General features: G+C 44.0%; 5 protein-coding genes across 11 annotated transcripts; 3 read left to right on the forward strand and 2 right to left on the reverse strand.

The window, feature by feature from the left end:
• Positions 1–28,058: 28,058 nt before the first annotated feature.
• On the reverse strand, positions 28,059–34,041 carry HNRNPH2 (heterogeneous nuclear ribonucleoprotein H2). 6 transcript variants are annotated; one of them, XM_040999679.1, is made up of 3 exons: positions 29,106–30,256; positions 28,903–29,054; positions 28,059–28,849 (listed from the first exon to the last, which is right to left on the reverse strand). In XM_040999679.1, exons 1-3 carry the CDS (start codon positions 30,205–30,207, stop codon positions 28,790–28,792), a joined length of 1,314 nt encoding a protein of 437 aa, XP_040855613.1. In that variant the 5' UTR covers positions 30,208–30,256; the 3' UTR covers positions 28,059–28,789. The 6 variants fall into 6 exon arrangements, with proteins under 6 accessions (XP_040855613.1, XP_040855609.1, XP_040855610.1 ...); XM_040999675.1 differs by adding an exon at positions 33,937–34,041 and having other exon boundaries at positions 28,059–30,260; XM_040999676.1 differs by adding an exon at positions 33,949–34,035 and having other exon boundaries at positions 28,059–30,260.
• A 266-nt stretch (positions 34,042–34,307) lies between these two features.
• GLA (galactosidase alpha) lies at positions 34,308–48,617 on the forward strand. Its single transcript, XM_040999835.1, has 7 exons — positions 34,308–34,537; positions 40,873–41,047; positions 42,383–42,560; positions 43,523–43,614; positions 46,402–46,563; positions 46,769–46,966; positions 47,726–48,617. The coding sequence occupies exons 1-7, from the start codon at positions 34,344–34,346 to the stop codon at positions 47,990–47,992; spliced, it is 1,266 nt and encodes a 421-aa protein (XP_040855769.1). The 5' UTR covers positions 34,308–34,343; the 3' UTR covers positions 47,993–48,617.
• Positions 48,618–49,625: 1,008 nt separating this feature from the next.
• RPL36A (ribosomal protein L36a) lies at positions 49,626–52,477 on the reverse strand. The gene is made up of 5 exons (XM_040999875.1): positions 52,380–52,477; positions 51,881–51,986; positions 51,687–51,754; positions 50,122–50,244; positions 49,626–49,861 (listed from the first exon to the last, which is right to left on the reverse strand). The coding sequence occupies exons 1-5, from the start codon at positions 52,380–52,382 to the stop codon at positions 49,841–49,843; spliced, it is 321 nt and encodes a 106-aa protein (XP_040855809.1). The 5' UTR covers positions 52,383–52,477; the 3' UTR covers positions 49,626–49,840.
• Positions 52,478–60,048: 7,571 nt separating this feature from the next.
• On the forward strand, positions 60,049–102,290 carry BTK (Bruton tyrosine kinase). 2 transcript variants are annotated; one of them, XM_040999429.1, is made up of 19 exons: positions 60,049–60,179; positions 71,028–71,196; positions 71,693–71,791; positions 76,629–76,697; positions 78,192–78,273; positions 90,171–90,299; positions 90,615–90,682; positions 92,153–92,337; positions 92,741–92,803; positions 93,395–93,449; positions 93,725–93,804; positions 93,944–94,071; positions 94,738–94,812; positions 95,357–95,528; positions 96,058–96,274; positions 97,909–97,973; positions 99,118–99,236; positions 99,755–99,912; positions 101,792–102,290. In XM_040999429.1, the coding sequence occupies exons 2-19, from the start codon at positions 71,056–71,058 to the stop codon at positions 101,861–101,863; spliced, it is 1,977 nt and encodes a 658-aa protein (XP_040855363.1). In that variant the 5' UTR covers positions 60,049–60,179; positions 71,028–71,055; the 3' UTR covers positions 101,864–102,290. The 2 variants fall into 2 exon arrangements, with proteins under 2 accessions (XP_040855363.1, XP_040855365.1); XM_040999431.1 differs by lacking the exon at positions 60,049–60,179 and adding an exon at positions 67,710–68,420.
• Positions 102,291–102,934: 644 nt separating this feature from the next.
• On the forward strand, positions 102,935–105,549 carry TIMM8A (translocase of inner mitochondrial membrane 8A). The gene is made up of 2 exons (XM_040999970.1): positions 102,935–103,202; positions 104,635–105,549. The coding sequence occupies exons 1-2, from the start codon at positions 103,071–103,073 to the stop codon at positions 104,794–104,796; spliced, it is 294 nt and encodes a 97-aa protein (XP_040855904.1). The 5' UTR covers positions 102,935–103,070; the 3' UTR covers positions 104,797–105,549.
• The last annotated feature ends 37,851 nt before the right edge of the window (positions 105,550–143,400 follow it).

The raw sequence follows: 143,400 nt of genomic DNA on the forward strand, positions 1-143,400 counted from the left end.
TACGAATATATAGATCACTGAAGCAGAACAGAGGGTCTAGAAATAGACCCACACATTCGGTCAATTGATTTTTCAGCAAAGGTGTCAAAGTAATTCAGTGGAGAAAGAACAGTCTTATCAACAAATGGTTCTGATTTCATTTACTGGACAGTCTGAGAAAAGCAAAGGTGTAGGGACAGAAATGAGACCAGTGATTTTTCACGGCTGAGGTTGATGAGAGAGGTTTACTATAAAAGGCATCATTGTGGGGAATTCAACTCAAGAGACAAAAGCGACCTTGGTTCTTGTGTCACATTTGTACAGAATTCTAACTGGTGAATAATTTTAACCCATAGTTATTTAAGTTACTTGAATTTTTAGAATAGTAAAGCAGTTTTGAATATAGATAGGTAATAGGTGATTTTTAAACAATTATACTTTATCAAAGTGCTGCAAACCCTAGGAGTTTCAAGAAAATGTTTAGCCTAGAAGATAAAGCATAGTACCAACATGTTTTGTTGCAAAACATAGAAATCATTTTGCAGATGGTAACAGATTTAATAACTTAATAGTTCCAGTAAGCATAGCAAGATTTCACAATCCTTTATATACTTCAGGGCAGTGGCAAGCAATCAGACAATTCTATAATCTTACAAGGTATATATTGACTATTGGAAAACAGAACAATTTAAAATAGGTGGGCAGAGAAACTTCTGTGATTTGGTAAGTGAAAAAAAAAATATGAATTCCGGGTCAGAGCAGTCAGAGTGTCCTACCCTTGTCAAGTCTAGAAAATAATAAAGAGGATGATCAGGGAGCCTGATTGGTGGTACAGGCCAGGCAGATATAGCCTAATCAACATTTCCTTGTACATTTCAAAATTTTGGACTAATGTCTAATGATGGCAGAGAAAGGCATGAAGTCTCCCCTAGTTCTGTAAAGACTGTGGTTTTCATCTGAGCCAATTAAGTCACAGTGTAATCTGATGTGATGCAAAAGGAGTGAGTAAATATTTGATGATTCCAGACACAGCTCAAAGACTGGATGAACAATCTAACCTGGTGGCTCTTGGGACACTGTTATGGTCACTGTATGGGAGGAGAACGGGGTAGGAAGAGGCAGAACAGAGCGAAGAATAGAAAAAAGTTATTATAGAGAAAGTTGCTCCCCTCAAGGTCTCAGTGGGACCAAGATTACACCAGATTACACCATCATTCTTATCCTTTGGCTCTACTGTTGGTTTCTCTCCTGATCTGTTAGATCAGGTGGCCACCTTTATGAGGCTGTGCTTTCAGGTTTTATTGCAATTCTTTGGAGCTTTTCCCTTATGTCCAGGGCTGACTGGTTAAGAATCTGTCTTTTAAAACCATCTGTTCTTCTATAGTTAGGAACTAATGGACTACATTTAAAGTTTTGAACTTTCTAAGAAGATGGGGGTTTTCCTGCAGCCCTGTTCTATCAAGAAATTTTTTGAGTCATGTGAACCAAATGTTCACATGTGTTATTTCAGCTGTCTTTAATTTATGAACATACTTTTATCCATAAGTCAATGAAAATAGAGCTCTTAATAACTTTTGCTGCGTGTACCTGCAATATGTACATATAACACATAACAAACATTAAGGACAGAACAAGAAAGTGATTTCAGTAACAGCTTCTTAAAATCCTTAAATGCAGTTCTACCTTGGGGCCTGGGTGGAGGGAGCTTGCAGCAGCCTGGTGGCTGCTGAGAGTACCCAAGCCAGGTCTGACCTAATGCGCAGGGCCCTGGCCACAGCCACTGCTGCTACATGGTGAGCAAGTCCTGGACTTGCCTGGGCCGAAGAAGTTTCTCCCTTCGTGGTGAGTACACTGTGAGGGGGAATCTCTTGGGAGCAAAGGAGGGCCCTGGCTCTACCCACTGCCACAATATTGCAGCAGGAGGGAGCTAGGGGAGTTCAACCGTAGGGCCTGGGTGGAGAGAGGTTCCAGCAGCCTAGTGGCTGCGGGGAATACTCAAACCAAGTTGGACTCAAAGCTGGGGGCCCTGGCCACAGCCACTGCTGCCACATGGTAAGTGAGTCCTGGGCTTTGGGCAACCAGCATGCCAAGTGGCGCCAGGTTTTGCCCACTTGCCACCTGGCAGTGAGCTCTGGTCTTGGGAGTGTGTAATTGCTGCCTAGGGTTTCCATGAGTAAGGCCATTGTGAGTGTTGGTGAAGAATCATTCCTGAGGGACTCAAAATGACAGGGTCACTTTACTTGAGGGTAAATGAGGGGACTGGTGTTTGGAGGGGAAAGACCAGAAAATCTGTATGGGTCAGATTGATACACCAGTCTACGTGTGAGTCCTGTGTAGGACTTGTTATCACGAAATAATGCTGACCACCACATGCCAGTCCATGTGAAAGCTAGAACTGGGAGCCTGTCTAGCAGAGCTAGATCTTACTACCTGACAGAATATCGGAACAGGGCACAGGTCACATTAGGCAGGGCCATGACACTTTCCAGCACATGAGAGAGCCAGGTCCAGGGTTAGATTCTGTGGGGGGATGTGTGGGCCCAACCCTGTGGAAATACAAGTCCCTCTGGTTAGCTCAGGAGTTGGGGTGGTAATGGGCTGAGGTAGGTGTGACCATGTAACCTTCCATCACTCACGGGTACAGGGGCCAATAACAGTCTGGGCAGGCCCAGGCAGCAGCAGCCAAATGTGCACCCTAAAACAGGATGAGGTGTGGGCTGGGTCACAATGTTCATACAAAACCAAGACGGAAGGGCAGACTATGCTGGGCAAGGCCCTAACACCCACTAACATGTATGAGTTCTGGGTCTGGGAGTGGCCCAAGTGAGGGAACTTGGGAAACTCCCCTAGTGGGTCATAACTCTCATTGGTGATCACATTGTCCAGGTCTCGGGGCCAGGCAAGCTGGGCAAAGTAGCTCCAACAGTTGGCTAATGTGTGGGTTGGTTATGGAAGGCGGTAGACCGGTCAGGGCTGAGCAAACCTTAACTCACCAGCAAGAACAGAAATCTGACTGGAGCACAGGTCATGCCAAGTTAGGCTCTTACACCTACTGGTTTACATGAGCCAGGGATGGGAACAGACTGAGCAGGGCCAGGTTCCATCACCCACTAGTGAGAACTGGAACGGGGGCAGGCCAGGTCAGGGCAGACTACAGCATCTAAGGACAGGTGAGGGGCTATGCCAACTGGGTCAGAGCAACCACTGGCATACACGCAATCTATGGCTGGGATCAGGCCTGGTTGGGGAGCTAAGGGGGCACACTGGCTGGGTTAGGGTTATGACTGGTGAGTACAGGGGCCAGAGTGGGAGCTGCATTCTGGTCTGGATATGGCTGTAGTATCCCTCAGCACAAGTGTGGACTGGGGCTGGGTGCACTGGAATAGGCTAGACTCCAGGACCCACTGGTGCTCTGGAGGACCAGGGTAGGTGTAGGACAGGCTAGGCTAAGTCTATACCCCTACTGAGCCATGTGTGAGCTGTGTCTGGGTGTGGACCAGGCTTGGTTGGGCTGAAATATCCAACAGTAAGAACCAGAATGGATTGAAGGCCAGCAAGGAAAGGCCACTATTCCTGCCAGGACAAGAGTTGGACTAAGTAAAGCTGGCCCATGGACCTACCGGTGTGTGTAAGATATGACATTGGGAAAGGTTCTGATGGAGGAGCTTGGGAAACTCCTCTGTTGGGACACAGTCCCTGCAGGTGAGTGCAAGATCCATGATAAGGAGCAACCCAGACCAGGCCAGAGAAAAATACACACCAGTATACAGGGGCAGACCAGGCTGAACCAGTTCACATCACCCGATGGTGAATCCAAGCACGAGAAGAATGTGGGTCGGGCCAGGCTCAATCACAACACAAACCAGTACACATTACAACTGGGCTAGGTTAGGCTGTAACTTCTACCAGTGTGAGCTGTAAATGGTGATGGGCTGGGCTGAGCCAGGCTACAGCACCCACTGGCAAATTCCAAGGTGGGGAAGGCCATGCCAGTCTGGCCTGCAGTACCCAACCAGCACACATGAAAACCAGAGGGGGAGGGGGCAAATCTTGTAGGGGGAATGTGGAGGGCTCCCCTGCTGTACCACCACTCCCACTGGAGAGCGTGAGTTGGGATGGGGACAGACCAGACCAGGCAGGGCTACAACACTTGTGGGCCTCATGTGAGATAGATCAGGGAAAAGCTAGGCTGGGCTGACTGTTCCTACTGGTGCAAGCATAAATCAGAGTGGGTTAGGGTTGGTTGGGCTTTGCCACAGCATTAGGTGGCAGATGTTGGAACTGGGGGGCTAATTCTGCCAAGTTAAACTGCAGAAGCACCTGTAGAGTGCAGGATCAGGGAGTGGCAGTGGGCCCAGTAGGGAAATAGTAAAGCACCTCCCTCTTGGGTTACCAGTCCCTTGACCCTTTGAACCCTAATCAACTATGCAAATATTATCAAAATAAAATGATTTTTTAAATCTTTAAATACTTTTAAAATTACCACCAGTCATTTAGAATAACATCTTATTCTTTCAAAAAAGGTTTCAGTTATTTATTTTTGTCAGAAAGGCATATTTACAGAGAAGGAGATAGAGAGACAAACCTTCCGTTTGTTGGTTCACTCCCCAAGTAGCCACAATGGCCAGAACTGAACCAATCCAAAGCCAGGAGCCAGGAACTTCCTCCAGGTCTCCCACTTGGGTACCAGGTCCCAAGGCTTTGGGCCATCCTCGACTGCTTTCCCGGGCCACAAGCAGGGAGCTGGATGGGAAGTGGAACATCCAAGACATGAACTGGTACCATATGGGATCCCACAGCATGCAAGGCAAAACTTTAGCCACTAGGTTACCACACCACTCCCACATCCTACTTCTACTAACCAGAATTAAGCAAACATTTTTCCCTCAATTGAAGCCTGTAGGTAAATTTCTAAATTGTTAATTAATTGCTAGACTTCAGCTTTATCTGCTTATAGAGCTGTCCTAACATACTAAATACAACAGAAGTCACAGTTTGGAACCTAGAAGATTAAATGTTCATGATTAACATTATAAAACTAGTTAAAAAAAAGAAGAGACATCTGTTCACTCCACACAGTATTTTAGAAAGCACTTGTAGAATCTTATAAACACCTGTACTCTGTAGGCCTCGGAGTTTTTTTCATTAACATAAGAAAATACTAGGCCCAGCACAGTAGCCTAGTGGCTAAAGTCCTTGCCTTGCATGTGCCAGGATCCCATATGAGTTCCAGTTCTAATCCCAGCGGCCCTGCTTCCCATCCAGCTCCCTGCTTGCAGCATGGGAAAGCAGTCGAGGATGGCTCAAAGCCTTGGGACCCTGCACCCATGTGGGAGACCCAGATGAGGTTCCTGGCTCCTTGCTTCAGATTGGCTCAGCTCTGGCCATTGCAGCCGCTTGGGGAGCGAATCAGCGGACAGAGGATCTTCCTCTCTGTCTCTCCTCCACTCTGTATATCTGACTTTGCAATTAGAATAAATAAATCTTTTTTTAAAAAATGAAAAAAGACAAGAAAACACCAACATTCTTAAGCGGTTGTAACTTTTGCACATTTGTACTAGTAGAATTTTATATTATTATAACTTAAAATTTAGTATTTCTTTGCATCTTGACAATAGCTTTAATATAAGCCAAATAGCCTAATCAGTTATCTCTACAAGATGAGCAATATATGCTTTAACATCTTCAGGGAATCCCAGCTGAAAAATACCAAAGCATTTGGAACTTTTTTTTTTTATGTCAAAAGGCTTAACAGAATCCTTCAACATCATGACACATATAGACCTGATTCACTCATAAGTGACCAGTCAAAACTGCCTTGTTAAGCTGCAGCTCCTACTGGTGAGTGAATGTAGAGCAGGGGGCAGGCCAGGCCAGGCTGGGCTGCAGCATCCATTTGTATATGTCTGGGCTGGGTCTAAGAGTATGCCCGGTTGGACTAGTCCACAGCACACGCCCGCATGTGCAAAAGCCAGGACAAGTTGCAAACCAGGCTGGATTGGACCAGAATGCTTGCTAATTCACATTAAGGCTAGTGCTGAGGGGTGGGCCAGGCTGGGCTAGGCCACAGAACCTTCAGGAAATGCTGAGACTGGGGCAGGCTATCTTAGACTGAGCCACAGCAACCACCAGCAGGCTAAGCTGCAGCACCCATGGGTGCACAAAAAAGTCAGATGGGATGCAAGACAGGTCAGGCCAGGCCACAGCACATATTTGGCACAGGCAAAAACTGGGGCTTGAGGGTGGGTCTATTGGAGGTTATTGGAGTCACCCTGACTAGGCCACAGCATCCACTGTGGCGGGCTGAGCTGGGCTAGGCTTCAATACCCATTGGTTTATGTGAACAATGGGACTAAGGGTGGAACTGACCAGTCAGCTGAATCCACCAGTATGTGCATTGGGTGGTACAAGTAACAGACCAAACCTGACTGTGCACATCTACCAGTATGTGCACTAGCTGGCGCATGTAAGACTCAAGTCTGAGGTCACTACAGTCAGTATTTCTTGGGAGACTCCACAACTAGATGTCTGGAATCAAACCCCAGCCACGGGAAAAAGGTATGTGGTCCAACCTTTAGCACATCTATCAGGACTGGGACTCTCCAGCTGCTACTGCTGCCCATACAGCAGACAGCATTTCCAGATGCACATGAGGGATATGACAACCACCTCTTCTAGGCCAGAAGAGGATGTTGAATGCCTTATCAAAAGATGGAAAGCAGAACAGGTTGGACCACTCTCCTGGTCAAACTTTGCTGCAAGTGTCTGGGTCTGTGGATGCACTTGAGGTAGACTTAGTCAGCAATAGACCTTAGAGAGATTTTCTCAACTCTGGAAAAACAAAGCCAATGACGATGTCTCGGAACTATCAAAACCACTCAAGTAACACCTTTAGAACACTCTTCCCCACATGGGGGTCTCTAGGGCATCATCAAATGACTGTCCTCCATCCCTGGTTGCTGATGTAGTTTGACAGCAAGGAGCAGAACCTTCCCCTTCCCCGTCTACAGACATAGGAATTAAAAAAAGAAAAAAAAAAACTGAAACATTTGTCCCACCCACTTTTCTCCATATCTCAACCCATCCCACCCTAATTAGAGGCCCAAATGTGCATGCATCCCTTTCAACTATTATTAAAAATAAACTACTATCAAAAATAAAATTAGAAAATTAAAATAAAGTGACCAAATAGTTTTAAAATAAGTACATATTTATATAATCCATGATTTTTTGCAAATGAAAAGCCTGTTTTTATTTATTTATTTATTTAGGATTTCCCCCAAACCATGATTTTTAAAACTAAGTTGTTTTAAAACCATCAGAACTTAATTAGAGCGGCAGACCAGACTAAGCAGGGCTACAACACCTGTGCGCCTCATGTGGACTAGATCAGGGAAAAGCCTGGATGGGTGGATTGTTCCTATGGGTGCAACCTACAATTAGAATGGGAGAGGGCTGTTTGGGCATAGCCGTAGCATCAGCTCACAGAAACTGGCGCTGGGGGCTAATCCTGTCAAGTTAAACTGCAGAACCACCTGGAAAGTGCACAATCCGGGAGTGAGAGACCTGGGAGGGAAATAGTGGGTTCCCCTCTCTTGGGTTACCACTCCCACGGGAGGGCACGAGAACTAGGACGGGGGCTGGGGTAGCTAGACAGAGAGGCACTCAATCACACCCGTGAAGGCTTGACTGTTGAGCTGGTTAGATGGATCCAAGCTTCAATGCCAATTGACATGTACGAGAGCCAGGGGGGATGTGGGACACATATTGGCAAACCAGGGTAGGGGGTGGGCCTGGTGGGGGTTATTGTGGGCCGCTCTCATCAGGATGCAGCTCCCACTGGTTTCGGTGAAGACCGAGTATGTGCTGTGCAGAACCAGGCTGGACTGCAACACCCATTGGTTCCAGTAGAAGGCGGGGGTGAAAACAGAACCAACCCAGCAATTGCAACTACCAGCTGACTGGGTGATGGACTATGCTGGGCCCTGTGCTTGCTGGTGCATACAAGTGTCTGGCCTGGGAACACCTCAGACAAAGTTTCTTTGGTGATCTCCCCAATTGAAATGCCAGACTCAGAACCCAAACCATGAAGGGACAGAAGATGGAACAAGTTAATCAACCACCTCAGCTATAGGTTGGCAACAAAATACTGGGCAAATAGAGATGCTATGATGGACAATGTCAATTAATGGATTTTTCAACAACCTCATCGTGTTTGGAGAAGCAAGATTGGCAGCAATTTCAAAACTGGTGACCTACTGAAACCACATCAACGAGCATCTCGGAGCATGCCCCACATGCGGGACTTGGGGTGGGTGGGAAACCGGGTGGGTCTTCTCCCTCAATATTCCCCTCTACCTCAGATATATGAAGGAAACAATATGGAAATAATAGTCTTACCCACGTTCCTGTAGCCCTTGACCCTTTTTGCCCAAATTAACTATGTAAAGATTGACAAAATAAAAACAATTATTATTTTAAAAAAAAGAACTTAATTAGAGCACAAATATACTCAACAGAATACAAATATGTGTCTCTGGTTTGTCACCAAAATGGAAATAACAATATAAGAGCTAGCACGTGGAATCATAGCATAAACAAAGTCACAAAACAAGCTTGGCAAGTTCCAAAACAGAAAAATTCAAAGTCAAAGATCTTCCTAGATGCAAAAGGGAGAGGTTCCTTTAAACTCAATGTCCAGCTACAGCTAAAATAAATAGCACAGTATCACATATAAATTTTCTTTGAAGATCATTACTCCCAAACTTTTCATGACTTACATATAGGAACAATTTATGAAAACATTGTTAACAAGCCCAGTCTTCCTGATAGAATTAAGATGTGAAGAATAGGACCCATCACGGTAGCCTACTAGGTAAAGTCCTTGCACCTTGCATGCTCCAGGATGCCATATGGATGCCGCTTTGTGTCCCGGATGCTCCGCTTCCCATCCAGTTTCCTGCCTGTGGCCTGGGAAAGCAGTGAAGAATGACCCAAACCCCTGAGACCCTGCAACTGCATGGGAGACCTAGAAGAATGTCCTGACTCTTGATTTTGGATCAGCTCAACTCCAGCCATTGAGACCACTTGGGGTGTGAGTCAGTGGATGATATATCTTTCTCTCTGTCTCTCCTTCTCTCTGCCTTTCCAATAAAAATAAAATCTTTTTTCAAAATATATCTTTATCCCCTTAAAAATTTTAAAGCATAGGGTTGTCACAGTATCTCAACAGGCTGATCCTCCACCTTGCAGCAATGGCATGCCATATGGATCCCAGTTGCTTCACTTCCAATCCAGCGCCCTCTTATGGCCTGAGAAAAAAGTAGTGGATGGGTCCCTGTGTCCATACAGGAGACCCTGAAGAGGCTCCTGACTTTGCATTGGCTTAGCTCCAGCCTTTGAAATCATTTGAAGTGTGAACCAGCAGATGGAGGATCTCTGTGTGTGTGTCTCTCCTTCTCTCTGTAAATTTGCATCCAAATTTAAAAAAACTTTAGAAAGTATTTAAAGTATATCAAAGATCCATGTAACCATGGATATTGATAGACATTTGGGTAAACATACTTTATGGACCAGTTTGTGGTGGTTCCCTTTGATAGTACACAAAAGCTTGCATATACAGAATTCACTCCTTGTTAAAACAACTCTAGGTAGAAAACACTAGCATAAGCTCAACATAAATTTAACATATTTGTATAACCCTGCAATGTACTTTGCATGATCTAAATTAAATCAAGCTTTTATCTCATTCAAGTTGAGTCTCATCCTTTGAGAATTCCCAGGATCTAACTGGAAGTCTCAAAATCAGGAAACGTGGATTAAAACTTTGAAGAATCATCAGTGGTCCAAATCATTTAGTCAAAATAAAATACATTTAACTGAGCATTTTAGCAAATACTGTATGTCATATCTGAACAGAGTCAATGTAATCATTTAAACATAGTTAACTTCAACTTCTTTCAAGGTTCAATAACTGCAAAAGAGAAATTGCACAAAACCTCCCAAGACATATGAAAGCTCTCATTACCTAAGTCAGTTACACAGAAGAACCTTGGTTCAGCACATGGGGCCATTATTTATAACAGTGAAGCACACTGTGAGACAAAGAGGCAGTGAATCATACATTTGTATTGCCAAAAGCCAAAGAAAACAACTAGCATAAACCGCAGAGAATGGAGAAAACGTCCATCAGATTTGAAGGTGTAATGGATTCTGGACTCTTTCCTGCTTAGGTGAGGAAACCTGTCTAGCCAGCTGCAGTCAATAGCACTCCCCCTTCATTCCTGACAGGGCTTGGGTTGGTGCAGCAAGGAAACGTTGACTAGACAGACAAGGAGGGGTCAAGGTGGATTACAATTTCAAAAAGATTGTTGTGTGGTCCTCATAGGCTGGGGCTGACACAGCAGCTGAGTCAGTCTGATCAAGCTATGCGAAGAAAACTCATTTAGGCTAACTCCATCCTCCCGCTTGTAAGCATGTGATACAGAAAAAGATTGGGCATTTTTCTTTAAGTTGTGTATATGTGTGTGTCTGTGGCAGGGGGCAGATCAGAGGAATCTCAATGTCTAAGGTAATCCCAAAAGAACGTCTACTGTGGATGGTGCAGAGTCAGAAAATAAAGCCAGAAGGGTCAGGCTAGTGCAATAGCTCATCAGGCTAATCCTCCTCCTGCAAGTGCCAGTATACCATAGGCATCAGTTAATGTCCTGGCTGTTCCACTTCCCATCCAGCTCCCTGCTTATGGCCTGGGAAAGCAGTGGAGGATGGCCCAAAGCCTTGAGACCCTGCAGCTGCATGGGACACCTAGGGGAAGCTCCTGGCTGCTGGTTTCACATAGGCTCAGTTCCAGCTGTTGTGGCCACTTAGCGAAGCACTAGATGGAAGATCTGTCTGTCCTTCTTTCTGTAAATCTGCCTTTTCTAATACAAACAAATACAGTTTTTTTTAATGATTTCTGAATACTTTGTGTTGATTTTAAGAAGCTGTTGCTCAGGACCCATCTCTTCTCCTAAGACTTTTGAGTTCTATCTGAGGCTTAGTGTCATCATTAGTTAAGATTGTGTCCATTTCCCCAGAGTGGAGCAGGAGGACAGGAAGAGGCTTGTACCCCAAATCTGGAGACTCCTGGATCCCCACCAAGGACTATCAGAACGGGCACCAAGGACTGCATCCCAACTGCCAAAGAGACCACGGGGAACTGGAATGCCTTCGGAGCCCGAGAACTCAGAGGGCATCCCCCCCACCCCTCGCTTTGGATCTACTACACGGGATGAAAGAAACCCGAATTCTTCCGTGGGATCCAAGGTTGTCGGAACAACAGCCAGAAACCCAGAGCGGTCCTCGGAATTCAGAACAGTAAACTTCCTTCGGGACTAAGGAGAGAAGCTTTCTCTGGTCCTTACGTAGTTCCAACTTTGGGTCTCCACCCTCAGGGTCGCTCCAGGGCACCCCCCTCCAAACACACACACACACACACACACACACACACACACACACACACACATTAGAATAGATAGGCAGAGAACAACAAGGAAAGCTTGGTCAGCATAGACTCACACATACCCTACTAGGTAGGACACAAAGATTGAATACTCCTCACCAAGGTATTGAAGAATTCTCTGCACACCCCTCCTATAACTGTTATGCACTTCAATTGTTGAAATGTCAATGGAGTAGTCACAGGATGTGGTTAAGAATTTGCATTATTTTTAATATATTGTTTACTCAATACTATGTCAATTAATACCATAACATTGTATATTGTTGCTGATGTTATGTTGGGGCTTTTAATTGATTGGGATTTTACTCTGTTGGCTCTGCCTTCAGATCAGAGAAGGTCTCCCCAAGAAGCCATTAAACTTATCTGGACAATAAGATGCTGGACTCTATGCTTGGTATATGCTTGCAATGAAGGAATCTCAACTGAACTTGAACTGTGGTTATGTAACAAGGTGGAGGAATCCACCATGGGGGGAGGGTTATGGGAGGGGTGGGGGGAGTCCCAGTGCCTATAAAACTGTGTCACACAATAAATGTTATTATTAATAATAATAATAATAATAATAATAAAGATTGTATCCATTTGAACTGGGCTTCATTGCCCATTGATATGTATGAGAGCAGAATGGGATTTGGGACAGACGGGACCAGTCTGCTGTTCATACTGGCAAGCACAGGAACCAGGGTAGGGGGTGGGCTTAGTAGGGGTTATTTCGGGTCGCTCCGACAAGGCTGCAGCTCCCACTGGTTTACATAGAGGCTGAGCATTTGGTGGGCAGAATAGTGTTGGAATCCAACTCCCTTTGATTTGTGTAAAATATGGGGCTGGATGCAGAAGTGACCCAGCAATTGCAACTACCAGTGTGTGCATAGGCTGATTTGGGTGACAGACTGTGTTGGACCCTGTACTAGTAAACACACACAAGAATTAGGTCTGGCATGGCCTCAGATGAGGCTTCTTTGGCGGTTCTCTACCAACTGAACTGGTGGACTCAGAATCCCAACCATGGAGAGAATTGCAGATTCCACGGGCTGACCATTGAGTGCATATGTCAGAGCTGGGCCTCCTCAGTGGCTCAGACAGAACAGTGGACAGCATATCCAAATGCACATAGAGGATATGGCAGTACATTGAAGCCTGCAGAGGACACCTGGTACCACAACAGAGGACGGAGGACAGAACAAATTGATCAACTACTCCAACCAGTGTTGGCAGTGAAAATCTTGGCAGATGGAAACTCTAAGATAGACTGTCAGCCAGCGGATTCTGGGGAGATTTCATCACGATTGGAGTGGTGGGATCAACAGCAATTTAGGACTGTTGAACTATTAAAACCTCTTGAGAACTTCATGCCTTGTACATTTCTATTTTCCTTCCTGTTGTTGCTTTTGTATTGTGGCTTTTCATATAAGGAGATGTATAGTAACTGTGTAATGGAGATTATCATATCAAAATGTGAGAATACAATGCAGTATGCATTTCTACTTCCAAAGATGGACTCCCAATGAAACTATTAAGTATATCTTGACAATAGGATGCTGAACTCTCTGTCATTGTCCATGCCCACAATGATGGACATACGACTGTTTATGAAGAAGTATACTATAGTAATAATATAGAGAACTCAGTGTGGGAAGGACCTTGGGGTGGTGGTAGGGGAAATTCCAAGGCCTATGGAACTGTATCATAAAATGATAATAATAATAAACTAATTTTTAAAAATTGTGTCCATTTGACCCTTACCTCACCATACTGCTGAGAGGACAAAAAGAGAAACCCTGGTGGAAGCACTTGACACAGAGTCAGACACATAGTAACATTTCAGAAGATGCTAAGCTCCCCTCTTGCACTCCTCACCTGCACTCATGTCAATACCCATGCTACTTAAAAAGATTCTTGATAGAAGATTTTCTGAAGTGATTTCAAAGTACAGACCCAGTGTGGTCTCCGCTCTAATCTTTCTATATACATAAAAGCAAATTTTGTGGGAGAATGGGTTTCTTTGGTGACAGGGTTCCCTGCTGCTTTCATATTCTGTCCTGCTTTTCCACTCCATCCATACTTGATCAATCTGAGTCGTTTTTCAGACAGTAATGATACTGGTCAACATTTGTGCATCTATTCACCACAAGAACCCAATGAAGTGGCACGCTCATGATTCACATGACAGATAAGGAAATTGAGAAGTTAAGTACTTTTCTCACAAAATGCTTGTATTGCGATCTTCCTGTTACACAACACTGTTCTAGGTGCTTTCAATTACAAATAAGAAACTTGAAAAAAAATGTTGTGTCTTAGAGGATGTGATTCACTCTAGTCAACAAGGTAGAACTTCTTTACATGAAATCACTACGAAGTGCCAGAGAACAAGGGAATTATGTTCAAGTGGAGCTGTTCTAATGACAGGAAATAGAGGGTCATGCATAATCTGTGGGGTGCTAAGGCTAAGGGTTTTTTGAGTAAACTTACTTCCAGAAATTGCAGGAATGGTATCTAAACCTGGAAACAAACCTTCATTGGATTTTTTAAAAAAACAAAACAGGAAATTGCACAGTATAGAGTCAGTTTTCAAAAAGCAATTCACAGATGCAGGCATTGTTGTGCAGTGGGTTAACCTCCCTGCCAGTGTGCCTAAGAAAGCAACAGAAGATGGTCCAAGTATGTGGACCCCTGCCATCCATGTGGGAAACCTGGACGAGGTTCCAGGCTCCTAGCTTTGTCCTGGCCCCGTCCCAGCCATTTTTGTCCATTTGGGGAGTAAACCAGCAAAGATCTCTCTTGCTCACTTGCTTGCTTGCTCTTGCTTTCTGTCTCCCACCCTATTTTCCTCCATCTCTCCCACTCTCTCTAACTCTGCATTTGAAATAAATACATATTGCTTTTTAAAAGACTTACTTATTTTTATTTGAAAAAAAATTTATATTTTATTTTATTTACAGACAGGAGAGACAGACAGAGGTCTTTCATTCACTGGTTCACTCTCCGAACAACCACCAATGGCTGGAGCTGAGCCAATCTGAAGCCAGGAACCTACTTCAGATATGTCACATGGGTGCAGAGGCCCAAGGACTTGGACCATCCTCTGCTGCTTTTCCAGGCCACAAGCAAGGAACTGGATCAGAAGTGGAGCACCCAGGACACAAACCAGCATGTATATTGGATGACAGCACTTAAACCTGGAGGATTAGCCTATTGAGCCATAGCACCAGCCTCAGTTACATCAACTTTTGTAAGCTCAAATGTAGATACTTCCTCAACTATGGGTGGTTTAGAAAATAGCCTAAACTTCTGCGGAATAGTGCCATGGAGCCAAAAAAATCAGCAACACTGAATATTAAAAACTATATATATTGAAAGGTACAGTTCATCTTTAACCTGGATCATACTAATAGATGTGCTTGTTTTTGTTTAACTTACCCAAAAGGAGGAGACCCAACCAACTCATTTTCCCAGATATATTGTGTAAGCTGACAGTCCCTCTGCAGTGGCAAGGTGTTCCAGTTACAATTTTGTTTAGCGAGTATACAAGATACCTTACAGCATGGGAAGAAATAAACAGACACTAAAAAGTTGATTTTAAATATATAGACAAGAGTGACTGAGCCTAGTGCAGTAGCCTAGTGGCTAAAGTCCTCATCTTGAATGCACCGGGATCCCATATGGGCGCCTGTTCTAATCCCAGCAGCTCCACTTCCCATCCAGCTCCCTGCTTGTGACCTGGGAAAGCAGTAGAGGTTGGCCCAAAGCCTTGGGACCCTGCACCCGCGTGGGAGACCCGGAAGAGGCTCTGGGCTCCTGGCTTTGGATGGGCTCAGCTCCAGCAGTTGTGGTCACTTGGGGAGTGAAGCATTGGATGGAAGATCTTTCTCTCTGTCTCCCCTCCTCTCTGTATATCTGACTTGCAATAAAAATAAATAAATCTTTTTTTTTAAAAAGTGACCATCTGAGATTCCAGAGTAGGGGAATGAAGGGATGGGATTTGAAAGGAACATACCTGGGCTCCAGTTCCTTCAGAGCTCCTCCTCTGGTGAAGCCCTACAGGATGCTCCTGCCTGAGGTTCAGAACCAATTATTAATGCCTTAGACTTGACACAATTCATGCTCAATAAACACTTGTTGCCTTCCTTCTGAGCTTCCATTGTCATTTGCTATCTTAACCTGAAAGCTCTCATTCTCAACATAGGTCCCAATAGGAGCCATGTCTTGTCTGGAAGATTTATTATTTATTATTTATTTATCATGTTGATCTCTAAAGAGACATGGGGACTATTTAAAGGTTTTTGATGTGGGGGAGCAAGCTCAGCCTCTGCCTGTAGCACCAGCATCCCATATGAGCACTGGTTCAAGTCCTGGCTGCTCTACTTTTTTTAACTTAAAAAATGATTTATTTAGTATTTGTATTGGAAAAGTAGACTTACTAAGGGAAGAAGAAACAAATCTTCCATCTGCTGGTCCACTCTCCAAATGGTTGCAACGGCTGGAGCTGAGCTGAGTTGAAACCAGGAAACAGGAGCTTCTGGGTCTCTCCATGCAGGTACAGGGTCCCAAGTCTTTGGGCCATCCTCGACTGATTTCCCAGATCTAGCTCCCTGCTTATTACCTGGGAAAGCAGCAGAGGATCGCTTAAGTCTTTAGGACTGTGCACACATGTGGGAGATCTGGAAGAAGCTCCTGACTCCTGGCTTCAAATCAGCCCAGCTCTGGCCATTGCAGCCATTTGGGGCATGAACCAGCAGATGGAAGACTGCTCTATTTTCTTTTTTGTCTTTCTTTCAAAAAACAAAGTTCCCTGAGGTCATGGGAAAGTGTTTGGCCTAGCAGTTAAACTTGGCTTGGGACACCTACATCCCATATTGAAGTGTGTAAACTCATCCCAGGTCTGCTCTGAATTTCAGCTTCCTGGTAAAGCAAATTTCTGAGAGCAGCAGTGATACCTCAGGTAGTAGGTGGGGACCTGGGTTGGGTCCTTGGTTGCTTGCTTTGATCTCATCATAAGTAGTTGGGGAATAAGCCAGCAGAGAGGCTCCTCTGGGTGCTCTTTCTCTGCTCTCCCCCATTTCTCTCTCAAATAATTCTCTTAACTCTCCTGAATTTCCCTGAATTTAAATGTGTACCTCTGGTAATAAGACAGCAGCAGTTTATATGTTTAAATTCCTTCCTTTGAGCTGTTCAATTTTAGGAGAATTAAAAGGCTATATTTATTGCACGAAAGAAAAAGTCATGCCTCCCATGATGCCTACCTAGCACATAGCCCCAGTGTTCAATAAATATTTGTTGAATGAATGAAGAAAAAAGACAAATAGGCGGCTGTTTGGTCAAAGGCTCTTTGAGACATTATAGGCCCATTGATATTTGATTTGATTTGCTATCAGGCAGACATCTTGGTTGACTGTTACTGCAATGAGGCTGAGACAGAGAGAAGCTGGACTATTTGTCATATGCTTTTTATTTAAACGCAGAAAAAAAATCAATAGATAAGAATAGAGGGAAATTGCTTCTGCTACATATTAGCAGATTGGCTGCCTAGAAACTAATTCTGTTTTCCAAAATCAAATTTCTTCATCTCCAAAATCCAATTCCATTCATTATCTTTGCAGGATGGCTTAGACCCCCTATGAAACAAAGAGCCCCAGGCTTAACATGCAGCAATCACTCAGCAAACATCAGCTTTTTAAACTAAAGCTTCCCTAAAATAGATAACACTGAGATTGAATAAACTGTTTTGCTAACATTAAAATATTCAGAAAGGGATCAATAAGGAGGGAAATAAATTAGGCATCTGTGTTACAGTTGATGTTTTCATGTGGTAGAAATGAGTTGCCTCATTTCTTTTTATGAAGCAGAAAGAAAAATCATAATGCTATATATATTTATGTAGGTGTCTGCAATGTCTTAAGCCTGCACAAGGAAAGATACAAAGCATTTGTTGGTGTCAGACTAATTACTAACTCGAAGCTCCTATCTTCATTTTTGCAGCAGGATAGCAACAACTAGCTGTCTTGAACTGATCACCCTAGAATTCCATGATCTTGTGCTTTGGAAGTTAGTGAAAAAGCTCACTTCATTCTTACCCGACAATGAACAAGCTGTGTGAGCCTTAGGACAGGCTTAAGAGTCCCATCACAAATATGAAACTTCCCCCTGGTTGTTGCAGCAACAATGTTAAGTAAAGTTATTTAATATCCAATGGAACAGGGGCCAGCATTGTGATATAGTGGGACAAGCTACTGCTTGTGACACCAGCATCTCACATTAGAATTCCAAGCCAAGTGTAGCCTCTTGCTAGTGCACCTGGGAGGACAGTGCTTGGAAGATGTTTCAAGTGCATGGGCCTCTGTCACCCACATGGGAGACTCAAATGGAGTTCCTAGTTCCCACCTTTGCCTGGCTCAGCCCTGGCTGTTACACCACATCAGGAGTGAATCTGGGGTTGGAAGATCTCCCTCTCACCTTTCGCTCTACCTCCTGTCTCCTGATGCCTTTCAAATAAACAGATAATAAATGAATTAATCAAATCGTTTAAAATATCCAACAGCACAGGATTAGTTGTCACCTAAGATTCAAAAATCTTTGTGAACAGGTAGGAAGACAACCAAATTTAAGTGGCTGTTCTATGGCAGGCAAAGTGCTTTCCCTGTACTGTTTTATGTAATTTCTGATGCTGAAACAGCCTAGGAAGTAGCGAATGTTGCACCTATTCTCTGAATAAGAAAACAGGATCATAGAGTGATGTTTAAATTCCTTCCTTTGAGTTGTTCGATTTTAGAAGAATTAAAAGGTTATATGTGTTGTACAAAAGAAAAAGTCATGCCTCCCATAATGCCTACCTAGCACATAGCCCCAGTGTTCAATAAATATTTGTTGAATGAATGAAGAAAAGACAAATAGACTGCTGTTTGGTCAAAGGCTCATCTAGACATTATAGGTCATTATTGATATTTGATTTGATTTGTTCATTTGATTTGGTTAAATCCTTTCTTTGGGGTCAAATGGCTAGTAAGAAGTGAGACATGGAGTCAAAGGGCAAATCAGACTCCTAAGATCACAAGTCGTAGACAAATTCCACATCAAAAGTGAAGGCCCATAGATATACACTTCATGCAAAGGACAACGAGGAAATATTTACTGTCAAGGAGCATTCTTCACTCACAGACTTATAAGTATTTGATCCTACTTTCCAAATAAACTGCTGTCTGCTTTTGCCTCTTCAGAGGAATGTGAACGTTTTATTCACAGTATTGGAATAGAATCTGCAATCAGTGCCATCAACTCACTCCGAAAAGGAAAGCAAGGAGAGAGATATTCTTTAAGGGAAGGATGAAAGAGTCCAAAAAAGGTAGCTGAACTTTATTAGTGAGAGAGTACTTTCATACAGCAATGTATGTAATTCTTAAACATACAACTTGATGAACTTGATATATGTGCACACCAGTTAAAAAGATCAAGATATAGAAGATTTCCATTACCTCATAAGGCTTCTAATATGCCCCTTCCCTATATGCTACTCCTGAACCTTAGAGATAACCATAGACCTGATTACTGTAAATATATTAATTTGCATATTTAGCATGCTACATAAATAAAATAATTCTCTATGTACGTTTTTCAAAAATCTCACTCATTTAACTCAGCACAATTAAGATGTATTTAGATTGGTGCATGAACGAAAATGTTTCCCCTTTTTAGTGGACATTTGACACAGTGCTACCTTGCTGCTTGGGCTGTCCTCATACCCTATCAGAGTACCTGAGCTTGAGTCCTGGCTCCTCTTCCAATTCCAGCTTCCTGCTTATGTGTACCGGGAGGAGGGGACATCAGGTGATTTCTCAAGTACTTGAGTCCCTGCCACCAGTGTGAAAGACATAGATTGAGTACCTGTCTCTTGGCTTCAGCCTAGCTCAGCCCTAGCTGCTGCAGTCATTTGAGAAGTGGACCAATGGAGGGAAGATCTCTGTCATTCTCTCTGCCTTTCGCATAAAAATAAAAATAGTTTTAAAAGAATCTATTCCCAAGACCACCATTGTGGCACAGTAGATAAAGCCATCACCTCTGACATTGGCATTCTGTATGGGCACTGGCTCATGATCTAGCTGCTCCACTTTCGATTCAGCTCCCTGCCAGTAGCCTGGGAAAAGCAGAAGATGATCCAAGTATTTGGGCCCCTACCATCCATGTAGGAGACTGGGATATAGGTCCTGGCTCCTGGCCTCAGTCTAGCCCATTGCTGACCATTGCATACATCTAATGAACCAGTAGACAGAAGATTCTTTCTGTGTCTCCCCCTCTCTTTCAAAATAGATAAGTTTCTTTTAAAAATAAAAAAATTACTTCTTACATTGTGCCGCTATTTATTTATTCATTTACTTGTAACTGCACATTTGGATTGCTACCAGTTTGGAGAAATTATGAATAGAATTCCTAAGAACATTCACTTCCAAGTCTTTGAATACACATAGCTTTTATTCGCTTAGGTATATATTTAGGAATAAAATGGTTGCACCACAACTAAACCTGTATGTTTAGCTTGGGTAGATTCAAAAGCAAGAGTGTTAGGCTTTTCTCCCCAGGCTAACCTGGCTTTGTTTGCACTTATTTGTTTGATAGAGACTGATACTAGCAGACATAGGAGAGCTTCAATCTATTAGTTTACTCCTTAAATGCTCACAATAGCCAGGGCTGGGCCAGATCAAAATCGGGAAGGAAATCACTTCAGCTCTCCCATGTGGGTGGCCAGGACCCAAGTACCCGAGTCATTATTTGCTCCCTCCCAGGGAGCACATTAACAGGAAACTGGAATCAGGAGCAGAACTGTGACCTGAACACAGGCAATCTGCCATGGGACATGGGTGTCACAACCTGTGTCTAACCTGTGAGGCCAAACACCCACCCACTGTTTTTTTTTTTTAATTTATTTTAAAGAAGTTATCCATATTCCCTACCACCACAAAATTGAATATACTATCTATGGAAAACTGGAAAATACAGCAAAGCAGAAAAATTAAAACTCCTGTAACCAAGGGTTAAAATAAGCTCTTTCAATTTGGCATTGATTAGTGGCTGACTCAAGTATGCTGAATCATAGCTAGAGAGTTTATGGCAAATTACCTGAGCAGACTGTCAAGCAGAAAACCAATTTACAAACCCATTGAGATGCTCTCTAATAAGTATACTATGAGGCTCGCTTTGGACAGGGCATATAGTCAAGCCCAAAAAAGGAAACAACTCCATACTTGCTGCCAGCCTTCCTGAGCTTTTACCACACAGGAGGCAAAAAAATACACAATGGTTCCTGTTGTAGCAACTGGGTTTGTGTTTATTAAAACAAAATGGTTAGATCACATTCTAACATGTTATATCCATACAAGGGATGTAAAAAACATTAAATAGCATTATGTAGCTCTATATTTATCAATGGTAAAGTACAATCAGGATCTATATTTCAGGACATATTTTAGTGCAATGGTTAAGATCATGGACTTTGGAACCAGAGCCTATGGATTCAATGCCTGGTTCCAAACCCAGCTCTTGTTTTTTGTTTTTTGTTTTGTTTGTTTGTTTTTACTTAAATGCCAGACTTGAGAGGAAAGGAGAAAGAGAGAGAATCTTCTATCCACTGGTTCATTCCCCAAATGGCCACTATGGCTGGAGCTAAACTGATACAAAAGCAGGTACCTGGAGTTTCTTTCTGGGTCTTCTACATGGCTGCAGAGTCCCAAGGACGTGAACCATCCTCCACTGCTTTCCCAGACCATAAGGGAACTGGATCTGAAGTAGAGCAGCAATATATGAGCTGGCGCCTATATGGGATGCTAATGCTGCAGGGCAGAGGATTAGCTTGCTGAGCTATCCCATGAAGGCCCCCCACAAACCCAGATCTTTAACTTTTGACGATCAACATAGTTTTGCTGTACCTTCATCCCATCATCTGCACAAAGGGGGTGGTAATAATAATACCCACATGATGGCTGGTATCGTTTGTGGCACAGAAGGTTAACGCACTGCCTATAACACCTGCATGACAAAGAAGCAGTTTGAGTGGCAACTGTTTCCCTTCTGATCTGGCTCCCTGCTAATGTATCTGAGAAAACAGCAGAAGATGACCCAAGTGTTTCGGCCTCTGCACCCACATATGAGACCCAGATGGAGTTCCAGGCTCCTGGCTTCAGATGGGCTCAGCTGCAGCCATTGCGGTTACTTGGGGAGTGAATCATCCAACGGAAGATGTTCCTCTTTCTCTCCTCCACTCTGTATATCTGACTTTGCAATAAAAATAATTATAAATCTTAAAATATATACATATATTATTTTTAAAATAAGTTAAAGATGCTTCCTGTTCATTTGCAACTATTCCCCATTCTCATTGGATAGGCAGTTTTGAGGGCTGTCATATTTGCCTGAGAATAAGAGGTAGAGCCTAATTGGTCAAGCAAAATTGAAAACTAGCACATGGGAAGTAATTTGAGAATCATCAAATTTTACCTGTGCATTTCTGATTAGTTACTTAAAAACATTTGGGGGAGACAAATCAGTGTGAACTAAAGAGTAGCAGCAGATTCAAGGGAGAGGTAGAACATTTTAAGGCAATGCTACTGGGCGTGCTGAGACTGTGGGTGGAACATTTCAGACTGAGCCACAGCACTCACTGGCACAAACAAGATCCAGTGCTGGGAGCAGGTCTAATAGGGGAACTTTAGGGATTCCCTTGCTGGTCCCAGCTTCCACTATTAAGCATGAAAGCTGGGACTTGGGGCAAGCGAGTCTGGAGGTGGGCCAGGCTGGCTCTAGGTTGTTGCATCTGCTGGCATGAGCGAGAGCCAAAATGTATGCAGGCTGCCCAACCTATGCTGCAATACCTGCTAACAAGTGCCAGTACCGAGTGTGAGTCATGTCACACTGGATCTACAGTACCCCATTACTTGTACAAGATTAGGCTGGGAATGGGAATGGTGAGGGAACTCTGGGCACTCCCATGTTGGACTGCAGCTCCTGCAGGTAAGCATGAGAGCCAGGGATGGGGGCAGGCAAGGCTGATCAAGGCAATAGCATCTGTCAATACACATGTAGGTCAGGTCTGGAAGCTGGTCAGGCTGAGCTGTTATAGCTCCCACGGGTGTGTGCAAGAGTTGGATAGGATGTAGGATGGACCAAGAAAGGCTGCAGCACATGACAACACATACAAAAATGGGTTGGAAGGGGGGATTCATAGGAGTAATTTGTGATGCCCCAACTAGACCATGGCACACACTGGTGTGCATGATGAGGCACTCTGCCTAGACTGGTGGCCCATTGGGCTGGGTTAGGCCACAGTACCCATCAGTTTGCATGAGAGATGAGGCTGGGGGCAGAAATGAGCAGGCAGCTACATCTACCAGATATGTCCATTGGCTGATGAAAGTGATGGACCACAACTGATGCTGCACTGGCTGTTACACAGAAGAGTCAAGTCTGAGGTCACTCCAGGTGGCGTTTCTAGGGGGACTCCATAACTAGATGGCAGGAATCAAACCCCGGACACAGGGAAAAACACTACATATGTGTTCTAATCTTGGAATACATGTGTTGGGAATGGGCTCCTTAGTAACTGATGCCTGTGCAGTGGACAGCATGTACAGATGCACATGGGGGCCATGACAACTAGCTCATTTAGAGCAGCAGAGGATGCAGAGTGCCTCATCAGAGCATGGAAAGCAGAACAGGTTGGACCACTCTCCTGGTTAAACTTTGCAACATGTTCCTGGGTCTGTGGATGCACTGAGGTGAACTTTGTCAACCCACAGACCTTGGAAAGATTTTCTCAACCCTGGAACAATGAAGCCATCGAAGATGTCTCAGAACTATCAAAATCACTCAGGTAACACCCTCAAAACAGTCTTCCCCACACGGGGGCCTCTAAGGCAGCATCAAATGACTGTACCCTATGAGGTAGTTTGACAGCAAGGCATAGCCCCTTTGCCCCTGCTGACAGATAAAAAAATTGAAACATTTGTCCCATCCACCTTCCTCTATACCTTGATCCTCCCCACCCTGATCAGACACCCAGAAGGGCATGCATCTCTCTCAACTGTATAAACAATATTAAGATAAAATAAAATAGGGTCCAGCGGGATGGCCTAGCAGCTGAAGTACTCACCTTGAATGTGCTGGGATCCCATATGAGCGCCCGCTCTAATCCCGGCAGCCCCACTTCCCATCCAGCTCCCTGCTTGTGGCCTGGGAAAGCAGTAGAGGATGGCCAAAGCCTTGGGACCCTGCACCCACGTGGGAGACCCGAAAGAGCTCTGAGCTCCTGGCTTCAAATCAGCGCAGCACTGGCCATTGTGGTCACTTGGAAAGTGAATCACCGGACGGAAGATCTTCCTCTCTGTATATCTGACTTTGCAAGAAAAATGAATAAATCTTTAAAATTAATTAATTAATTAAAAGATAATGAAGAAGGAAAAGAATATTAATTGAGAAATAAACAAAAAGAACCTCATATTTTCAGAACTTTTTAAAGTTGCAATATGGTGTTGTGACAGTCTCTTAGCTGTTTGTCCTTAATCCAGTCGACAAAAGGAGTTCCCAGAACAGAAGAAAATGGATTAATCACAAGACATAAAACAACATTCGACTGAAAATAAACATGTATTAGTGCCTACTGTGTGTCAGGCAAGGAGCTATAAATAGCGAAAAGCGGGTGCTGCTAGCTTCTCCTGGCTCTCCATGGATTAGTGGTTAGAGGCCCCATCTAGGCAGAGAACGTGCTGGCAATGCTGAGCGCCGCCGAGGGACCAGCACAGGGCTACCCCTTAGCACATACCAGGTGCAATGGAGACTCAGGGCCTTTTCTCCTGTGAGAAGTTTTGTTCTGGAAACAGAACAGAACAGGAAGCGCCTCCACCTACCCCTCCCTCGCAGACACCAGATGGGAAGGAAAAAGAACAGAGGGCCCTGGGAGGACAGGGCTGGAAGCGGGGAGGGGCGCATTCCAGAAGCCCAGCCAGAATGTATCCCCCACGTCTGTGCTGCTCCTGCCCCTACTGGTGTGTTACTGGTGGGTCTCCCTGGGCCACTGCCAGCCATTCACTGCGCTGACCACGCCCCCTCGGCAGCCACCGCAGCAACCCCCCGCTGCCGCCATTTCCCTGTAGCCGTTTGGTCTCTTTCCCAGGACCTTGAGAGGCTGTGAGGAGGGGCTCGATTTGAAGAGCTCTGGAAGGTGGGAGGCAAGGAGGAGGGACAGCTTCTTCCCCAAACTCTCTGTCCTGCCTTCTTGAGCCCCGTAACTCAGCCTTTGGCCAGCCTCCTCCAGAGGAAGCCATAGGGAAAGGGGACTGCAGGCCACAGAGAGAGCAGTCCCTGCCACCCTCGCCACCACGCAGGTCTAAGGGTACCCGTGCCCTGATTGGTCTTGGACCAATCAAGCGGTGACCTTTTGTTCCAGCCTCCAGCATCTTCTTTGGTTTGACACAAAGCTGGTTGCCGTGCTCTATGGTCTCAGTTTCTAAAGTAAGGATAGCAGTGAGTTCACAGACATCCTGAGTAAAAAGAAAACTGGCCCTGTGCCAAGGAGCAGGAAGAGGGAGGAAAGCAGGGTGGAGAGAAAAAGCTTGGAAAAGGCTGCTGGAAATGTCCAGCAGATATCCTAACAAGTATACTGGGAAAGACAGAGTGTTAGACTCAAATGATTTCTGAATACTTTTCGTGGATTTTAAGAAACTGTCACTTAAGATCCATCTCTTCTCCCAAAAGCCCAGCCTCTTGTCTCAGAGAGCCACAGCCCCGTAAGCTCAGTACACCTGCCTGTGCTCTATGCTGCTGAAGAGGGACAGTATGGGGAGGGCTATGGGAGGGGATTAGCCATATGCAGACTCCAGGTACACGAGCACTTAACCCTTTTACCAACCCACTGAAGTCCTGCAAGGTAACAACCAGGTGTATGCATTTGCATTCTCAAGACTGACTGCAGTCTGTGGGGCACACTGCAAAAGGGCTCCTGTGACTCTCCCAGTTGATAACAGGCCCATATTTGGCCCTTGGCAGCCATCTGTCTTACCAGAGTCCCTGAGGCACATTTCAGGAAAACCTTGCCTTGCTGAGTGTATGTAAGGAGTGCTACAGGAATTGGCAGGGCGGTTTGTGGCATTGACCTGAGGCAGAGGCAAAGGCCAAGATGATGCACCACACTTGCTCATGGAAGGTTCTCCTGTTGCTTGCCCTCCTCCGCCATGGATGGACACATGCACAAAGGGAGGGGCAAGATGCATGAGCCAGCAGTCCTGTCACAGAACTACCCTGAGCACTGCTCAGACAGCTTCCTGCTCACTACTCCACCCACCCCCTCCAAGATGCCTGAGGATATCTTGATCATCTGCTCCCTAACAGGTTTCCAGCTGCAGCTGACGCTCCTGGCCTGTACAAGCATTCAAAATGTACTATTGGAATGCAAGCTACATATGATCATCTCCTTACACCTATTTCACCTCCCATAAGGATGCTCAGTGCCCAACATATCTCCACCCAGCCAGATCTTACAGTTCTGAGTCATAGTGGTCATTAACAATTCCTCCTCTTGATGAGGTCTCCACACCCTCACACCAATACCAGATGCTCCTGAACTTGGACAGAACCACACTCTGAGCATCACTGGGTGAGCCATCACTACAAACCCATACAGCCATGACTGTGTGTCTGCAAGTTTTCTTTCCGATGCTGTCAAAGAGCCCTTGCACACAGTCTAAATGGGATGTCCTGCCTCAGGAGTTGGAAGGTTTGAGTGGGCTGCTCACCCCATCTCCCAGGAAACTCTCCTGGGCGGTTAGTCAGATCACTGGGGTTCCTTGAGTTGGTGCTTATGTGCATGTGTGCATTTGTGTTGCTGCTGTGGCAGTTCCTATTGTCCCTTTGCATACTCCCGTGCTGACCATGACCTCCAGGTTCTCACTCCTTTGATTTTCTTGTAACCAGGGCCTTTACAAGTGAAAGAAATGAACAGTCACCCGCTTCCTTGAGCCCTTCAGCAAGTCTGTTACCAAGCTGAAACGAGAGACTCCTGGGCTGCAGGATTTCATTCCTTTGACTCTGTAGAGCCCATCTTAGTCTTTGTACACAACCTAGTACAGCCAACACCTTTGAACATCACCAGGCCTCAGCTTACCCTTTCCTGGGATTTGATGACATCTAGTGGCTAACTCAAGAATCATCACCCCCTTCTTTGAGAAACTTCTGGAAAATAAACTGAGCAGCAGCAGAAAGCAGAAAAATCTACTTGTTTACTCTAAGGCTTAAGGGCTCAGAAGTGCAACTGAATAACTGGCTCAATATAGTTAAGAATCAAAACGGATTTCCTGTTCTCCTGGCACTGTAACAGAAATAAGCGGACTCTGCAATCCCCCACTGCATCTTCAATTTGAATGATTTTCTTGAAATCATGCTTGATGAAAAGTTTCTCCGAATAAAATGGAGTTAGGTAACATCAATTAGGCATTTACCTCCTATCAGGCGATTTCTCTAAGCTCCCATAGTCTCAACAGCCCAATGCAGTTCCAGGGTGGCCAAGAGATTTGCAGAGGTCAGGTAACCTGTGAAGGTCAAAAGTTAGGATTCTTGATAACCAATGTAATAGACAGAATTGTAAGATACTGCCAGATGAAGATGCCACAGGTACTCAGAAGCCTCAAGGAGGTACAAGAGTTTATATCTAATTATTTGTGATTTGCATCTTATAGGAAATTTATTGTATTGGGATCAAAACAGAAGCAATCAAGAATTAATCATAAGGGAAACTGCTCCTATAAGTTGCTATTTCTGGGTTCAATGGGCCTCTGAAATCTCAAACTGGGTCTCTAGAGCAATAGCTGCTGCAACACCACTTGGCAAGTGTCAAATCAGAAACCTCCAGGGTGGGACTTAACCATGTTTTCAGAAGGTGCTACAAGTGATGCTGACACACTTAAGCTGGAAAACCACTGATATTAAACAGATTTGGGATGCCCTGAAAAACTTCAAAGGATAGGAGGTTTACAGGTTCTATACAGGTTCCTTAAAGAGGACTTAATTCTATAACATAAGCCTCCTTCTTTTTCAGCATACTAATGTTAATAAGATCTAGTACGTGGTTAAAATTACTTGCATGCTTCTGGGTTTTGGAAAACACTGTCTGGGATAAAATACAAACTCTTCAAAGTACGTCAGTAGTCCTAGGGACACCGGTAACAAGTGTAAAAGCAAAGAGGAACATGGTCACTCTTAATACTAATGAATGGAATGCAACTTAAATAGCAATTTGACATCATTTTTCAACCAACAAAAGGAACAAGGAAAAATACTGTGCATTCTTTAAGGTGGTTCTGGGAGAAAGCACAGAAACACACACTCCTGGTGGAAAAACAAACTACCACAGCATTAAAAATGTGTTATCTTTGACTCAGCAAATCCACTTCTAAGAATATATCTTAGAAATAATTAATAATACACACAATGATGTATATATAAAGATGATAATGTATTATTTATAATTGAAAATCTTGAATTTTAATACCAGAGGATCATAAATTAATGTGTCACATAGAACCAAATAAAGTCAAGCTGCACAAGATTATTTTTCCAGTTTTTAAAAGGAAAATTTATTTAACAAGTTTCACTTAGTACAATACATCTAAATGGAAATCACAATACAAGGAAAGATTTAAATCAAAGCCTCAGAATTTCATACAAACAACACGACCAAACTCCTAAGGTATTGGTATTACATCTCAAAATTGTCCCAGATCTTAAAAAAAAAAAGTGTACACTCACGTGCCTTACAGGATATTAAACCAAAAAGCTAGAATTAACAAACATGCCAATGTTTTCACTTTGAATCGTAGACATAGCTCCTATATTTGAGTTTTACAGAAAAGCATGTTTCTCAACATGCATCTGAAGTTTTCAATGTACTGTGGTATAAGAGCAACATTTAACATATGCGAAACTGCTGTAACCTAAATATGCTTCCTGCTTTAGGTACACTCCTACAACATAACTAACTCGAGGAAAGCTGAAAATTGTTTGAACAGTTATGGTCAATACTGAACTTTGTTATTATGTCCTAGCTGAAGGTTTCATTGTTTAAAATGACTGAGCATAAAGTTTTAAAACAATCTTGACTTTCACTTTACAGTAAGCAGGAATCACAAGCCTGTAATGCAAAACTGTTAAACTTAATCTTTGTTTTCTTAAAAAAGAAGAAAGATAAAAAGAAAAAAAAGGAAACTGACCAAAAGTGGTCAGAATCAACTGTATTTCCCATTTGAGCCAATCATACTGGATACACTAGACAACCCTCCCACACTATTCCACTCCCATAAATGCACAGCTTTTATTTCTGTAGTAGTAGCTGTTAAATGCTTCCTCTCTACCTAAGCAAGGTTTGACTGATAGTCACTGGAGTTTTCCTGCAGAACTTGATCATATCCACTCATGCTGCTCTGACCGCCATAACCTCCTCCATAACCGCCACTCAGCTGCTGGCTAGCAGGACCCCCGTAACTGGACTGGTTGGATAAGCCCATTCCTCCCATCATTTGGCTGCCATAAGCACCACCACTTGCCCCCGCTGTAGAATTCAGAAAGAGTTCTACATAGCTATGATCATAGGCTCCCCCACTTGTTCCTGCAGTAGAATTCAAGAAGAGCTCCACATATCTGTGTTGCATATTAGCTTTATCTTTTGCCATGGCTGCCACTGCATCTTCATGAGTAGCAAATTCAACATCTGCCTCACCAGTAACCCTGCCATCCGGTCCAATTTCAATATGGACTCTCATGGGATTAAGAGGTGAGAAAAAATTATAAATATCATTCTCAGTGGCTCTGTAAGGCAACCCCCTCATGTGCACACAGTGCCCTGTGGTGCTCTGGAAACTGGACCCACCATCTCCATATCTATGATCAGACATTCCTGAGAAACAGTAATTGAGGTCTCTCCCAAATCTATCAGACCCAAAGCCATACCCATCATTATAACCACCATAGTCATCATAACCTCCATAGCCTCCACCATAGGCACCCCGCCTCATCCTTTCAAAACCAGCTCCTCTGCCAAGGCTATTATATCCCCTGCCTGCCCCTGGTCTGTCATAGGGACCTGGCCGCTGCATGGCCATGAGCTTCCGAGGGGGATCATAGTGGGTTCGGACTTCAGCTCGGCTACTCTTGAAGATTTCAATGTACCTGTGTCCTATTCTTTCCTTGTGTTTCTTTAAGGCTTTTTCAGCTATCTCCTGTGAGGCAAACTGCACAAATGCCTCCCCTGTGCTCCGCCCCTGAAAGTCCACCGGCAATGTCATCCCATTTGGCACAATTTCCAACCCGGAAAAGAACTGAACAATCTCTTCCTTGCTACAGCCAAATGGGAGTCCTCTAAGCCGGACGAAGCCATCGTTGGCAGTATCAGGACTATTCGGACCTGTATGCTTCAACACCCAATCCATTTCAACACTGTTGGACTTGAACACTTCAACATATCTGTGTCCCATGGTTTCTCTGTCCTTCTTCAAAGCCAATTTCACTTCGTCTTCGGATTCGAGTTCAACAAATGCTTCTCCACTTGGTCTGCCTTCTCTGGTGTAGATGAAACGAATACCTGATGTGCCGTTCTGGATTTTGCAATCAGAGAAGAAGCGCATAACTTCATCAGCTGAGCAGGACCAGGGTAGGCCCCTGACCTTCACCACGAACCCCTCCCTGCCTTCCGTGCTCAGCATCATGGTGACTGTTGGGCTCTTGGTGGCAAGCCTGGCTCAATGTAATTTCAGTGTGGCTGGAAAATAAATCGGAAGACTACTGTCATGGAAAAATGCTCACAATACAGTAAAACAACAGACTGTTGACCATTAATATGAAAATCAGCAATACTGACAGCATTGTAAAGGACATCTATATAGAGTCCAGCATGGTAGCCTAATAGCTAAATCCCAGCCTTGCCACTGTCAAGATCCCATATGGGCACTGGTTTGTACTCTGGTTGCTCCACTTCCCATCCAGCTCCCTGCTTGTGGCCTGGGAAAGCAGTTGAGGACGGCCCAAAGCCTTGGGACCCTGCACCCGTGTGGGAGACCTGGAGGCTTTGGGCTCCTGCTTTACATCAGCTCAGCTCTGGCCACTTGGAGAATGAACCAGCAGATGGAAGATCTTTCTCTTTCTATCTCCTCCTCTCTGTAAATCTGATTAAAAAAAAAAAAAACTAGGCAATATATGAACAAACTGCTGTTAAAGAAAAGAAAGGACATCTGTATAAACAAACAAAAAAAGACTACAACCAATGTTTAGGCTATTCACACATTCAACAACTACTTAATTAATACCTGCTGGGTTCTGGGTACTACTAATGGTGACCATTTTGGCTGGTAGGATCGGATATTTTTGTTTCGGGGGTCATTTTTCTCCCTTGGACATTTCTGTATGGTCTCAATCTTCTGCACTCACCATTTACTGACATCAAAAACAGAAAATAAAAAAAGACTTGAAAACACTTTAAAGAATTGGTGGGAGATGTCCACAAATAAAAGCTGGCTGTGTTTGCTTACATAAAAATGAAAAAAAACTTTTTTGATTAGGACAAAAGATTAAACAGAATGAAAACACAAACAAAACACAAGTGATACCTGCAGCAAATCCACTAACATTCCTGCCACATGAACTCACGTAACGGACCCTGCGAAGTATCAAGGGCCGAGAAACAAATGGACATCACTGGCATGCTAGCATTTATTTTATCAACCTTTTGTTACTGTTCCTGCTAGGTCTAGTACTTGGGTATGGCATACAAGAATCGATCAACTCAGAGAGGGCCTACGGTCCTATGGAGCACTGTATATCTTCCTGTTAAAAGTGCAAGTACACATCATATCTGTTTCCAGTACCCAGTGCAGGGGATAAAGGAGAGACTACTTGGTGGATTTTCCTCAGAGGCAGAGCAGTTAAAAAGATTAATCCCTTAAGGGATCCATAAACCAATTTTTAAAAATTCTGACCGAGCATAAAATAGGACGGAGCAAAACAAGAAATAAGGCTGGCAAGGTAGGAATCAGATCCTGAAGGCCTTATTCGATATACAAATGCTAAGGGCTTTTTACAGGTCTTTCCGGGGGAGTGAGGGAGTGACGTCACCATAACCCTTCCAGACAGATCACCGTGGCAACAGTATGGCACTCAATCAGAAAGGGGCTGAGGTGAAGCAGGCGAGATTAGTTAGAATGCTCTCTTGGAGCGATGTTACAGGATTCACTAATGCAACAGCAGCAAAAGGGGGAAGCAAGCTGTGTTCTACACGTATGAAAAAGTGGAATTTGTGGGACTTTCTAACACATTAAACAGGGAATTCTGTTTAGTTCTAAGAAGACACAGGAAGGAGGGCGCCTGGGAAATGTTTAAGCATCATCATCATCAGAAATTCAAGCTAAAACCAGAACAACCAACCTTTTTCATCCACCAAGAGAGTAGAAATTAGACAGTGATAGCACTATCCGGGGTTCAAACTATCAGGAGGGAAAATTGCTACACTGTTTCTGGAAAGCAAATCTCCCAATAAACCCCACTTCCGGTTATGTGCCCTAAACAGATAATCTGAAATCCAAAGATTTACAGAAATATATTCACTGAAATGCATTTTACTAAGAACAACAGTACTACATGTGTAATTAAAAACTTCTAAAAACAGGTAATAACATAAGAAATGCCTTATTCTGCAATCTTTGAATACTGCAAGATCACAGCTACATCATAATCTCAACAATGTAAAATAAGCAAGCATTCTCACGTCCCGTGACCCTGCTAGAATTCCTTCCAGGAATCTGCTCAATGGAGAACTTAAAACAAGTCACTGAAGAACTGGCAGAAAATAGAAATCTAAACAGTGTTCAATAGGGGGGAGGCTGAATGAACTGTATTTCTTCTTTAAAATAGAATGCTATGCAGCTCTTTAAAAAAACTGCCCTGACCCAGAAAGATCTGCAAAATGAAAGAAGTTACATAGCATGATCCTACTTATATCAACTGTAAACGTGAGAGTATACGGATACACACAAGCATAACACAACACCCAGAAGAATGTAACACAAACTCGTTTTTCAGAACTGCAGGGTGGAGCAAATGAAGTAGCATTTTTGCCTTTTATCATACAAACCCTCTGTACAGTTTTAGCTATTTAAAGTCAGTGTGTAGGCATTTTTAAAAATTTATTAAAAATATATATATGCATGGGTAACGTGAGATGTTAAAACTGGTTACCGTGACAGATTTATTGCTTTTATCATTTTTATTTTTAAATGTCTGTACATTTCTAATTTTCTAGAGAAAAACGATTTAGTTCAGCCAAAAGTAACAAAAACAAATGAAAATGTTCGCTTTTCTGGGACTTGGTTTAGCAAATTTCTTACACGTTATAATAATTTTGCAGGTAGATGGCTTATCTGAAACAGCCTGGGAACACTGGCTTCTTGGAAAGAAAAGTACAAGGTGTAACAGCTACCACCGAACTACAGTCAGGATTCGCCTCAGTGACACTAATTGCTTATTACGTGGCTGCATCTGTAGTGATAACAGTCTTCCTATACAGCATCCTAAGGTCCTAGGGACTGGCTTTTTGCTCGCCTTATCCTTGAGATGCTTTGTCCCATTTACCAATCCTGCAGCACTCCACAGCTTAACAGCCCCCCTGGATTGTGGTAGGGAGGTTCTGCTTTATTTCTACAACTCCTGGGAAAGCCACCAGAAGGACTTTATGTGTTGGCTAAAGTAGGACTCAAGATTTCATTTGTGTATTTAATATGTGTGCTATACACATACTTAAGGGGATTAAAAAAAAAAAAAAAAACCCAGCGACTTAAGATTGAGTAGTTACCGCCGGGTGGTGAATTACGTGCATTTTTAAAACTTGAAAAGTATACTGTTATTTTTAAATGTTCAAAATTGAACGTGTGAGTTGTATTCATAAGCAGAAAAATAAACGTTGTTCCAATAGTTAATTCCGGAGAAGCACTCATTGGGCGCCTCTGCCATGCACGCAGCATCTGCCTAGATGTGATTCTACAGACAGAATTTACTTGGGGCCTTCGCCCCGACACAATCAGGCACTGGAGACCGAATGCTTGGATGGATGAACCCGGACCCAGATCACAGCTCTCAACATCTTTTTCATAACTCAGGGCCGCGGTTTTCAAACGTTTTTCACCTTATGGTCCCTCTTAGGGCTTCCTCGAAACCGGCCCGGGCACAGAAATATACAAAAACACATACAGTCACAGTCGTCCACCATTTCCCCAACAGGCGCAGCAAAGGCGGCTTCCCGGCACTGAGATGGGGGGGGGAGGGGGTTAGGAGGAGTGGGGGAGGGGAAAAAACCAAACGAAAACGGCGGAGGCGGTTCGCGGAACCCGCTCCGGTCTGCATCATCACCACCACCTCCCCGGCTCCCCAGATGCCACCTACACACCAACCTCCAACGATACCGGGTAATTTTCTTTCTTCTTCCCTCACACAGCTATAGCGACGAGGATAGACGACGACCAGAACTACTTCTGCTCACGTAAGCGAGTGGTCACGTGAGCACCTACGTCATGTGAGATCTAGGTCACGTGAGCAACTCGCCTCAAACCCGGGCCGCTGCGCACTGCCTGCTGGTCTGGCGGTAGGGCGGGTCAATATTAAGAAAGGACGAGTATGATTGGTTACAGGTACGTTTTACGTAACTATTCATTGGCCCGCCTCCGGGGATAACCGTTCTAGTTGCCTGAGTAACAATAACGTCACTCTTTAATAACTTCTCGATGATTGGTCCGCTCCTAAGGTTAAACTTAAAAGGCAGGTTACCTCCCCAAGTGTGTACTGTGTATTCACCGCGACGATGAAGCTGAACTATGGAGGTCAGTGGTTGGGCTGCTCGCTTGCCCTTCACTTCCTGGTCGTGTTTCTCCGGGGCGTCCCTGGGACCACAGCATTGGATAATGGCTTGGCAAGAACGCCTACCATGGGCTGGCTGCACTGGGAACGCTTCGAGTGTAACACTGACTGCCAGGAAGAGCCAGAATCCTGCATCAGGTATGAGATGTTAGATGCCTTCTTCCCTTAGCTTTTCCATGTGTGTTTGTCTCGGGTGTTTACGGGAATGAAGGGTTTCAGCGAAAATGCATGAGCCCAAGGGAGAGCTCCCCTATTACTACTGCTGCTTTTTTAGCCCCCGGAAAACTGTCCCGAATTGAGAACAGCCCCAGATCTTCTCTGTGTCATCCCTCTTAGAACGGGAGTCCAGCTACAGGCTGGACCCTCCTTGGCCCGTCACACACCCACACACTTACTGTCTTTCTCTCAGTTTAAGACTAACTCGGCTTAAGCCTGCCTCGACTTACCTGATTCCATTCAGATTCTTGTGAACTTCTGCACTGTCCCTGCTGGGTGTGTTTACCCGGGAGTTAGCCCTGAACACACCCAAGGTGGGTAGGAGCGACCAGAGTATGAGGCGTGCTCTTTCTTCTCCTTTTGTGGTCACGAGTTCCTTGGCTGACCATCAAGGAAGTTAGACGTGGGGTTTCTGAGATCTCCACCGCCTCACTTTTGAGTATGGTGTCAAACTGCAGCATTGACCTGTAGGGATTTTTAACATATCCGAGGGGAGAGTTCAGCCTGCACTACAAAGGTATTGAATCTGTCTGACCCTTACAATTTTTGTTTGTAAATTGGGATAAGAACTTTTTTGCCTCATGGCACTCATTCAGATGTATAATAGTTTGAATTTTTTTTTGTTATTGTTGTTCAATGTCACAGGTGAGCTTTCAATAAAATAATCTATCTGAAATAGGCAGTACCCAGCACCTAGCCCTTGGGCATATAGAACAAATGTTCTTCATCTGCCGTCTATGAAAAACAAAGTCTACAACTGTATGTACATTTTTCTACAAATAAAATCTTTAGGTTTTTTTTCCCCCTAATTTTCGAAGGTATATGTGATCTAGAAAAGGATCACTAGAGGAGCCAGTGTTGTTCCACAGTGAACTAAAGCCACCACCTGCGATGCCAGCATCTAGTGTGAGCTCCGGTTTTGGTATTGGCTGATCCTCTGTCCATCCAGCTCCCTGATAATGACCTTGGGAAAGCAGTGGAAGATGGGCAGAGTGCTCGGGCCCTGCCCCTATGAGAGAGACCCAGATAGAGTTCCAGGCTCTTGGCCTGGCCTGGTCTAGGAGGCATCACAGCCATTTGGGGCAGTGAACCAGCTTGGTGAAGACATCTCTTTTTGTGTATCTCTGGCTCTGTTACTCTGCCTTTCCAATAAATAAATCTTTTAAAAGAATCACTAGTAGATACTCTTAAAGACATAAAATACCCCATGATGCAGAGGGGTATTTTAGAGGCCATTCTAAAGGCCAAAGGTCACAACATATTGCTGTCCATAACCTCTTTCTGAGAATGTCCTTAGAGATTATGTTATGGTGTTGGTTCCATATAACAGGAGAACTTGGGCCTCTGTCAGACTCATTCTGTTGTCACCATGGAGTATAATGGATGGTAACTGAGCACCTGTGGGTTTCTTTCTTCTTTTTATAAACCATAGAGCTGTGTAATTTTTATATGATTATAAAACCAATAATTAATAGTTTCTAAAATGTACATGGTTTCTAAATGTACATAAAAATATAATGAAAACTACAATTTCTGCCATTCCATCATGCAGAAATAGTCAGGGTTAAAATGTTAATAGCTAGCCACTTTTAACCCCGTTTGTTCGCTTCCCTTTTAGCTCCTTGCTGATGCACCTGGACAGGCAGAAGATGGACCAGGTACTTGGGTCTGTGCCACTCCCACGGGGGACCCAGATGTAGTTCCTGTTCCATGGTTTGGGCCTGGCTCACCCCTGGCTGTTGTGGCCAGTGGGGAAACAAACTAGCAGATGGAAGATCTCTATCACTCTGCCTTTAAAGCAATAAATAAATCTTTAAAAACATTAGTGCAGGTGTATTTTAAAGTTTATGGAAAGCAAAGTTAAAAGGTAAAATTATTTATCTATATATATTTATATTTTATATATTTATAAATATATTGTGTCTATAAAATATATTTATATATTTATATAGATAGAGAGAAGTAACATTAATTCTTACAGATTTACAGAGATAAAGAGACACACACAGAGAAAGTTCTTCCATCTACTGCTTCACTCCCCAAATGGCTCAATTGCCTGAGCTGAGATGGCCAGGAGCCAAGAGCCAGGAAGCTCTTCCAGGTCTTCCATGGGGTGCAGGGTCCATAGGCCTTGGCATCCTCCACTGCTTTCGCAGACAGGATCAGAAGTGGAGTGGCTGGGACATGAACCAGCACCCATATAGGACTCCAGCGTGCTACAGGATGGAGTTTTAGCCTGTTAAGTCTGGCGTCAACCCTAAGATTATATTTTTTAAATATTTATGTTCATTTATTTGAAAATCAGAGTGACAGAGAGGGAGAGGCAGACCAAGAGGAATCTTCCAACCTCTGGTTCACTCCCCAGAAGGCCACAATGGTTGGGGCTGGGCGAGACTAAAGCCAGAAGCCAGGAACTCCGTCTGAGTCTTCCACATTAGTGGCAGGGGCTCTAGCACCTGAGCCATCACCTGCTGATTTTTCAGATGCATGACCAGGAAACAGAATCAGAAATGGAGCAATTGGGAATAGAAGCAGGCATTCTAATTCAGGAGCCAGGCACCCCAACAAGGGGCTTAACCCACTGCTCTACAGTACCTACCCACATCTATAAATTTCTTGAAGCACCCTCATACATGACTTCCAACTGTTTTCTGTGTAAATAGAAACAGATTTTTCTCCCATCGTTTCCTATGAAAATGGATCATGTTTATATCAGGTGTGGTTAATGGTAAGACTCCGGTGTCCTGCCTGGGTTCCAATTCTACCCCATTGTTATTTAGCCATGTGACATCAGGCAAAGTAATTATCCTATCTACATGTAAGCCGAATAGAGTGTTTGGCACAGAATGAGAGTTTCATAAATTCAAATTATGTGTATATACCATAATTCACTCAAGCCAACCCTGTTGGTAAGCTATTCTGGCTCTTCACTTTTTGTAAGTCATCTGATTCTTATCTGAGTCAGTCTTCACAAGACTAATTACTGGGTCCAAAATTATAGTCATTTTGATATGTACTAAACTAACTTGCCCAAGGATTTTACAAATGCACACTCCAGCAACTATATATATGATTGACTGTTTGCTCCCACCTTGGCTAACACTGCGTTTTTGTCATTCTTTTAAAATTTTGTCAACTTCTGTGTGTTAATTGCATTTCTTTTGCTGCTGATAAGGTTGCACATCTTTTCATGCATTGAATTGAAATTAAAAAAAGAAATGAATTGCATTTCTTTCTATTTGGGATTGACTGTTCATTTCTATTTTGCTTTGTGTATATAAATATATGTGTGTATATATTAAAGATTTATTTTTATTGCAAAGTCAGATATACAGAGACAAGGAGAGACAGAGAAGAAGAGCTTCCTTCCATTGATTCACTCCCTAAGCAGCCACAACAGCCGGAACTGCGCCGATCCTAAGCCAGGAGCCTCTTCCGGGTCTCCCACATGGGTGCAGGGTCCCAAGGCTTTGGCCGTCCTTGACTGCTTTCCCAGGCCACAGGCAGGGAGCGGGGTAGGAAGCAGGGCTGCCGGGATTAGAACCAGCACCCATGTGGGATCCCAGCGTGTTCAAGAGGAGAACTTTAGCCACTAGGTCACCACACTGGGATTGCTTTTTATATTGTTTTTTTTTTTTTCTCATTCAGACACTGTAATTTGGGTGATTCTGCCAATGTGTCAATATTGATAATTATGTAACCAAACATGTCAATCCTTTCCAGTTTAATGCTCTGGGGACACACTGAGATCAACCCATCTTCCCTAAAGATAATATGATCACCTATAATTTTCTTCTAGTGTTTTTTTTTCCAAATTATTAATTTTTTTGGCCCTGCACGATAGTGTAGTCGTTAAAGTCCTCGCCTTGCACACACTGGGATCCCATATGGGCACCGGTTCTAATCCCGGTGGCCCCTCTTCCCATCCAGCTCCCTGCTTGTGGCCTGGGAAAGCAGTTGAGGATGGCCCAAAGCCTTGGGACCCTGCACCTGCATGGGAGACCTGGAGAAGGCTCCTGGCTCCTGGATTCAGATTGGCTCAGCTCCAGCCGTTGCGGCTGCTTGGGTGGTGAACCATTGGATGGAAGATCTTCCTCTCTGTCTCTCCTCCTCTCTGTATATCTGCCTTTCCAATAAAAATAAATCTTTAAAAATAAATAAATAAATTCTAAATTTTTATAAATTCTAAATTCTATATCCAGTCCATCTGGACTTATTCACCAATAAGGAATGTCATATGTAACATGTACTAATCCTATGGTATAAGGTCCAATTGAGCCCAGATTCCATATGTGCATGAATTCATGTCCCAGCTGCTCCACTTTCCATTAAGTTCCCTATTTGAGGCCTGGGAAAGCAGTGGAGGACAGCCCAGTGCCTTGGGATGCTGCATTCATGTGAGAGACCAGAAGCTCCTGGCTCCTGGCTTCAGATTGGCTCAACTCAGGCCACTGTTGCCATTTGGGGAGTGGGCCAGCAGATGAAAGTTCTTTTCTTTCTCATTCTTCCTTCCTTCTTTCCCTTTTCTTTAAGACATATTTTATTTTTATTGAAAGGTCGGAATTCCAGAGAGAAGGAGAGACCAAGAGAAACATTCTCCATCCACAGGTTCACTCGCCAAGTCATCGCAATGGCCAGAGCTGAGCTGATCCAAAGCCAGGAACCAGAAGCTCCTTCCAGGTCTCCTACATGGGTGCAGGGTCCCAAGGCTTTGGGCCATCCTCTACTACTTTCCCAGGCCACAAGCAGGGAGCTGGATAGAAAGCGGAGCAGCCAGCAGGAACCCTGCCATGCCCTGATAGATCTTTCTTCCTCTCCTCTACATTAATCTGATCTGCCTTTCCAATAAAGGTAAATGAATCTTTTAAAAAAGCCTACAGTATCAGATGGGTAAGAGAATTTCTTATCTTCCACCTACAAGTGTCAGCATCTCATATGGGTGCCAGTTTGTGTCCCAGCTGCTCCACTTCTGATTCAGCTCCCTGCTTATACCCCGGAACTCAGCAGAGGATGGCTGAAACACTTGGGACCTTGTACCAGTGTGGGAGGTCTGGAGAAGATAGATACCTGGCTGCTGGCTTCAGATCAGCTTAGCTCTGGCCGTTGCAGCCATTTGTGGGGAAAACCAGCAGAGGGAAGATCTGTCTCTCCTCTCTGTAAATTTCCCTTTCCAATAAAAATAAATATATAGGGCCTGGCGTGATGGTTCAGTGGCTAACCCCTTATCTTCAAGTGCTGGAATCCCATATGGGCACCAGTTTGTGTCCCCAGCTGCTCCACTTCCCATCCAGCTCCCTGCTTATGGCCTGGGAAAGCAGTAGAGGACGGCCCAAACCCTGCACCCGTATGACAGACCTGGAAGAAACTCCAGTCTCAGCTCTGGTCATTGCATCCACTTAGGAAATGAATCAGTGGACCAAAGATCTTGCTCTCTGTATCTCCTTCTCTCTGTATATCTGCCTTTCCAATAAAAAAATAAATCTTTAAATATTTTAATAAATAAATAAATATGTATTTGGGGGCAGGTTCCCCCATCCTGTGATTCACTTCCTAATTTCTAAAACAATTACAACTGAGCTAGACCAGGAAGTCAATCTAGGTTTCCCATGTGCTCAGCAGGGACCCAACTCCTGGAACAATCACTTGTTTTGTGGTGTACACATTAGCAGGGAACTAAAATAATGAGCACAACCAGATTCAGCACTCTCATGTGGATACAGGAATTCCCAAGTAGCATCTTTAGTGCTCTGGTAAATGCCTACCCCTCAGAAAAATTTTGGGATAATATAAAGTCTTCCTGGAATTTGTTCAGATTTTTGTTAAATGTATTAAAGATTATAGAGAATTTGGTTTTTCAAATATTGAGCTTTCTGGTCTAAGAAAAAAATGTCTACATTAAAATCATTTGGGATCATCATAACTTAAATATCCTGCACATATTTTATCTTTAAATATGTTAGATTTTTTTTTCTGACGTGGTTTTAGATTTTCTTCAGTGGGATTTTTTTTTCCAGTAGGTTATTGTTAACATCAATGGAACCTGTTGATTATACTAACTTTGCAGTGTCATGCTCTGCTGAACCTAACTTTAATAACTTCAATTTCATCTTATATTTCTTATTGGTATTTTTATTGTTTAAGGGTTGAATGGTGGAAATATTAAGTGGATAGAGAATATTGGTTGTGATTCCTAAAAGTGCACAATTCCAAGTCTTGTACATTTAATAAATTGCAATAATGACTGGAATTTCTTTCAGTGAGCAGCTCTTCATGCAGATGGCAGAGCTCATGGTCTCAGATGGCTGGAAGGATGCCGGTTATGAGTACCTCTGCATTGACGACTGTTGGATGGCCCCCAGTCGAGATCCAAAAGGCAGGCTGCAGGCAGACCCTCAGCGCTTTCCTGGTGGAATCCGCCAACTTGCGAATTATGTGAGTTTGTACATGATTTTGTTTTCATTCAGGAGACTGTAGGCAGTTCTGTACAAGAAGCTTGGTCAGGGCTCATCACGATAGCCTAGTGGCTAAATAACTTCCCTTGTACACCCAGGATCCCATATGGGTGCCAGGTTGTACCTCAGCTGCTCCATCCAGTTTCCTGCCTGTGGCCTAGGAAAGCAGTAGAGGATGGCTCAGGTTCTTGAGACCCTGCAACCCATGGGAGACCCAAAAGAAGCATCTGGCCCCTGGCTTTGGATCGGCTCAGCTCCAGCCTTTGCAGCCACTTAGGGAGTAAACCAGTGGGTGGAAGATCTTTCTATCTCTTGTACTTGCTGTAAATCTGCCTTTCCAATAAAAATAAATCTCAAAAGTTAAAAAAAAGCTTACTCAGAAATAGCCCTTGTGATATTCAGAAAACAAGAGTCACTGAGGTTATTTGGATACTGAATGATGAGGCTTATTAGTTAATTTTCATCCTATTAGCATATTTACTTGCTTGTGACCTGGGAGGGCAGTGGAAGATATCCCAAAACCTTGGGACCCTGCATCCCCGTGGGAGACTCAGTAGAGACTCCTGGCTCCTGGCCCCTGGCTTCAGATCAGCTCTGCTCCAGCCATCTCAAGCCACTTGGAGAGTGAACTAGTAGACAGATCTTTATCTTTTCTTGTCTCTGTCTTTCCTTCAGAAATACATTTTTAAAGAAAAAAAAAAACAATGAAGGACCAATACAGTAGGAGAAGAAGCTAAGCTCAAATATGAATAAAGACAAGTGGGGATTTGCAGAGAATAAGCAGATTAAGAGGAATTGGTAGAAAATTACTAAGACACCAAGGGTGGGAAGATTCTTGGTGAAAAAAAAAAAACACAGCATGGTCTTAGAGTAGGGAATGAAGGAACTTGATCAAATCTGAACAGCAAGGAGTTCTTGCTGAAAATGGTCTAAGACAAACATGAGAGGCTAAGGTCAAGGCCTACTGAAAAAGAAGGTTGAAACATTGAACTAAAATTTCATTAAGGACAGAGTTGTTGTCAAAATAAGTCTACCATTGCTCTGAACATGCAGCTTGTGATCCTTTCAAGAAAAACTAAGAGAGGCTGATTGTTTTCTCCTCAAGTTCAGTGCTGTAAGTCACATGTGTAGTTTAACTGTCTCAGCAGAATCTCCTAACGAATTCATTTGGATCATTTTGAGGAAGTTGTGGGAAGAAAAAAAAAATCCTTAATACCTGACGAAATGTAGTTTTTTTCTCCAGCCAGGAATGATTTGCTCAGCTACTTCATGACTGCCCTTCTGTTTGGTGATTCTTCATTTTCTTTCATTTCAGGTCCACAGCAAAGGATTGAAGCTAGGTATTTATGCAGATGTTGGAAACAAAACCTGTGCAGGCTACCCTGGAAGTTTTGGATACTATGACATTGATGCCCAGACCTTTGCTGACTGGGGAGTGGATCTACTAAAATTCGATGGTTGTTACTGTGACAGTGTGGATCATTTGGTTGAAGGTATGTTTCATTCAAGAGACTTAGTTATGAGAAAAAGCAAAAACTTTGAGGCACAGGACTAATCTTCAGATTTTAATGCTCACTTTATTGGAAATAATTATTCTTAATGTGCCAAAATGCCCTACCCCTTTGTTTTCTCGTTCATTCATTTATGCATGTATGTAAAATCCATGCATGGCTAAGCATGCCTAATATTACGTACTTTTTATTCTGGAAGACTCTACATGTTAATTAATGTTTATATCTCTATATGATAACATTTAGAGAAGATTCAGGATGTCAAACTGTCCTGAGAAAGAAGCATCTTCAGCCCTTGCCTTTCCTAAATATGTATACCATCTCTGTATATATGTGTACCATGTATAGGTATTTGTGTAATATACATACACTGTCCACCTCAGAATAATCCCAGCAGTCTAGGAAGCAGTATGCAAATTTAAGCACAGACCTCTGAGTGTTCCAGCTGCTAGTTTAAAATATAAATGTGGGAATGGACATTTTGCCTTATGGTTAAGATGCCAGTTTAATATACGCATTTACCACTTTGGAGTACCTTGGTTCAACGCACAGCTCCAGTTCCTGACTCCAGCATAGCTAATGCAGATTCTGGGAGGTGCCATGGTGGCTTAAATAGTTGGGTCATCGCTACCCATGTGAGAGACCTATATTGAGTTTCTGGCTTCAGGCTTTTATCTAGCCAGCCTCACCTGTTGCAAGCATTTGGGGAATAAACCAGCAGATTGGGGATCTCTCAAAAAAAAAAAAAAAAAGGAAAGGAAAGAAAGAAAGAAGCCAGACATTTTACCTACAAACCTAGAATAATATGAGTTCACAAACATATATATATGCATACATACACATAAACATGGACATTCCAGGCAGGATCTTAAATATACATGGGAGAGAACCCCAGCTGGAAATTCTCTTCTTGCCCTTATCTTACCCATTGTTTTCTCATACAGGTTATCAGTACATGTCCTTGGCTCTCAACAGGACTGGCAGAAGCATTGTATACTCCTGTGAGTGGCCCCTTTATATGTGGCCCTTTCAGAAGGTGAGCTAGTGAGCCCAGAATCCAATAGAGCCATACTGATAGATGAGAACAAAGGAACAGGGGTTTCCAGAGTTGAATGTTCTTTGATAGTATCATCCTAGCATCTCTCCCAGGATCTAACTGGCATATGGTAACACAAGCTATAATAACCTTGGAAGTCATCTTTGATTCTTCCCTTTATCTCATTATTTATGTACCATCTATAAGCAATCCCAACAGTGCTATCTCTGAAATCTAGAGTCATTCCATTTCTCAACTCTACTGCATCCACCCTGGCCTTCCAAGCCAGTTGCATCTCTCCCTGACACTACTCTGACTACTTCATCTCCTGGTTTTCACTGTTCTCCCAACCCCCATCTATTTTTGAAAGCTGTTTAACAGGATTTGTCTTGTTCAAGTATAAATGTCATCGTATCATTCCCCTACTTTAAACTCTTAACTGACTTCCCATTGCAATTGGAGTAAAATCAAACTCCGCTGCCTATCCTACCTCCAAAACAGTGATGGCTCTTTCCCTCACTGTACTGGTTTCCTTTGGGTTCCTAAAATACTGCAGCATACTGCTGCCTCAGAGCTTTCATACTGGCTTTTGGTTTTTTGCCAGAACCATTCATACAAGATGTTTTTAAAGAGCTAGCTCCAAAATATTGAAATCTCAGGGGTAGAAGCTGTAGCACAGCATGATAAACCATCCATCTTTTGGGATGCCCAAAAACCATGCTGGGGTGCCTGATTTAAGTCCCTATCCCGCTTCCTGCCAATATGCCTGTGAGGCAGTAGATGACAGCCTAAGCACTTGGATTCCTACTACCCAACATGGGAGACCTAGATGAGTTCTTGGCTTCCACCTGGTCTAGCCCTAGCTATTGCATACACTTGTGAAGTGAACCAGCAGATGAAAAGTATCTTCCCTTCCATGCTCCTCCCTTGATCCTTTCAAGTAGATGAACATGTATTAGTTTAAAAGATATATTTATTTGAAAGGTAGAGTTACAGAGAGAGGAGAGATAGGTGGAAAGATCTTCCATCCATTGATTCACTACCCAAATGGCCACAACAGCCAGGATTGAAGCCAGGGGCTCAGAGCTTCTCTGGAGTCTCCCACCTGAGTACAGGGGCCCAAACACTTGGGCCATCTTCCTCTGCTTTCCCAGGCGATTTGCAGGAAGCTGGGCTGGAAAGAAGCAGCTGGGAATTAAACCAGTGCTCATGTGGAATGTCAGCATCACAGGCAGTTGTTTAACTGGCTGTCACAGTGCTGGCCTCTAAAATAACAATTTTAAAGAAAGGAAAGAAGTGTCAAACTAAATGCTACACACTCAGATGGGTCCGTTTCAAAAAGCAGCCAACCACTATCATGCTAATCTGTTTGTCTTCTAAGATCTTAGCACTTCATGCAAGTATGAGACTTCCTTATTATCTGTCTCCTTATTAGAATATAAATCCCATCTGGTCAGGAACCTTATCTGACTTTATTACTATAACCTTAACAGCTATTGAAAGTTATGCAATAAATCCCTGTTACTTTCTCTGCAAAATAATCTCACCTTAATATTTTAACCTTCAGATATCTTACGTGTCAATAAACTTTTATCCATTCCATTAACAAATTTTGTAATTAGGATTCATATTTTTCATCAGTTAATGGAGGCTGTACTATTTTTGCAATTTTTATTTACCCATTCAAATCACATTATTTCTTTCTGATTGTAAAAGAAATGTACATAGGACCCAGCATGGTAGCCTAATGACTAAAGTCCTCACATGCATGCGCTGGGATCTCATATGGGTGCTGGTTCATGTCCCGGCTGCACCACTTCTCATCCAGCTCCCTGCCCTGGCCGTTGTGGCCACTTATGGAGTCAATCAAATGATGGAAGATCTGCCTTTCCAGTGAAAATGAATCTTGCAAACTAGAAAACCTGGAGGTGCCAGTATTGCAGCACAAGTTAGGGCACCACTCACGCTGGGTACTTTCACATCAGTTGCTCTGTTTCCCATCTGGATCCTTGCTTGGGAAAGCAGTGGGGGAATGACCCAAATGCTTGAGCCCCTGCACCCACATGGGAGACCTGGAAGAAACTCTGGGCTCCTGGCTTCATCCTAGCACAGCCCTGGCCATTGTGGAGCGAACCAGTGTATGAGCGATCTCCCCTTTTGGAAAACATAAACCATGTGCTTGCCATTTAGGATTCAAGGGCATATTGGTATTCGGGTGCAAAATTTTGGACACATGAAAATTATGTATTGTGAAACGTCTGCATGATTTATAATTTTTTTTCTTTTTGGAACTGAGCTCATCCTCCCACCTCCACCTGGTTCACTCCCCAGATGCTTACAGTGGTGTATGTAAGTTAATGTGGGGCCGGAGTTGAAGCCAGGAGTTCAGGTGAGCCACCTGGGTAGCAGGAACCCAAACATTCAACATCATTGCTTCTTTCTAGGGTCTGCTTTAGCAAGAAGCTGGAATCAAACTGACACTATGTGTCTGAGGCGTCCCAAATGTAGCTTAGCTGGCTAGGCCAAACGCTCATCCTTGAAAAAATAATTTTTTGGCACCAAAATAGACTAAATTCCATTTTCCCACAAACTCCTGTTTGTAGCATTAACAGTTTTAAAGTTACTTCAAGTAGGGATTTTAAGATACATGACCTATTTCAGAAGCAAACTTGCAATGAGATTCTATCTGTAAACCAGAGGTTACAACTGCCTGCTTTCTTAAGTTAGACAGTTTTCATCTCACAAAGATATCAGAGAAAAGTAAAGTGTCTATCTCTGTTTTCAAAGCCCAATTACACACAAATCCGTGCGTACTGCAATCACTGGAGAAATTCTGCTGACATTTACGATTCCTGGGAAAGTATAAAGAGTGTCTTGGCCTGGACATCATACAACCAGGAGAAAATTGTTGATGCTGCTGGACCAGGGGGATGGAATGACCCAGATATGGTAAGCACATGAGCCTTCCTTGTTCAGTACCTTGCATTCAACCTGTTTCCTACTTGCCATTCAAGGTAAACAGAAGTGAAGTTCCTGGGAGGAGGCCTTCCAGAAGACTACTTGGAGCAGAATGCTATCCTCTATACAGGACGGCTAGGCATCTTTCACAATGTTTGACCTCTTCCTTTTTTTTTTTTTTTTTTTTTTGTCTCAGTTAGTGATTGGCAATTTTGGCCTCAGCTGGAATCAGCAAGTAACACAGATGGCACTCTGGGCTATCATGGCAGCTCCTTTATTCATGTCCAATGACCTCAGACACATCAGTCATCAAGCCAAAAGCTTACTTCAGAATAAGGATGTCATTGCCATCAATCAGGACCCCTTGGGCAAGCAAGGGTACCTGCTTAGAAAGGTAATTAATGCCCTGGGGGGAGGGTAAGACAGCATGCCAGGAACTTGTTCTCTTGACATCTCAAATTCAGCCAAAGGATGATACAAACTTTGCCTCCCCCCTTTTTGGTAAAATATTCAGGAGTTGACATAATGGCACAATTGGCTACCCTTTACCTGCAAGCACAAGCATTCCATATGGGTGCAGGCTTGTGTCCCGATGCTCTACTTTCCATGCAGCTTCTGCTTGTGGCCTGGGAAAGCAGTGGAGGATGGCCCAAGTGTTGGGACTACTGCACCCATGTAGAAGACTCAGAGGCTTTTGGCTTCAGATCAGCTCAGCTTCAGCCCTCGTGGCTATTTGGGAGTGAACCAGCAGCTGGAAGATGTCTCTCCTCCATAAATCTGCCTTTCCAATGAAATTAAAGCTTAAAAAATTCCCAAAATTACAAAGATCTTTTCCATTTGCTGGTTTAAAATGACTGGGGAATGGACCAGGCAGAAGCCTAGAGCCCAGAATTTCATACTTGGTCCCCCACATGGATGGCAGGGGACCAAGTACTTGGGCTATCACCTGCAGGGCAGCCAGGATTCAAACCAACCCTCTCATGGGGTCCTGCCATAGCAAGTAGCAGCTTAACCCGGTATGCCACAACACCTGCCCCTGTAAGTTTTGAGAACTTTTTTCTCTAAGTGCTTGCTAGTTCCAACAGTAAAACCAAATGACAAGCTAAAAGGGCAACAACATACTATTATCATACCTATTTCTTTGCTTTTTCAGGAAGGAAATATTGAGGTATGGGAGCGACCACTCTCAAACTTATCCTGGGCTGTGGCCATGATGAACCTGAAGGAAATAGGTGGACCCAGTTATTATACCATCATGACTGCCTCCCTCGGTAGAGGAATGGCTTGTAATCCTGGCTGCTTCATCACACAGCTCCTCCCGGAGAAAAGGAAACTTGGGTTCCACGAATGGATCTCAAGCATCAAAGTCCGCATAAATCCCACAGGCACTGTTTTGCTCCGGCTAGATGGACCAAGTTAGATTACACCATCAACCCTAAAAATACATGAACGTTTCTGTCACTCCTTTCCCTATTCCATCAAAGCTCCAAGAGTGATGGCCTTCATTATACCACTTTTTCTTGTCTCAGACCCAACATGCAACTACCTCAGGGCTTTAACACTTGTTCCTGGTTTCTGCTTTGACCATTCATTCCAGCTCCTTTGAAAGCTCAGGGTTAGTTTGGCATTGTGGTGCAGGGTACACATTTTTGGACAGCTTCCCCAGCTTGAATACTGGCTAACCCAGACTTGTGATCCAGCTTCTAAATGGGACGTAGAGGATGGCCTAAGTACTGTGGTGATGCTTGGGTCTCTCCCAGCCCTTACTAATTCCAACATCTGGGAAATGCACCAGCTAATGGAACATCTCCATACCATTCTACCTTTTAAATGTCTTTTAACATCAAGTTTGTAAAGACAAGGAATGTAAGCAACCATCTCAGATGAGTGATAGCTGCCAGCTGCCCTCATTGGTGTTCTGCCTGTTCCACTTCCTACCCAGGTCTAATGACACTGACTTGGAAGTTCCAGGTTTCAGGCTTAGCTTGGTTCAGCCCTAGCCACTGTGGCTTTTTGCGTGATCTCTGCCTTTGAATTAATCATAACCTAGTGGCTAAAGGCCTCACCTTGCACATGCCAGGATCCCATATGGGCACCAGTTCGTATCCCAGTGGCCCCATTTCCCATCCAGCTCCCTGCTTGTGGCGTGGAGAATGAATCAATGGATGAAGATCTGTCTCTCTCTTGGTATATCTGACTTTCCAATAAAGAAATCTTAAAAAAAAAAAAAAAGCATACCCTCCAGGGGTCTTTTCCTTGTCACCACAGTAGGCACCCTCTTCCTAAATAAATCTTGCTATTCAAACTAGAAAAAAAAAAAGCATAAGTGTATGTCAAAGGAATAAAGGAATAAACTGTTGACACTGTGAGTTAAGACATTACATGGATGCTCACATTCTTAGAGTCCCTGGTTGAAGTCCCACTGCATGCCTGAGAACCTTACAGGTACCTGGGATGCAGAACATGAAAGGAGTAAAGGAGCAGATGGCAAGCATATCATGTACTATGCCTACTAAAACATCTTCCCTGCTAGGGGACTACCAATAATTTTTCAACAAAATTGAATGGCTAGTATTGTTAGTCAATAAAAAACTTAAAAAAGATTTAATCATCTGTGGGTAAATGTAATAATTTGGAAGTGAACTTCACTGAGATGCTCTTCCACTAACCCAAATTGCAGATTTCTAAAGAGCTAAAATTTAAGACTTGAGGCTAAGAAGAAAATGTATAAATGTCAACTGTTCTGTACACACTTTAGAAAATGGACCAGCACCCTCAATTCCACTTGGAAGCTTAGTATACCAGGAATTATATTCCTTGCTGTTATTTCAATAGTAGAAACATACTCTGCATTATCTTTACACAAGTTACTCTAAGGACCACAAAATTATGAACACATTATATTGTGCTTAGAGAATGGGGTCAAAACTCCTTGCCAAATGACTTCAGTACTGAAGATCTGAGACTATAATGATATGGACATTACCAACCTTCCCTATTAGCCTGATGCCTCAGTCACTACTTGGGTTCAACAGCAAATGAGATCAGATGAATTTCAAAATACTTCAAGTGCCACATTTATTCCCAACATCTGACTTGAGATCAACCGGATTCAATATCAGATAGTGCCCAGTAGAACCACACAGCTTACAAATTTCCAAGAGGAATTTTATTGATGGCTCCAGTTTATTTCCTCCCCCAAAAAACAAATTAAGTGAACAATAATCTTAAGACTTTATTCAATTTGTAACAAAGCTGAGAATGAAGATTAGAACTGGATCACTTGGCCCTGTAATAAAACACAAACAAAAAACTGAGTCTGTGATTCTTGTAAAGAACCCCCTGCTCCAAGAAAAAAAAAAATCTTGCTCTACCAAGTATAGCCAACCCAACACTCAAGTCTTGAACCTTTTTATGGATTATTTATTCACCCCTCCCACAAATGAGCTGCCCCTGATTGTAGGCCATAATGAGTAGGCAGAAATGTATGTTTTCAAAGACAACAAAACTATATAGACAAGGCTGCACCTTGTATCCATAATTACATACCTTTCTCTTCTTATCTCCTCCCAGTTCAAAATGTTTACATCTCTTAATAGCCAGCATTCTCTTGGATCTGCAGTTGGGCTCCACACACTCAAGCCTCAGCACAATCTTCTTTGTAGTTTTAGCCTTGGGGGGGGGGGGAGAAAATCAAAACCACCATATCCGTAACTGCAGAAACCTAATTTCTTCAAAAATGCCTACTCAAGGCTCGTTTCCAACAGCTATTAGGGATAAAATAATCTAGAAATAGTAGAGGTGGCAGGTTATTCAGCTGTCATCACCTTCCACTAATCTTCATTTCACACAATCAAAATCCAGTTAGGGCTGGCCTTGTAAGTTAAGCTGCTACTGGCAATGCCAGCATCCCCATTCAGTCCCCAGTATGAGCCTGTCTACTCCACTCTCTACCCATTTCCCCCACCAACGCACTGGGGAAATCAACAGATGGTGGGCCAAGTACCCATACAGAAGACCAGGCTTGTGGCTTGGGCCATTGTGGTCATTTGGAGGACCATTTCTGTCTCTGCCTCTCTAACTCCACCTTTCAAACAATTTTTTTTTTAAGTTTAACGAAGCTCACAAGTATAAAATAATCAGCTCGTTAAACAGGGCTATTACTTAAGATTTACTATTAATTCTAAGATTACCTACCTACAATTATATATATTGTAATGAATATCTTAATTACTGATCTCAAGCCAAACCCCAAGTGGCACAATGGCCCTTTTTAGCAAGGAGCTACTGCTGCTAGTGCACAACTGGCAAAAGGCCAAAATGCAATTGAAGCTTCTCCAGCTTCTCACAGGTTACTCCAAAATGAAAAGGAACCCAAGCATCCCTTCTCTATACTGAGACCAAACCACTTTCTGCACCCGAATTCACAGTAAATCATTCCCTAATTTTTTCAGCAACTGGAGCTAAGTGACCAAATGCAGTTATCCTCCAGGAACTGCGCCAGTTACTTTCAATGGTAACCAAGGTGCACAAGGAAGCTATTCAGCCTGTGGAAGTCAGAAAGCCAGGGTATGGCCTAACTAGCTATTTTTTTTTTACCAAAATGTAAACCTGAGGTAGTCAAAGACCAACTGCAGGTTTTGTACCTGACAAGGTGAACAAAACTCTTAACCAGAACCAAGATCTGCAAATTGAGGACCTGGAGGGATTCACTGGCATAACCACACTTCAGTTCTTGGAAAGACAGGGTATATTACTTGATTTTTGCATCCTCCAGAAAGAGTAGTTCTTCAAAATGTGATACACTGACACTGTACAATATTGCAGACTAAAATCACACACACTAAAATTAAACTCACTGCTCCAGTACCCCCTAAATGTCACCCTAAGAGACTGGAATAAGAAAAAGTTATAGCAATTTCCCTGGGACTGACACCTGGTATGTTGTCAAGTGTTACGTTTAGAGACAATTAGGAGATTGAGAATCAGCAGATTGAGAGTGAGCAAAAACCAGTTCAGGAAGTTACTTAAAAAAGCATATTAACTAGAGCAGACAAACGTAAGGTTCTTAGCAAATTAGGTAGGAAACATATCAATTAGTCATTTGCACTAACCTTTTTCCGGAAAATAGGCTTAGTCTGCCCACCATAGCCACTCTGCTTCCTATCATAACGCCGTTTCCCTGGGAAAATGAAGTTATTTGTTACAGTGGATCGCAAGTTCTCACAGTGCCACTTTAAGTCCTCTCCCCAGCATATACTGATAGCCAGGCCCAACACATTAAAAAAATTACACACAGGCCTCTTACCCTGGGCATAGAGGGAGTCTTTGCCCTTCTTATACTGTGTTACTTTGTGGGGCTGGTGCTTGCCACACTTCTTGCAGAAGGTCCGGCGCGTTTTAGGAACGTTCACCTGGTAAACCGTACAGATGTATTATTATCAGCCACAACGCCTTACACCGCACCTGACCCAGCCAAAGCAGAGGAATCCCGCAAGGCCTGTGCCCCCTTGGCTGGTGATGCAGCCCCGAAATGCTTCCAGCAGAGCGCTGGGCGCGAATCCCCAGAGAGCGAATTCCTAACTCCTAGTCCTAACTCCATGCCCCGCTTAAACCTACTGCTTGGAGCTCAGCACTTAAAATCCTGGCCATGTAGCCCAAGCCCTTCGAGACAGATCCCAACAATACTGGGTTTCTTTGGTAAAATAAGTTCACGCAAGAACTCGGACTCATCTAGGAACAGCACCGATGACGCCGCGTGGGAAGATTAAGCTGGATGTTCCCGGCCCTGCATACCACAGACCTACCATGTTTGCGGAACGATACCGGCACGAAAAGAAAGCAGGGGGGCCTGGAGCGGAAGTATATAGGAGGTTCCCAGTCGCACTTCCTCATGGGACTCTCTGGGGAGCGACCATAGAGTCTAAGATTGAATGTGCAGCGCCATCAGGTGGCTGAGAAGACTCGATTTGGAGAGGTAGGCGGGAGTTTTCAGGAACCGCTCGCTGAACCTAAACGCGGGTTGGTTCTCAGACTTCCTCCCAACTTGCAACGCTTGTTACTTCGTATTTCTTCACCGCTTTAGGAGGACGCTGGGCGTTAAGTGAAAGAAGCAGCGCTGTTCCCTGGCGCTCTAGTCGCCGGTTCCCCCGGGGAGAAACGGGGCTTGGGCTGGAAAGGAGTGCTCCCCAGCCTCGTGTGCCATTCGAGTTCCACCTCACAGAGATGCAGAGAACTGCTAGTTCACAAAAGGCGTGTAGGAAGCCAGCTACTCCAGTTCATCTATTCAACAAATGTTTTGTGGTTGTTGTTTATTTGAAAGGCAGAGGTGCAGAGAGCTCTTCTGTCCCTTGATGACTTCCCACATACTCTCCACAGCAGCTGGGTAGGAGCTGGGACCCTCACGTGGACTGCTCTTCCCTTCGCTGCCTACCAGGCAGAAGGCTTGCACTGTGGGTGCTTAGTCTGCCAGAGACAGACTGCCAGCTGCTAAGTGTTCAAATAGACGGTCTCATGCAGTTCTCAGCAATTTTCGAAGGTAGGTGATGCTATTATTTCCATTTTACAGATAAGAGAATTGAAGCCCCGGGCTAGGAAATTATTTTCACAACAGTATTTACAAATCGAGGTGGTGTCCGCTCCCAAACCTGGGTCCCTTTCTCTTTGTTCAATACTCCTGCTATGAGCTGCTAGTGATAATACCTAAAAACTGTTGAACACTGATTCTATGGCAGGCCCTGGCCTAGCAAGCTTACATGCTACTTCTTAATCCTGACAACAACCCCAAGAGATATATGTACCTTTAATGATACGTATTGAATAGATAAGGAAATTGTGGCACAAACGCATTAGATTCATTTCTTCAAAATCACATAAATGGGTATTTTTGTGAATGTGGAATTTGACCCTTGGTATTCTGATACCACCATTTTGCACTTAAAACTACCACATTCATCAGGGGAAGCAGGGACAGTGGCTCGATTGGCTAATCCTCCTCCTTGCAAATGCCCCATATAGGTGCCAGATTGTACACCACTTGCTCCATTTTGCTCCCAACTCTCTGTGGCCTGGGAAAGCAGGAGAGGATGGGCTAAACCTTCAGAACACTGCACCCATGTAGAAGATTCAAAGAAGCTCCTGGCTCATGGCTTCAGATAGGCTCAGCTCCGGCCGTTGCAGCCACTTGGGGAATGAACTAGTGGGTAGATCTTTCTTTCTGCATCTCTGTAAATCTGCCTTTACGATAAAAATAAATATTTAAAGAGAGAGAGAGAGTGGTGAAGAGAGAGTTAGACTGGGACATGGAAATAAGTGGCAGTGGATGAGGCAGTAACAAACTATCAAATCCTGAGGAAGACTGGCATGGTGGCATAGCAAGCTAATTGTCTGGTTCAAGACTTGGCTGCATCACTTCCTGTCTAGCTCCCTGCTGGTGGCATGCGGAATCAGTAGAGAATGGCTAAAGTCATTGGATAGCTGCACCAATGTGGGAGACCCAGAAGATGCTCCTAGCTCCTGGCTCCCAGCTTCAACTCAGCTGGAGTGAAGAAGCAGATGGAAGATCTTCCTCTCTGTATCTCACCTTCTCTCTGTAAATCTGCCTTTTCAATAAAAATAAATAAATCACACAAAAAAGGAGAGAAATACTCTACCTACGTAGTCATCCAAGAACACACATGTATTCTGAGATAACTCATTGATCACTCTCTTTTTGTGGTCTCTGGGAATAAGATAATGAGAGAGGAGTTAGACTGGGCAGTAGGCAGTTAGGGCATTCTGGGTCCCCAAGTCATTTTTTTCTCAAATATAGAAGGGTATTTTCCCCACCATGTCTTAGATTCACCAGAGCACCTTTCTTCCAAGGGACAAGGGTGCTATTAGCAATCAGTTCCCCACCTGAAGTATAGCCATTACCTCCAGCCATCATGGGAGGGCCTCAGGCTAATCTTATCCTTGAAAGGAGAGCAGGAGGAAGTAATACACATCTGCCTAAGGCCCGGAATGTCCTATGTCTGACACCTCTGTGGCCTTTTGTTCCAGGCCAGGTACCATGGAAACCAGGAATTTTCTTTGTTTATGGGGAAACATCTTTGAGGGAAACCTTTAAAAGGTGCATTCCCCACCATTAATACGGGTTCTTCTCTTCCTGCCACTATGCCAGAGGACTAGGGTTCTTTTTTACTTTTCCTCCTGCCACTATGGCAGGGGATAAGGGTCCTTTCTGTCTCAAAGCCCCCTCCCGTCGCTAGGACAGGAGTCTTCTCTTCTCAACTTTTCTAATAAATCTTGCTTTAAAACTAAACTGTGTCCGCATGAAAATTCTTCTTTCCTGCGAGACAAGAATTGAGGCTGCTGCCATATTTGGGGTCAAAAACCCTACAACAATAATATAAAAACTACCACGATGGGCCCGGAAAGATAGTGCAGTGGTTAAAGTCCTCGCCTTGCATGGATCCCATATGGGTGCCGGTTCTAATCCTGGCAGCTCTACTTCCCATCCAGCTCCATGCTTCTGGCCTGGGAAAGCAGTAGAGGACAGCCCTAAGCCTTGGAACCTAGCACTTGCATGGGAGACCTGGAAGAGCTCCTGGCTTCAGATGGGCTCAGCTCCAGCTGTTGCGGCTGCTTGGGGACTGAACCATGGGACAGAAGATTTTCCTCTCGGTCTCTCCTCCTCTCTGTATATCCGCCTTTTCAATTAAAAAAAAAAAAAACTACCACTATTTGCTACATTTCCTAAAAGCTTATTTGCTAAACCAGCAGCCTGTAGTCTCAGAGCATTTTCTTCTATCCAGACCCTTGTATAATCTCACTAACCTTTGAGGTTTTTTTTCTTTAAGACTTATTTATTTACTTAAAACAGAGAGATTAATCTTCCATCTGCGGGTTCATTCCCCAGATGACAGCAATGGCCGCCGATGAGGCACACTAAAGCTGAGAGACAGGAGCTTGACCTGTGTCTCCTGTGTGGGCAACAGGACCCAAACACTTGCACCATTTGCCACTGCCTTAACCAGGCCATGAGTGGGGACCTGGATCAGAAGTGGAGCAGCTGGGACATGAACCAGAACCCATATGGGATGGCAGCATGGTAGGTAGCGGATTTACTTGCTATGCCACGATGCTGACCCCTCTTTTTTTTTTTATGCTGCTAACATGGCTGCCTGAAGACAGTGAACACTCTTCATCTAACCACCCCACATTCTTCCTATCATTCGTCATATAACACAGGTAATGTGTTTGTTTTTTACTTCAAATTATTTAACTGATAAATATTGGATGTGTTCAAAGTGAATACATGATGATTTGGTAGCCGTGTATGCTGTGTAATGATTATCACAAATTGACTAATGCATTGATCACTTGCAGTACCATTGGGGTGGGGGCAGCGGCAGGGATGAGGGAACTTAAAAATCTGCTCTTTTGGGTCCAGCAAGATACCTAGTGGCTAAATTCTGGCCTTGCAACCATTGAGATCCCATATGAGCACCAATCATATCCCAGCTGCTCTGCTTCCCATCCAGCTCCCTGCTTGTGGCCTGGGAAAACAGTAGAGGATGGTCAACGCCTTGGGATCCTGCACCCACATGGAGACCCGGAGAAGGCTCCTGGCTCCTGGCTCCTGGCTCCTGGCTTGAAATTGGCTTAGCTCCAGATTTTGCAACCACTTGGGGAGTGAATCAGTGGACAGAAGATCTTTTTCTCTGTATCTCCTTCTTTCTTTTTTCTTAAGGTTTATTTATTTTTATTGCAAAGTCAGATATACAGAGAGGAGGAGAGACAGAGAAATCTTCTGTTCGATGGTTCACTCTCCAAGTGTCTGCAATGGCTGGTGCTGCACCGATCCTAAGCCAGGAGTCAGGAACCTCCTCCAGGTCTCCCACATGGGCGCAGGGTCCCAAGGCCTTGGGCCATCTTCTACTGCTTTCCTGGGCCACAGGCAGGGAGCTGAATGGGAAGTGGAGCTGCCGGGATTAGAACCGGCACCCATATGGGATCCCAGCGTGTTCAAGGTGAGGACTTTAGCCGCTAGGCCACCGTGCCAGGCCTTCTTCTTCTTTCTGCAGATCTGCCTTTCCAATAAAACTAAATTCCGATTAAAATTTTTTAATAAAATAAAAATAAATCTTCAAAAATTAAAAAATGGAAGCATAAGAGAGAATAAATCTCTTCTGTTGTCAAATTGTAAACATTACCATATGATTAAATGTAATTTCCAAGCTATTAGATCATCAGAACAGATTGTTAAGTTTGTACACTAATACTGGTCTTTGTTTTGGACATGGTCCTACTCATGAATTTCCTGTACAGCAAGCCCCCTCAGAGCCCAATCCAGGACTCTAGCCATGACCTGGCTTTGTAGAGAAAATGGAATGTTCCATTTCCTCTGCCTAGATATTTTATTACTTTTTAATATTTATTTATTTTTATTGGAAAGCAAATTCACAGAGAGAAAGAGACTGAGAGAAAGATCTTACCTCTGCTGCTTCATTCCTCAAATGGTTGCAATATCTGGAGCTGAGCAGATCTGAAGCCAGGAGCCAGGATTCTCTTCTAGGTCTTCGACATGTTGTAGGGTCCTAAGGACTTGAGCTTTCTTTCATCCTCTACTACTTTCCCAGGCCACAAGCAGGGAGCTGGATGGGAATTGGAGCAGCCATGATATGAACTTGCACCAATATGTGATGCCTACACTTATAGGTAGAGGCTTAGCTAACTGACCAACTGTACTAGGCCCCAGATATTTTACTTCTCTGTGGATGCATGGTATCACCTTGACTCTTCTGGAAGCTGTACTACTGACATGACATTTCTCTTGATTACTATCAGTAAAACTCTTTACTAATACCTGACTTTAACCTAAAGTCATTTGAAGATCAGAGTAGGGGATCCAGTTATGATCATCACCCTTAGCCCTGGTAAAGCATACTGTTGGGTTTGGCTCCTCATATCTGCTTCAGTCACCAAATCTTGCTTACGTGTCCTTGAGTCATTCACATATTTTCTAGGCTACTTCCTCCATCTTCCTCAAAGGTCATTAATAAAAATGTGGAATGAGCTAGCAACAAGAGCAGGTGCTTGTATTGCACTGAGAATCTTTCAAGTGTAGTCATTCGTTTGCACTATTTGGGCACAGTGCTTCTGTCAGTATAGGTGAGTGTGCTGGAAAAGTGGTCATGGTGAAGAAGAGCAGATGTTGCTTTTTCCCCCTTTCACTTGACCTCTGCTTTCTCTTGTCTAGATCCTGTGCTCCTTCAACTCCCATTCCCCATCCCAAGATTGACCATGAGAAGAACAGAGTATGTGACAAGCAGCGTCTGACTGGAGGGAAGGGAAGTCAAATGCCTGTGACCAAGTTGCTGCAGGTATTGTGACTAGTGAAAAGATGTACATTGTGAATAAAGTAGGGAAATGATACCACACTTAGTGACTAGAGGTCTAATCACTCTACTATCTCACGGATGCTTAAAAAAATAAATAAATGAAACAAATTATTGTTACATTCTAAATCCTGACAAATGTTAGTGGGATCTAGGATCTGTTTCTGCATTAATATACAAAGCCTCAGGGCCAGCATTGTAGCATAGCAGGTCTGCAATGCAAGCATCCCATACCAATTCAAGATCCAGCTGCTCCACTTCTCATCCAGCTCCCTGCTATTACATCTGGCAAAGCAGCAGATGATAGACCAAGGTTATCAGCCCCTGCATTCATGTGGGAGACCCAGAAGAAGTTCTAGACTCCTGGTTCCTGCCTTTGACCTGGCACAGCCACAGCCGTTGTGACTCCAGCAGATGAAAGAGCTCTCCCTCAAACTCTGCCAAACTCTCTCTCCTCCCCCCTCCCTCCCTGACTTTCAATTAAACAAACAATATTTATATATTTCTTTAAAAGATACAAGAATTCGATATAAGTTAAGGTGGACAAGCAGATAAGTTGCCAGGCAGGGCTCTGCTGCCATCACAGCTTGTAGCTAGTATCAGCTATATTTCCCTGAAGACTCCTCAGAGAGAAGATTAGAGTCAAGCATAGGTTAGCTAGGAGACTGCTGGGGAAGCATCCAGTTTTCAAAGAGCACACCTATTTTGGTTTATTGCTTTGCACGATTAAAGTGAAATATGCAAATCAAGAATTAATCCTTGATGGGTGCAGCGCAACAGCGTAGTATTTAAGGTACTAGCCTTGCATGTACCAGGATCCCATATGGGCACCAGTTCTAATCCCGGCAGCTCCACTTCCCATCCAGCTCCCTGCTTGTGGCCTGGGAAAACAGTCGGATACGTCCCAAGGTCTTGGGACCCTGTATCCGTGTGGGAGACCCAGAAAGAAGTTCCTGGCTCCTGGCTTCGGATCAGCGCAGCTCCGGCCATCATAGTGACTTGGGGAGTGAACCATCGGATGGAAGATCTTCTCTGTCTCTCCTCCTCTCTGTATATCTGAATTTCCAATAAAGATAAATAAATCTTAAAAAAAGAATTAATCTTTGAGGCCTAATTATTTTTTAGTTTATTTTTTATTTATTTGAAACATAGAGTTACAGAGAGAGATGGACGTGGTGGAGAGAGGAGGAGGAGGGGAAGGGAGGGAAGAGAAGAAAAAGATCTTCCATCCACAAGTTCATACTCCAAATAACTGCATTGGCCAGAGTTTGGCCAGGCCAAATCTAGGATCCCAGAGCATCTTCCTGATCTCCCAGATGAGTGCAAGGATCCAAACACTTGGGCGCATTGGAACGGAGCTGGATCTGAAGTGGAGCAACTGGGACTTGAACTGGTGTACAGATATCAGTGTCACAAGCAGTGGCCCAGCCTACAACACAACAGTGCCAAATCCAGAGGCTGAATCTTAAGAAAATCAACATCCACAGAAAATAAGGAATGGCTCAAGTCTTGGTATAGGTTTCCAGCCTGATATTTTCATCTGTAGACAAAATTGCTTTCTTAGTGACTGAACTGCCTCGGTGAGGCTCTGTACTCTGGGCTTCCTGAATAAGCAGTCTGCATCCTTGACTATCAAGCCTAACTAAGTGGCCCTGGGTGTCCTTCCACCTCAGAGTCCAGGAGACCACAAAGACAGTTCTTCGGCAGTTCTTTCTTCCATCTCGGCTAGCCTGGGCATCTTAGTCCTCTTGTAAGGCAAGAGTGTGTGCTAGCCACCCGTGTGGTGTACTGGGTACATAGTTCCTTTGCCCCAGAGAGGGTGACTTGAGAATCACTCAGTCCAGCAGCATTTAGCGTCTCAGTGGCCCCTATAATGTAGAGGAAGATTGTTGCAGAGCTGGACTCAAGATAGTAATGTCAGAGGTCCCAAGCAAATGAAGGGCGGGGATAGTTAGTGAGGTGGGGTGGGGGGAATAGGGACAGCAGCAGGGAGTCAGATACCATGCTGTTGAGAGGAAAAAAAAAAAAAGACCTTGGTTTTAAGTCAGGAAACAAAAAAAGGGAACTGAGTGGCTGTGAAAGGGTGGGGTTTGCTCAGACTGTCCTTCCTCTCTGGACTGTAAGAATATGTCTCCAGAGCCAGTGTCTTCTGCGAACGACTCTTACCTTCCAAGTCCTTGCATCTCAATGCATCTGGGAAGCTACCTGCATTAAGTCAGGACTCAGGTGGGTCTGGGCTATGGAAGGGGCTGGGCAGCAGCAACAGCGAGTGGCTTTGCCGGGACCTCTTGAAGGCCAGAGTGAAAGCATGGCTGGTGCCATGCATCTGCTGGTGGAGGAGGCTGATGGAGAGTTGGGAGTGCCATCAGCACAACACCCTGGCAGTCCCTGCCAGTACTAGAGGGGCTGTGAGGGTCCTTTCTGAGGAAGGCTGGCTAGAGAGGACACAGGAAGAGAAAAAGTGACATGAGGTGACCCTCTAAACAGGTAGCACATTTTGAAAATTTGGTAGAAAACTAATGTTGTAGGCAGGAACAGGATAAAAATAGGCCCTTTGCTCAAATATCATTTGAGGATCCCAAATGTATGATAGTAAGACAAAAGAAGAAATTCTTACAAGTAGATTCTCTGAGAAAATGGGAAAAACAAACTGAAAAAGCAGTTGGCCTTTGTTGCGAGGTGGGAAAGGGCTCCGACTAGCCTAGGGTATAAGCCACCTGCCTTGGGCTGCCTGCCAACTGTTGCTGTGATGGGTGCTGGCTGATTGGAAGGAATAAATGGAGGTTACACCAACCTCGTGGTAATGGTGGGTAAGACACAGGCTAGAAAAAAGCAGCCTGTCTCTCAGCCCAGTGTGGCCAACCTCTGAGGTCTTGGTGAAGGTTTCTCCACTTACCATTGCCTACCATGTGCACACCTTACTTTTCTCTCATTTTCATGATCTCTCCTCTCCTCCTCTCTGCTCCCCCCTCCTTTCTCTACGTGTCTCCCCTCCTCGTTAAACCCTCCTTTATTGTGTTCATCCCCAGAGCCCCTGACAGAGCCAGCACTTGAAAAATATAGCTGATGAGTTGCCCCAAATTTCTCTTGCACCTTGCTTCCCCTGCTCTTTCTCTGCTCATTTCCCTTTCCCCCTCTTTGCTTGTCTAGCACCTTCCCCATAGAGGTTGTTGTGAGCCGTAAATGTGTAGCTAAATGGAAAATGGTTAAAATGGGGTCTGATGATCACAGCAAGTGCTCTATCTCAAGGTCTGCTATTATTTTTATCCCGTCTGAGACCTGCCAGTGCTCTCTAGGGGGCCTACCCAGGGGAAATCGTGTGGCATCTAGAATACAGGGGACTGGTGATGCTGATCGAGACACTCTGGGATGACTTGCTGGATCTCCAAATCGAATCCAATTTTGTGGCCACCTACATACACCTGTCATTTCCAGAGGCAGCGTGGTAGCAAAGCCCAGAGCATGGCGGCTGGAGAGCCACACAGCTCAAGGGGTGTCCTTTTTGCTGTTTGTGGGTTTGTTCTGCTCCTTCCCTCATTTTGCATATCAAGACCCTGAAGCCCTAGTGCTACAGACTTGGTGGAGCCTCAGTTATTTGATAAAACAGTGTTCCCTCCAAATAGGCCACAAAATGCAAATACTGGTGGAGACTTAATGCATTATGCTCTAACAGTATCCTTTTAGTGTTGCCCTAGCTACTCCTTTCTAACCCCTCTATATTTAGACTATGTTTTAAAAATGTTTGTTCATTTTTGTCTAATTGAAATGCAGATGAACACAAAGAGAAAGTGTGTGTGTAAGCGATAGAAATAGAGAGAGAGAGAGAGAGGAGAGGGAGATCTTCTATCCATTGATTCACTTCCCAAATACCTAGAGCAGCCAGACCTGGGTCAGGGTCTCCAATGTGGATGGTAGCAACCTGGGTACTTTCTGCCTTCCAGAATATATTCATAGGAAGCTGTATCAGAAGCACAGTAGTTGGGACTTCAACTGATTCTCCAAACAACATGTGGACATCCCAAGTGGTAGTTTAACCACTGTTCCACAACACTCATCCCTGTATAAACTGTTTATATTGCTTGTTTATAGTGTAGTCCAATTTTTCTGTGGCTTATGGGCACTGATATTTTTGTTTTGAACATTTTTGTAAACTCCTTATGGCAAGAATTACTGTAATTTTCCATCCAGTTCTAGGGTATTGGTATAATTTTGTATTATCACTATGATTTATTATTTCCATTTGAGCAAATTTCCCATAGAAGAGTTTCCTTTCAGTGGACTAGACCCATACCAGGAAGTGACTTAGATATAAGGGGAAGATGCAGGTTTTGAAAACCAAAGCTTTAGTGTTCTCCAGTCATTAGTTATCTGCTGCCTTGCACCCTGAAGATGCTGAAATGTGATAGCAAACTCCTGAGAATGAGGGAGAGCCAGAATTTTCAGGGAGGCCTAGCTCAACAGTAGACTAAAGATTTTGACCTATTTCACTCCAAAGCTGCTTGGTTATGCATGAAGCCTTTAGGGGAAGGGAGGGGGGAGGGAACGCTCTTCTGAGGACCCTGAGACAATTGGGCCACGTGTGACTTTCGGTTTCTATGGAGATTCATGCGCAGCGACTGCTGGTGATCTGAAGGCTTTGAAAACGCAGAGGACTTAATCAATCCCAGGCTTTTGGAGCCACACCAGATGTCCTTAGGGATAGCATATTAGTTATTTGAACATCAAAGAGTAGCTCATCTGCCTCTCTGAGCGGAAAATAAACTATATTAGCTCACTCAGAGAGGAAGGAGAGTTAAGAGAAGCTACATTTTAGACAAATTAGAAACTGGAGTACATTGGAGTTCAAGATCACTTATTTTGCAGCACACGCGCACGTGGGCACACACACACACACACACACACATTCACCTGCAATAAAACCAGAATTTAAGAAAAAGTTTTAAAACTAGAACATAAAGAGCATGTATTTTTTGACTTGGTAAATGATGCTTATATATAGAGATCCCGATGTTATGAGTAAATAATCAGAAATAATTTTTAAAAAGGAACTTAGTTTTTTTGAAGAAAGGATATTGTATGGATAGTATTCAGATGTAAGCAAGGTACACATATTATTACAATATGATGTTAAACATGATAAGTAATATATACTGAGAAAGGAAGGAAATGTGTGAAAATATTGATGACTCTGGATATCTAATTTTTTGCTATTGTTTTATCCATTTTCCTTTTAAATGTCCCTCTATTTGAAACATTTTCTGTGATGAGTATGTGTTAATTTGATATTGGGAGAAAGTAAAGAAAATGATTAAGCCAAGGAAAGCAAACCTAACCTGAGAAAGAGGACCAAAGGAGCACACAAGTCTGGACTAAAAGATGAACACGCCTTAGCGCTCTCCCCCAGGACAGAGGAATATCACTGGTTGTCTTAGCACCAGCATGCCACTACCTACAACCTTGCGGATTAGCTATCTGTCTCTCTCTCCATCATCACTTGGCCAGAATCTGTTGTCTTTAGTGTAAAGCACTAAATGTTGAATCACAGAGGTCTTGGGATTTTCAAAATTACAGATAAAAATATTCAAAATGTTAACATGAACCATTGCAAAAGAACCAAAGCCCATAATGCCTCTTGAAAATGTCTACAGCAGGAATTTGCCAGAAAAATGATATTGGCTAGAAATCTTTACCACAAATTTGTTCTCTGTGCTGCTGACCATGAAACTTATTTACATGAAAAAATTAAGCTTCACTAGAACTAGACCAGAACTGCTTAGGAACTTAACAAGATTGAAAGAAATTGCTTTGTTGCTATGGTTATGGCATTTTCTGGATGACATCTCTTCTAATTCAAAGACCAAAGAATTCTCAAGGGACATGACTTTAACTCACAATAAAATAATACATATTTTATGTAGAACTCAAAGGCTCCAAACATAGACAAATGCTAAGGAAATGGAAATGCCAAATATGGTGATTTGATGTACACACTGTGTTGAACTATTCCGTATTAATGAAAAGTAAAATAAATCTATCTTTTAAAAATCTCTGTCAGACCCAGTACGGTAGCCTAACGACTGAAGTCCTCAGCTTCCATGCGCCCGGATCCCATATGGGCACCGGTTCTAATCCCAGCAGCTCCACTTCCCATCCAGCTCCCTGCTTGTGGCCCGAGAAGGCAGTTGAGGACAGCCCAAAGCTTTGGGACCCTGCACCCGCATGGGAGAGTCAAAAGGGTTCCTGGCTTCTGGTTTCAGCTTGGCTCAGCTCTGGCCGTTGCAGCCACTTGGGGAGTGAAGCAACAGACAGAAGGTCTTCCTCTCTGTCTCTTCTCCTCTCTCTTTTATCTGACTTTGCAAGAAAAATAAATAAATCTTTAAAAAAAAAAAAAAGGTCATCAAAAGATTAAAAAAAAAATCTGTCAAAAACTGAGAGATGCCTCTAAGGACTGAGAAGAGACTTTGGTAGACCATGTCTTTCCCTTCAGTTACATTTTCCTGCTGGAGAGAATTGCTAAATCTATACTTTCAGAGTGAAGCATTGAGAATACAGGACTGAGAAGTGGGAATGCAAATTGCACAGTCTAGCATATCAGCTAGACCTGGGTTTGCCACTCTGAGTAACAGAGAATGCATTTTGATTGTAAGTGCTGTGATTGCATGTACAGGAATATTCTTAGCACCATTGTTCACTGCTGAAAACAAACACCCTAACTGTCCATAGAAAGGAGAATGGATAATTATTCTGACACGTACTCATCACATAGAAAAACTTAAGAGTATGAAATGAGTTAAAGCTTGTTATCTAGAGCTGTCAAGATAAATACATCATAAAGCATAACACTGAGAAAGAAAAGGCAAATAGGCTCAAGAATTCATAACACTTAAGTAGATAAAAATTGAAAATTTGCAAATATTACATTTCTTTTTACATATGTAGAGTATATTACTTACATATGTAGTAATATATTAACACACACCTAGGGATGATAAATGTCACATTCAAGCTATTTTTATTTTTTGTAGCTTTATTTTCATTTATATATATATATTTTTTAATTATTTTTTTTTTATTGGAAAGGCGGATATACAGAGAGGAGAGATAGAGAGGAAGATCTTCCGTCCTATGATTCACTCCCCAAGTGAGCACAACGGCCAATGTTATGCTGATCTGAAGCCAGGAGCCTCTTCTGGGTCTCCCACATGGGTGCAGGGTCCCAAAGCTTTGGGCCGTCCTCTACTGCTTTCCTGGGCCACAGGCAGGGAGGGAGCTGGATGGGAAGCGGGGCTGCCGGGATAGAACCGGTGCCCATATGGGATCCGGGCGTGCAAGGCGAGGACCTTAACCACTGCGCCACCGTGCCGGGCCCATTTATATATTTTTTTAAAATTATTTGCTCTATTTGGAAATCAGATTCACAGAGTGAGAAGGGGAGACAGAGTAAGAGAGAGATTTTCCATCTACTGGTTCACTCCCCCAAAAGCTGTAAAGACCAGAGCTGAGCTATTTCCAAACCAGGTGCTAGGAGCCTACTCTTGCTCTCCCACATGGGTGCAAGTTCCCGAGGGCTTGGGCCATCTTCTGCTGTTTTCCCAGGCACATTAGCAGGGAGCTAGATTGGAAGTGGTGCAGTTGGAACTCAAACCAGCACTTTAGAGGATATCAGAACCACAGGTGACAGCTTTACCTGCTATTCCACAATGCTAGTGAACCTATTTCTAACCTAGGGGGGAGAGAACTAATATTGTGGAGTACACAAGGGTTTTTAGCTGTGTTGATAGTATTTTCTTTTTGAAAAATTGACTTATTTCAAAGAGTTTCAGAGGAGGGGGAGGAAGGATTTTTTTAAAGATTTATTTTATTTTTACTGGAAAGTCAGATATACATATACAGAGAGGAGGAGACACAAAGAAAAAGATCTTCTGTCTGATGATTTACTCCCCAAGTGAGCACAATGGCTGGTGCTACGCTGATCCGAAGCCAGGAGCCAGGAGCCAGGAACTTCTTCCAGGTCTCCCACACGGGTGCAGGGTCCCAAAGCTTTGGGCCATCCTTGACTGCTTTCCCAGGCCACAAGCAGGGAGCTGGAAGGGAAGTGGAGCTGCGGGATTAGAGCCGGCGCCCATATGGGATTCAGGGCGCGTTCAAGGAGAGGACTTTAACTGCTAGGCCATCCCGTCGGGCCTGGAGGAAGGATTTCATTTACTGATTTACTCCTCAGGTAGCCACTATTGCTGGGGCTGGGTCAGATCATAGCCAAGAACTTTTTCTTGGTCTCCCACATAAGTGGCTGGAGCCAAAGCATTTGGGCCATTTTCCATTGCTTTTCCCAAGCCATATATTAGGAAGCTGGGTCAGAAGTGGAGCATCTGGAACTCAAACTGGTTCCCATACGGGATGCTGGTATTGCAGGTGGCGACCTTACTTGCTGTACCACAGCACCAGCCACTGATAGTATTTAATTTCTAAAAGAACACCTGAGGCAGTTATTGCACAATGTTAAGATCCTGCAAAGCTAAGTGGCGAGTCTATGTGTATGATGTTATCCTCTATATTTTCTTTCATTTGAAATATTTCATAATTTAAAAAAAATATGCTCCAAGTTTTATTTTCACAGTAATCAGTAACAGCATTAGGGATGAAGAAGAGTGTTTCAGTCTTAACAGTGCCATCAACAATGAAACATCTGGAAAAGGAAATAGCAAGTGACAGCAGGAATCTACCAGTTAAGTAGAATCTCCTTGTGGGGCATTTAAAGATGGCAAATGTAAATAAACGTGACTGAGCAAAGCCCTCACGTAGGAACAAGTATAGTTGACAGTATAGTTGCAGATCATCCTTAGCAACCTGGAGAGATATTGCAGAACCAAGGGCCTCAGAAGCGTGAGTTCTTCGTTACCCTCTGGATTTATCACTCACTATGTTTTCTCTTGCTGAACATTGATAGAAGATGCAAAACAGTGTATCCCAATTGCTCTTTGAGGCAGCCATGGGGAATGACTGGGTGCTGAGGAGGATGATTTCATTATCACACTTCATCAAAAGCAAGAATAAAATTCCTCCCAGGAGGGAATGAAATGAGATACCATGGAAACAGCAAGGGCTATAGAAGAAGGAGCAGGGGTATGGATGAACTTGGACAAGTCATGTACTTTCTCTGGGTTTCTTCATCTGTGAAGAATAAATGAAATAATGTATACAAAATGTTCAACAGTTTAAAAACTGGGAGAAATGGGAGCTTCTTTCCATCTCCCTAGGGAGAGAAATGGATTGGCTAGCATGTAACTGGCCAAGTAAGTAGTGGTTTAAAGAAGAAATAGAGAAAATAGTGGTTTTTTGGATATCTTTGGCTAAACGACTATATGAAATGCAACTGCCTGGTGATTTCTAACTAACATCTCATGGACTCTTCTCAATCATAAGCAGGATGTGAATTTTGCTGTGGTTTGGTTTTTTTCCTTAATATCTTCTTATCTTATCATGAGAACAGATAGTTCTCGTGAGGAGACAGTTTACTGATTGTGCAAGTGCTCTTTATATCAATTCCTTGATAGGGTGCAGCTGAATGATAGCTGAATTCTCATTACTCAACTTTCCTTGTCTGAATACTGCTGCTCCATAGGGAGCTGGAAGTCTGCAACATATGGCCATGGGAAAATCATTGCATTTGTAGTTTAATAAAGAGAGCATCACAATGCTGATACTTTATTTCTTCCCTTGTCTTTCTATTACTTTTCCTCTTTTTTCTCTCTATAAACAACTGTGTGTGTGTGTGCGTGTGTGTGTGTGTTACATTCATTTCAGTTCCATTTCCAGACCCTCAGAACCCAAATGGAGTGCAAGTTCAGTTCTCATTGTACATCTTTTTTGGTTGAATTGACTCTGTTAGCTGCTAAAATTGTTAGAAAACAAAACAAAACAGGGCCATCCACATCCACAATGATCATCCATAGTACCCTCTGTCACAGAGCTGTCCATTACACACCAACTTCCTGGAAGACAAAAAGACAGATGCCTCCCCTTTCACATTACTGGCTGATGGTACATAAGGAAGAGCTATGACACTTCCTGTGTGAATCTGAAAGACATGGGACCTTTACAGCACCAGAAGAATCATGAGGAGTAGGTGGAAGAAGGGGATACTAAACCATGGAAATCCTGGTGATCTCTCAGCTCAATAATCTAGATGTGGAAGCCATTTCCCTCCTCGCTCAGAGAGGTGATGGCTAGTGAAAGACCTACTTCCTCATACTTCAACCAGCACTAAACCCTAGCCCAACACAGACTCTTGAAAGGAAGGAAGGCTTCCTCTTGAACAACTGGATTTGCTGTAAGAGAGAAAAAAGAGCAGAGCCAGGTTCCCGAAGGACTTACCTTTGTAGGAAATAAGAGCAGAGGCCAAGACTGAAGCAGATGGTGACTCTGAGCAGGGAGTATAGTCAACGAGAGCCCACAACAAAACTGCAGGTAAATGACTTGGGGTGTCAGCTGAATGAAGCACAACTGGCTGTGGTTTGTTGAGATGCTTCTGAGTCTATTTACTGGCCATGCTACTTGATTTCTTTAAGGTTTTGCCTTCTGTAATTTGAGTTTTCACTGTAAAGAGGTCATTGTAATTCACCATGGAGATAAATATGATATTATTACAAGGATTGCAATTAATTGGCAGTTTCTGAGAATAGAGTACTATCGCTGGATTATCACTCCTTCTGGGTAAATGACTAATGGTCATGTTAAAAGCAATCTCTTTGGGGTTTGAGTTAAAACTGAATGTTAGAAAGGTCTGATTCATTGTAAATTCTTATCAACCCATAATTTCTGTGAGAGCTCTTCTGAGCCTGAGAGTCAGGGAAGAGAGTTGCAGAGCCGGGTGTGGGGAACAGGTTGGTCCTTTGCCGAATTTTTCTCAAAACACCATTTACAAGTGATTGCGTTAATTCACAACCAGAAAACAATGGCATCAGCATCTCAGACGAGCAGTAAAGTGACCATTCTGAACATCCTGATGTTCCTTTCATCTATTTTTGCTTCCTAAGTATGATAATAGAACTTTCTACACCACAGGAAAGAGCAAAATAACTGTGTAGATAACCCCAGGCGCCAATATAAACCACCCCCTTGCTTTCCTCCTGTGAGCAATAACCTGCATTGACAAGTAGAAAATAACCTGCTGACTTTATTTGCACTGCTTCTTTAGTGTCACCAAAAACATGAAAAGTTTAGTTTAAAAATGACACTGCCCCCACCAGGAAAAAGACCCACCTCTAACAAAATTTGAGAAGTGGGTTGATGGTTTTTTGGTTAGTTACTTAGTGATTCATTTTTTTATGAGAGTATTCTTTTTTACTTCATATTTCTAATAAGATCTTAGAACTTGCATAAACTTTAGGAGAGTAACATATAAAGTGTTGTTTAGTGTGAATGAAGAAAAAAATCAATGGCAGGGGTTGGGATTGTGGTGCAATGGGTTAAGCTGCTATTTGCAATTCTAGTATCCCGGGTTAGAGCACCTGTTCCGAGTCCCACCTGTTGTGCTTCTGATTCAGTTTCCTGGGAAGGAGCAGAAGATAGTTCAAGTGCTTGGGCCTCTGCCGTGCACTTGGGAGACTCAGATGGAGTTTCAAGGTTCAGCCTCAGGATGGCCCAACCCTGGCTATCGCATGCATTTGGGGAGTGAACCAGTGAATATAGAATCTCCCCCCACCAACCTCTGTTACTCTGCCTTTCAAATAAATAAAATGTATTTTTAAAAGATAATGACAGAGGCAGGCATTTGGCAGAGCAATTAAGACACTGCCTGGAACACACATATCCCCTATCAGAGTGCTTGGGTTCAAGTCCTGACTCCGCTCCCAATTAGCTTCTGATTCATGGGAAGCAGTAGGCAAGAGTAGGAGTGGGTGTTTAGCCTAGCATTTCGTCCATATGAAAATACCTGAGTTTGATTCTGATAAACTGGGGAAGTGATAGGCAAGAGTAGGAATGGGTGTTTAGCCTAACATTTTGTCCATATGAAAATACCTGAGTTTGATTATTGGCTCTGGCTCCTGATTCTATCTTCTTGTCAATACAAACCCTCTGAAGCAGTGGTGATGGTTCAAATACTTGGGTTCCTGCCACACACAAGAGAGATGTGGATTGTGATCCCAGCTCTCAGCTTGGGTTTCAGCCTAACTGTAGGTATTGTGAGCATTTGGGGACTGAACCAGTGAATGGCCTTTCTGTCTTTTAGTTATCTAAATAAAATCCTTGTAGAGTATAATTAAGTTCAGGGAGGTGAAAAGAAGTTATTCTTTTTAAATAAAAGAACTGGCATCCAGACCAGGACAATTGTGTCACTTTTGTGTGATGCTGCCTAAAAGAACTAATCTGAGCAGAAAAGAGTGGGGGAAGCCACATAACAAAAACTAGTCAGCCCCCAAAATTGTATTTTCAGCTTCAGAGCAGTCTCTATTCTTTTTAGCTCACTCAGTGGGTGATGGGTAAAACAGTTGGGCAACAGTTAACGTGTGTTCGTAACTGCAGGTGCAGCCTCCACATCATTATTAGACCCCTTGGTTACAGACCCCAGTGGGACAATATTTGAAAAACTACATTCACTATCCAAATTCACTGGGAACTGAAAGTGTCATATCTGTCTCAGTGGAGTTCTGGCACCTGCATTATTCCTTCTTGGGGTATCAAGGCCAACAGCTGTGCAGACACTTTGTCTGTTCACAGATTCTACAATTTTTAAAGGGTAGACAGATAAAGCTGCCTCTAGAAATGACCAAATACACAGGCATCTGTTATTTGACATCTAAAGTGTTCCATTGCCTTTCCCAACAACTCAATTTATGTGAATGCACAATATAGTTCTATTGCTTTCTCCCAAACCAGTATGCATCTATAACACTTGAAAACTGACAGGCTGGGTACCATGGAAGGAGGTTGTGGAAGTGGGAAGAAGGCTATTTGCTAGCACTACCCATTTTTGTTTCATTTGAAACTATGTGGTTAGGCTACAGGGTCGGGGGGAACTAGTAGGAATGGGGATTAGTGTACCACGACCTCAAGAACTTTCATTATCAACAGCACACAGTGAACTCCAGAAGGAGAAGCTATGGCTGCAGTGATACTAGAGAGCATCTTTCTGAAGCGTTCCCAGCAGAAAAAGAAAACATCACCTTTAAACTTTAAGAAACGCCTCTTCCTCTTGACCGTGAACAAACTTTCCTACTATGAGTATGACTTTGAACGTGGGGTAAGTCGCCAAGCTAAGAATTCCAAGTTTCAATATTTCAAGAACTCAACCTTAAAACTTAGTTGGGGAAAAAAGGTTGGCAAAGGAAGGCAGACTGGATGCAAGGACATGCAAACTCAGCAAAAATACTTCCTAGCTTCGAACTAGCTACAGCTTCACAGGGACAAAAGTTCAAAAGTGCTAAGAAACCATGCGGGAAACACTTCCATGGAATCTTGCAATTTGTGGGAATGATATCCTAAAGTAGGAAATTGCTTGTTTCTTATGACAAAAGCACGTAGTTACTCAGTCTTCTATACTATTTACCTTCAATTTTGTAGTCCAAGAAGCATAGATTAATAGAAATTGAAGTGCTTTTTACCCCCTAAAACGGCGTATCCTAATAAAGAATGGGCATCAGATCATTATGCTGAATAATTAGAGAATAAAATCTGATCATCCAGTTGCTTAATTGCTCTCAATCTTTCTATATTTTCTTCCTTATTCTCTTTCTCAGAGAAGAGGCAGTAAAAAGGGTTCAATAGATGTTGAGAAGATCACCTGTGTTGAAACAGTGGTGCCTGAAAAAAATCCTCCCCCTGAAAGACAGATTCCGGTGAGTAAAGACCAGTGCCAAAAAGTGGCACAGTGGATGCCTAAGAAACCTGTGAACAGAATGGTGAATCTGTGTGCTGTGAAACAGTCAAGCTTCATATGTAATTTCTCACTCTACCATGTATTTCATTACACCAAGTGTAAGCATCTTTCCTCCATATGTAGAACAGCTTAACCTAGAAAACTTGGAATGCCAATTTTACTTTAAATTTTTTTAAAGCTTTATTTATTTATTATTGGAAAGTCAGATTTACAAAAAGAAGGAGATAAAGAGAGAAAGTTCTTCCATCCATTGGTTCACTCCCCAAATGGCTGCAACAGCAGGAGCTGAGCCAATCCAAAGCCAGGAGATAGGAGCCAGGAGCCTCTTCCGGGTCTCCCACATGGGTGCAAGGTCCCAAGGCTTTGGGCTGTCCTCCACTGCTGGAAAGCAGGGAGCCAGATGGGAAGCAGGGCTGCCGGAATTAGAACCAGCACCCATATGGAATTTTGGCATACAGAAGGCGAGGATTTAACCACTAAGCTACTGTGTACAGGAGTGCCAATTTTAAAATGATGCCACACTGAATTTCTGAAGTGACCGGAAATGAATGGTTTTATATTCCCTCAGTTACTAGGATCAGAATAAATAAGTATATAAACTCAAACTTTCAGAATCCAAGACTGAGTGACACAAGATGATTTAATGTCTCAGTTTCTTCTCTTTTCACTTTCCAAAGCCTCACCATGGTATATGTTCTACTGACTTTTGAGTTGAGGGTTTTTTGCTTACTTATTTGTTTCTTTTGTTTTGTTTAATTATCATTATGGATGACAAGCATTTTACTTCTAGAAGTTTATTTCAGAGGGAAGAAGAAACAGAGAGATTGTCCATCCACTAGCTCACCCTACAAGTGGTTGCAGTGGCCAGAGCTGAGCTCATCTGAAGCCAGGAGCCAGGAGCTTCTTCTGGGACTCCCATGGTGGTGCAGGGTTTCAAGGCTTGGGGCCGTCCTCAACTGTTTTCCCTGGCCAAAAGCAGGAGTTGCATGGGAAGTACAGCAGCTGGGACATGAACCAGTGCCCATATGGGATCCTGGAGCTTGGAGGTGAAGGATTAGTGGTCCCTATAATCTACCTTTTCGATTTAACAATATATGAGTAACTTTTCCCTGAGACAATATTCTTTGATTTCTTGAACTTAGTTGATATTCCCTATCACCTTAATACTATAATTTGTTTATAATTACAGATTTAGATTGCTTCTACTTACTTGATACATAAACCATTTTTGATAAGAATATTCTTCCATGCTATCTCTTTGCACTTTTTTATTCTCTTCCTTGTAATAAACTCCAAAAAGTAAAATTTTGTTCTTTGGGGCCATACTTGTGGCATAGCAAGTAAAACCACTGTCTGCAGTGCCAGCATCCCATCTGGGCAGTGATTCCTGTCATGACTGCTCCACTACCATTTCAGCTCCCTGCTTGTGGCCTGGGAAAGCAGGGGAGGATGGCCCCAAACCTTGAGCCCCTGCGCATGCATGAAAGACCAGGATGATGCTCTATGTTTCTTCCTTTGGCCTAGCCCAGCCCTAGCCATCACAGCGATCTGGGGAGTAACCCAGCAGATGGAAGAACTCTCTCCTTTTTTTCATTGAGGATTTGTCAAATAAATAAACCTTTATAAAATTGTTCCCTTTATATCTATATACTTTGGTCTTTAAATTTTTATTCTATTTTGTTCTATTTTATTCCATTTATACAGAAAGTTGAATGTTTTTAAATTTTTTTTTAAGATTTATTTATTTTTATTGGAAAGTAAGATTCCGGCCCGGCAGTGTGGCCTAGTGGCTAAGGTCCTCTCCTTGAACGTGCTGGGACCCCATATGGGCGTCGGTTCTTATCCAGCAGCTCCACTTGCCGTCCAGCTCCCTGCTTGTGGCCCAGGAAAGCAGTCGAGGACAGCCCAAATCCTTGGGACTCTGCATCCCTGTGGGAGACCTGGAAGAAGTTCCTGGATCCTGGCTTCGGACCGGCATAGCACTGGCCATTGCGCTCACTTGGGGAGTGAATCATCGGATGGAAGATCTTTCTCTCTGTCTCTTTTCCTCTCTGTATATCTGACTTTCCAATGAAAATAAATAAATAATAAAAACATTGGAAAATCAAATTTACAGAGAGAATGAGAGACAGAAAGATCTTCCATCTGCTGATTCACTCCCCAAAGTAGCTGCAACGACCAGAACTGAACCAATCCAAAGCCAGGAGCCTCTTCTGGGTCTCCCACACTGGTGCAAGTTCCCAAGGGTTTGGGCCGTCCTGCACTGCTTTCCCAGGCCACTAGCAGGGAGCTGGATGGAAGTGGGGCTGCCAGAATTAGAACTACCGCCCACATGGGATCCTGGCGCACACAGTGCAAGGATGTTAGCCACTAGGCTACTGTGCCAGGCCTGAAACTTCAATTTCATGCCCTCGTACAAGCTGTGTGTCTGACATTCTCTATTTTCCTATTTTTTTTCCAACAATTGATATCTTAAATATTAGTAAATTTTACAGCCAAGTTGCTGGCTTATTTTGAAATTTTTTCACTTTTACAAGGTTAGGTGATTTCTGCTATTCATTTCAATTTTTTATTTGTGAATTGCCTGCTAATTTTTGGTACATTTTTCTTTGAGATACTTTACTTAATCCTAGTACTATTAAATAAATCTTTGTATGAGAATATTAGTCACTTAACAGCAATAAATGTTGAAAATATTTTTTCCTGGTTATCACTTATTTATTAATTTTGTCTATAATGTTTTTTATAAGGGTTCTAAAGTTCATGTCATCAAATTAGCCCATCATTTTCTTAATGGCTTTAACTTTTATTATCCTATCAGAAAGACTTTACCTCTTAACAGAGTATATCAATAAGTCATTTAGTCAGTCATACTTTCTCCCTCTGTGTGTGTACATTTATATATATGCTTAATATATTTGTTTGCACGGCACAGTGACAGAGATAGAGGGAGCGGCAGTGAGACAGTAAATTGGCTGGTTTACAGCCCAAATAACCACAACAGCCAAGATTGTACCAATCCAAAATCAAGAGCCCAAAACTCCATCCGAGTCGCCCACATGGTGCCAGGTACCTGAGCACCTAGGCCATCATCCGCGGCCTTCCTGGAGACATTAGCAAGAAACTCGATCAGAAGCAAAGGACCCGGGGCTCAGTTAAGCCTCTAATATGTGAAATAGGCATCCAGGTGTCAGCCCAACACACCATGCCAGAATGCTCACCCCTGTTTTGTTGTTGTTAACTATTCATTTATTTATTTTTAAAAGATTTATTTATATTTTTGTTATAAACTCAAATTGACGAGAGGAGAAACTGAAAGACCTCCTGTCTGCTGGTTCACTCACCAAGTGGCCGCAACGGCTGGAGATGAGCTGAAGCCATCTCCGAAGCCAGGAGCCAGGGTCATCTTCTGGGTCTCCCATGAATGGGGCTGATTCCCAAAGGCTTTGGGTCATTCTCTACTGCTTTCCCAGGCCACAAGCAGGGAAGGGAAGGGAAGGGAAAGGAAGGGAAGTGGAGCACCCAGGATATGAACCGGTGCCCATATGGGATCCCGGCACATGCAAGGTGAGGACTTTAGCTACTAGGTTGCTGCCCTGGGCCCAACAATTTATTTTTATTTTTAAGATTTATTTATTTTGTTGTTGGAAAGGCAGATTTACAGAGAGAGGAGGAGACAAAGATCTTCCATCTGTTGAATCACTCCCCAAGTGGCCGCAATAGCTGTGGCTGGGCCAGTTTGAAGACAGAAGCCAGGAGCACCCTCCAGGTCTCCCACATGGGTGCAGGATTGCAAGGCTTTGGACCATTCTGTAATGGTTTCCCAGACCACAGTAGGGAGCTGGACGGGAAGTGGAGTATCCAGGACATGAACCTGCTACTACTTGCAGGTGGAAAATTAGCCAATTAGGCCATCGCACATGCCCCAACCCCCCCCCTTTTTTTTTTAAATTTCTGTTGGAAAGACATATTTACAGAAAGTAGGAAAGACAAAGATTGCAATGACTGGAATTGAGCTGATAAGAAGCCAGGAGCTTCTCCCTGGTCTCTCATGTGGGTGCAGGGACCCAAGGACTTAGCCATCATCAAATGCTTTCCCAGGTCATTAGCAGAGAGCTGGAACTGAAGCGCAGTAGCTGGGACATCAGTTGACACCCATATGGGATGCAGATGCTTGTGGGCAGAGGATTAGCTTGTTGAGCCACCGCACATAGACTAATTCACCCCTTATTTATTTGAAAGTCCGTGTTAGAATCTTCCATCTGCCAATTCAGTCTCTAGATGGATGCAAAGGCCAGCCCAAGGCCAGGAGCCACAAGTTTCTTCTGGGACTCCCATGTGGGTGGCAGAGGCACAAACACCTAGGCCATCTTCCCATGCTTTCTCAGGCCATCAGCAGGGAGTTGGAATGGATGTAGAGCAGGCAAGATTCAAACCAGTGCACATATGGATGCTCACGTTGCAGGTGGCAGCTTTACTCATTAAGCCACAATGCCTGTTTTGATACTAACCTCTGGAAGTTACTTCGGTGTACAGTGTACAACACCTACCTAACCCTTGTCCTTCCCCCAATATTAGGGGTTAAGTGTTCATGCCAGCTCCAATTACTGAGAAATCCCTTCTGCCAGTGATGTGAAATGCCTGAGACTTTCCTGAATATGTGCAATGTCCAAAAACCAGTGTTTTCTTTGTAGCAGAGACCTCTGAAACAGCTCCACAGAAAACTCCTAATACCTATGGAAATCCACCAAAAGCAACAGATCAGCTGATAATCATGCTTTCTTTTTCCGTTATAGAGAAGGGGTGAAGAGTCCAGTGAAATGGAGCAGATCTCCATCATTGAAAGGTTCCCTTATCCCTTCCAGGTGAGTTGTTTTGTCTCATCAGCCTTTGAAAGGACCATGTAATACAGGTGTTAGGGATAGGATGCAGGGAAGACAGAGGGTTACTAGATCCCAGTGAACAGAAGTTGAGGTAGATGAGGAAGCTAGACCAAAAAAAAAAGGGGGGGGGAGGGGACTGACAAGGACTGCGTGTTTGGTGTTTGCATTTCTGTTTTCCCAATCTAACACAGCTTCTCCCAGTCCTTCACCTCCAAAAGAATCCGTGACAGCCCATATCCTTTAACTGTGTGTCTTGTCTATGATAAATGCCTTGAGGAAGATGCTACTTGTTGAGTGAGCATTAGGAGTGGCATTACGAAGTTCAGCACTGGAGAAGGCTTATTAGACTTACAAACCTAAGTCCCTGGAATTGCTAAAGAACCATGTAAGCACTTGGTTGCTAGGTGTAGTGTGAGCCACACAGCAGAGCAGGATCTACAGATTCAGTCTCCAATTTGGCCTACTTCAGTTTGAAGAACTGTAGGCACCATTCTGTGAATGTAGCAACTTCTACCACAGCAAAAGCCAGAAAAGGAAGTAGAAAGTCTCAGGGGAGGGGGCTTTCAGTCATGGATTTCTGAACACATCAAGGCTAACAAACAAACAAAAAAAAAATGCAAAAGGCTCTTCTTCATGTCCTGGTGTTCAACTAAGTTAGAAAACTCTGTAAAGGAGGCCGTGTTTGGAGCATAGTTTTTATGACTTTTTTTTTTTTTAACAAGATAACACTGTTTGGCTGTGCTAGTAAACAGACAATTCAAAAATTAATATTTCACTTTAGAATCCACCATGTGATGCCATTAACTGTAAAAGGGTTGGAGTCATATCTTATAGTTCATGTGTCATCATGATACCTAGCTTGAAGTCTTGTACATCCTAGATGTTCAAGAAATACTGTTCTATAGAAAAAAAAATTAAAGTGAAAAAAAAGAAATACTGTTTGAACTGATGATGGTCCTTAATATAACCTTTACTCTTTATGAGGTTGTATGTGTTCCAAATTTAAATTATTTTGCCTAAATGCCTGGTGGAGGGGTGAATTAGCCATGAAGTGAATTTTTGCTACATCTTATGTAAGTGGATAATCAAGACTCAAGGTATATTAATATGAACCATCACCACTTTTTCTTCTCTTCAAAAGTTACATGATAAATCACAAATTATTACTAATTGACTAAAACAAATCTTATCCCCACCCAGTACAGAGAGAAACATTATGAAGCAAGTTTATCCAAAAATTGAAACACAAATCAAGAGTACTAGAGAGTATTCCAAAAGCTAAGCAACTCTACGTCCTGTGTCCCTGAATGCGAATAGTTCTTCACTATTCAAGCACTACTGCTGACTGAGGATCCTGCTTTTGTTTTCCACACGAGACTGTACAATTTGTACCTTAAGAATAGTTCCTTCAATTTAACTCTTTTTTTTTTTCTTTTTGGAATCCTAACCCTAACTGCTGAGGTCTCTGTGTCTCAGGTTGTTTATGATGAAGGGCCACTTTATGTCTTCTCCCCAACTGAAGAACTGAGGAAGCGTTGGATTCACCAGCTCAAAAATGGTGAGAGTTATGGGAAAACAAGTTAGTTCCCAAGGAAAGAAGGAAGGAAGATGGGAATGAGCGAGAGACAAAGAGTCAGAGATAGAGGCAAGAGGGAAGCAAGGAAGCGAGAAAGCAGGAAGGGAAATAGGAAGGAGAAAGGTAGAACAAAGAAGAATGGATAAAGGGAAGTAAAAAGAGAAGAGGGAAAGAGGCAGAGTGTGAGGGAGTCAAAAACATTTTGTTTTGCCTCAGTATGAATGATACAGCTGTGTTTAACATCACATTATATCAATAACAGGTAACATATTAGACTAAGAATTTCCACTCCCACCACTCTCTAATGCAATTTTGTACCCTCATTTCCATGTTTATAAGAAAGATCCCATCTTTTGTGTGATTACAAAGGTGGTATGGTGCCCAATAGTTACACAATGCTTAAGATCTTGGATATGGAATATGTAGTTCCAAAAATGAAATAGATGATGCATAATAGTGCTTGAATCCACAGTCAGAAAATTCAGTTTCAAGTCCTCCTCTGCCATTCACAAGCTGGGGGACTTGTGGAAAGTAGGATAACAAGCTTTTTTGAAACTAAGCTTCTTCTGAAATGGGAAACGGATGATGACTATTGTACCTACTTTCAGAGTTGTCCCAAGGATGCAGTGAAATAATAGTATATGTGAAAGTATGTGTGAAAGCATGTGAAAAATTCTAAGACACCACACCAGAAAGACTGTACATCTCTTCATTGTGGATAAATATTTCTCATGAAACTATTCTGTATTCCTCACTTCCTGAAGCTGTAAACTTGAACATATTTTCAGCATTATATATATGGCCTAAATATAGGCTATATAGCAACTTCAGATAAACCTGACTATAAATATTTGTATCCCAGGATGAATGCACACATATTTGTGTGTATATATAGCCACATGTCAAGTGACTGAGAGATTAACTGGTTGAATTGACATCAGGAAAGGCTGGCTGGAGAAACAGGAAGAAAGGCAGACTGATAGCAGCATGGTTAGCTTATTGCACAATAGCTGTTTGTCATAATTAATGTTTAGATTCTGATAGTGGTGGGTTAAAACAGCCTTATTCACTGTCTTCAATGCAAGTATGATTGGTCTTAGTTATTTTTAAAAATTACTTCTTTATTTATTTTTATTTCCCCTGATCCCTTCCCAAATCCCCTCCCCCTACTGAATTCCCTATATTATTACTATAGTGTACTTCATAAACAGTCACATGTTCATGACTGCAGGCATGGGCAATGGCAGAGAGTCCAGCCTCCCATTGTCCAGATACAGCTAATAGTTTCAATGGGAGTCCATCTTTGATCTGGAAGTAGAAATGCATACTGCATCTCCTCACATCTGGACATTATAGTCTCCATGACAGTCACCACGCATCCCTCTTTTTTTTTTTTAAAGATTTCTTTTTATTATTTTTTTATTAGAAAGGCGGATATACAGAGAGGAGAGACAGAGAGAAAGATCTTCCATCCGATGATTCACTCCCCAAGTGAGCACAACGGCCGATACTATGCCGAGCCAAAGCCAGGAGCCTCTTCCGGGTCTCCCACGCGGGTGCAGGTTCCCAAAGCTTTGGGCCGTCCTCGACTGCTTTCCCAGGCCACAGGCAGGGAGCTGGAAGGGAAGCGGGGCTGCCGGGATAGAACCGGTGCCCACATGGGATACCGGGCGTGCAAGGCAAGGACCTTAACCACTGCGCCACCATGCCGGGCCCGCCACGTATCCCTCTTAAATGAAAAGCCACAATACAAAATCAACAACAGAAAGGAAAATAGAAATTTACAACACCATGAATTTCTCAAGAGGTTTTGATAATTCAACAGTCCTGTATTGCTGGCAATCCCAAATCCACTGGCTGCTATAGTCCACCTTAGTGTCTCTGTCTGCCCAGATCTTCACTGCAAATGATTGGCTGCGGTAGTTGATCAATTTGTTCTGTCCTCCATCCTCTGTTGTGGTACCAGGTGTCCTCTGGAGGCTCCAATGTACTGCCATATCCTCCATGTGCACCTGGATATGCTATCCACTGCTCCATCTAAGACACTGAGGAGGTCCAGCTCTGACACAGGCACTAAACAGTCAACCCATGGAACCTGCAATTCTCTCCATGGTTAGGGTTCTGAGTCCAGCAGCAATTCAGTTGGTAGGGAATCACCCAAGAAACCTCTGAGGCCATTCCAGACCTGATGCTTGTGTATGTTTGCCAATACAGAGTCTGGCACCATCTGGCACCCAAATCAGCCTACACACACACACTGGTAGTTGCAATTGCTGGGTCACTTCTGCATCCAGCCCCATGTTTTACCCAAACCAAAGGGTGTTGGATTCCAACCCTATTCTGCCCACCAAATGCTCAGCCTCTATGTAAACCAGTGGGAACTGCAGCCTTGTCAGAGTGACCCACAAAACCCCCACCAGGCCCACCCCTGTCGTGGTTCCTATGCTTGCCAATATGTATAGCAGACTGGTCCCATTCGTTCCACATCCCATTCGGCTCTCATACATGTTGATGGATATTGAAGCCCAGTTCGTCCCAACCAGCCCCACTATCCAATCCACACTGGTGCCAGCGGATGCCACTGTCTGTTTAGGCCATGCCTGTGCCTGACAGAATTTAGCCCCTGTGATAGCATCTGTCAGCTGATGCTGCAGCAAAGCCCAATTAGTCCACACCGACACTGGCTTATGCTTGTACCAGAAGGCAGTCAGCACAGCCTGGCTTTTCCCTGATCCTGTTCACATGTAGGCCATCGGATGTGGCCCTGCCTGGCCTGATCTGCCCCATCCCAGCTCTGATGCTCACCAGTGGGAGTAGTGACCCAGCAGGGAGGCCTTCGCATCTCTCTCACTGGGGACCTCTCCACCACCACCCGTGTTTCACATGTGCTGGTTGGGTGCTGCTGCCCAGTCTGTCAAAACCACCTCACCTTGACATTTGCCAGTGGGTGCTATAGCCTGCCCACCCCCAGTTCCAGCTCACGTTGGTGGGGATACAGCCTAGTCCAGCCCTGCCAGCCCCCGATCCTGGCCCTTATGTGGACTGGCTGATATTGCACCCCGACCCAGCCTGACCCACACTCTATTCTGGCACTCGGATTCACCAATTGGTGACATGAACTGGTTCAGTCTGGCCTGCCCCAGACCTGTACCAAATGTATGCCAGTGGGTACCGTATTTTGGCCTGGTCTGGACTGTTCCCCATCTTGGTTCTTGCACTCACTTGCAGGGAGCGTGTCCCAACAGAAGAGGTTCTCTGGTCTCCTCCATCCAGATCTCTCCCAATGCCAGATTTCACGCACACTTGTGGGTCCATGGGCCAGCCCTACTTAGTCCACTTCCTGTCCTAGCAGGGACAGTGGCCTTTCCTCACTGGCCCTCACCCATTCCAGTTCTTGTTGTTGGTCGCTACAGCCCAGCCAAGCCTGATCCATACCCAGAAACAGCTCACACATGGCTCAGCAGGGGCAGAGACCTGACCTAACCCATCCTATACATACCCTGGTTCTCCTGAGCACCAGTATGTGCTTGATTCTAGCCCAGTCTGGAACATCCCACACCCAGCCCACACACATGCCAAGGGTCTCAACAGCTATATCCAGACCAGACTGCAGTCCCCACCCTAGTCCTCGTGTTCTCCAATGAGGATCACACCCCGGCTAGGGTATCCCCTTAGCTCCCCAGCCAGGCCTGCTCCCCTCCACAGATTTCACGCATGCCAGTGCTCTAACCCCACCTGGCATAGCTCCCATCCATCTTAAACTTTGCCTTCGGATGCTGTAGCCTGGCCTGACCTAGCCAGCCCCTAGACCCAGCTCTCACTTGGGTACTGCAACCTGGCCCTGCTCAGTCTACTCCCATCTCTGGCTCATGTGAGCCAGTAGGTGCGATACTCTAGCCCAGCATGACCTGCACTCTGGCCTGGTTTCTGTACTCGCCAGTGGGCTAAGATCTGCTTGGCCCTTCCCTGTCCGCCCCCTTCCAAAACAAACCCACACACTTGCTAACGGGTGGGGCTACCTTGCCCAGCTTGCCTGACCCCTAGACCTGGAACACATGCTCACCAATGGGAGCTGTGGCACAGTAGGGGAGTCTCCCAGTTTCCCCACTCAACCCACTCCCAGACCCAGATCTCACATGCTTCAGCAGGTGCTAGGACCTTGTCCTACATAGCCTGCCCCCCGCATCTTGGCCTTTGTTTGGCTGGTGGATGTTGAAGGCAGGTCTGCACTATATCCTGTTTTAGGATACATATGCAGGTGCTGCAGCTTGGACCTGCCCAGCCTGTTCTCAGTTCCAGTACCCATGAGTGTTGGCAAGTTCCATGTTCACTCCTAGTTCAGCCAGTCATCACCCCAACTCTTGAGCTAACCAGTGGGATTTGTATTTCCATAGGTTTGGGCCTACTTATCCCCCACAGAATCTACCCCCGGGTCTGGTTCTCTTGCGTGCTGGTTAGTGTCATGGCCCTGCCTGATGTGACATGTCCCCTGTTCTGACACTCAATCAGGTACTTGGATCTAGGTCTGCTAGACAGGTCCCCAGCCATGGCTGTCATGTGATATGGCAGTGATGGTCAGTGATGCTCTGAGCTAACAAGCCCATTTCAGGACTCCCATTTAGTTTGATGAATCAGTCTGACCAACACAGATCTTCCAATTTCTCCCCTCAATGCCACCAGGTCTCAGACCCCTCGCTTACCAGCTAGTATTGTGACCCTATTGTTGAATGTCCTTCAGGATTAATTCCTCACTTTCACATATGGTATCCATATCCATGGATGTCCCTAGGAGGCAATATTTTGTCACCCCAACTCCTCAGAGCTCATTGTTGGGCAGCAAGCGGGCAAAGCTGGGTGCCCAAAGGGCGCACTGGCTGCCCATGGAATAAAGATGGTGACAGCTGCTTAAAAAAATGGCTGGGGGGGCACAATCTTGGTCAATGAAGAGGAGTTCTGCTCTGCGTGCTCGACTTGCTGGTTTTAGTTATAATGACTAAGTCTTTCAAACTGAGAAAACAGGATAAAGGAAGAGAAGGGTCATTTATTGAATTTTTGGTGAATGTCAGACTCTGAACTAGATTACTTTGTATTATTTAATTTGATTTTCAGAACATTTGGCTAAAACCAACAACTAATGCTCAATAATACGTACTTACTATCTCCCACTCTGTTTACCAAATGATGAAAATGTATTAGCTCAGTTAAACCGCACAATACATTTATGAAATATATATTATTCACCTATTTATAGAAAAGGCAACTGAAGCTCAGAGAGATTATTATGTCATTTGCTCCTCGGCATGTAGCTACTGCATAGTACAGCCTGAATTCTTACCATATCCCTGGGTCTGTATGATCCAGAAACCCAAATGCGTAGTTTTATGACACTTGATTTCCAAGCCTAGAAATTTCACATGAAATTGATTGGAAAATATTCCAGGTAAGGTCATGTTGAGTGCTATAAATAGGTGATACCCTGCTCTGTACAACTCAATTTTTTGCATATTTTGGGGTGAGGGGCCTGGTTTACTCCCAAGAGTACCAAATGAGCAAACTGGTCCATAGTACTTATTATGATCCAGACCCTACTGTACATTTTATGTATTTGTTAATTTATTCTTCATATTAGCCATATGTGACAATTATTTTTAATATTTCCATATTACAGATAAAAACACTGAGGTACACAGAGGACAAGTAACTTGCTCAAGGGCACTGAGCACATGGCAGGATCAAGCTTTAAACTAAGATTCCAGACTTATGCTCTGAAACAATGTCATTTCTAAACTAGGGAAATATTTTTTGAGGGAGACTAAGCTCCAGAGGGCATACACACAAATATGTTTAAAATTTTTGTGGCAAATTGAATTAAAAGATAAGTTAATGTTGGTGCAAAACATTTTTGAAATCCTTTCATGTGAAGGATCACCAAAAGCTTCATAAAAATGCATATTATGAGAAAGCTATACATGGATTTAAAAAGTACTTTTTACCAATATAAATTTATCTTTTGAAAATATTTATTTATTTATTGGAAGGGTAGAATTTCAGCAAGAGAAAGAGATTTTTCGTCCACTGATTTACTCCCCGAAATGGCTGCAACAGCCCAAGGTTGGGCCAGGCTGAAGTTAAAGGCCAGGAACTCCATTTGGATCTCCCACATGGGTGGTAGTCCCCAAGGATTTGAACCATTACTCATTACCTTTCTGGGCAAATTAGCAAAAAGATAAATCAGAAGCAGAGCATTCAAATGTGCACTCTGATAATGGGATGCCAACGTTTGTATGTGGCAGCTTAATGTATTGTATCACAGTGTTGGTCCATCTCCATAAACTTTTTGAAGCACCTTCAAATATTTGTACTTCTCTGGTTCATTCCACAGTGTATCATACAACACTTTGCACATTGAAATAAAGCAATGCATCATTTTTGAGATATGATTTTTCCATGGGAGTGAACAACAATAACAATTTAGGCTCCACACTGATGGGTAGCTAAGATTCAGTTTGAACATTTGGACATCTGTTGAGGCAGAAAGAGTATGGAATGTTTGTTAGTAGCTCCTCTATACTTCAAACACATTAACTTTAAAACCAATTGTGATGGTGTAGTCCAACAAAGATTTCTTGAGTGCTCACTCACTATATTCAAGGTGTGAGTCATAACGGTGGGTAGGATTATCTGGCTTGTTAGCTTGGTTTATCAACTCCCATGTTAACCTTATGTTGATTATGCACTGCTATTAAGTTTGTCAGCTAAGTAAAATAATAACAAACCAGAAAGGAAGCAAAAACAAATAGAAACACCACTCTTCAGCTGTGGCAGCAGTGTAAGTTGAGAGTATAGCTAAATAGTTTTGCCTTCTCTTCCCTTATTTGTCACTGAAAGTGATTTTCATCCAGTTATTCCACCTGAGTATGTGTCTTGTTGAATCTACTCAGAAAGACAAAAGGAGCCACAAAGTAGGCACCTTCCAAAACATTCCATTTCTGGGAGATTTAGATTCAAGTCCTGAGAGGCCAGGACATCTCCAGGGGCCAGTGGTGCCAGCAGTGCCATTCTAGTGATGGTATCCCATTTTGGGGTAAAATGTATCAACTATAAATCACTAACATGAAAAGGAGACCACATCAAAGATACTGGCTACCTCTGGTGGTATTGAATATGAAGGGGCAGAGCCCTCTGGGGTCCTAGAGCTGAGTAGGTAACATGGTATAGACAAGTGCGGTTTGCTGTATACCTTAAATCGGTGCACATTATTAGGTGTAAGTTATACTTCAATTTTTTAAAGATTTTAAGCCAATCCAAAGACAGGAGCCAGGAGCCTCTTCTGAGTCTCCCAAGCTGTTGCAGGATATCAAGACTTTGAGCCATCCTCCATTGCTTTCCCAGGCCACAATCAGGAGCTATATGGGAAATGGAGCAGCCAGGACACTAACTAGTGCCCATATGGAATTGTAGCATGTGCAAGGCAAGGATTTAGCCACTGAGTCATTGCACCAGGCCCTATACCTCAATAACATACCATAATATACCATAATAATATACCATAAGCAGGGAGCTGGATGGGAAGTGGAGTAGCCAGAACTCAAATAGGCACCCATATGAGATGGCAGCACCAAAGATGGAGGCCCAGCCTGCTGTGCCACAGTGCCAGCCCTTCATCCTTGAGTCAACTCAGACTTTACAATAAGCAAGTTACCTGACAAAACAACAGCCGACATTAGGTAGAATGACTCATGCAAGTCTGAAACACTTTGAGACATTATCCTGATAAACTTGCATGGTAGAAACCAACCCATGAAATGCTCAGAGAACATGACTAATCATTAGTGCATCCCAAACAGGGCTGGCCCTGTGCATTGGTGAAGCAACTTGTCTCCTCTAACCCTCCCACTTGGACACCCTGCTTTTGCAATCCTCTCCAAATTGGCTGGAAATACCAGCTCTGGAGTAAATAATGAAAGAAGGCATGTCACCCTCAATGCATTTCTTAAAGGGGTAGAAAATATTTGGGAATGCAGGGAAGGTTCTGAATGAGTATGCTAGAGGTGAGAAGGGCAGGAAGCTTTGCTCCCCTCATTAATGTATTCATACGGATGAGTTGATCAGAGCCAGCTGTGGACTGGCAGCCAGAAGACCTTTGAGGTTTCAAATTCCTGATCAAAGGGGAGTGGTATGGGCGTAGGAGGCAAAGGTGGAGGTAGTGGGAGCAGGCATTTCAGTTAGGGAAGGGCAGTAGTGACATTGTCCAGATCATCAGTACCTAGTATAATAAAAGGCAGACAGACCTGTGTTGGATCTTATCAAGTTCTTCAAGTTCTCCAGGGGCAAGCATTTGGCTTACTGGCAATGTCTCAGATAGGACGTACACACTCCATATCGGACTGAGTGGGTTCAAGTCCCAGCTCCTGTGTCAGGTTGCCACCCTGGAAGCCACTCTACAAGGTCTCAAGTAGTTGAGTCCCTGTCACCCATGGAGACCAGATTGAGTTTTCACTCCTAATTTTGACTTCAGCCACTCTTAGGAGTGAATCTGCAGATGGGAACCACTGGTAAGATTCCCTTACCCACTGGTTCCCATCTCTCTTCCTCTCAATTTTTTTTTAAGCCAGAGGTTCTCTGTAGGCAATGCAGCTGCTTTATAGCCCGCACCATATCTGAACAGCTCTTACCATCCTGCGAACAGTCATGGTGAAGAGGAGTGTTGGGAAAGTGGGAAGAAAGCTGAGAACAGGGGAGAGTGGTTACAAGTCTTTAAGTCCACATCAAGGAAAGTATCAAAATATAACTTTTCGAAAAACAGTACTTTAGTGTGTTTAATGTTCTCACTTCTTGGCCTTTTGGTTAAGATCAAGTGTAGTCTGTTTAGTGTAAACTATACCTGTAGTCTATTTAGAATAAACTCATCCTCTCCCAATGTTATGTGAAGAGGACTGTGACTAGCAAGTTCTGCAGTGCCACCAGTGGCTAGCTTGCCACAGTCCCTTTTTGCCAGCAGAGTAATGAATTAGCATTCGGAGGGATGAAAAGTAAACATAGTAAAAGCAAAGTTCATTGCAGTCACTCCAAAGGAGGACCAGGCTGGGGGAGAGCATGTGGGACGCTGCTTCTCTACTCTGTGACTTTATCCTTCGACTATGAGGGACTTTGATAACGGGGCACTGTGGCTCTCTTTGTGATTGACAGCTGGCAGTGGCATACTTTCGGGCTCTCTATACATGTGGCTGCAAACCAGACTTCTCCGTTTAGCCTTGCAAGCTGAATGCCACACAGAGATGACACCAACAGAAAATCCACCCAGCAGGCACAGCAAGCCAGGCAGCATTTTAGGGCCTGTACCACTTGGTTGGTGGGTGAGACCAGCAGGGGGTTCAGCCCAGGGCTCCAGGTCCAAGATCCTGGTGAGCATGAGCTGCACCTGGGCTAGGTTCACCTAATTTAGCAAATGAAATTGCAATGTGGACTGTCTTGGGTGAAACTCGACAGAGAGCAGCATCTTTGGATTGATCCCTGGAGTCTTGCCTCTGCCCAGATGCTCACGTCTAATTATCTACCCCAAAAAAAGGGCTTGAGCTGTTTTCTATGGTTGAAAGCTTTTGCTTTTGTTTTCATCTTAGTTGCTTACAGTTTTGTGGGAAGCTTAGCAATAACCACTGAAATACCCCTGTGCTCAAATGTGCATGTTCTCAGCCCCGCCTGGGTCTCTGTCATAGTGTTTACTATGGTCAGCTGTTACACTATCTTTACTTCTCCCAGTATCTTTTTTCTTTTAGATACAAAAATTTGTTTTGAAAGAGTTAGAGAGATAGAGAAAGAGAGATATAGCTTCCATCTGCTGATTCATTCCCCAGATGGCCACACTGGCTAGAGCTGGACCAGACCAAAGGCAGGTGGCAGGAACTTCAGTTTGGTCTCCCATGTAGGTGGTAGGAGCCTAAGCAATGGGGCCATCTTACACTGTTTTTCCCAGGGCATTAGTAGGAATCTCAATCTAAAATGGAGCATCCAGAACACAAACTGGTATACAAATAGACTGCAGGCTCTGCAGGCAGTGGGCAGCTTTACCTACTACATCGCTAGATGACTTTTCTCATTCACTGCCTGATAAGATTCTTATGATGCCACAAGTGTTGGTAATAGTGCTACTGAGTTCCTCCTAGCTGCAATCTACTCTTTGCAAAGTGCGTTGGCTTTTGGGACCTATTTTGAGCCTCTTAACAGTGTGAAGGAAATGAAACTTCTGCCTTTATCTCTGCCAACAGGCTCAGCCCAGCTCAGGGATCCTAGAAAGATTGGACAAAATCACCTTCATTCCCCAACCCCCCCGGCTCAGGTCTATTGACTGTTCTATGAATATAAGAGCCCAATACAGAAGTTCTCATTAAGGCAAATATTCCTAAAGGATCACTCAGGGAACAACGAAATGGCTGTGTTAAAAGCTGGGAGTTGGGCCCGGCGCGATGGCACAGTGGTTAAGGTCCTCGCCTTGCACGCCCCGGGATCCCATATGGGCGCCGGTTCTAATCCCGGCAGCCCCACTTCCCATCCAGCTCCCTGCCTATGGCCCGGGAAAGCAGTTGAGGATGACCCAAAGCTTTGGGACCCTGCACCTGCGCATGGGAGACCCGGAAGAGGCTCCGGGCTTCGGACGGCCGTTGCGCTCACTTGGGGAGTGAATCATCGGACGGAAGATCTTCCTCTCTGTCTCTCCTCTCTGTATATCCGCCTTTCCAATAAAAAAAAAAAATCTTAAAAAAAAAAAAGTTGGGAGTTGGGGCGGGCATAGTGGTGCAGTAGGTTAAGCTGATGCTTGGAATACCTGCATCACATATTGGAGTTCCAGCTTGTGTCCTGGCTACTCTGTGATTCCCATCCAGCTTCCCACTAACACATTCTGGGAGGCATCATGTGATGGCCCAAGGAGATCTCTCTCCCTGCCATCTGTATGGGAGAGCCAGCCAGATGGAATTCTGGCCTCCTGGCTTCCACGTGACCTGAACCTAGCTGTTTTCAGGCATTTGGGAAGTAAAGCAGTGCATGAAAGATCTCTGTCCATCTCTACGTGTGTATGCCTTCCAAACAGATGAAAATAAATAAATAAGCATCTTCTTTTTTAAAGTTGGGGTAAAGGGCAGACATTGGGCACAATGGTTAAGTCTCAGAGTGCCCGAGTTTGTGCTCAGGCTCCACTCACTTTTAGGCTTATTACTAATGTACACCCAGAGAGGCAGCAGGTGATGAAGCAGCTCATCTTTGCCTCTCGTGTAGGACACCTACGTTGAGTTCCAGGCCCCTGACTTCAGCTTAGCTCAGTCATGACTGTTGCAGGGATTTGGGGAGTGAACTGGTAGATAAGAGATTCTCTCTCACTCACTCGCATCCTTTCTTTCTCTCAGTGTGTGTGTGTGTGTGTGTGTGTGTGTGTGTGTGTGTATGTGTACACATGCAGTCTGGTTTTCACTGCCTTTCAAATAAAATAAATTAAAATAAATAAAATAAAATGGAAAATAAAAGGAGTGAGAGTTTGGCTTAAGCACACTGTTTCCTTTATCTGGGAAACAAACACCATCATCAACACCTGCCTTGCAGAAAGATTACAATGACTACCGGTAAAATACAGATAATTTTTCTGTTGGCTTCTAGAGCCATCAGATACTTTTCTCATGTGGGTCAGAGATGACAGACCACTAGAGAACCACACAGGAAGTGTCCAGTGCCAGGGACCAGGCAAGTAGGCTCATCATGTGACCAGTTGGTTCTGTGGTATACTTTTTTGCAAATTGGACAATTATTTGAAGCTTACCACATCAGAGGGTGGAAAGATGCAAACAGTGGGTTCCCTGTGTCAGTCATGATCTCTCTCTTCTCTTCTACAGTAATCCGGTACAACAGTGATCTGGTACAGAAATATCACCCTTGCTTCTGGATCGATGGGCAGTACCTGTGCTGCTCTCAGACAGCCAAAAATGCCATGGGCTGCCAAATTTTGGAGAACAGGAATGGAAGTAAGAAATCTGATCAGTACAACTTCTTCCTCCTTTAATTCACTCACCCTAGGGGTGGCCAAACCCAGGAACAATGTGTAAGGTTGTACATTTTGGCCACTGCACCAATGGGCCTGGAAGAGACGATTAGTAGGAATGGAAATCTAGTTGGTAATTTGTTCTCCACGCCACTGACTTGGGGGACTGTGTGAACCCAGACACATTTTCCTAGCTTGCCTAAAGGTACTGTGTATGACAACAGAGTCTTCGAGGAAGTCTGTTCCTTGGAGCCTTCCTAAAATGTATTGTATGTCATCACTGACTTCTGTGTTGCAGGCTTAAAACCAGGGAGTTCTCACAGGAAGACGAAGAAACCTCTGCCGCCAACACCAGAGGAGGACCAGGTATAAAGCGAAATAGGGGACTGCTAGCATTAAATGGAAATTTACAACCAAACCATGAAAACACATCAGAGTCCCGGAATTCCACTACCACTAGGCAGTGTTGATATTCTTGTACGGAAGATTCCTTCTTCTAATTAGAACTTTCTCTTCAGTGGAAAGAGAGAGGGCTACTAAGTAGTTTTTGACAGCCATGGAATTCATTCACCTGGTTAAAATTAAACCTAACTTTAAAAAAAGATTTATTTATTTTTGTTGCAAAGTCAGATATACAGAGAGGAGGAAAGACACAGAGGAAGATCTTCCGTCTGTTGATTCACTTCCCAAGTGGCTGCAACAGCTAGAGCTGAGCCGATCCAAAGCCAGGAGCCTCCTCTGGTTCTCCCACATGAGTGCAGGGTCCCAAGGCTTTGGGTCATCCTCGACTGCTTTCCCAGGCCACAAGTGGGAAGTGGAGCTGCTGAGATTAGAACCGGTACCCATATGGAATGCTGGTACATGCAAGGCGAGGACTTTAGCTGCTAGCTTAACATGCTGGGCCCAAAAAAGCCTAACTTTTAAGTGAAAAGTATTTTCACTATAAAGCTGAAAGAATTTAACTCTGTACATTCATACACACAATTTTTTTTAAAAAAAGTTTATTTATTTATTTTTATTGGAAAGGTGGATATACAGAGAGGAGGAGAGGCAGAGAGAAAGATCTTCTGTCCGATGATTCACTCCCCAAGTGGCCGCAACAGCTGGAGCTGAGCCAGTCCAAAGCCAGGAGCCAGGAGCTTTCTCTGGGTCTCCCATGCGGATGTAGTTTCCCAAAGCTTTGGGCAGTCCTTGACTACATTCCCAGGCCACAGGCAGGGAGCTGGATGGGAAGCAGGGCCGCCGGGATTAGAACCGGCACCCATATGGGATCCTGGCACATTCAAGGCAAGGACTTATCTGTTAGGCTGTTGTGCCAGGCCCCATACACACAATGTTTAGATTCTATTGCTATCATTTAATTTTAGACTTGATTTGAAGGATTTCTTCCAGATTTTTCTTATATATCATAAGGAACTAGGGCAGGTATTATTCTATTAATTTTACAGAGAGGTAAACCAAGTTTCAGCCAGTTATTAGTTCTACCTCCTAGTTAAGAGCTGAGCACATTTCCTGAAGTTGGCCGTATGTAGTTTTTGCACAGAGAGCTTCAGAGACTGATGCCTGGGTCCCACTTCCAGAGATTATAACTGGCATGTGCGAAACTGCCTGGACTTTGGCACTGTTAGACTCTCTCCAGATGATCTTCATGTGCATCTCCAGTGTTGAGAATACCTGGGTTAGTGCTTAAAGATGATATTGAAGGAATGTTGAATAAATCTTTTATTATGTTTGATTTGGGCTTAGAATGGAGACACTAGTAAACTGGAGAGTCAGGAGAGGACAGTGCTTAATATATAGCCCCCTCCTTTGTTTTATCTCCTATCTGCTATACAGATCTTGAAAAAGCCACTGCCTCCTGAGCCAACAGCAATACCAGTCACAAGTGAACTGAAAAAGGTGGTAGCCCTTTATGATTACATGCCAATGAATGCCAATGACTTACAGCTGCACAAGGGCGAGGAGTATTTTATCCTGGAGGAGAGCAACTTACCATGGTGGCGAGCACGAGATAAAAATGGGTGAGTCCATGCCAGCCCTTCTTGAGCTTTGCACCTGCCTATTCCACACACATGCCAAGTACTGCAGCATAGATTCTGCTCAATAGTCTGATCAGAGCATATTTTTCTCACACCAAAGAGAATATGTTGTAATTCTATATAGGTATGTAATTCTATATATGGCTGGTCCCCCTTTCCTGAGGCTCCACTCTAGCGCGTGGATAGTCAGGACAACACATGCAGAAGCTGCACACTTCACTGGCCTAACCATCCACAGTCATAAGGGTCATCTTTGAAAGAGAAAAGTCATTGACATGCTTCCTTGTGGAATTGGTTCTGAACTCAGATATGTGGACATATGAGAACCTGTTTCCCCTGAGGTCAGGCACATGCTGGATGATCTGTCACATTGTCTCCTTTACAGGCAGGAAGGTTACATTCCTAGTAACTATGTCACCGAAGCAGAAGACTCCATAGAAATGTATGAGTGAGTATGCTTGTGCTTAAATGTACAATTGTCCAGGAGTAACATAAGAGAATATATAATTTTCTATGCTTTCAACAAAATTTTTTTAGATTTCAAGATACATACTAAAACTAGTGCCAACTGGATCAAATGATGCCAGCACCCCAAGTTTGTGTCTATGACTAACCTTCATTCTAAACACCCTTTGCTTATGAGAATTGGGAAATCACCATGCACTCAAACCCAGAAGAATCACATTCAGAACAAACTGTTGACAACCTGATGGAAAACAACTGGAAGATGAAAAGGACCAAACTTCCACCATTGTCCTCTTTCACCTGATCATGGGCTGTCTTTGAGTGTTCTGGTCCCTCATCTCTTCCCTGAAACCCCTACTGTCTGCTTTTGCCCTCTATTCCCCATTCCCATGGGTCTGCAGTGCCAACCTGGGTTTGGGAAAGGGACACTGTGTGCTGCACATTGGAAAGATACTCAAGGAATAGTTTGAGAACAGTGACTGAATTCCTAGCAGAGACCAACTCTGGAGGGTACTTGGACCTCTGAGCTGTCCTCAACAGAGTCCAGATCCACTCAAACTCTCTCCCCCTATAGGTGGTATTCCAAACACATGACTCGGAGTCAAGCTGAGCAACTGCTCAAGCAAGAGGTAAGTGCATAACCACAAGCTAATGGCATTCTCCTTGCATGGTGAGTGAGTTTCTTGGATGGAGGGTCTGCTCTGCAATCCATGTTTATGCTAGGTGCCATCATCTGGGGTACCAATCCCACTTTGCAGTATTAAAAACAGTGCAGCCACAGTTCACATGTGGAACTTGGCAGTAAAACAATAAACTGTTTCTATTTTATCTCAGGATTGGGCAGGTGGGATGCAGAATGTGGATGCAATTTCTTCTACAGTCAGCTTAGTTTTTATTGTTTCAGGGAAAAGAAGGAGGTTTCATTGTCAGAGACTCCAGCAAGGCTGGAAAATACACTGTGTCTGTGTTTGCCAAGTCTACAGGGTAAGTACTGCTGTTCCAGGACAGGAGTGCCCCTCCCACTTCCTCTAGTCTTTGAACTCAAAACTCCCATCTCCCATTCACACCGTGGGTCCTGCTGCCCCTTGTTCCTGAGGCAATGACTTAGTATCAACTTTTTCAGGGACCCTCAAGGAGTGATACGCCATTATGTTGTGTGTTCCACACCTCAAAGCCAGTATTACCTGGCAGAGAAGCACCTTTTCAGCACCATTCCTGAGCTCATTAACTACCATCAGCATAACTCTGCAGGTGAGTACCGGGGCAGCTGAGAAGGGTTAACACCAGGAAGTACAATTCAAGACAAAGTGTCAAGGAGGAGAACATACCTTACAGGGCAGCTGAATGAGCTCTGAACGTAAACCCTCATAAAGTCAGGTAGAACTCTCATCAAGAGGTGGTCAAAGGCCAACATTATACCCAAATGGGGACTAACTTCTTACTAATACCCAATCCAAAGGAAAGATGCAGAGGAGATTGAGTGCCTACTGTGTAATCAGCAAGTCCCTCTGTTCTAAAGGAGAATGCAGGAAAATTCACAGTCAAGATTTTTGCCCTCAGAGAAATACACATTAGCCAATATCCTTTCTAAGTCATGTACAAATGCTACAACCTGGCATCATATGTGGGAAAAGTTTCATTGAGAAGGTGGGATGTGAGTTAAGTCTGGGCTGGAAGATGTGAATATATTTGGTTGTGATGGGGTGTATTTCAATAGTATTTTATTGTCTTGTCTCTGAAAGCTCTTTTGCGCGAGGAGAAACTTCCAGGAAAATGTGGATTTGTAAAGATCTCCTGGGATTTAAAATGTCCTACAAGGATGCATCCCAGAAGTGAGAGGTTTTAAGTGAAGCGAGGATGTGGGAATATCCAATTCTCTATGTTGCATCAACAGCACAATCTCTTTGTATGTTACAGGACTCATATCCAGGCTCAAATATCCAGTGTCTCAAAAAAACAAAAATGCACCTTCCACTGCAGGCCTGGGCTATGGTAACTTCTAATTTCTCTGGGGTAAAATGGGAACTCGCCAGTTGCAAAGCCTACCTTTGAAAACCTTGCCTTAGCAAGAGTCCTTAAGCTGCACTTGTTTTACAGCAGCTCCCTCTAGGGAGGTTGACAAAATCAAGCAAAGGTTATTTAGTAATTTTCTCCCTCTACTGGCTCCTACTGGCAGTGCAAACATGTGGGATTCAGAAAGGGATTCTTTGTTGATGAGGGACTTTTTATCTTTTTTTTTAATAGTAGTAGAAATTTTCAATACCATGCCTGAGTTTATTAACTAGAAACATCAAAAGAATCATAAATGTATTTATAGAGGTTGTCTAGTCTGTCTTAATATTTTATGACCAACTTGTAAATAAAATTCCTGGATTTCTCCAATCAGTAACCACATCCTTGAGATTTACTGGAACAAAGATGAATAAGTATTCCCTAGTACTTCTTTTTTTAAATTACTTTCCCTATTTCTACCTAAGAATTCTTATGTGTGATAGGAATTGTATATACAATAATCACACTAAGACTTTGTTTTTAGGATCATGGGAAATTGATCCAAAGGACCTGACCTTCCTGAAGGAGCTGGGGACTGGACAATTTGGGGTAGTAAAGTATGGGAAATGGAGAGGCCAATATGATGTGGCCATCAAGATGATCAAAGAAGGTTCTATGTCCGAGGATGAGTTCATTGAAGAAGCCAAAGTTATGATGTGAGTTACAGCTAAAATTCAACTCTCAATGCAATTGTTGGACTTTTGGAATTACCAGGACAAGACATGGTGGTTTAAGGTGACTTATGAGATTTGGGACTAGGCAGTGAGGTCAACTTTTGATTGGTGGGTGTCCTAACTGCTGAGATAATCATTTGTGTGTATGTACGTATGTGTGTGTGTGTTGATTGAGAATGGTGTTGATCATGGGTATGTATATCTCAATAGTATTTGCTGGTAAATGTAGCCAATGGAAGTTTCAAAAGAAAAAAGAAAAACTGATTCCAGTTTATCCTGGTGTTCTTTTACCCCCAAGGTTTTTCCTGTTTGATTGACAGGTTATAAATCCCTGATCATCCCCACATCCTGGGCACTTTGGGGATTTGGGTGGGAAGGAAGAAGCTCAATTCACTATTATGATCGCTTACTGGGTGCTCTATTTCTAGGCCAATCCCTTTCCCCACCCCTGCCCCTTTCTAACTGATATACAGAACTGAAATAGAGGACTGGTTCCTTGCCTCTCCTGTAGGAATCTTTCCCATGAGAAGCTGGTGCAGTTGTATGGTGTCTGCACCAAGCAGCGCCCCATCTTCATCATCACTGAGTACATGGCTAATGGCTGCCTCCTAAACTACTTGAGAGAGATGCGCACTCGCTTCCAGAGTCAGCAGCTGTTGGAGATGTGCAAGGATGTCTGTGAAGCCATGGAATACCTGGAGTCAAAGCAGTTCCTTCATCGAGATCTGGTGGGACCTCAAGAGCACTAGCCTTGGGCCCAAGGGCTGAGGGGTGGAGGTGGCAGTGGAGGATACAGCATACACTATCCAGGAGGGTGACTGCTGCCAGCACTTTGGTTTTTCCACAAAACACTAATTTAAGCATGCCATTACCCCAGTGGTGAGCCAATCATCCGTAGGCTAAATCTGTGTGGTCAGCAAGGGTGGGAGTGAGAGCAGTCCTAGCACCCAGGGAGAAGTGGCAGAGTTGCTTGGTGGTCAATCTGGACACGGAGAAGGCCACCTTGTGCTTCCCAGTGGGAATATTTCTGGCATGGAGCATCATTTAGTTACAATGGGTGTCATAAACTGGAGGCCTGAGGGTATATTTAGCTCATTTTAAAAAATGTATTATTATAATTAATAAGAAATTAAAATGAAATATTTTAAGTTTCACATTATAAAAATACCCTGACATTAGAACTTGGGTCCCTGTTATCCTACAGCATTTCATGTCATCTGGAGCTAAGCAGTAGCCCCCTATTTTTTTTTTTTTTTAGGTTTTTTTTTTTTAATTTTCATTAGAAAGGCTGATCAGATTTATAGAGAAGGAGAGACAAAGAGTTTCTGTCCACTGTTTTTTCCTACGTGGTCGCAATGGCCAGAGCTGAGCCAATCCAAAGCCAGGATCCAGAAGCTTCTTCCTGGTCTCCCATGAGGGTGCAGGACCCCAAAGCTTTGGGCCATCCTGCATGGCTTCCCCAGGCCACAAGCAGGGCCCTAGATGGGAAGTGGAGCAGTTAGGACATGAACCAGTGCCCATATGAGATCCTGGTGCTTGCAAGGCTAGGATTTAGCCATTGAGCCATTGTGCCAGGCCCAGGAGCTGATTTCTTTAAACCATACATTGTGGCTCAGGCACGGTAACCTAGTGGCTAAAATCCTCTTGCACACCAGGATCCCATATAGACACCAGTGTATGCCCCAGCTGTTCCACTTCCCATCCAGCTCCCTGCTTGTGACCTGGGAAAGCAGTAGAGGATGGCCCAAAGCCTTGGGACCCTGCACAAATGTAGGAGACCTAGAAGAAGCTCCTCGCTCCTAGCCTCAAATCTGTTCAGCTCCGGTCATTGCAGCCACTTTGGTAGTGAATCAATGCATGGAAGATCTTCCTATCTGTCTCTCCTCCTCTCTGTATATCTGACTTTCCAATAAATATAAATAAATCTTTTATTAAAAAAAAAAGAGGCATTGTGCCCTCATTTCCGGTAATCTTCACCCAACCCATTTAACTTTCACTCTGCATGTCTGGCTAGCTCCTGAAGAAGTTTTGTTTGGTTTTGTTTTGTTTCCAGCCAAGCTAATGCCTCACTGGCAGAAAACGAGAAAACAAAATAAAGCCACCTCTGTCTCATAATTCGCTCAGCCTTTTAGTGAAGGAATTGCCCATGTGAATGAATTCATTCTGCTCAGGACTAGTTAGATTCACAGAGTAGCCTGCTTTACACACAGCAAAAATGCAAAAGTTTTCAGCTGGCAATGCCAAGGAGGGGGAAGTTGAAGGGGATGAAGCATGCCTGGTTTCTTTCTGCCAGAGAACAAGATTTGTGTCTTTGACCTGGGTGCCAGGGACAGAATCTCACTAGGTATCTGTTGCACTGCAGGCAGCTCGAAACTGTTTGGTAAATGACCAAGGCGTTGTGAAAGTATCTGACTTCGGTCTGTCCAGGTGAGGGTACCTTATTCATTTTTTCCCTCGAAAAGTAAAAATAGTGCAGTGTGAGCAGGAGTGGTATCCTTTTGTTGTAGTTCAACCTTTTAATCTTTTTCCCCCTCATTCTAGTGTTTTCCACCATCACTTCTGTGCCTTTAATTTCACTGAATAAAGCCACTTCTTCATCTTATTACTTTTTCTTCCCATTCTTATCTCCCTTTCTCCTCCCCCTTTTTTTAAAGACGAATTTTATCTTTACTTGAAAGGCATAGTCACAGAGAGAGAGAGGAGAGACAGACAGAGATCCTCCACCCACTAGTTCATTGCCCAAATGGCCTCAATGGCAGGACCTGGGCCAATCCAAAACTGGGAGCCAGGAGCTTCCTCCATGTCTCCACGTGGACACAGGGACCCACAGACTTGGACCATCTTCCATGCTTTCCCAGATTGTAAGGAGAGAGAAGTGGAGCATCCAAGATATGAACTGGGTGCCCATTTAGGATGCTGGTGCTGTGGACAGAGGCTTTTTCTACTAAGCCATGAAACCACTCACCCCTTTATTTGAAGTGATTTCTACAGTACTCTATATCTTGATTTGTAAATCCTATTGATTTTACTCCATCCTTCCTCCTTCTTTCTTAGTATAATCCCCAGGAAAAAGGAAGTACATATTAGATTTAATTTGACCCTATCATCCTTGTAACTATTTTTTCGGTTAGGAAAGCTAAATCAGAAATGAAAGATGAACAGCAGGTGTTGAGTGCAGTCAAGATGCCACTTGGGATGCCCACGTCCCATAATCGAGTGGGATTGAGGTCCAGCTCCAATCTCAATTCCAGCTTCTGGGCTCCTACTTCATCCAGGCCCAGACTTGAACTGTTGCAGGCATTTCAGGAAGTGAACCAGGGGGCCGAAGATCTCTGCCTGTCTCTCTATTTCTTTCCTTTCAAACAAATGAAAATATATAGAAGACTTACAAAGGGAAAAAATGGAAATTTTGGTACATGTAACATTTATAAAAGATACCATTTGACCAACAGAGCCTTTTGAGAAGGTTCTTAAGTGTATTATATGCATAGCTCTGTATTGTGTCGAGAAGAGGTAAACAAATAGTAAGCTCTCCAAATCCTACTGCTAAGAAGTCTCCAATTCTTTGCAGGTATGTCCTGGATGATGAATATACAAGCTCAGTAGGGTCTAAGTTTCCAGTGCGGTGGTCTCCACCAGAAGTCCTTATGTATAGCAAGTTCAGCAGCAAATCTGACATTTGGGCTTTTGGTAAGTGGGCAAGATTGTGAAGATCACACAGGTCACAGTAGAATCCAAAGGGGGAAATTCTCACTTTGCAATGACACAGAGAGGTTGTTCTTATTTTCATTCATCTAACTGCAGGAGCATTTGTTGTGTATCAGGCACCACAAGAGCTTCTGAGGGTAAAAGCAGTCAACTGGACATGAACTCTACTTTCTTAGAACTTGACAATATACTGAGGGAAACAAACAATTTATTCAGTATGCAACAGCTTCTGCATCCTGATTATGTACCAGGCACTCTGCCAGTCCCTGTAACTACAAAGACAAATACGATGCCTTCTCCCTTCTACAAGATTTAATGGTCTGCTGTAGCTCTGATCACCATCCAATGTGATCAGGACCACAGCAGAAGATTGGACAAAATGCAGAAAGGCCAGTGAGGGGAATCAGCTGATCTCTGAAGTTGATTAAGGAAGACAGGAATTCTTACTACCCAAACAGACTACAAAGTGATTTAGTACCTTTTTCTTTTTTATTTTCTAGGGGTTTTGATGTGGGAGATCTACTCCCTGGGCAAGATGCCTTATGAAAGATTTACTAACAGTGAGACCGCTGAGCACATCACCCAAGGCCTGCGTCTCTACAGGCCTCATCTGGCTTCAGAGAGGGTGTACACCATCATGTACAGCTGCTGGCATGAGGCAAGTGTCTTGGTGTGACCTATTACATCTTCCTTGAACTGACTTTCCTATACACCTTTCCCAGCTCTCCATAGCTGCCCACCTGCTGGGCACAGACTGATAGTGTCACCATTTTCTGACTCTGGCCTGTTCTCCAATTCCCCAGTGGCAGAAGCTCTCCCAAGTCCAACTGGTGGTCACTAGGGTATCCGCAGTAGACCGCAACAACAATTGAGCATTAGGGAAAGGTCAGGGAAATGTGTGTGTGTGTGTGTGTGTGTATACTTGCATGTGTTTGCCCATGTCATCTAACCCATGTAGGCAGTCAGAGGCCCTCAGACAAGTGCCTGAACATCACAAAAGAAAGAAAAGTCATTAAAGTTGGTGTTCACCCCTTTAACCTTCTCTTCCACTTTACTAGCTGCCATTTTACAGCTGTGGTCTTAAATGAGATTTCTTTTAAATATATCCTAAGGTTTCAAAGGGAATTGAAGCGGGCAGATTTGCTTTTGCCTCTTAATATGGTGACATTTAAAAAATAATGAGCCAGTGCCACTACTATTACTAAAATACTCGGCTCCTCTTACCTTGGGTTCTTCACAAAGTGCATTTGCTGCTCAGTAGCTCCTTGACAACCTTAAATTGGAAGCCTAAATCTCTAGTGGAAATACATGCTCAACTCTTAGTTTTGTCCTTCCAGAAACAGGAATTTTTTCTTATATAGTGCTATTCTTTCTTATATAACAGGATTCTTTCTTATATAGTGCTGCAGATGGAGGCTTTACTCACTATGCCATAGCTCTGGCCTCAAAGAACTCTTAAAAATAAAATTTACTTGGGAAGTGGTGTTTAGCCTAGCAGTTAAGATGCCTGTGTCCCTTGTCCCAGTTATGGCTCCTGACACCAGTTTCTCATCAATGGAACTCTGGGAGATCAGACTCAAGTAATTGAGTTTATGCCCACCTGTGAGACCTGTATTGCATTCCCAGTTTCTAGTGCCTGGCTCTGGCCTTGGCACAGTCCTGACCATTGCAGGCATTTAGATCAATGAACCAGCCGACATATTTTTTTCCCTCCCTTCCTCCCATCAAAAATAGGCATCTAAAACAAAACAAAACAAAACAACAATGACAACAACAACAACAAAAAAAACCCACTATAAATTCCTGGGCCTCTTTCCCAGAAATTGTGATAAGGTATGTATAAAGTGGATCCATGTATTTTAAAGATTTTAAAATTCCCAGGAAATTCTGATACTCAACCAGTTTTGAGATCCAAAGCAGCAAGAAATTGATAGGTTTTTTTGTTGTTGTTTTTTGTTTGTTTGTTTGTTTGTTTTGCCCTGACCTGTTAAAACCGTTGTGGCATGAATGCCTCCTGAGTCATTAAATACCTTGGTCTACAGGTTCCATATGGGTAGCAGAAAGTCCTGGGTGCTCAGGATCCCTGCCCAGGAGTGCACCCTCTGGCTTTTTTCACTTTGACTTTGCATTAAAAGAAACCATATTTGAACAGAAGCTACACATGGTTATAAGATTAATGTTCTGTCAATCATTTCCATTTAAACTTATTTAGTAGTTGTTTGCCCTTGTAGGTTCTAAAATAACAATGTATTGTGATTATGTTTTGTACTTACTCAGTTTTCATCCATATGTATGCCAGCTTACTTTACATATTGTTCTTATCATATGAATAACCTTGAGATACTCAAGCTGGAAAGGGCCCAAAGACTATAGGGAGAGCTGCCACTTGTCTTACACTCAGTCTTGTGATCAATGGATGCACTATGCTATTGGGCATAGAGTATATGCAGAGTTAATTGCTTCTTCCTGCTCAGCGCGTTTCCCTGGAATTTTGGATTCTAGCTACTGTGTAACACTTCATTTTTCTTTGCCTTTAGAAAGCAGATGAACGTCCCACTTTCAAAATTCTCCTGAGCAACATTCTCGATGTCATGGATGAAGAATCCTGAGCTCGCTAATAAGCTTCTTGATTCCACTCCTTGCTTCTACCAGCCTCGATTTCATCTTCCCTGAGGAAATCCCGGGTTCACAGGTTCTGGAGCCTTCGTGCTTCCACTGACTACACCAAGCCCCCACCTCCCTTCTGCATCTAGGAATGCCACTCTTCTTTGGTACCCTGGGATAGTGCCTTCTGTGCAGAGGTCCAGGCGTCTGTGCCTCGGATTACCCCCAAGAGAGAAAATTGCCCAAAATATTATTAAGACACACTGAATTTGGAGGTAGAGACATTTGAGAAGAGGGAGAGAGAAAAGTACACAAAGAGACCAATAGCTCTTTTGGAGGTACATTTGATCTTGGGAAGGGGAGTGCAGAATTTTTCGAAAATGAAACGGTGTCATAAAATGGGAGGGAGTCGTTTTATACAATAAAATTACTGAAAAGCTGTGTGTGTGAAGATCTTTGGTATTTCGTTGAATCATGCAGCCCGCCTGGAAGTGCTGACTCAGTACTGCAGAGAACTTCATAGGACACACTCCTACACTGACAACTCAGCAGGTGCCTCGGCTTTTAACTTCTTTGATTCCACTGGAGCTAGTTCAAGCCTCCCTCGGAATCAGAGATGAATTCATAAGCCAGGGCATTGCCTGGTACCTAGTAGCCATACCATAGTGTCTCAATGAATTTGGGAACTGCGGCCAAATTCTGCCAGAACCTTATTTGCATTCTCCAGGAGAGAAAAAGAAGCAAACCACAATGGCCCAGAATGGCCAAAAAACAAACTGAGCACAACCCCAGCCGCGCGGCAAGCGCGGGCCAATTTGGAAGCTGGTAGGGGTGGAGCTACGGGCAGGAGTGGAACGGGTCACGCGGCTAAGGCACTTTCTCCGCCCCCTCCTTTTTTTTTCTTTCTTTCTTTTTTTTTTTTTCTGCTCGAAGTAATGTCTCTATAGCTCCTCGGCTCTGGACTGCACGCTCTGAACACTCGGGCGCCAGCGCAGAGCTGCGTGGTAGGGCGGCCGTTGGGCCAAGAAGCCCGACGCCAGCGCCCACGCCCCAGAAGGCGGCGGGGCTGACCCGTGCGCGCCTTGCGCCGACGCAGTGAGCTCACGGGGCGGGCCCCAGGACTACGGGTTGTGGTTCCGCTTCCGTCGCTGAGACACGTGAAGGTCGGAGAGTTGGTACGGAGTCCGTCTGGGCACGCGTGATCGCGCCGGGATGGATTCCTCCTCGTCTTCCTCCGCCGCGGGCTTGAGTGCTGTGGACCCGCAGTTGCAGCATTTCATCGAGGTGGAGACCCAGAAGCAGCGCTTCCAGCAACTGGTGCACCAAATGACTGAACTTTGTTGGGTGAGGATCTTGGAGCTGGGAAGTGGACGGTATAGCCTTTCTCCTTCTGCCCTTGCCCCGTAGGGTTCGCTGTGGTGTCGGGATCTGGGAAGCAAGGTAGACCCAACTGCACCTTTTAGCTTTGTCAGAGGACAGGTGACTCCACTTCTCCAGGCAGTGCCACTTTGAATCTCACCTTACTTGGTACACAGAATTGGGGCAGAGAGAAGTCTTAAGGCACTGTCCCATCCAACACTTTCAAGCACCTGATGTTGAAGCTGCCTAGGTCTGTCACCAAGGTTAATGGAGAGAGCTCCCTCCGTCCCCACAGTGCTGAAATTCTTCTCTTTGGGACTCTGAGTCCTACAGAGTCAGGGAATCTACTATTCCTGGGGTCTTTCAGAATGACATGGATCGTTCCGTTGCTTTAACCCTCCGTGGTAAGAAATGAGTCGCTCCAGCCCACTAACTAGAAACGTGGTGTAATCGCTTCCAACATACACCCAGATTTGCCCTCCTGTTGGGTTGTTGTGTAATACCTAGCTGTTTTGGGTCTGAAGGTTGAGGAATTGAGTCTGCTCTCCGAGGAGACTTTGGCAAAAGGGTAGAAGGCATTTTCAGCTTGAGATCAAGGATTGCTGGTTGCCCAGAACAGCATAATATGCCCCCTTAACAAATGAAGTTCTCAGAATTTAGAGGCTGAGGACGACCCTCCGTGGAATTGGAGGGTGGGAGGCACAGAATAATGAACAAACTGCATTTGAACCACTTAACGTGAACTATATACAGACATCAGTTTCCATAGTTCATTTCCTGTAAACTTGTGGTACTGCTGGACTATGACCCACTCCAAATGCCTGTTTACCTGTGGTCTCTCTTGGACCAGAGTAGTTCGTTTGGTTTTTTTTTTTTTTTTTCACTCTGATTTTTTTTTATGTTGAGCAGAAGAGAGTGTGGTTAAGGGCTCCCCTAAGAATCTAAGCTATACGTCCTTTAGGAAAAGGGATACATTTTTTCCATTCATCCTGAGGACTCTGGAAGCTTGGACTTGGGTCAACAAGGTTACAGAATCTAAGGTCATACATTTTCTCCTAGTAGGCTTTATGGTATCTTGCTGTGATGACTTTTCATCCATTTATTCTATAGTTAAAAACATTTAATTGTTATAACCTTGGGTGAAGTATCCCTCTTTCTAAAATACTAACAATAGTAACTATTCAATAGGGTGGTTGTGAACATTCAATATAAGGTTATAAAACATGGTTCCGTACTAGATAATCTGCCAAGTGTGAGATTCTTAACCTATCAGTATTATTTTTGGGTAAAATTTTTGCTCTAAGCAACAAGAAGTTAACCTTCCGTCCCCTGCCCCCCCCCCCCCCCCCCCCCCCCCCGCCACTGCCTTCCCTCTACCCCAAGTTCCCTTTGTGATTCTGTATCTTGTCCTGAACAGGAGAAATGCATGGACAAGCCTGGGCCAAAGTTGGACAGTCGGGCTGAGGCCTGTTTTGTGAACTGCGTTGAGCGCTTCATTGATACAAGCCAATTCATCTTGAACCGACTGGAACAGACCCAAAAATCCAAGCCAGTCTTTTCAGAAAGCCTTTCTGACTGACCTCAGCATTATCTCTTTGGAAAAGGAAGGTAGTTCAAGACACGAAGAACAACTGATGGGATGATTGGCTATATGGCATTGGGGCATCGGTTCCCACCTCCTGTCACTCTTGGGACATCCTGCCATCTGAAAATGAACAAGGACCAATTATTTTATGTGCAGGATTTGGAGGTCATACTTGTATTTGGTTCTGTTTTTTAATCTGGTGGAAATCATTGACAGATGAATGAATCAGATGTGTGTTTCTATATATATATATGGGGGGTATGGTTTTCTCAAGGTCTCAACTGTTTCCTGTGATTAGATGGTGGGACCACATAGAGATCTCTTATTTGTGTGGATTCATTTCAGATTTCTGCAGAGATCTTTGTGTCTCTCAGAAAGGGCAGCAACAGGAGAAGAACAACCTGGCACTTACTTCCTTATCTGGTGTGTGACTGTTAATGCTGCAAAATATGCAGCACACTTGGGATTTAGAGATTCCCTCCCTCCCCTGTACTGTGATTTACTTAAATATCTGCATTAAAATGTGATCTCAAGGCAGTATAGAACTCTACACAGTGACCAGAATTTTCATTACTTGATTGCCACTATGAAGAAGTTAACTTACCCTGTATTTCAGGGTACCAAAAACTCAAGATGTGTCAAAAACTCAACAGCAATTTCAGGTAAAGGTGCATGCCTAATGTTAATCAGTATGGATTTCAATTACTTAATTCCTTTAATCACTGAAATAAAAAGCTTCTACAAGATTTAACTCTGCAATTAAGAAAAATTTATATTCTGGTTATCATCTGCATCTTGCAGAGATTTAATATGGACTGATATAGTTAAAAGTATCTGCTCCTATACAAAACTGCAGAGGTGACAAAGAGAACCTTGAGGTGAGATAGGAAGGGAAGGAATTGTGTGCTGACAGCCAACACTCTGCATGTGGTATGAAGTTGTAATGATAGAATTTCTCGGCTTGTACACCAAACACTAGTAAATTGGAGTACATACAAAGAATGGAGCTACTTGTTGGATCCACTGGTGTAAATATGTGAAATTTGGGCAGATGTACATTTTCAGAGCCTTTAGTTCCTGTTTTAGCTTTTCTCCCATATAAGATGCTATAAGGGGTTTTCCAAAATTATGATTTAAACAATTCAGGGGCCACTATTGTGGTGCATCATGTTAAGTTGCTTCCTTTGATGTCAATATCTCATATGAGTACACGTTTGAGTCCCACCTGCTCCACTTGTGATTGAGCTCCCTCGCTAATGCATCTGGGAAGGCAGCCATTGATAACCCAAATGCTTGGGTCCCTGCCACCCATATGGGAGACCTGGATGGAGTTCTAGGCTCTTAGGGCCATTTGGGATTGAACCAGGAGATAGAACATCTCTTTCTCTGGCCATCCCTCTCCTTTTCTGTAATTCTACCTTTCAAACATTCTAAAAAAAAATTAACCAAAGGCTAAGTGCATTCTCTGCACCAAACACTGTTTTGGTTATAGTAATTCAGCAGCGCATAAAACCAAAATCCCCTCCTTGAAGAACTTCTGTTTTAGCTAAAGAAAGTATACGCCTAGATATGTCAGTGTCTTAAGTGCCATGGAGAAAAGGCAGAGTAGGGATGTTAAGAAATACGCAAGACACTTTGTTTAGTGATTCATTTTCATTTGAGAGGAGGAGCTAGGAGAGACAACTACCCAAATAGCCATAACAGCCAGAGCTGAGCTGTTCGAAAATTGGAAGCCAAGAGCTTCCAATTGAGTGTAGGGTCCCAAAGGCTTTGGCCATCCTCTACTGCCCTTCAAGGCCATAGACAGGAAGCTGGAATAGAAGTGGAGCAGCCAGGGCCCATATGGGGTGCTAGTGCCATGACAGAAACCTAGCTTACTGTGCCACAGTACCAGCCCCCAGGGCCCTATTTTAAATAAGGTGGTTAGATAAAGCATTCTTTTATTTTTATTTTTTTTTTAAAGATTTATTTTTATTATTTTTTTACTGGAAAGGCGGATATACAGAGAGAGAAGAGACAGAGAGGAAGATCTTCCGTCTGATGATTCACTCCCCAAGTGAGCGCAACGGGCCGATACTATGCCGAGCCAAAGCCAGGAGCCTCTTCCGGGTCTCCCACGCGGGTGCAGGGTCCCAAAGCTTTGGGCTGTCCTCGACTGCTTTCCCGGGCCACAGGCAGGGAGCTGGAAGGGAAGCGGGGCTGCCAGGATTAGAACCAGCGCCCATATGGGATCCTGGGCGTGCAAGGCGAGGACCTTTAACCACTTGCGCCACCGCGCCGGGCCCAAAGCATTCTTTTTTTTTAAAAAAAAAAGATTTATTTATTTACTGGAAAGTCAGATATACAGAGAGGAGGAGAGAGAGAGAGGAAGATCTTCCCGTCCGATGATTCACTCCCCAAGTGAGCACAACTGCTGGAGCTGAGCCCATCCAAAGCCAGGATCCAGGAACTTCTTCCGGGTACCCCACGCGGCTGCAGGGTCCCAAAGCTTTGGGCCGTCCTAGACTGCTTTCCCGGGCCACAGGCAGGGAGCTGGATGGGAATTGGAGCCACCGGGATTAGAACCGGTGTTCATTTGGGATCCCGCGGCGTTCAAGGAGAGGACTTCAGCCACTAGGCCACGCTGCCGGACCGATAAAGCATTCTTGAAAAGGTATTTCTGCAGAGTCCAGGAAGTAGTAAGAGACCAAGCCTTGTGGCGTTCTGGGAGAACATTCTAGCAGAGGTCACTTCATGATATGAACAGGCAGGTCAGTGGAGTAAGGAGAATGATTAAAAAAAAAAAAGAAAACAAAGTCAGAAAAACGCCTGAGATAGGAGAGCTGGTGGCATGCTGTGCACTGATCAGAGAGGGTATTGTAGGCTGTTCTAAGAACTTTTGGCTTTTAGTAAGCAAGATAGGGAGTCACTGAGGGATTTAACAATGAAGTTATGTAATAACAGGAGTTTTTCACTGTTCTTTGGAAGCATGCACATGTTGAAAGCAGCAGTAGTAGTAGTAACAGCGATGGCATTTTGACCACTAGGAGAAGTCAGACATAACTTGTGTCTGTATGTGATTGTTTTCAACCTTTAAGGTGTTCATGTAAAGCCTGAACTCACAGGATTTTGTTTTCCTTCTTATTCTTTTTTATATTAGTTACTGGTTTTTTTTTTTTTTTAAGATTTTGTTTATTTTTATTGGAAATGCAGATATACAGAAAGAAGGAGACTCAGAGAAAGATCTTCCATCTGCTGATTCACTCCCCTAGTAGCTGCAACAGCTGGAGCTGAGCCAATCCAGAACAGAAGCCAAGAGCTTCTATCGGGTCTCCCACACAGGTGCAGGGTCCCAAGACTTTGGAGCATCCTCAACTACTTTCCCAGGCCACAAGCAGAGAACTAGATGGGAAGTAGAAGAGCCAGGACATGGTGCCCATGTGGGATCCCAGCACATGCAAGGCAAGGACTTTTGCCACTAGGCTACTGCATCAGGCCCTATACTATTTACTGTTAATATTACATCATTATTCCTTCTTGTTCATTTCATATTCTAAGTGTACAAACTTAAATACTTTACAGTGTTGCTATTTGCTTAGTTAATTGTTTAGTAGAAAAGAAGGTTCTTACAACATAGGCTACTTAAACATTCATGGAAAATAAAATTAAAAGGTGTATTTACTTATTTATTTTTATTGGAAAGGAAGATTTCCAGAGAGAAGGAGAGACAAAAAGATCTTCCTTACACTGATCCAGTTGCTACGTGGTCCTAACGGTCGAAACTGAGCCAATCCAAAGCCAGGAGTCGGGAGCTTCTTCCAGGTCTCCCACGCGGGTGCAGGGTCCTAAGACTCTGGGCCATCCTCCACTGCTTTCCCAGGCCACAGACAAGGAGTTGGATGGGAAGCAGAGCAGCAGAGAACAAACTGGCACCCAAATGATATGTCAGTGATTGCAAGGTGAGGATTTAACTACTGAGCCATCCTGCCACGTCCAAATTGGTGTGTTTTAGTAAACACAACTCTTGAACCATGCATGTCTAGTCTTTTCATAATACACATTTTACCTTTCATATTCATGAACTTCAAAATTTTTTGCATACCCAAGTTGTTTTTTGATTCCAATTTCCCATGAACTTCCTAAAATACTCTCATGTATTTGAGCACCTAATGGTTAAAAAAAGGTCACTCTTGGGGGCCCAGCAGCGTGGCCTAATGGCTAAGGTCCTCGCCTTGAATGTGCCAGGATCCCATATGGTCATCAGTTCTAATCCCAGCGGCTCCACTTCCTCTCTCCTCTCTGTATATCTGACTTTGTAATTAAAATAAAATAAATCTTAAAAAAAAAAAAAAAACAGCTCACTTCATGGAAGTGAATACTGAGGACCTGGAAACATCCAATGTCTTGTTCAGGTAGTTCATTTGAATGTTGAATAGGAATCACAAAACAGCTCAAGATTCTGTAGGCGAGGGTGGATTTTTGTCTGACCTCTCTAGAACTGCTGCATCACGGCAATGCCTAAACCTTTGACACCTGATAGGGAATGAGTCAGCAGAAAAGCAAAATGGCTCCCAAAAATGCAATACCTGGGGCTGCTGGTACAGGAAGTTAAGCTGCTACTTGTAATGCCCACATCTCATACATCCCAGCTACTCTGTGCTTCCAACCCAGCTCTTTGCTGATGCACCAGGGAGACAGTGGATTATGGCTCATGTGCTTGGGTTCCTGCTATCCATATGGGAGACCTAGTTGGCACATTCTTGGGGCTTTTGTCCCAAAAGACGGGGGCAACCAAACGAGGCAGGAGGCGGGAACGTTTTATGGAAAACAGACTTTCAAAAAGAGGGAGTGGGGGTCTGGCTACATAGCCTGGAGGCTAAAGTTCTTACCTTGTACACACTGGGATCCCATATGGGTGCTGGTTCTAATCCCGGAAGCCCCGCTTCCCATCCGGCTCCCTGCTTGTGGCCTGGGAAAGCAGTTGAGAATGGCCCAAAGCCTTAGGACCCTGCACCAGTGTGGGAGACCTGGAAAAGGCTATGAACTCCTATCTTTGGATCAGCACAGCTCCAGCCATTTTGACCACTTGGGGAGTGAATCATCAGACGGAAGATTTTCCTCTCTGTCTTTCCTCCTCTTTTCATATATCTGACTTTCCAATAAAAATAAATATTTTTTAAAAGGGGTGGAGAGGAGAGGAACGCTGAGCACGGAATTGAGAAAGCTCAGCCCCTCCTTCCCCATCCCCGTGACAGTTCTTTCTTTTATTTCATCTGGCTTGGGAAAGGATCATGCCCTGGATGGGTGTTTATCAAAGTTACCAGTTTACAATGTATGCCTTTATTAACCTGAAATGTGTTGCACAGGCAGGTGACTGTGGTTCTGGACCTGTAGAAGTTTAGGCTATAAAATCCCACCGTGACATCCTCCAGGGCACTGCTATTGAGACTCCGTTTGCCAGGTGTGAAGTTGGCGATTTCTGTCTCAAAGGGCCAAGCCAGGGCAACACTAGCAGCTATTGGATGTACTTGAGAAGTGAAGCAGCAGATGGAGATTTTCTCTCGCCCTTCCTTTCGAACAAATATTTTCAAGAGACAAAAACGTGTAATGTAATTATGGTTGTAGTTGCCACACAAAGACTTAGGATGTGATCAGAATCATCGCATGACCAAAGGGTCAGCATAATGTTAAGAGGTTTCTGCAACATAATGGCAAGAGTAGCTAGCTTTATTGAGGATATGCAAACTATGTGTTTATATAGCACCATGATTTGTACTGTGTAATTTACATAGATTCTCTGTTTTTAAAAATACAACAGATTTATGAGGTGGCAACTGTTACCATGCCTGTTTTATACACAGGGAGAAGCTGAGGGCTAAAGACATAAACTCACTCAAGGTTCCACAACTTATAAGCTGTAGGAATTGAATTTGAATCCAAGCATTTGAACTTCAAAGCCCATGATCTTATCTACTATACCAAACTCTTGCAGTGTACTCCAAGATGGGAAGTAATGTTTCTCTAAAGGCCAAGCCAAAGTAACTGAAACCTGTCCTCGAGGTGATAACAGCACCATGGAAACAATGCAACTTTCATTTACTTTTTAAAAATCACTTATTAGAAAGGCAGAGTAACAGAGAGACAGGGAGATACACAGAGATCTTCCATCTATTGATTCACTGCCCAAATCGCTGCAATCGCTAGATATGGTCCAGGCAAAAGCTAGGAACCCAATTTTCATCCACATCTCCCATATGGGTGGCAGGAACCCAAGCATTTGGGCCGTTACCTGCGACGTTTTCAGTTGCTTTATTGGGGGCTGGATCAGAAGTACGGAGTCACTGGCACTGTGATATGGCATGTAGTATCCCAAGTTACATCCTAACCTGTCATACTGTAGCAACTGTTTCAGAGCAAATGGTTTTGTCTTTGCTTTTTAAGATTTGTTTATTTGAAAGGTAGGGTTACAGACAGAAGGAGAGACAGAGAGCTTTCATCCACTGGTTTGCTCCCCAGATGGGCACAATGGCTGGAGCTGTGCAAGTTCGAAGCCAGGATCCAGGAGCTTCTTGCAGTTCTGCTATGTGAGTGAAGGAGACCATGGATTTGAGCCATCTTCTGCTGCTTTCCCATGCTATAGGCAGGGAGCCAGGTATGCACATGGGATACTGGTGCTAGGGTGGAAGATTAGTGTGCATGCTGGGCCCAGCGGTGTGGCCTAGCGGCTAAAGTCCTCTCCTTGAATGCCCCGGGATCCCAAATGGGTGCCGGTTCTAATCCCAGCAGCTCCACTTCCCATCCAGCTCCCTGCCTGTGACCTGGGAAAGCAGTCGAGGATGGCCCAAAGCCTTGGGACCCTGCACCCGTGTGGGAGACCTGGAAGAAGTTCCTGGATCCTGGCTTCGGATCAGTGCAGCACCGGCCATTGAGGTCACTTGGGGAGTGAATCACCAGACGGAAGATCTTCCTCTCTGTCTCTCCTCCTCTCTGTTTATCTGACTTTGTAATGAAAATAAATAAATCTTTAAAAAAAAAAGATTAGTGTGCTAAAAATCCATGACAGCCTCAGAACTGAGCATTTTTTAATAACTCTGGTAGAGTCATCATTGGAACAAAAGAAAACCAAGAAGTCATTTCATGAAGCTGATTAATGAAGTAGCTGTATTAATGGATTGTGTAGATATTAAATTATATCTTACTTTAAATAGAGATAGTGGGTGATTGTTTTCTCGTTTTTAAAGATTTATTTTTATTATTTTTTATTGGAAAGGCGGATATACAGAGAGAGGAGATACAGAGAGGAAGATCTTCCGTCCGATGATTCACCCCCCAAGTGAGCCGCAACGGTCGATGCTATGCCGATCCGAAGCCAGGAGCCTCTTCCGGGTCTCCCACGCAGGTGCAGGGTCCCAAAGCTTTGGGCCGTCCTCGACTGCTTTCCCAGGCCACAGGCAGGGAGCTGGAAGGGAAGCGGGGCTGCCGGGATTAGAACCAGCGCCCATATGGGATCCCGGGCGTGCTAGGCGAGGACTTAACCACTTGCGCCACCGCGCCGGGCCCTGTTTTCTCGTTTTTAAAAAGATTTATTTGCTTAATGTTTTTAAAAATTCTATTAAGATCACTTAATTTCTTTAAAAAAAAGTTTAGTTTGTTTCTAAAATATTTTTTGCGAAGTTGAGCAGGATGCATGTCCATATGGGTCCCTGGTTAGGGAGGGGAGCGCTGAAGCATGGAGGAAGATGGATGGGATATCTGTTTCAGAATTTTTTTTTTCTCCTAGGTTCACAGGGAAGGAAGAGTGAGGGCTACTTCTTGCTATCAATCCTAAGGGTGGAAAACAGTCATGTGATGATGCCTTAGGGACCCTGGTATGGGGAGAAATGTTCCAAGGGTGTTACTTGAGTGGTTTTGATCATTCTGAGATGTGATTGGCTTTGTTGCATCAAGATTGAGGAAATTTTTCTAAGGCCTATTGACTGACAAAGCTTACCTTAGTAGTGCAAAGGCCCAGGAACATGTTGCAGAGTTGGTCGGGGGAGTGGTCTAACCTCTCTGCTTTCTGTTATCTGATGAGACATTTGACATCATCTACTGGCCTAAATGAGCTAGCTGTCACGTCCTGTCTGTGTCTGGGCATGCTGTGCACTGCACCAGTATCAGTAAATGAGGATGCCCAGTCCTGATACAAGCACTCCAACGTCAGACCACATAGCTTGTGGTTTTCCCTGTGTCTGGCATTTAAGTCAGTGGTCTAGTCAAGAAACCTCACCTGGGGTGATCTCAGACTTGACTCTTGTGTGCTTCAGCCAATGCAAGACCAGATTCAGTCTGTCACCTGCACCAGCCAATGCACGTACCAGTGAGTACAGCTGCCTGATCAGTTCAGCCCTAGCCCCATCAGCTCTCATAAGAACCAACAGGTACTGTGGCCTAGCCCACCCCAGTCTGCTACAGGCCCAGTCCTCACACACACAAGCAGGTGCCATGGCCTAGTGAGGGTGCCCCATCCCCAACAACCTCATGTGCTGCCATGTGCTGTGGGTTAGCTGGGCCTCCTGCATCTCATGCACCCCCATGTATGCTCTGGCTGATCTCAGCCCCACTTGTCCCCAGACACAGCTCACATGTGTGCCAACAGTTGCTGTTGACTCAGTCCTGGCTTTCGGGAGCTTCTGCTGCTTGGCAGCAGAATACCCGGTTTCCCTACCAGATCTACTCCCAACCCAGACCTTGTGGTTAGCAGGAGTTACTGTGGTACAGCCTGACATGACATGACTCGCTTGTTAGCAATCTAGTACAGCCTGATCCATACCCAGATCCAGCCCACATGCTGGCCAATGGCCCCAGATCTCATGGGTGCCAGCAGGTGCTGTACCTCTGTTTGGCAGAGTGCCCCCAAATTCCAACCTTTGCATATGCTAGCAGGTGCTGCAGCCTGGCCCAGCATGGTCCAGCCTGGCCTCCTCCGAGTCCCTGCTCTTATGAATGGTGGTGAGTTCTGTGTTCTAGCCTGGCTCAGACCATCACCAACCCAGCCAATACAAGCCACCAGGTGCTATAGTCCCACATGGGCGAGCCCACAAGTCCCCAACAGAATCTGCCCCAGATCTGGTTCTCTATTGCGTTCTGATGGGTGCTGCAGATCTGGCCTGACATGGCCCACACCTTGCCCCAAAACTTGTGAGTACATCCCAGCCCTGCCAGGAGTGCCCTCTAACCCCAGATTTTTTGTGTGCCAACAGGCAATGGACATTACTACTTAGCCCAACCTGAGTTTCCTATGTGGGCTGATGCCTTGGCCTGACCCAAACATGCCCTCCAGTTTTCCCTCTCTAAACCATCCAGTGTCAGTTCCCTCACCTATCTGCAAGTGCAGTGGCCCACTCCATGAAAGCCCCCAGAAGTCATTCCTTACTCATCAAACTTTCCCTCAGTGGCTTCTATTTCAATAATGTCTCCAAGCAATCTGCAGCCCCCCATCTCATAGTGCTACACAGGTGTGTCTGTGGGCTGGAGCAGTGTATTCCAGCCCAGCAGCATCCCCTGCACCCTGTCATGTGGCATTCCTTGCGTACCTTTTTAAAAAGTAGAATAGGCAACTATGCTGACACACTGACACGGTTAACATGGAGTTGGCATTAACCAGGCCCAGGATGCGTGCCAACTATAGGCTACTTTTCTCCCAGCAGTACAATACTTGCCTAGGTAGAAGACAACCTAGGCAGTTGCCTATAGTTGAAGAAAATTTATTTATTTATTTATTTATTTATTTATTTATTTATTTGCAAGGCAGAGAGAGAGAGAGAGGGAGAGACCTTCTGTCTGCTGGCTCACTCCTCAAAATGGCTGCAACAGCTGGGCTGGATCAGGCCAAAGCCAGGAACCAGGAAGTCAATCTTAGTCTCCCATGTGCATGTCAGGGACCCTAGCACTTGGGGCGTCTTCTGCTGCCTCCAAGATGCGCTCACAGGGATCTGAATCCAAAGGGCAGAGTTCCTGGAACTCAAAACCAGACACTGTGAGATGGCACACTGGTGTTCCAAGTGGTGACATAACACACTGAGGTCAAACACTTAGCTCCTAGATAGATCACTTAAGCGACTATGTGGAAGTTGGAGTAAGGCAGAGAAAACTGAAATAAGGGTATTTTACCATTTCAAGGAAAAGACATTGGAGGATTGAATTGCAGTAATGGAAGTGGAGCTGGGGGAGAGAGGGCATAGTGGGGATATGGTGTAGCTGTGAGGAAAAAAAAAATCTGGAATAAGGTAGGAAGAGAGAAAAAGTTGATGATGAGCCCAGCACAATGGTTTGATGGCTAAATCCCTGCCTTGCAATTACAAGGATCCTATGTGGGCAGAATCCTAGCGTGTTCCAGCTATTCTGCTTTCCATCCAGCTCCCTGCTTGTGGCCTGGGAAAACAGTGAAGAATGGCCCAAAGCCTTGGGACCCTGCACCTGTGTGGGAGACCCGGAAGAACATCCTGGCTCCTGGCTTCAGATCGGCTCAGCTCTAGCCATTGCAGCCACTTGGGAAGTGAACCAGCAAATGGAAGACCTTTTTCTCTGTTCTTTGTAAATATGCCTTTCCTGTAAAAATAAAAACATGTTTATTAAAAAAAAAAAAGTTGATGCTAGGAAAGGAGGCAGGGTAGAGAACAATGTGCCAGTGTGAGGATGCCTTGTGGTTCAAAAGGCAGCAAAAGTGATTAGAAATAGAGGATAGTGACAGAATGGATCATCGAAATCGGCTGTAGACAAGTCAGAGATGGCCTTCCTTCCATAGCTCCAGTGTCTGGAATCATTGCTCTTATCTCCAAGTTAAGGAAGATAAGCATACAGAAATAGTCAAATCACAAATAGTCAGAAGGTTACTCACCATGTAACTGAAAAACTTGAAAGCATGTAATGGAAAAAGAAATGATAAAATATCATTTGTCTTTTTTTTTTTTTAAAGATTTATTCATTTTCATTGCAAAGTCAGATATACAGAGTGGAGGAGAGACAGGGAAAACTTCCATCCAATGATTCACTCCCCAGGTAAGCACAATGGCTGGTGCTGTGCAGATCTGAACCCAGGAGCCAGAAACCTTCTCCAGGTCTCCCACACGGGTGCAGGATCTCAAGGCCCTGGGCCGTATCCCACTGCTTTCCCAGGCCACAAGCAGGGACCTGGATGGGAAGTGGAGCTGCTGGGATTTGAACTGGCACCCGTATGGGATCCTGGTGGGTTCAAGGCAAGGACCTCAGCCATTAGGCAACCACACTGAGCCTTCATTTGTCCTTTTAATGTATGTATGTATATTTTTCAAAAGCAGATAGGGAGAGAGAGAGAGAGAGAGAGAGAGAGAGAGAGAGAGATCTTTATCAGCTGGTCTAACTCCCCAAATAGCAGCAACAGCCATTGCTGGACCATGCCAAAACTAGGAGGCAAGGACTCAAATCCAAGTCGCTGAGGTGGATGGCAGGGTCCCAAATCCTAAAGCCACCACCTGCTGCCTCCTGTGTTGTGTTAACAGGAAGCTGGATCAGAAAGGAAGGATTCAGGACTCGCTTCCAGGCAATCTGATATGGAAAGCAGGCATCCCAAGCCACATCTTGACTGCTATGCTGAATGCCTGCCCCACCCTTTGACTTTTGGTACTGTACTTGGATAAGAAGAAAAGGAAGGAGTGGAAACACACGCACACAGGTGCGCACACACGCACAAAACCAGCAGGGAACAAGGAGTCAGCAGCATTGGTTCAGCTGTGCTTCAGCCCTGAAGTTATTTCCCTGGGGCTTACACTGATTGCTACATGATGTAACTTATCTGCCATACTAAATTAAGAGTCAAATGTGACCTAGGCATTGCTAGACATACCTTGCCATACAAAGTAAACATCAACACTGCCTAGATCTCTGCTGAACAGCTATCCTTCGTCATCCATGCAGGCCACAGCAGCAGCTGTGCATAGCACATACTTGGTTTGCAAGCCCTTTTTCCCTGCCTCGGGCTTTCCCTCAGGTATGCTTTCTTCCTTAAAGCTGCTATTGTCCGGAGATTTTTTTTTTGTCTTACTAAATTGACTATGATCCCAGATTCTCCTGGTTCTCCCAACACTGAACAAACACAGAAGCTTTTAACATTTTGAAGATTTTGCTTGAACTGGCAATGGGGAACTAGACAGGACAGCACAAACAATAAATGTGGAGAATTTGCAAAGTTTTGGAATTTTACAGGTCTCTAACAGGTCGATTCTGATTCCTACTCCATATCTTACAGATGAGTTACCAAAATCCCTCTTGGTCTTCAGTTAAATATATATATATTCTTATATATACAATATATATTATTATATATTATATTATGTACATATTATATATAATGTATATATAATATATAATGTATATATTATATAATATATAATGACCGATGACAAGCTGTGACTGGCCACCAGCGAGTGGTCCGTGCCTGCCTCCCCACGGGCTCCTGTGGGCCTCATCGGGGTGGGGCTGGGGGGACCACCCGGGCCCTTGCTCTCGAAGCCGTCTGCTTTTCTCTGCGGAGGCAGCCTTGGCTGTCCGTGACCTCTCCCTGTAGCACAGCTGTGAACTGCGCAGCTCAGGCTTGTCTGCAGCAGAACCAGCCGTCTTTGCTGAGTAAGCGGGGGCACGTGCGTCACCACCAGCTCGGGTGATTCAGAGTTCAGAGCAGTCAAGGGAGAAATCATGCAGTTTGCCCTGGGAAGGAGGCTCGACAGATGGCCTAGCGTGCCTGGCCCCTGGGTGAGGTCTCTGCTGTGCCCCCCCCCCCGGTTTGTCCCTGTCTTTCTGGGGGCTGGTAGAACCCTGTGATCTCCAGTCTCCCCACCCCAGCCGAGCCCCTTTGTGTCACACAGCTGCCAGTCCTGGGCTGTGGGGCACAGCTGCTGGGCCTCCTATGCCCAGAGTGAATTCAGACTGAGTGTGGGGACAGGAGCGCCCCAGCAGGAGGTCGGCCGGCCACTGTCCACGCCCTCGTCATCTCCCTCTTCCTCCTTCCAGGCTTTTCTTGGGTTACTCCTTGTACTTACTCCAGAATAAGAAGGAAAAAGAGGAAAGAAGGAAGGAAGGCAGGCAGGCAGGCATGGTAGCCGAGTGGCTAAAGTGTTCACCTTGCAGGTGCCAGGATCCCATATGGGCACTGGGCCATGTCCTGGATGCCTCACTTCCCACCCAGCTCCCTGCTTTTAGCCTGGGAAAGCAGTAGAGGACGGCCCAAAGCCTTGGGACCCTACCCCCATGTGGGAGACTTGGAAGAAGATCCTGGTTTTGGATCAGCTCCTGTTCAAATCAAACAGACCAGCAGGACGGGCAGTTTCTTTGTCTAGGTTCACCTCCTGAGCTCCCGGTGAACACCCCTTCCCACCTTGCTGCTGGTGGAGTTCTAGCTGCTGTTGCACTTCAGATCACCACTAGCTGAATGTAGCTGGGGTATCGGTCACTGCAACATCACACCATTGTGTTTGCTGCTTTCCTGTGTCTGTCAGTCTCCAGCAGCCCCTCTGTTGTCATTCTGTCATCTTCTATTTCCTAGAATGTGCCCTCTGCTTCATGCTAGCTAATGTTTCTCCATCTGTTTAAGTGTGTCCTTACGCTATTCTGCCATCTTGATTCTGTTGCATTTTGTAATAGAATATAGAATATATTTGTAATAGAATATATTTATGTCTTTCTTTTCTATTCCTAGCTCATTATGATTTCTATTAGGAATTTCTGCTGAATTTTATCCAGTTGATTTGAGGATGGCCCAAAGCCTTGGGACCCTGCACCCGTGTGGGAGACCTGGAAGAGCTCCTGGCTTCATATCAGCTCAGCTCTGGCCGATGTGGTCACTTGAGGAGTGAATCAACAGATGAAAGATTTTCCTCTCTGTTTCTCCTCCTCTCTGTATATCTGCCTTTGCAATAAAAACAAAGTAATAAATAAATAATTTTTAAAACCCCAAAACTCAAAATTATTGGGGTGCAGATGTGTTCTGGGTAGGTAACACACACTGGCAGATTACAGAAAACATACCCAATCCTAGATACCTTGTACACCTGGCAATAACATCCCCTCCAACATCCTTAATAATGTTGGCAAGATTATAGGGAATCCAAATCATTGCTCAATCACAGACCAGGCCAAGTAAGTAAGGAAGTATTTCACTGAGACATCAGTGCCGCCCCTCATCCTGCCCTGCCCTTTCTTATTATAATGCATCTGCTGCAAGTCCACGCCCATTGCAAATACAGAGATCTGTCTTAGTGCAGCCCCAAAGTGCCTTGTGGATCAATTTCCTGTGAATCAATCAACTTTGCCGACCTGGAGTAGTCAGCCTTCTCAGGCAGTCGGCCTCTTCGGTCTGAGTGCCGCCTCTTTTCCTCCTCTCTATCCCATCAGAATTTCCCAACATGGTTTAAAGATAATGCTTTACATATTAGTTGCATCAGTACCTGGATTTTTTTTTTAAGATTTACTTATTTATTGGAAAGTCAGATATACAGAGAGGAGGAGAGAAAGAGAGGAAGATCTGTCTGATGGTTCACTCCCCAAGTGAGCGCAACGGCCGGTGCTGTGCCAATTCGAAGCCAGGATCCAGGAACTTCATCCGGGTATCCCTTGCGGGTGCAGAGTCCCAAGGCTTTGGGCTGTCCTCAACTGCTTTCCCGGGCCACAGGCAGGGAGCTGGAAGGGAAGAGGGGCTGCCGGGATTTTGCCGGGATAGAACCAGCGCCCATATGGGATCCCTGGCGTGCAAGGCAAGGATCTTAACCACTGCGCCACCGCGCCGGGCTCCGCTTGTTCTCTTAATGAAGACTATTAGCCACGAGTTTTCTGGATTGGACTGTCAGATCCTCTGGCTCCTTGCTGAACCCTTCTGGGAAATCTGAGTGTGACCTGGACATGTTTTTGGTTCTACATGAAATGGGAACACACAGCACACCTGAAGACCTTAGGACATTTTTGATGGAATTTCAAGTGAAGAATGTTCCTTCAGAACGAATTGCAATGCAGAAGATCCTGTCTGGGCTAAGAGCATATTTGGACCACTCTGACCCTGGCTGCGGGGTAGAATATGTATTGTCTGCTTGGGTTCTTCTGCTACCAGGCCTCTGGGGCTCAGTGAGATCTGATCATTAATAGGATCACCTTGAAAAAATCTGCACTCCCTTAAGCAGACTCAAGAATGGCACCCTTGGGCCCAGCGGCTTGGCCTAGTGGCTAAAGTCCTCACCTTGAACATGCCAGGATCCCATATGGGCGCCGGTTCTAATCCTGGTAGCTCCACTTTCCATCCAGCTCCCTGCTTGTGGCCTGGGAAAGCAGTTGAGGGCAGCCAAAAAGCTTTGGGACCCTGCACCCACGTGGGAGACCTGGAAGAAGTTCCTGGTTCCTGGGTTCGGATTGGCATAGAATAGGCCCGTTGCAGTCACTTTGGGAGTGAATCATCGGGCAGAAGATTTTCCTCTCTGTCTCTCCTCCTCTCTGTATATCTGACTTTGTAATGAAAATAAATAAATCTTTAAAAAAAAAAAAAGAATGGCAGCCTTGGTGCTGTGTGAGGAGTTGGGCTCAGGCACACTCTTTCATTCATTCATGAGCTGTATTCGTAGTGCTTGGATGGCAAACTTCTCCCTTATGATGATAGATAGCCATTCCTTTTTTTTTTTCCAAAGGTCATCCCTTGTTCTTCCAACACTGGATTCCCTAAAGCCTTGGTAGGTGTGGGAGATAAATACATGCTAGAAGGCAAAAATTTTACACTCATTTGTGACTTGAATGAAATTAAGCACTAGAATTGTTTCTGAAGGAATTTCTTCAATATTTTCATGATTTTGCTTGCAATAAGGATTTCCATAAATGTTTGACAGAGAAGGGATCAAAACCAGCCCATTTCCTCTTCTCTGCAGGTGCAGAATTCTTTGGAAACTTCTCTCAACATAAGCAAAGATGTCAATAAAAGGCAGCTGCAGAAGTTTGTAGGTTTGGCTTGAGGCAGTAGCTGGATTCTGCAACAGAAAGATAAAGTGCATCCTTCTGCATGACCATTCTTTAGCCCTGGGGTGACAGCCCCATTGTTGCCAGCCACAAGTCTCTCTCCCCAAGAACAAAAAGAAGAGGCCTGCAAGGCAAAGAATCAAAAACTTGGTGGAATCCATCAAAGGGAATAACCCAGTAAACCCCCCAGAACACTAATGGGAGTAAAGCACAAGGAGTTCTCAGACATAATCCCTGGCTGGCCCTGTTCTTGAAGAATTGATCTTATCCAGTAATACGGTCTGCCCCAAGGGGGAATTGGGGAGGGTTGTACTTCGCAGATCCCCACCTCCACTTGGGATTCTTGACCTGATCTGCAGCTGTGAGACTCTCTGGTCACAACAGTTTGCCGCCCCAGAAGTGTTTCATTAAAGTCCCAGCCACACAGAACAGGTGGAAGGAGATGGGAATGAAGTTAGCTGAATAAGCAAAGAGAATAGGAAAAATCAGTTTTAGGAGCAAATCACTACTGATATCCACAACATACATTGTTGACGTCAGTCCCTGGTTGGGAGGCACTTAAAAGGCCGTCTCGAGTTGTGTAGGTGAAAACCTCACAGCCAGATCTGAAACGAGTACACATGTGGGATGCCTGCATTACAGGTGGTGGTTTTATCGGCTACACTGTTACACCACCATGCCTGTGAAGAACCTAGGCGTTTTCTGCCTTTTGTGATTCCGCCTTAATGGCTTGGCTGGGGGCTGTGTGAACCTCAGACCTGATAGTCTACGTGACACCCGGCAGGACACCTGGCAGGTCACGTAGGCAGACCACTCCTCAGGAAGGAGGTACCTGGTGTTTGATAAGATTCACAGCCCAATAGCTCATCGATTTGTACTTTTTGAAAATTGCTTGTTTCAAACCCACCAATAGAAGCCTGCTAAGTCATGACTGTATAATTAATAGCCTAAAATGTATAAGAACTGGGGGGGCTTGGGCTCTCAGCCCTTCCCTGGCTCTTCTGGCTCGCGCTTCTTTTGTCCTCCTTGTGGATCATAGCAGCCTTGCCTGTGGCTGCTCCTCCCCCGCCCAGCCATGCTGGGCTGGGGGAGGTCGCTGGGTTACCTAGGCTAACCTGAATAAACCACCTTTTTGCCTCAGCACCGACTTCAGACTTGATGATTATCTGGGGGTTTCAAAAAACCGGCACAACACCTGTCCGCTCCCCTATATTCTTGTCCTTCTCTTTTGAGAATTCTCCTTTTCCACTAGGAAATAGATACAGAAACATTCAGTATTAGAAGCAAAAAGTGGGCACAGCGTGGAGGCCTAGTGGCTAAATCCTTGCTCTACTTGCCTTCCAGCTCCCTGCTTGTGGCCTAGGAAAGCAGTCGAGGATGGCCCAAAGCCTGGGACCCTGCACCCACATGGGAGACCTGCGGGAGGCTCCAGGCTCCTGGCTCAGGATTGGCTCAGCTCTGGTTGTTATGGCCACTTGAGGAGTGAACCAGCCAATGGAAGATCTTTCCTCTCTGTAGATCTGACTTTCCAATAAAGGTAAATAAACCCTGAAGGAGAAGAAGGAGGAGAAGAAAGAGAAGGAGGAGGAGAAAGAAGTGAAGTGAAGGGTATAAAAAGCATAGATTACAAACACCAGGACAGGGGCAGGGGTGGCTAGACAAAAAGGCACTCACGAGTATGTGTGTGGGCTGGATAGTAGGGTTGGTTGTGTTGAACTAGGCTTCAATGTCCATTGACAAGTACCAGAGCTAAATGGGATGTGGGACAGACTGGACAAGTCTGCAGTGCATACTGGCAAGCATGGGAACCAGGGTAGGGAGCAGGTCTGGTGGGGGTTATGGGGAGTCACCCCAACTAGGCTGCAGCTCCCACTGGTTTGCGTGAGGACCGAGTATGAAGTGGGTAGGATCAGGCTGGACTACAACACCCTTTGGATGACAGGGCTAGAAACAGAACTGATCCAGCAATTGAAGTGACCAGCATGTGCATAAGCTGATTGGGGCGACGGACTGTGCTAGACCCTGTACTGGCAAACTCACACAAGAATCAGGTTTGGGATCATCTCAGATGAAGTTTCTTTGGAGATCCCTCCAACTGAACTGCTGATCTCAGAAACCCAACCATGAAGATACTACGTCAGCCAGTGGATTCTGAATAGGTTTCATCGCGATCAGAACGGCGAGATTGGCAGCAATTCAGACTGTTGAACTATCAGAACTGTTTGAGCAGGACCCTCGGAGCATGCCCCACATTGAGGACCTGGGATGGGTGGGAGACTGGGTGGGGCTTTTCCCTTTGTTTCTCCCCTGACCCCAGATACAGGGAAAAAAATGATATTAGTGTGCAAACAATGGTATTACCCACTTTCCTGTAGCACTTGGCCCTTTGTACCCTAATCAACTAAGTAAGATCATTTTTAAAAGATCAATTAAAACACACACACACACACACACAGATTTGAAGAGCCTGGCGGTGCCCGTTTTCTCTGTAAAATGGGTTGGGGCTAGTGACTTGCACCACCAGGTGGTGCTAAAGACAAAAGTGCTAACTCCAGAGCCCAGTACAGAAGATTTGGGCATGGAGTCATTTTTCTTTTCAGAATTAAACTGTAGACTTCGTAGTGACTTTGAAAAGTTTCCCACTTCAGTTTTAGGTCAGAAATTACAATGAACTCTGCATGGACTATTTTGGCAAGCCCAGTAATAGTTAACTTTGAAGCAATAACTTCTTTGTCCACATGGTTGTGCAGTTGAATTTCACATCTTAAAACCAACAACCGGGTGTCCTGGCTTTTTATACAGGCAGTCTTTCTACTGAAAGCAGGTTTCCAATTGTTCTCACTAAAGGAGCTGAAGTCTGTTCAGTTGGCTATCTGTATTGATTTTAAAGGAATAAAAAACATAACTACTTTTTTTTTTAAGATTTATTTTTATTGGAAAGTCAGATATACAGAGAGGAGAGACAGAGAGGAAGATCTTCTGTCCGATGATTTACTTCCCAAGTTAGCGCAACGGCCGATGCTATGCCGATCCAAAGCCAGGATCCAGGAACTTCTTCCAGGTCTCCCACGTGGGTGCAGGGTCCCAAGGCTTTGGGCCGTCCTCGACTGCTTTCCCGGGCCACAGGCAGGGAGCTGGATGGGAAGTGGAGCTGCCGGGATAGAACCAGCACCCATATGGGATCCTGGCGTGTTCAAGGTGAGGACTTTAGCCACTAGGCCATGCCGCTGGGCCCATAACTACTTATTTCTAAGCGAAATGTCTTTTCTGTTCATGGATATTTGACTAGACATTTTGGTTTTTTACGTTGCTATTGTTTGTAAGGTGTGCTTAAGTACTGATGTTTTTCTTTGATAATTTATATGGTGATTCTTTTTTACTTTTCAGAATATTTAATGATGTGATGTATGTTAATATACAAAGATCTGGAGAGATCTTTGTAAATTCCAGTTTATCTATATAAACTGTAAAAACATCAAAAAGATCAAACAGAACTGCAGGAAAATAGACAAAAGGAACTTCCTTTTCCGGGTTTAGGGTTGAACAGTCCTTGTGAAAATGGTAAAAGTGACCAAGTTTATTTCCAAGTCCTTGAACTACATAGAATTTCTCCAGTATGCCAGTAAGGAATAAGAAAGACTTAACTGTATTGGGTATTTCCTTGGAATAAAGTAAGAAGCCACAAAGGGCATGTAAGACATAAGAGGAAAAAATACTGCAGCAGTAGCACTTTAAATTTGGTCATATATTTGGTGAGCTTTATACATGTGAAACTAGTCACTGAGATATACAATATATTCTAAAAACTTTAAAATTAAAATTTATTCTAAGGAAAGAGAAAAAGGAAACAAAAGATAATCTTCCTCCCTTTTTCTTTGTAGGTATCCAAAGAAAACGAAAATGAAGTCAGCACCTGAAAGACATATCTGTACTCTCAAGTTCATTGCAGCACCACACACAATAGCCAAGGCAGGCAATCACCTAGATGAGCATTGTTGGATGAATGGATAGAAACCATGGTGTGTGTCTCCACAGTGGAGTATTACTCAGCCATAAAAGAACAAAACCTTTACAGTGAAACAGAGTAGAGAATATCATGTTAAGTGAAAAGGGTCCTACACAGAAAGATACTCCATGTTTGCTCTCATCTGTGGAAGTTTTTTTTTTTTTAAGATTTGTTTATTTTTATTGCAAAGGCAGGTATGCAAAGAGGAGAGACAGAGAAGAAGATCTTCCAACCAATAAGTTACTTCCCAAGTTAGCGCAACAGCCAGAGCTGCGCTGATCCAAAGCCAGGAGCCAGGAGCTCTTCCTGGTCTCCCATGTGGGTCCAGGGTCCCAAGGCTTTGGGCCATTCTCGACTGCTTTCCCAGGCCACAAGCAGGGAGCTGGATGGGAAGTGAGACTGCCGGGATTAGAACAGGTGCCCATATGGGATCCTGGTGGGCTCAAGGCTAGGACTTTAACCACTAGGCCACCATGCTGAGCCCTCATACATGGAAGTTTAAAAAAATATATTAAATTAATGTGAAGTTACAATGGCAATAACCATAGGTTGCGAAGAGTAGACAGAGAGTGAATAGAGGGAAGCTGCATAACAAATATCAAAACACAGAACATAGTAATACATTCCAGCGTTTCATAGCACAGTGGAATGGCTACAGTTTGCAATAATGCATTAAACATTGTATAAAAAACTGAAAGTAATCAGTAGGCACCAAACATAAAAGATAAGGAAATGGAAAAGCCAGTTTCCTGATTTGAGTGCTTACACTGTATAGATACACTTAAATATTGTGCTGCATCCCATAAAAATTATAAATACTGCATGTTAATAAAATTTTAAAATAATTATTAAAAATAATTTCTAAAAGATTTATTTTTTTTAGTGGAAAGTCAGATATACAGAGAGGAGGAAAGACAGAGGGGAAGATCTTCTGTCTGATGATTCACTCCCCAAGCGACTGCAATGGCCAGAGCTGCACCAATTCGAAGCCAGGAGCCAGGAACTTCTTCCCGTTTTCTCATGTGGCTGCTGGGCCCAAGGAGTTTTCTTTTTAAAAAGATGGATCTTGTTAAGATGATGAGCAGGGCCTGGTGCGGTAGCCTAACGGCTAAAGTCCTCACCTTGCATGCACCAGGATCCCACATGGGTGCTAGTTCTAATCCTGGCAGCCCCGTTTCCCATCCAGCTCCCTGCTTGTGGCCTGGGAAAGCAGTCGAGGACGGCCCAAATCCTTGGGACCCTGCACCTAAGCTGTTTAATACAGGAACGCATGAAATTACCTACGATTTTTAAGCAACAGGAATGTTTTCTCTTAAGTGAAATTTCCTCTGATTAGTTACAAAAGGTCTATAGATCTAGTAATTAATATTGAACATGGTCATTCTTTTTTTTTTTAAAGACTTATTTTTATTTTTTTTTTATTGGAAAGGCGGATATACAGAGAGGAGAGACAGAGAGGAAGATCTTCCCTCCGATGATTCACTCCCCAAGTGAGCGCAACGGCCGATGCTATGCCGAAGCCAGGAGCCTCTTCCGGGTCTCCCACGCGGGTGCAGGGTCCCAAAGCTTTGGGCCGTCCCCTACTGCTTTCCCAGGCCACAGGCAGGGAGCTGGAAGGGAAGCGGGGCTGCCGGGATTAGAACCGGCACCCATATGGGATCCTGGCGTACAAGGCGAGGACCTTAACCACTGCACCACCGCGCCGGGCCCCATGGTCATTCTTTATTTCTTTTGGTGAATTTTCAAGCAAGTCCTTTGCTGTGTTTGGGGGGAAAAGTCTACATTGTATTGTATTGAACCATTTTGTATTATATGCCACAATGTAGCTAGCCCCTCAAAGATCAGCGATTGGAGTACAAAAGGGACCGAACGACCAACAGAACTGCTCTAGCTTCAGTGAATGAGAAAAAAACATATATCTGGAAGAAATGACCAGAGATTACCTGGTCTTCAACCCTGAAATCTTCAAAAGGCCCCCAGAAAGGCTCTTCAAATGATCACTATGGCTTTAAAGAAAATCCGTTGACATCATTTCAAGAATGTTCTGGAACTTCCTGAGTCACATGACTGAACTGGAAGCCATTTTGTCACCCTAACGGTGTGGATCATGGAGCATCCTGGAGAGCGGCAGCCTATCGATCCGTCGATAGATGATTTAATATTAATAGCGTCAGAATCAGAAAAAAATATTTATGAACAGCAACAAATTCTTGCCCATCAAAACCAAAACGTCAAAATGGTCACTGGCCTTAGCACTACAAACGCCGGTGGCCCCCGCCCTGAAAATGGCTCCAGCACTGAAAGCCCCAGCGGCTCCAGTACTGAAAATGCCAGTGGTTCCAGCACCGAAAAAGCCAGTGGTTCCAGCACCGAAAAAGCCAGTGGTTCCAGCACCGAAAAAGCCAGTGGTTCCACTACAGAAGAGGGCAGTGGTTCCACTACAGAAGAGGGCAGTGGTTCCACTACAGAAGAGGGCAGTGGTTCCACTACAGAAGAGGGCAGTGGTTCCACTACAGAAGAGGGCAGTGGTTCCACTACAGAAGAGGGCAGTGGTTCCACTACAGAAGAGGGCAGTGGTTCCACTACAGAAGAGGGCAGTGGTTCCACTACAGAAGAGGGCAGTGGTTCTACTACAGAAGAGGCCAGTGGTTCCACTACAGAAGAGGGCAGTGGTTCTACTACAGAAGAGGGCAGTGGTTCTACAACAGAAGAGGGCAGTGGTTCCACTACAGAAGTGGCCAGTGACTCTAGCACGGAAGAGGCCAGTGACTCCAGCACTGAAAATTCTCTCAGTCCCACGTCCGAAATCGCCAGTGGCCCTAGCTACGAAAACACCAGTGGTCGCAGCATAGGAAATATCAGCAGCCCCAGTTCTGAAAATCTCAGCGGCTTCAGTATGGAAAATACCAGAAGTCCTAGCGTCAATGATATCACCAGTCCTAGTTCTGATAATTTCGGAAGCTTCCGTTCGGGAAGTTTCAGCTCTGAAACTTCCAGCAGCTCTAGCAGCTCTAGTTCTAAAAATGTTAGCAGGCCTAGCTTCGATAATGCCAGAGGCCACATCCCCGAGATTTCTAGTGGTCCCGTCACCAAGAATGCCAGTGGCCCCATCACCGAGACCACCAGCGACATAACCAAGAATGCCAGCGGCCTTGTCACGGAGGCTTCTAGTGGCCCCATCACTGAGACTTACAGCGGCCCTGTCGCTGACAATGCCAGCCGCCTCGCCAGTGGTCCCAGCGTGGAAATGAAAGGCCCCATCTCCAAAAAAGTCGGCGAGAGCAGTGCCAAAACAACAGGCGCCCAAGATGCCGAGATTCCGGTTGGCCAAGGCCCTCCTCCAGCTACGGCTGACGCCAGTGCCCAAGCTTCTGTCCAAACTCCATCGGAAAACCGCCCAGGAAGGACAGGTCAGTAGATCTTAAAGTTTTTGTGGATAACCTGACAATCTTATTTGGCAGGAGTGCCGCCCTAAAAACTTGCTTTGAATTTGTGTCCCTCTCTAAAAATGTAAAGTAGGGTTGAGGATGGAGGAAGTACTCTGTCGATCTAGCTACGCAGTAGCTTAGGCAAGGATTCAAATTCTTTGTCACTAGATAAGGTCCGCTCACGAAGCAACAGAAGCACGAGACAATAACAAATAACAGGAGCAACTAAATGAGCTTTTGACGAACACCACCGCTTAAATTCCCTTGCCGCCCCAATGGTAGCCCTGTGGAAAGGCAACTTGTTTTGGAGCCTGGATCTTGTTCTACCAAGCTCCGATGAGGTGGTTTCAACTTGGGGCTTGGCGCCTCTGCCTGCTGGGCTGTCCTCTTCCAGTCCAATTGGCCTGCGGCGATAGGGGCGTGGCGAGGCAGTGCGGAACTGGCCCTCACCTATATTACCTGTTGCAAAACGGGTCGACTCACAATCTGTTTCTGCATCCTGTGAGGAATACACTAGCTAAGCCACCGGGAGCGCACCTGCCAAAGACGCCCAGGCTAGCCAGCATGGACTTTGAGGTAGCTGAACGTCCCTGCGGAGCAGCAGGTGAGTCGGGGTGTTTGCAGCGCATCCTGGCAGCACACCGGATTGCCCTTACTGGCCCTCCTTCACAGTGAGGATCGGTGGCTGGGGACCTTTTAGCCATGTAGGAGGTTTTCAAAGAAAGTGGGATCAAAGCCTAGAAGCTGAGCTTTTGAGCTTTAGCAGTCATAGTGCCCCAGGGATAACGATGGGGCTAAGGGCTGCTGCTGGCTCCAAACTGCAGCCAGAGGCTACGAACTTGAGAACTTGAAAAACAGTATCAGCGGGCTTGGGCTTATGCTGACTTGACTTTGTGTGGAGCGTGCTTTCCTACAAGTAAGCAAAATATCAGTTATAATCCAGCAGTAGTGAGGTGCAACACAGGGTAAATGTTGGATAGCAGTGCCCGTAACTTAATTAGGCATTAGGAGAGTGCTTGCTAGAAAAGAAAAGAAAAGAAAAGAAAAGAAAAGAAAAGAAAAGAAAAGAAAAGAAAAGAAAAGAAAAGAAAAGAAACCTAGATGTTTTTTGTTGAAGTAAATGCCATAGTACCAATTTATACAACTAATATCACAATATATTTTTAAAAACTTGACTCCTTGCAACCAGGGTTACCCACCTTTTCTCCAACAGGATCTTTCGTTAGTGCGGTTTTCTTTTTTTTTTTTAAGACTTATTTTATTATTTTTTTTTATTGGAATGGCGGATATACAGAGAGGAGAGACAGAGAGGAAGATCTTTCGTCCGATGATTCACTCCCTAAGTGAGCCCAACGGCCGATGCTATGCCAGTCCAAGCCAGGAGCCTCTTCCGGGTCTTCCACGCGGGTGCAGGGTCACAAAGCCTTGGGCCGTCCTTGACTGCTTTCCCGGGCCACAGGCAGGGAGCTGGAAGGGAAGCGGGGCTGCTGGGATAGAACCAGCACCCATATGGGATCCCTGGCGTGCAAGGCTAGGACCTTAACCACTTGCGCCACAGCGCTGGGCCCTAGTGCGGTTTTCAAACAACCACTTTGAAACTGTTTTGATCTTTAAATGTTTTCACCCATAAAAGATAAGTTGCCAAAAAGCCAACAAAATGAACAAAATGCCGTAATCTTAGTTTTGCTGAGAAATGCAAAAGTTACTATTGATTTGATTAAATTTTGCTTACCAGCTAATTCTTTGAATGATGTTTCTGATCCCAACTCTAAATATTTCGTACTCTGTTTTGTTAGGCAATGTGCCCAGCCTCCAGTTTTTTTTTTTTTTTTTTTTTTTTTTAGTTTACTTACTTTTAATCAATTAGTTTTTTGGTTACTTGTGCATTTATGTAAATACAAAATATATAGATTGTATATATGTAGATATGCAGGGGGCCTTCCAAAGGTTCATGGAAAATATGTATTATGAACAAAGCTTACATGGGTCTCAAAAGTTTTGCAACAAAACGAACTCTTTAAATTAGATTTCCATTAATTTGTTAAGGTACCATTCTGTGTGTGTGTGTGTGTGTGTGTGTGTGTGTGTGTGTGTGTGTGTGTGTGTGTGTGTGTATTTATGACAAAGCACAAAGGAGCAAAAAGAAGAAGAAGAAGAAATGACTACATAAATCATAGTTCCCTACTCCTGTTCTGGGTGTCTGCTTTTCAATCACTGACTCTTGTGTGTTTCCAATGCTTTTCTGACAATTTCTGAAGTTATACAAAACTGTCGAAATAATGACTCATGAATGATTTCACCCTACTTTTGTGTTAAAAAATGGGTTTTCGTGCTTTTAAGTGAGGTTTCAGATTTAAAACTCAGAACCCAATTAATGACTTGCAGAGTGGTAAGGTTGAGAAGTGTAGCAGCCAGGACACAAATTGGGAGGCTAGGGTCTAGCCACTAGGCTATTGTGCCGGGGCATTGTTTTTTGTTTTTTGTTTTTTTTAAAAGATTTATTCTTTTATTTTTATTGGAAAGGCAGATATACAGAGAGGAAGATCTTCCGTCCGATGATTCACTCCCAAAGTGAGCCCAACCGCCGATACTATGCCATCCGAAGCCAGGAGCCTCTTCCGGGTCTCTTCCGGGTCTCCGGGTCTCCCACGTGGGTGCAGGGTCCCAAGGCTTTGGGCCGTCCTCCACTGCTTTCCCGGGCCACAGGCAGGGAGCTGGATGGGAAGTGGGGCTGCCAGGATTAGAACCGGCACCCATATGGGATCCTGGCGTGTTCAAGGCAAGGACTTTAACTACTGCGTCGGGCCCAACATTGGGGTTTTTTAACTTAAGGTAAAAGTCCTTATGACTTGGTAGATGGCATAATGTCCGTAGACCAAAAGAAAATGCTGTCAGATTTCACATATGTACATTGCCTTTCTTATATTTCTTTAGAGTGTAGGCTCTGATACTCAAAACACATTTCAAATATATGGAAAATATGACTTTTGAAAAATGTATTTACTCATTTTAAAGGCAGAGGGAGAGAGCAGGAGAGTCAGAAAGAGCTCTTTCATCAGCTGGTTCACTCCCTAATTGGTCACAATGGCTAAGGCTGTGCCAGACTGAAGCCAGGAGCTTAAAATTCCATCTGGGTCTCCCACATGGGTAGCAGAGGTCCAAACATTGAAGTCATTTTCTGCTGTTTTCCCAGGCTCACTAGCAAGAAGCTGGACCAGAGTGGAACAGCTAGAACTTCAATTGGCTCTCACATGAGATGCCAGAATCACAGGCAACAGCTTAATCTGCTGTGTCACAACATCAACCTTGGAAAATATTAAATATTAATTCTGGATTTATTAGTCCTACTTCTGGGTAAATAAAGAGTCTTTGTAAGAGTTCATGGAAAATTCACATTTGTGAGAAATGCATGGATTTCAACTTTTTTTTTTGCACCAAAATGAACTTTTTAAATTGTATTTTCCAAAAATTTTTTGGAGTACCCTTGTATATCCTAAGGGCTTGCAGTTTGCCTGTCAAAGAAATAGCTGCATTCCCATATTTAGTGCAGTAGTTTTTACAAGAGCCAATGGATTCAGCTTAGATGTCCATCAACATATAAATCAGGGAAGAAACTGCAGTGTCTGTTCAGTGGAGTAGATAGCCTTTTTTTTTTTTTTTTTTTAAAAAAGGGAGATTGTGTCATTTGAAACAATGTGGTTGAAGCTGTAGGACACATTACTTTAAGAAAAATAAGCCAGGCATAGAGAGACACAAATCACAGGTTCTCACAAGTGAAATCAAAAACATGTGAGCTCACAGAACAGAATGTGGTTCTGGTGGTTAACAGAAGTTGGCATATGAGAACAGACAGATGTTAATTCAAAAGATAAGGAGTAGGGCCCGGTGCTGTGGTGCAGTCGTTAAGGTCCTCACCTTGCACGCCCGGGATCCCATATGGGCGCCGGTTCTAATCCCGGCAGCCCCACTTCCCATTCAGCTCCCTGCGTGTGGCCCGGGAAAGCAGTTGAGGATGGCCCAAAGCTTTGGGACCCTGCACCCGCGTGGGAGACCCGGAAGAGGCTCTTGGCTTCGGATCGGCATAGCATCGGCCATTGCAGCCACTTGGGGAGTGAATCATCAGACGGAAGATCTTCCTCTCTGTCTCTCCTCTCTGTATATCCGCCTTTCCAATAAAAAAAATAAAATAAATCTTAAAAAAAAAAAAGGTAAGGAGTACCAGAGAGGAAAACCATGTGATAAGTATTTGTAAAGTTATGTATATGTTAATCATCTTGAACAAATTATTCTACTATATATATATATAAAACATCTATATATATATAAAACATCACTGTGGGTTATAGTTATATCCAATTATCATTTGTGACCACACCACATTAACTTGGATGATATTATTCACTTTATCAAAGTTTCTGATGAACTTCTGATTTTGTTTTAATGAAAGTTTTTTTTTTTGCAAGAATTATTTGTTTTTTATTGGAAAGTCAGATTTACAGAGAGAGACAAAGATCTTCCATCCACTGGTTCACTCCCCAAGTGGCTGCAATAGTGAGCCAATTCAGAGCCAGGAACCAGGAGCTTCTTCTAGGTCTCCCACGCAGGTGCAGGGTCCCAAAGCTTTGGACCATCTTTCGTCGCTTTCCCAGGCCACAAACAGGGAGCTGGATGGGAAACGGGGCCACCAGAATACAAACCAGCACCCATATGGTGCAAGGCGAGGACTTTAGCCATAAGGCTACAGTGCCGGGCCCAAAAACCATTTTTTTTTTAAAGACTCATTTTAGTATTTCTTTAGTTTTTAAGAACATTTTATGTTTTAAAAAAATTTTTGACATTGATGATCTTTATATATTGATTAGGGTTCAAAGGATCAAGGGCTAGAGGAAATTGGGTAAGACCATTGTTTCCACATTCTCTTTCCTCCTTTTTGTATCTGGGGAGAGACAAAGGGAGAAGCCACACCCACACTCCCAACCATCCCAGGGATCCGGATGTGGGGCACTGCTCAAGTGGTTTCAATAGTTAAACTGTTCTGAATTGCTGTGGATCTTGATCTCACATTCCAAACATGATGAAATCTCTTCAGAATCCACTGGCTGACAGAGTCTACCTTAGCATCTCCACTTGCCCAGATTTTCACTGCCAACACTTGGCAGGGGTAGTTGGTCAATTTGCTCTGTCCACTGTTGTGGTACCAGGTGAGTTTTTAGGAACATTTTAAATAGGTAGTGGTTTTGATGATTAAACGAAACCATGCATCAATGTGGTTTCAGGCATATAGAATGCACACAGTGTTAATAATGCAGAAATCAACTCAGATTTTAAATTTTATGACTATCACCCTATCTGTTGCATGAAACCATGTGTACCCGTGTAATAGCCTAGTCATAGTGCTGAGCACCTGACTTCCAAGGGGACCTCGGAGCTCTAGTGTTCAAAAAGCTAGCACTTCCAGCTGGTCCATTAAGGGGGGTACACTGTTGACAAATAAGCCTTTGTTTAATTTGAATCATCATAAAATTCTTCTAGGAGTGTTTCTGGGTTGGTTTTAGCCTTTAACTTGCACTCTTCCTTGCAGATATTGTGTCGTTTGGTTTGGTAGCCACCACTGTGTTGTTGAATTGTAATTGTTTATCTAAGAGGCTATCATTAAGAAAATTAAACATGCTTCAGAACTGTTCTACTTCATTGGTTCATCAAGTGGAATCATTTGGGTTGAGGTGGGAAAATTAGTACATATTGGGGAAGAGATAAGGTGCCTTTTAGAAATAGTCAAGTTGTATCAAGTAAGGTATTGCAGAACACATTGCAGTGAGGATTGTTGGTAAGATTTTATATCATTTAACGATTGAGTACTACCAGAAGTGGTCAGCAGAGGGCACAAAAGGACTATGCACTGACTTACTGTTGTTTTTGTTTGCATGAACTGGAAAACCAGCTGTGAGTAAAAGCAAGAGTAAACCTCCTCAGGAATTGGAGAACCAGTTTATATTGCGTGTGCCTCCGGTAAGCTATTATGTCTCAGAGCAAATAGTTGCAGTACATGAGTATCATTCTGCTTGAAATCTGCAACATTTCTATGTGAACTAAGTTGTAAAAGTCAGAATATTTCTTCCCTGAGAATCGTGTTGTATTAGGCGGCCCTACCCTTAGGGTGTGTTCCTATAGCAGCATTTCCCGTCTCCTATACATTCCACCTATGGAGTGGGTTAAATTCCAGGCAAAACAGCTGCAGCCGTGAGAGATTCCGTTAGTTATCACAGACACTAATGCCTCATTAATGCACAGCCAAGATAAGACTCTTCTGAAAACCTTTCTGTCATCTTTTCAGGGGGTAGTTAAGAGAATTGGTACTGTATCATGTGTAAATTCATCACCATGTAAGGCTGTCACAGTTCATAGCGTTTGGGTCTTTCTTCCCATTGCCACCTGCATTCACCCATTATTTAGTCTACATTAAGGATGAGGGTTCAGAAAACTATTTCTTGAATTAGAGTTAATTGATATAACCTAACCTATACCACAATGAGTTAAGCTGCCACTTGAAGCATGTAAGTGCTTGGTTTGAGTGCTGGCTATTCTGCTTCCCGCTCAGCTTCCTGCTAATGTGCCTGGCAGGCAGCAAATCACAACCCACATGGTTGGCTTCCTGCCAACTATATGAATGACCTGGATAGAGTTTTCGGCTCCTGGCTTCAGCCTGGCCCAGCCCTGCACGTTAGCTGTTGTAGCCATTTGGGGAGTGAGCTAGCAGATGGAGGATCTCTGTCTCAGTCTCTTTCTCTCTCTCTCTCTCAGTCTCTCTCACTCTCTCTCTCTCTCTCTCTCACACACACACACACACACACATTCTCTCTTATCATGCCTTCCAAATAAATAAAAATAGTCATGTATGTGTGTATATATTTATATGGGGGGGTTTCTTTTTAAGGAAGCACTTTCTTGGATATATCTATTCTAGAGCTGCCAAGTAGACACTCCTTCTGACTTTTCATTTTACCTTCATTGTAGGACTGTGCTTCTACTGTCAGGAACATAGCACGTTCTAGAGATGCTGCCGCGAAGAATAGACTTAAAATTGATCTATCTTGTAAGTAGCTGATATCCATCTACCATATAATCAGCAATAATTTATTGAACGCCTATGATGTTCGAGGCACTCAACTACATACTAAGGATATGAAAAAGAATGGAATATGGTTTCTGTTTTGACGGACTCATGATTTAGAGAGGTTTAAGTTACGCATGTATCTTAAGAGTAAAGAAAGTAATAATTTTGCAACTTGATATGAGTAGTTGCACTTGTCATAGTGCACATAAGGAAAAACTTGGCACTCATCTGGGATACTTTCAATCTGCCATTGTCCCTTAGATACTAAGTTTGGGGTTTCTTAATGTCCAAGGAAATAAAGAATAAACATGCCATTCTTTAAGTAATATTTTTTATATTTGTAAACCGTGCATCTGATAAGGGATTGCTATCCAAAATACATAAGGAATTCAAACAATTTTACAGCAGGAAAACAAATTATCACATTAAAAAGGGCAGAAGAGTTAGCAGTCACATCTCCAAAGGCATATGAATAACATACGAAGGTTCAAAAAAAGTATTTAGCGTCACTAAGCCTTTGGGAAACACAAATTAATGAGATATCATTTCAAATTAATGAGATCAAGTCAAATCAATGAGATCATGTCATATCTATTAGTATGACTTTTATATTTGTACAATAAAGAAAATAGATATTGGTGCAGAGGTGGGAAAAAGAGAATCTTTGCATACTTTTGGTGGGAATGCAGTTAGTGTCCTAGTTCTAATTATTCCCACAATGCCACTTCTGGGAGTTTCCAAAGGCATTGAAATAAACATGTTGAGGGGATATCTGTACTCCCATGTTCATTGCAGCAGCATTCACAATAAAGGTATGAACCTCTAAGTGTCCATCATTGAGTGGATGAATGAAGAAAACATGGTTTAAACACATAGTGGAATACTATTCAGCTTTCAAAAGGACATTCTCTCTGCATTTCAAGCTTAATTCATACAAAAAAGTCATGCCAACTGTGACTCTGCATCTTTTTTTTTTTTTTGTCTTGCACTTAATATTAGATTACACCAGAATCCCTTGTTTTTGAGAAATTTGCACAGGATTCAGTGTTCATTATTCATGGGCATTGGACAGATTCTTATCTTTGTGAAGCCAATTAGAGATTTTTGAGACTTAACAGCACCATGTAGGATGATCTTTCCCTCAGCCCACCTTCAAAAACACACATACACAATGATGCAATTGAATGATTCTTTGAGAATCAATATAAATGAGCAGAATTTGCCCTTTAGGATGAGAATGAAATATTTACCACCTGGTCTTGCAATCATTAGAAAGGAACTTAGCTACTTTTGATGAGTGACTTCAGCTGGAACAAAAGGCTCTACTCAGTCTCCTACCATTTCCCTGGGAGTTTACTACTACATTTACAATTCCATTGTCATGACCAGGAGTGGTTTTCACCAAAAGACTAGTCTGGACTATTATCAATAGTGAATAAGTATTCAGATCCTAGGAGACATGAGAGTTTATGGGAAAAAATTCAACTTTAATCTTCTCCACTGTTCTTCAGCTGATCTACGCAGAGCAACTGTTGAAGTGGACAAAACCACACTGACTGCTAAGCTGGTTGACTTGCCTTGTGTTGTCCAAAGCCTGAAAACTGTTGATAAAAAGAATTTTCATGCGACAGCAGACATTTCCCAGGTATGAATTAGCTTTTTTTTGGAGTAGCTTTTTTTATTAGCATTTCATCTGCTAGATCTCACATCCTTCAAGGAATCCCTTCCTTTCTCCTTTCCCCTTTTTTTTTCAGTATCCCTTTCCACCTGCTGAAAGGAATACTGCTTGCCATTTCTAATTTTCAGACTGATTGCATAGAAATCAAGTGTCATGTTCCAGGGTGGTCTTTGGTCATTAACTTTTCACTACCTTAATTGTATCCAAAGAGCCTGTTGAGTTCCCTATTTTGTGACTTCTGAAAATGAAAAATATGAGCAACTGGGCTCTTCTGAACTCATGCAAACAGTGTGTTCTTTTTTTAAAAAAAAATATTTATTGTGTTTAGAAAGACAGATTCTACACTGAGGAGAAACAGAGAGACAGATCTTGCACCTGCTGGTTCACTCTGCAAGTGGCTGCAACAGCCAGAGCTGAGCCGATACAAAGCCAGGAGCCTCATTTGGCTCCCTGCACCCTGTGGGTGCAGAGTTCCAAGGCTCTGCTTCTTTTCCGGTCCAGAAGCAGGGAGCTGAATGGGAAGTGGGGCAGCCTCAACTAGAACTAGCACCTGCATGAGATGCTGGTACTGAAAGGTGGTGGATTAGCCAATTGAGCCATCAAGCTCGGCCCAGCAGATGTGTTTTTCTTCATAAGTAGTAAGCAGTTTAGCTTACAATACAAACTCAGATTCCATATACAGTGCTGCAGTGCAGATAGAAGAGAGAACATGTGGATGAGAAGGATATGAATGTGTATTACCTAATGCCTGGTTTTTGAGAACTGCCAATGATCAGTCTCTACTGTGCTCTAGAGTTCCTGTCGGTGAGAAGAATCATGATTTGTTACTTCCCTAAGATTTATGGCCAGAGCCAACTATTTTGTCTTTGTTAAATGTAGATGCTTGTTTGCACTACTCTTGCTGATAGTCAGCCTCAGTCTTCTCCAGAAGAGCCCACTACCTCTGCCAATCTTGATTTAACCGAGAAAAGCGAAAGACGGAAGAAGAAAACCTATAATTGGAAACATGGCAGTAAGTCACCAGTCCCTTGCTCTTTCTGGTTGGGTACATTTATCTGCTGAATTCTAATTCATTATGAACTGGAGACCTCTTACCTGGTTCATATAGGCTTCAAGGAGTCAGATTGCGACTTAGTGGCTTACGGCTTGGCCTTTCTCTTTATCAAATTTGGGTATGTGGCAATAGTCAGTTGTATGTATGTTTCACCATGTTGTGTTTATTTTAGTTACTCCACCACTTAAGAATGTCAAAAAGAAGAGGTTCCGGAAAATAACAAAAAAGGTTAGTTGTATGCTATGAGCATGTCTGCTATGTGTATTAGAAGAGGATTTTGCATGGGGAAGAAAGGGAGAGAGTCCGTTGGGAAGTAATTTTTTCATTCCCATGCATAGTAAACATTTATTGAGCTTAGTGAGCTAAGTGCCAGGAGCTGTATACTAGCAGTTGAGAATAAAAATAGTTTATCTTTAAGGTTATAAGATAGTCTATTCATGAGAGATCTGGAAGCATTATGTATTTGAACTTCTCTTAATGCTTTAAGTTTTTGTACAATCTAGTATTTTGTTAGTTTATTTTTAATGATTTTTACATAGTTGATTAGGTTGCGAATGGTCAAGGGCTAGAGGAAAATGGGTGAGACCACTGTTTCCACATTCTCTTTTTTCCTCCCTGTATCTCAGAGAAGGGGGCAAATAAGGGGAGAAGCCACACTCACCCTCCCAACCATCCTAGGGTCCCCGATGTGGGGCATGCTTCGCGGGCATTGTTCAAGTGGCTTTAATAGTTCAAAGGTTGTGAATTGCTGTCGATATTTCCTCTCCAATCACAATGAAATCTCTCCAGAATCCATTGGCTAACATAGGTCACTTAGAGTCTCTGTCCAGATATTCATTGCCAACACTTGGCTGGGGTAATTGATCAGGTTGTTCTGTCCTCCATCCTCTGTTATGGTACCAAGTGTCCTCTGGAGACTCCGATATACTGCCATTTCCTCAGGTGCAACTGCATATGCTGTCCACTGCTCTGTCTTAGCCACTGAGGAGGCCCGGCTCTGACACTTGCACTCCATTGTCAGACTATGGACCGTGCAATTCTCTCCATGGTTGGAGCTCTGAGTCCAGGGGTTCCGTTGGGGTTATACCCAAAGAAATCTCATCTAAGGTGATCCCAAACCTGATTCTTATGTCTGCTTCCAAATACAGGGTCTGGTGCATTCTGTCATTCAAATCAGCCTTGGCACACACCGGTAGTTGTAATTGCTGGATCACTTCTGTCTCCAGCCTTAGTCTCTTATCCCAACCAGTGGGTGTTACAGTCCTGCCCAATCCTGCCCGACACCACTGAACCTTCACACAAACCAGTGGGAACTGCAGCCCCTAGTCACAGAGATCCCCAACAACCCCTGCCAGGCCCGCCCATTGTCCTGGTTCCCATGCTTGCCAGTATGTACAGCAGATTGGTCCAGTCTGTCCCACACCCCATTCCACTCTTATATATGTCAATGGACACTGAAGCCTAGTGCATCCCAACCAGCCCTACTATCCAGTCCACACTGGTGCTGGTGGGTTGTTCAGGACAGCTTGGCCAGTGGCATGGACACGGCTTTTAGACTTTTAGAGACTTAAAAAAATTGTTCTCAATTAAACTTAGTAGTAGTAGTGTTCACCAGAAACTAGTAGCTGAAAAACCATGAAGTAAATAGCTTTGAACCACAACTTTAAGAGAAAAAAGTCACATTTATGAAATTCTTTTATCATAATAAGAATGCGAATTTTAGTCTTTTCAGTAAATAGCTATGCTAAGAATACATAGTGAATAACCAGATACAACTGCAGAGCTAAATCATTAAAAGTGTGTAAACTAAAATTTAAACCTTCACAATTCCATAGGTGTGTACATTATGACACGACAAAATTTTACTCCATTTAGCAATAATCTTAATCCAATCAGCCTGATTAACTGTCTCCACAAAACAGGAGATAAATCCGTTGGCATTCCTGAGGCTTTATACGAGTACCAAGGGAAACCCTAGAATTGGAAACTTGAATTCTTGGATGCCTCTTTAAGGATGGCTAAAAATATCTAAAAGAAGGTTTTTGTTGTTGTTAGTATAACGCATTATAGATTAGACTCCATTATTGACATGGAATCATCACTCAAATACCTTTAAAACAAATACAAAGCCTTTACCAATTTAAAGCAGTGAGAAATTTGATAACCAGCCAAAAACACGACTTATTTAAAACTATAAAAATGCTTTGTATACAATACCACATTAATCTAACTTATACCTTGAAATAATTTAACAATGCGTTAGAGTTTACTTCTAAAACAAATTATTTGAGATAAAATTTCACATTTTTGAAAATATCACAAATGAAACAAGAGATCTGCCTTGTATTACTTGTATTTCTTAGAATTCTAAAACCCCAAAAGTTGCCATGGGCCATGGATATGCAGATGAAGCTAGCTTGCCAAACATTTATCACAACAAAAGACCTACCAAAGTACAATTTGCAAGCCTACAGGACAAGTTCTGTAAAATCTTTTTTCTTGACTTTACCTTATTTCCTGATCATATTATAAAGATATTTAAAAGGTGGACAACCAGGCAACAGAAAACTTAGAGTCAGGTATTGGAGGTCTGGATGAATCAAAAAGCAGCCAGCAAAAGCATTCAGCCAAACTTCCAATGGGCGGGGGATCCTCGGAAGACTCACTTCCATCCTCTACCCCTTCCTCCTCCTCAGAAGAGGACTCTGAATCTACTTCGCACAATTGCTCTAGACTTTGTCTGTTCTGCGGTTTCTTTTCCTTATTTGCCCTGGTTTGGAATTCCTTCTGTCTACTTATTCTGGTTCGATGTTCCTTCTGTCTACTATTCCTGGCTTGCAGCTCCTTCTTTGTTACCCTGGTTTGGAGTTCCTTCTGTGTACTTACTCTGGTTTGCGGCTCCCTCCCCCTTCTTATAGATAATTTTTGAAGGAAGGGATGCACCACCGCTTGATGGGATGACAAAGCAATATTTACCAAGTGCCAGAGGAAAAAGGTGGCTACAAGGAGAGCAAACCATGGGGATAAGTCACAGATAGTTTCAACGAACTTCTGCGAGGCCTTAAGCTTACTGTCGGTGCCTCGTGAGTGGAGCAGATCTTGGACTCCCTTAATTACCTGCATTTTAGCGAATTATTGCTCCCTGATAAATTTACTTATGTCCCTGCGAAAATTTTTAAACCTGCCTCTACATTTCCGGAGTCCCTCAGATTGTCCCTCGTGCCCCTAAATGGGGAGAAGGTCTGGGGATTAAATCAATTATGCCCCTCCAAAGTTAAATCCTAAACTTGCCTCTGCATTTCCGGGGTCCCTCAGATTGTCCCTCGTGCCCCTAAACGGGGAGAAGGTCTGGGGATTAAATCAATTATGCCCCTCCAAAGTTCCAGGGGTCCCTCAGATTGTCCCTCGTGCCCTAGCGCAGGGAGAGGGTCTGGGGATTAAATCAATTATGCCCCTCCAAAGTTCCAGGGGTCCCTCAGATTGTCCCTCGTGCCCCTAAATGGGGAGAAGGTCTGGGGATTAAATCAATTATGCCCCTCCAAAGTTCCAGGGGTCCCTCAGATTGTCCCACGTGCCCTAGCGCAGGGAGAGGGTCTGGGGATTAAATCAATAATGCCCCTGCAAAATTCTTAAATTCTAAACTTACCTTCGCAGGTCCAGGGATGCCTCAGATGTTCATGCCGTGCCGTGCTGTGCCGTGCCGTGCCCCACATTGGGCGCCATCTGTTCAGGGCAGCTTGGCCAGTGGCATGGACACGGCGAGGGTCAGGGAATCAGACACCGACAGGAGACCAGGAGTGGTGGAAGAGGTCTCTCTCAGCCTCCCTTTATTCAGCCATATATACCTTTCCCCCAAGCCTCTAGCAGAACAATCGATGCTAATGAGTCTGACAGACAAGGTGCCACTAGCCTCCAAGCCATTTCCTGCAGGAGCCAAGCTTAACAAATGCTAATCAACTCCTCAGCCCACAACAGTGGGTGCCACTCTGTCTAGCTATGCCTGCCCCTAGTCCTGATTCTCATGCTCACCAGAGGGAGTGGCAACCCAAGAGGGAGGAGCCCACTGTTTCTCTAATGGGCCCACTCCTGGATCTTGCACTTTCCAGGTGGTTCTGCTGTTTAACTTGACAGAATTTGCCCCCCATGCCAGCATCTGCCAGCTGATACTGCAGCAAAGCCCAATCAACCCATACCCCATCTGGTTTATGCTTGCACCAGTAGGTACAGTCAGCCCAACCTGGCTCTCCCCTGATCCAGCTGAAATGCAGGCCAACGGGTGTTGTAACCCTGCCCAGCCTGGTCTGCCCCCAATCCCAGCTCTTATGCTTACCAGTAGGAGTAGTGGTTCAGCAGGGAAGCCTCAGGCAACCCCCCTACTTGGTTCACCCCCTCCCTCCCTGGTCTCATGGATGCTGGTTGAGTGCTGCAGCCTAGCCTGACATGGCCCACCTCACCTTTGCATTTGACAGTGGGTGCTGTAGTCTGGCCTGGCCCAGCCCACCCCAAATTCCAGTTCATGCTGGTTGGGGCTACAGCCTAGCCCAGCCCAGCCAGACTCCAGTTCTGGCCCCAATGTAAACTGACTGGTATCATGACCCGACCTAGCATGACCCACACCCCATTCTAGTTGTCGGATTTGCCACCAGGTGATATGAACTGGCCCAGCTTGACTCGCCCCAGACCTGAGCCAAATTTATGCTGGTGGGTACCATTTACCAGGCCTGATCTGGGCTGCTCTCTGTCTTGGTTCTTGCACTCACCTTCAGGGACTGTGTCCCGACAGAGGAATTCTCCAAGCTCTTCCATCAGAACCTCTCCCAATGCCAGATCTCGTGTCCATTGGTGGATCCATGGGTCAACCCTACTTAGTCTACCTCATGTCCTAGCAGGAATAATGGCCTTTCCTGACCAGCCCTTACCCATTCTGGTTCTTACTATTGGATGCTACAGCCCAGACAAGCCTGGTTCACACCCAGACACAGCTCATGTGTTGCTCAGCAGGGGCAGAGATCTAGTGCAATCTGTCCTACACCTACACTGGTTCTCATGAGCATCAGTGGGTTCTGGAGTCTAGCCCAGTCGAGTATATCCCAAACCCAGCCCACATCCATTCCAAGGGATACTGCAGCCATGTCCAGACCAGACCTCAGTTCTGACTCACCAGTGAAAATCACAACCCAGCCAGGGTGTCCCCTCAGCTCCCCAACCAGGCCTGATCCCAGCCACTGATCTCTTGTGTGCCAGTGGTTGCTCTGACCCAACTTGACATAGCCCCTCACCTGTCTTGGCCTTTGCCTCCAGATGCTGTAACTGACCTGACCTAGCTGGCCTCCA

This window comes from Ochotona curzoniae, unplaced genomic scaffold (genome assembly GCF_017591425.1).
Source record: "Ochotona curzoniae isolate NIBS_2020 unplaced genomic scaffold, NIBS_Ocur_1.0 scaffold_1852, whole genome shotgun sequence".
Classification (NCBI taxonomy): domain Eukaryota; kingdom Metazoa; phylum Chordata; class Mammalia; order Lagomorpha; family Ochotonidae; genus Ochotona; species Ochotona curzoniae.

Excerpts from the sequence above, each read along its gene's own strand:
- HNRNPH2 (XM_040999677.1), bottom strand. The coding sequence starts at position 30,207 with ATGATGCTGAGCACGGAAGGCAGGGAGGGGTTCGTGGTGAAGGTCAGG. Across the intron at positions 28,850-28,902 it reads GCATGAGTGGATATGATCAA|GAAGCATTTAACAGCTACTA; the intron begins GTTCTGCAGGAA and ends TTAGGTAGAGAG.
- GLA (XM_040999835.1), top strand. The coding sequence starts at position 34,344 with ATGAAGCTGAACTATGGAGGTCAGTGGTTGGGCTGCTCGCTTGCCCTT. Across the intron at positions 34,538-40,872 it reads GAGCCAGAATCCTGCATCAG|TGAGCAGCTCTTCATGCAGA; the intron begins GTATGAGATGTT and ends AATTTCTTTCAG. Across the intron at positions 46,564-46,768 it reads GATGGAATGACCCAGATATG|TTAGTGATTGGCAATTTTGG; the intron begins GTAAGCACATGA and ends TTTTTGTCTCAG.
- RPL36A (XM_040999875.1), bottom strand. Across the intron at positions 51,755-51,880 it reads AGACTCCCTCTATGCCCAGG|GGAAACGGCGTTATGATAGG; the intron begins GTAAGAGGCCTG and ends TCATTTTCCCAG. Across the intron at positions 49,862-50,121 it reads GAGGAGATAAGAAGAGAAAG|GGCCAAGTGATCCAGTTCTA; the intron begins GTATGTAATTAT and ends GTTTTATTACAG.
- BTK (XM_040999429.1), top strand. The coding sequence starts at position 71,056 with ATGGCTGCAGTGATACTAGAGAGCATCTTTCTGAAGCGTTCCCAGCAG. Across the intron at positions 92,338-92,740 it reads CGAGCACGAGATAAAAATGG|GCAGGAAGGTTACATTCCTA; the intron begins GTGAGTCCATGC and ends TCTCCTTTACAG. Across the intron at positions 94,072-94,737 it reads CCATCAGCATAACTCTGCAG|GACTCATATCCAGGCTCAAA; the intron begins GTGAGTACCGGG and ends TGTATGTTACAG.
- TIMM8A (XM_040999970.1), top strand. The coding sequence starts at position 103,071 with ATGGATTCCTCCTCGTCTTCCTCCGCCGCGGGCTTGAGTGCTGTGGAC. Across the intron at positions 103,203-104,634 it reads AAATGACTGAACTTTGTTGG|GAGAAATGCATGGACAAGCC; the intron begins GTGAGGATCTTG and ends TGTCCTGAACAG.